Below are 138,611 nucleotides of genomic sequence, written 5' to 3'. Positions count from 1 at the left end.
TAATAGTGAAACTGCATGGATATACACTTTGTTTGGTACACCTGTTGAACTGCTTGTTGACACAAAAATCTTATCATCCAGCCGCTGCACCAACTTGAGGCATTTAGGTATGGAGATGGCAACCTGCTGAAGTCCAGACCAAGCATCACAATCAGGAAGAAAGGTGATTTAAGTGACTTTGAATGTTGCATGGTCATTGGTACGAGATGGGCCTCCTGCTGATCTGCTGGGATTTTCCCACACAAGCATCTCAGTGGTTTAGAGATAATGGTTATATATATATATATATATATATATATATATATATATATATATATATATATATATATATATATATATACATATATATGTGTACATACATACATACACACACACACAGTGGGGCAAAAAAGTATTTAGTCAGCCACCGATTGTGCAAGTTCCCCCGCCTAAAATGATGACAGAGGTCAGTAATTTGCACCAGAGGTACACTTCAACTGTGAGAGACAGAATGTGAAAAAAAAATCCATGAATCCACATGGTAGGATTTGTAAAGAATTTATTCATAAATCAGGGTGGAAAATAAGTATTTGGTTAATAACAAAAATACAACTCAATACTTTGTAACATAACCTTTGTTGGCAATAACAGAGGTCAAACGTTTACTATAGGTCTTTACCAGGTTTGCACACACAGTAGCTGGTATTTTGGCCCATTCCTCCATGCAGATCTTCTCGAGAGCAGTGATGTTTTGGGGCTGTCGCCGAGCAACACGGACTGTCAACTCCCGCCACAGATTTTCTATGGGGTTGAGGTCTGGAGACTAGCTAGGCCACTCCAGGACTTTCAAATGCTTCTTACGGAGCCACTCCTTTGTTGCCCGGGCGGTGTGTTTTGGATCATTGTCATGTTGGAAGACCCAGCCTCGTTTCATCTTCAAAGTTCTCACTGATGGAAGGAGGTTTTGGCTCAAAATCTCACGATACATGGCCCCATTCATTCTGTCCTTAACACGGATCAGTCGTCCTGTCCCCCTGGCAGAAAAACAGCCCCATAGCATGATGTTTCCACCCCCATGCTTCACAGTAGGTATGGTGTTCTTGGGATGCAACTCAGTATTCTTCTTCCTCCAAACACGACGAGTTGAGTTTATACCAAATAGTTCTACTTTGGTTTCATCTGACCACATGACATTCTCCCAATCCTCTGCTGCATCATCCATGTGCTCTCTGGCAAACTTCAGACGGGCCTGGACATGCACTGGCTTCAGCAGCGGAACACGTCTGGCACTGCGGGATTTGATTCCCTGCCGTTGTAGTGTGTTACTGATGGTGACCTTTGTTACTTTGGTCCCAGCTCTCTGCAGGTCATTCACCAGGTCCCCCCGTGTGGTTCTGGGATCTTTGCTCACCGTTCTCATGATCATTTTGACCCCACGGGATGAGATCTTGCGTGGAGCCCCAGATCGAGGGAGATTATCAGTGGTCTTGTATGTCTTCCATTTTCTGATGATTGCTCCCACAGTTGATTTTTTCACACCAAGCTGCTTGCCTATTGTAGATTCACTCTTCCCAGTCTGGTGCAGGTCTACAATACTTTTCCTGGTGTCCTTCGAAAGCTCTTTGGTCTTGGCCATGGCAGAGTTTGGAGTCTGACTGTTTGAGGCTGTGGACAGGTGTCTTTTATACAGATGAAGAGTTCAAACAGGTGCCATTCATACAGGTAACGAGTGGGGGACAGAAAAGCTTCTTACAGAAGACGTTACAGGTCTGTGAGAGCCAGAGATTTTCCTTGTTTGAGGTGACCAAATACTTATTTTCCACCCTGATTTACGAATAAATTCTTTACAAATCCTACCATGTGGATTCATGGATTTTTTTTTCACATTCTGTCTCTCACAGTTGAAGTGTACCTCTGGTGCAAATTACTGACCTCTGTCATCATTTTAGGTGGGGGAACTTGCACAATCGGTGGCTGACTAAATACTTTTTTGCCCCACTGTATATATATACGTATATATATATATATATATATATATATATATATATATATATATATATATATATATATATACACAGTATATATATATATACACAGTATATATATATATATACAGTATATATATATATATATACAGTATATATATATATACGTATATATATGTATATGTATATATATGTATATATATATATATATACATAGAGAGAGAGAAGGGAATTCTCTTGGTGAAATTCTGTTGTTAATGTCAAGGGTCAGAGGAAAATAACCATACTGCTTCAAGCTAATAGGAAGGCAACCAAGGTATGCAGTAAAGCATCTCTGAACACACAACACATCAAACCTTAGGGCAGATGGGCTACGGCGGCAGGAGATCACACCAGGTGGCACATCTGACAGCTAAAGACAGGAGACAGAGGCTACAGTTTACATGGGCTTACCAAAATTGAACAACAAAAGATTGGAAAAATGTTGCCTGAGTGATGAGTCTTGCTGTTTATTTGTTTATTTATAAGGAACCCCATTAGCTTCCACAACAGTGGTTGCTGGTCTTCCTGGGGCCCAAACCGTCAAATACTACCGAATAAAATGTTACACAATGAGTTGGATGCAAAATATCCACATAATTTGGCTCTTACATCCACAATAAGGTTTTACAATTCTGAAAATATAAGCATGTAAATATTAAAAAATATAAAAAACACTCAAACAAAATACACAATTTCCATTACAAGTGACATTACCCTCTTACAATATTTACAAATAAATTAAAAACTGCCTAAATAGGCTTTTAGGTGATTTTTAAAATTATGAATAGAAGCCAATTCTCTAATTGCACAAGGCAACTTATTCCAGTAAGTTTTTCAAAAAGTTACTTTTAACTCGAGGAGTTACTAAATTGTGGTTAGTTGAGAATCGTGTAGCATGATTATGTATTTCATCTGGATACTGCAACTGAGCATAAAAAAGTGCGGTGTGTTTACCAGTATTGCTTTCTTTAAAAATACAAGTAAGCCATAGTATAATTTAGCTTGTACAGAAAGCCAAGAAAGTTTATCATGCATTTATCAATATTTGTATAATATGAACACCTTCAGCTGTCTGCTGAAATACTGGAATGGTAGGGTGAGAATTTGGTGTAAACATGTGAAAGCATGGATCCAACCTGCCTTGTATTAATGGTTCAGCATGATGTGGGAGATATATTCTTCCACACTTTGAGCAGTTTAGTATCAACTGAGCATTGTTTAAAAACCCGAGTATTCTTGTTGACCATGTCCATGCCTTAATGACCACAGTGTACTTGATGACTGCATTCACAGGACAACACACCACGTCACAAAATTAAAAATATCTCTGTTTTTTTGAAGATGACAATGAGTTTACTGTATTCAAATGGTATCCAGAGACATCAGATCTCAATCTAATAAAGCAGTTGGAGAATGGGAGGTTTTGCATTATGTGCAGCCCAAAAATCTGCAACAACCGTTGATGCCATAATGTCAATATGGGCCCAAATCTCTCAGAAATGTTTTCATAACCTTGTTGAAACTATGCCATAAAGAACAAAGGCAAAAGGGAGTTCAACATGATACTCCCAAAGTGTACCTAATAAAGTGGCCAGGGAGTGTATAGCCCTTTTATGTGGGAGATTATGAAACTGTTTATGTGGTGTTTGAAATAAAAACCTATTTGCTGAAAATTATTGCAGAAATTACTCTGAGGTCAAGTTGCCAATTTTTATAATTTTTTTTTAATCCTTTGTGTACACTGTAATTACCTGGTGGGTTCTTATAATGTGCTCACCACATAAAAACTTCTCACGGGGTAAATATTTTTTGTGCACAAGATACAGAATGTGGCACTTCAGAGACTCGTCATTCATTTAATTTCAAAGTAACAAATATTTTATGGTTTCTATATTCAGATTGCTTACTGTTGAAGTGAAAGCAAGCAAATTACACATACTTGTGTGGCTTAAATATTTATATAAGGTGAATAATATACTACTAACATATAAAAATAAAAAAAGACTTAATTGCTGCATGACCCGTGTGTCAAAGGATAAATAACAGCCTAAGCAATAATGTGTTCTTGGGTGCAGATGCTTCGTTCAGATGGGATGACGACAGCATGCCCTTAGCAACGGTCGCGTCTCTACGGCAACATCCTCCGAGGTCCCCTCTTTGCAGTTGTCACCGCGGCTTTCAGATGTTGCCCGTGAGACGCACAGAAACCACCGCTTCACTCGGATGTTCGGGGTGGTTCTGGAGGATGTTGTGCTATCATGGATGTAATCCGAGGGACCACTGCGGTAGCCGTTCGTGTCTTGCGATTTGAGTGCCTAAAGTGGGCACAGGGCAACTTGGGCACCAGCCCCCTTCTGGATCTTAGTCATCCATCTCTCAGTTGCCATCCTGCACAAGATCATACACCCGCAGCCTCGTGCGGTCCCCGCTTCTCGTTTACCCCGGCTTCATTCGCGCCAGCCGCGTGTCATACGGCGGCTGAATGGATCCCGCCGTGCTCATCTTCCTGCTGTACGTGATGATCGCGCACGACCTGGTCTGCGGCTGGATGCAGTACCGGAGACAGAGCGCCAAGCCTCGCAAACGAGCTGACCGACCTCTGCTGAGTTCCAGGTATGTGTGAGTGTGTTTAAGTGTATGAATGGCGGTAATCAATCAGTAGTGTTAACCACCTGCAGCCTCTGATAGTTTTTAGTAAATGGCTGTTGAGGGGCGGGGGGAGATCAGAGAAAAGAAAGGTTTTGCAGAACTTGTAAATGACTTACCAAACTAAAGCTATAATGTGTTAAATGTTCACACACACAGCAGCTGGTGAAACATTCACAACCACCAGTCTTGGTTGACTGTAATCTGTCGACCATATCTGTAACGAATGATGAAAAGTCATTTTGGGTCAGAAAGAACATTTCTGTCACCATTTCGAACCTGCAATAGATAGACAATCAATCACAATAAAAAAAAAACACATACAAGATCATTAAAAACCCCTTTGTTTTTAATGATATTTTTAAATCTGTTACTTAAATCAATCACATGCTTGCACATGTGGGTCATATGATTATTGGGGTTTTCTTTGTTTCTTTTTAATATTAGAGCATTTATCTTTTAAAATTAAGTGCCTTCAAGCAACTGTTGTTGTATATATAAAATTTAACTGAACAGAATTGAAGTGTTGTGCGGCATGTTGTAGATGCCCCACAACACCCGTTTTTCTTGGATTGTCTAAGTTTAATGAGGTTTCCATTCAAACTCTCTGTATTTCCTTTCAGTGCTCGTGTTTGTCAGGGAGCCTGGAGGGCAAGCATCCAATCGGTCAGGACAAATAGAGGAATGAGGGACCTGAGGAAGTGCGGCCGCATTGTGAGAAAGGCCTAAGAAAAGAGACAAGTTTGACATATAAGGACACTTATTGAAGAGTAGGGACTTCTGAGCGTGACCTGGCCCGCAAGCCTGATCTGGGGCTTCTCGCTTTTAATTTTACTGGGCATTTCAACCATGTCTTACCATTTGGAAGAGCAGCTGGCAGCATCTTTCTGATGCAAGTCAAGAAGCAAAAGTCCCAACTGCTAAGAGATTTAAAGGTCAAACTTAAGGTATTGCCAGTATTAGTTTCCTCTATCATTCATTTGTACTTGAGCTATGCCTTTCAAGGTGCTTTGAATACCATTTTTGTTTGTTTGTTTGTTTTGGTTATAATATTTGTATTTTTATGTGTGTAAGATTAACTGTTTAAATGTGTATTTTTCCTAGTTTCCTGAAGCATGAATTGTCTCCTACAGTACTGTCAAATACCAAATCAAGGCTAAGAAGCTATGATCTTTATACTAAAAGCTGCACAAAAGTAAACTTACCTTAGACAAAGTGATTTAGTGTAAAAGTGTAAATGTAACCTTGCAAAGAATCATTTAGTAATTAGATATAACTCAGAAAAGAAATGGATGTAACTGGTTTCATCATTTTCACAGATCCACGTGTTCTATGTTCTGTTACACATTAATTCATCTATAGCCCCAAACTCTAACCCATATCATAAAAAGTGAATACAGCACCCATGTGCTGTAGCACCTAAGAAACAGGGAAAATATTGTCATTTTGTATTATAGGCTATTCCTTTAAATCTGGGGAACAACTTATTACCCTGGAAAGTCTCCATGTAAACAACAACTTTATTGGTTGTTGGAGGCAGTAAATCTAGTTCTTGCATATCCTGTGCAATAAGTGTTTCCAGTGAAGTCAAGGTACTTTCATTTTAATTCAAACAAGACAAACCATTTCAGGTTTGTGTGCACTGTGTGTCAAATAAAATGAAATGTGTGTTACCTGAGAGGCATTCAAAGCTGCTGCTTGTTAAAGAGTATAAATGCACTATAGATGGCAAAGTGTTGAATAAACTGAGTGTTGATTTAAAGTCAAGATTTGACTTTCAAACTATAATGTCAGTTTGACTGTGGAGACAGGATAGATTTTATTTTATTCAAATCCTAAATGAGATATTTCAGCCTGAAAGCATTGGCTCCATTATTTCCTTTTGTTAATTTAATTATTAGGCAGCTATTTAGCATTAAGTTAGTGTCCTTTGTTGAAATTGATGTCATTATTTTGCGGCTACACCTTATTTATTAAGGACTTACTCATAATGTCACATTAAAAGCTAACTCCACACCTTTCTGAAAGTGGGCACATTTGAGCCTACTGTTACTGTTGCTACTTATGGATAATTTACAGATGTTTGGTGATTGAGATATGGCCAAAATTCATGAGATGGGATCGGTAAGTGTTAGGTGTCACTGAAATACCACGAGACACATGACATCTGGCTAATATACTGTAGACCTGTGGCTGAGCCATAGAAAGACACTTTTTAAAAACAGGGTGTAGCGTTTTTGTCTTTTGCACATCATCTCTGGTTCCTGAAAGGTTGGTAGTCCAATTGTAAAGCTGCAGTTTTCCTACAACAAAGAACAAAACCATGCAAACGAATGCTGCACATCAAGTTTGTTCTTTGAGTCTGAGCCCAAAAGTTCTTTTGTGTAGTTTAATAGTATCAGCTCAACCTGTCTGTAAGTAGAGTGTTGTCATTAAAGGAAACGACTGGCTGTACAGGTGGCTTCATCTTCATTTTCACGGCCTGACGAGTTTACCTGGTTTGTTTGGGTTCATGTTGGCTGCAGTTTGCTTCATGTTCAGCCTTAAAAATGTTTTTGGTTGTCTATGTTTAATGGGGCTCAACAAATACTGGACAAAAACAAGATAACATCATAATGTTTATGCTCGGAGCTTCATTATGTTCAATTTTAATTCTCAATTATATATTTGAATATTGAAACTCGACAATAAATAAAGATTTTTTTAAATATCAAACTTCATTCCTAATCTAATTTTTACTCCTAATCTAAAAACTCAAGAATGATGTTATTGTATTCTTTAAGGTAAAGTAAATGCTGGAATAATAATAGTTAGTTACACGAATAGTTAATTAAAGTAATAGCCTGCGAATAACGAAATCATAATAATAAATAAATAAATATACGTATTTTTAGGCATTATGGTATACTTTTGTATATAAGTCATCAGGGAATCCTGAGGGAATTTCTTCAGATTTTAGGCTTAACTGGCCAAAGGTCAACAGCACAGCAGACTGTTACCCAAATTATTAAATCATTATTTAGTATTGTTTTGTATCTAAAAAGGTCAAACATCAAACATGTTAGGAACAAAAAGGAGACAGCCAAACCCATCTGTTCTCTGATTGGATTGTTACATTTGTGATTGACATGACATTCACCAATCAGATGAAAGGAAGAAAAATAGGGTCAAAATTCGTACTTGTAACTTGCAGGGTTTTTTTTGCTAAGTCCACACACAAATCTTTTTTACGCACGCACAAATCTTTTTTTACACACACAAATTTTTTTTACACACACACAAATCTTTTTTACACACACAAATTTTTTTTACACATACAAATCTTTTTTACAAGTACAAAATATTTATGACCACATTTTGAGCCCATAGGGAGGCAGGAGGAGGAGAGACCCGAGGCAGCCGCCGGTCCGAGTGTCAGGTGAACTGAACTTCAGGTAAGAAGTTATGGCCTGCAGTGTATCTGGGTCAGATATAAACCAAGTTTAGGTAGAGTTTATTTTCGTTGTGCTGACTTTTTACAGCCAGTTACAATAACTCGTACTGCGTACTAGCTAGCATGACGAAGTTTCTATACAGCTGTTCGGTTGCTATGATGTTACTGATAGTGAACTTTATTTTATTCATAAGGTTAGTTAGTAGAGTTGCCAACGGCTCCTTAAAAATGGAATGGTCCCTCATTCAGAGAAAATATTAAGCTGAGAAGAGACGCAGTTTGACCCGGACTTTAGCTAGAATGGAAAAAGACACAAAGCTGGAGTTATTCTGTCTTTACGCTGCACAGCTGCCTCTTCTCTCACCCCCCCCCCCCCCCCTCTTCTGTTTCTACTTCAATCATGAAACTGATCAATGATCAGCTGATCGGCTTTTCTCTCTTGTTTATTTATCGCTCACTTTGCCCAGAAACAGGAAACCAGCGGATGTCGCGCTAAACAACAGCAGCACATTTAAGCTTGATCAGCTGTTGTTAGAATTTATTTAATATTAATTTCTAGTATCAGCTGATGTTTGCTGGAGCCACAGCTGTAAAGCTGCTGGTCATGATATCAGTTTGGATATGTGGTGAGAGGGAAACATGAGGATGAATCCAGGAGATGTCCTTACTGAATCATCAGAGCTGAACAGGTGATGGAGAAACAAGTTTACCTTTTAGGTGACATGGATAAGTTGAAGGGAAGTTATGAACTGTTGCTGAGAGACAAATAACACCAATATCATTTTCTAAGTAGCTGACAGCTGATAGCTGTGCAGGGGCGGATCTAGCAAAGTTTTGCCAGGGGGCCAGGTAGGGCATTAACAGGGAGAGGGGGGCACAAAGAAATACTTTTCTTTCTTATTCTCATTTAAAATATCTAGCTTTTATTAAATACTTATCTGAATCTTGCGAACAAAGTTTTTATCTGACGTAAAATGTATAGAAATCATACATATACCAACAAGACTGTACATCACTGTCACAACAGGGTTTGTTTTCATTCAAAGGCTTTATGGCTTTAATACCTGGTGGGCCGGTCTGTAGTGAAAATGCCTGATTTTCTGTCCCAGTCCAGCCCTGCAGGTTAATACTGGCAGTGTCACCATGCCAGCTGACTGTATTTCATCATCAGCCAGTGTTGTTCTTTATACATCAATATTACCAAAGTTTACCATAAGGCAGCATAGAAAGTATTTACTTGCTTTCAGGTTTTATTCAAATGTTAGTCTTTTCATTTGTTTCCCCACTTTTTTCCTGTTTCAAAATCAAACACCAGTTTGTGAGAAGAGTATCTTCTTTTTTTTAATAGGCATTGGTTTTGCATTGGCATTGGCTAATTTGCTAATTGTATGATAAAAATGTTTGTATTTTAATATACAAAAATGTTTTTTCAAATTCAAATTCAAATTTTATTTGTCACGTACACAGTCATACACAGTACGATATGTAGTGAAATGCTTGGACAACTGCTCGTGACCTAAAGAAAACAAAAAAGGAAAAGGCTATGAATAAGATAGGAAATAAATATGAAAAATTAAAAAGGGTAAATTTAACTAGGAAGGAATAGAATATAAATTAAGGTTAAAAATGAAATAACTGTACAACACAAATTAGAATGAAGGGTAAATTTAACTGGGAAGAATAAGATAAAGATAAATATATAAATTAAAGTTGAAAATAAAATAACTGTACAACAAAATACACAATACACAATATAGAACTATATAAGAATGTATGAAGAAATCTAAATATAAATAAATATATACACAATAACAGCAGCTGTACAAGTATTAACCGGAAATGAAGAATATAGTGACCAGTGTTGTGCAAACCAAAGTCCAGAAAGTCCAGTGTGTGTGTAAGAACTGTATGTGTGGGTCAGTACTGTGTGGTGGTGTGATTGAGAGACCGTATCGCCTGCGGGAAGAAGCTCCTCCTCATTCTCTCTGTGTTGGTCTTCAGGGAGCGGAATCGCTTTCCTGACCTCAACAGAGAGAACAGTCTGTTGTTGGGATGGCTGAGGTCCTTCACGATCTTCCTGGCCTTGGTCCAGCACCGCCTGCTGTAGCGGATGGTGCGCTCAGCTGACCGCACAACCCTCTGTAGAGCTCGTCTGTCCTGCATGGTGCTGTTCCCGAACCAGGTTAAGATGTTTCCCGCCAGGATGCTCTCTATGGTGCACGAGTAAAAGTTCCTGAGCACCTTGGAGGGCAGTTGGAAGTCTCTCAAGCGTCTGAGGTGGTAGAGACGCTGTCGGGCCTTTTTCACCACGGTGTTGATGTGACAGGACCATGACAGGTCCTGCGTGATGTGAACTCCGAGGTATTTGAAGCTGTCCACTCTCTCCACTGGGCACTCGTTGATGACGGGGGTCTGGTAGTTCCTCTCCTGCTTAGTGCTGAAGTCCACTATCAGCTCCTTTGTCTTACTGACGTTTAGAAGGAGGTTGTTCCTCTGGCACCAGTTCTCCAGATTCCTAATCTCCTTCAGGTAGGCCGTCTCGTTGTTATCAGAGATCAGGCCCACCACGACGGTGTCGTCAGCAAACTTGATGATGGTGGTGGAGCTGGTAGTGGCCACACAGTCATATGTGTACAAAGAGTACAGCAGGGGGCTCAGAACACACCCCTGGGGGGCTCCAGTGCTGAGAGTGGTGGAGGCTGAGACATGTCCGCCCATCCTTACTGCCTGTGGTCTGCCAGTTAGGAAGTTGGAGATCCACTGACACATAGATGAGCTGAGTCCCAGATGCTCCAGCTTGGTGGTGAGTGTGGAGGGAATTATGGTGTTAAATGCAGAGCTGTAGTCTATGAAGAGCATTTTAACATAATTCCCCCTTCTAGTGTCCAAGTGAGTGAGTGATGTGTGGAGGAGATGAGAGATGGCATCGTCTGTGGAACGATTTGGACGGTAAGCGAACTGTAGTGGGTCCAGTGTGTCTGGTAGTGAAGAAATGATGAAGTCTCTGACCAGGCGTTCAAAGCACTTCATCACTACTGAGGTGAGGGCTACAGGGCGATAGTCATTGAGAGAAGCAGGGTGGGGTTTCTTCGGGACAGGAACAATGATGGACTCTTTGAAGCATGTGGGGATCACCGACTGAGATAAAGAGATGTTGAATATCTCAGTGAACACAGGAGCTAGCTGGTATGCGCAGTCTCTTAGGATACGACCTGGGATGCCGTCTGGTCCTGCTGCTTTCCTGGTGTTCACTCTCTTGAAGGCTCTCCTTACTTCATGCTCGGAGATGACGAGCACGTTTCCGGTGCTGGCAGTATCTTCCTGTCTGCAGCCGTTAGCGCCGCTAACACTAGCATTGTTGGAGACCTTAGCTGCAGCCTCGAAGCGAGCATAGAAAGTGTTCAGCTCGTCTGCCAGAGTCACGGCCACGTTCGTCATACCGGTTGTTGGTGCTTTATAGTCCGTTATTGTCCTTAGTCCCCGCCACAGGCTCCTAGAGTCACTCTGTTGGAGTTGTGACTCTAGTTTCCTCCCGTAGCGCTGCTTCGCCTCTTTCACCGCCCTCCGCACGTTATATGACGCGGCTTTGTACGGGTCCATGTCCCCCGTCATGAGTCCCGTGTTGTAGGCAGCGGTGCGGGATCTCAGAGCGTCGCGGATGGTTTTATCCACCCACGGCTTCTGGTTGGGAAACGTTGTGATAGTCTTTGTCTCCACGGTATCATCCGCTAGTTTCCCGATGAATCCCACAACCGCTTCCGTAAACACGTTGACGTCATCGTCGGAGCTGTTTCTGAACATGCCCCAGTCTGCGTCATCGAGTGCGTCCTGTAACGCGGCCACCGATTGATCCGTCCAGCGCGCGAACTTCCTCTGAACCGGAACTTCCTGTTTCAGCCTTTGTTTGTATTTTGGCATGAGGAAGATGGCGGCGTGATCAGATTTGCCAAACGGGGGGCGGGATTGTGCCTTGTAGCCGTCCTTGACCGTAGTGTAGCAGTGGTCCAGTGTCCTTTCACCTCTGGTGGGGCAGGTGATGTGTTGATAAAAGTTCGGCGCTGTGCGTTTGAGGTTGGCGCTATTAAAGTCCCCCGTCACAATAAGCGCAGCGTCCCGGTGTTGTGTCTGGTGCTGTGTGAGTGCCTCATGCAGCTCGCATAAGGCGGTGACCGTGTCCGCTTGTGGTGGAATATAAACGGCACTTACAATGACCGATGTAAATTCCCGAGGTAGATAAAAAGGACGACACATGATGGACAGTAGTTCCAGATTTGGTGTGCAGGAGCGTGTGAGAGGAACAACGTTCGCACTGTTGCACCAGTTGTTGTTCACCATTAAACACACGCCGCCTCCCCTTGACTTCCCCGAGTCCCGTGTCCTGTCCATGCGGTGAACCGAGAAGAACTCGGCCGGCTGGATGGCGTGGTCCGGCACCGCTGGGTTCAGCCATGTCTCGGTGAAGCAGAGGAGATTGCAGTCCCGAATGTCTCTCTGGAACTTTATCCTGGCCCTGAGGTCGTCAAGCTTGTTCTCCAGTGACTGGACGTTGGCGAGCAGGATGCTAGGCAGAGGTGTGCGGTGTGCACGAGCTCTCAGCCTGTTCCTGACGCCGGCTCGCTTCCCTCTAGGCCGCCGCCGCTTCCCTTTGTTCTCCCTCGAGATCTCACTCGGCCAGCTCGGATCCGGAGTTAAAAACTTCGAATTGTGAGTACATTGTATACCAATAGAAACAAGAGTGTCACTGTCATACCTAATGTACCCAATGGTGATGATTTTGCCGATTTAGAAACGCTGAAAACTAACTTAAAAAACAAAGACAAAGAAAAAGTGGTCGGAGCAGTCGTGACGGCAGCCGACCTCACCGGCGCCATCATGGTTTTTGCCCAAAACATATGTGCACTACATGTCAGTAAAATACTATGCAAATATTGATGTCCTTGACTGCTGAATAAACACTGACTGATTGTATCTCTTGTTCTTTATCATCACAGTATCTAAAAACTTTGCACCGTAGTGGTTAAAATCTCATTCTAATAAGAGTTAAAAGCGCATTCGGTTATTAGGTTTATAGGGTTATTGAATTATGGTTAACGGTTGGTAGAATTGTTTTTAACATTATCTGCCAATTACATCTGCCACCCTTCTCCAAATCTGTGCCCCTACGTGGCCCCCCCAACAAAAATTTTCTAGACACGCCACTGGTCCTAAGTTTAATATTTTCTATGTACACATTAGGCCGCTTCCCTTATTGTTGTCACAATAACTGCATGTCAATGAGAATTGTGATTTTTGTGAAATATCAATATTGCTGTACATTTATTGTTTCAGACTAAGTTATAGATTAATTGTACAATTTTCAATATCTCCATAATAATATTGTAAACATTAATTTTTTTGATAATTGTGAAGTGACAACCTGAAAGCTGATAGTTTTCCTGCAAGTCTGATTGGTGACTGATCAAGGGCGTAGATTTGGTTTTGGCATTGGTGGGGACGGATGATTCAACCACCGAACCCTGCCCGGTTTCTTTTTTTTTTCCTTTTTGTTTTTGCTTCTTAATAAAAAGAGGAGAAATATACTTGCCTACATATCCTATTCTACGTGCTTATAAACAATTTAAAATCACAATTCATAGTTTTATATGTGAATTATATAATGTTAAGTTACTATTAAACAAATGACTGACTAAGTATTTTAGGCTTTAGTTTACTTCAGCCATATTCCATATAAATCAGGTATCATACAAAAATAAAAATAGCTTCACATACAGTCATGACAATAAAAGAATATGACTTTAAGGACTTAACATCATTACTTCAGTTATAGTACACCAACATCTCTGATACATTAGCACTAAGGGAACACTGAATGACCTGCTGGTTTTTGTCCATAAAACCGCTCATCTAAGATGACCACAAAGTAAAAGATCTCTCAGCAAAATTATGCAACAGTTTAGGCACTATTGCCCCGATCAAATCAGTGAGCTGAGACTTTCTATTCTCAACATGAACTACTGTTACAGCAACAGACATGGACTACTGGTGTCCCACACAACAACTCAATGTCCACTATGTGAAGGAGCCAAACACATGCCTGCTCCTCTCGTTAACTGAGATAAACTGCTGGCATATTTGTTTTACATCTATACTGTCCAGTCTCTCCTGGTGGACATACAGCAGCATTGTTTAATCTCATTTGAGTCATTGTTGACCTTAGCCATGTTTTTAGTCTTCTGAGAGCACTGAAGCTTCTTTCAGCCTCAGTACATGCATTTTATCCTCAGATTACAATTATTATTCTGTGCTTGATGTGCCTCACCTTTGGCCCTGGCTCTTCCCCTCTGACTGCACTAGGACATATTGCCACCTGATAAAATAACACATTGATTCGTGCCATATAAAAAGTGAGACATGTCAATTCAGATTCTTTGTCAAATATACACTAATGAATCAATTTACATCAGCAGCCTAACAACTGTCATGATAATAAATACTAGTTAATCTATAGCACTAAATCATCAGTCAGTCACCTGTGACCTCGCCTCTTCACCTCTGTCTGAGCTACAACATGGCAGAGCTGCCTCTGTCACCTGACAAATAGGACATACATGACAATAAGCTGCTTCAGTGTTTCTGTCAATTTGTGCAGATCTTGACTCATCAGTAATGTTTGTAGGGTGAGTGCATTTTTAAAACAATTTGTGCAAACTGCACTACAAGGTGGATATTTGCAAAATCATGACTACCTCATGACATTTTGTCTCAAAAATTAACCTATGAATATGTCAGTGCCATTAGGATTAAATTATTGTGTCACCAACATTTTAATGTTAGACATATAATTTTAACAGCCTCTGTAAACTAATATCCTGACTTGCTCAAAGCTGCCGTTTTCTCTGACAGTTTCAATCAAAATTAGAAATGCTACTCTGAGACTGAGATAACTAATAGTGCTGCCTGTTGTGCAGTTAATTTCCAAAACACGTTAATCGTGGTTACATACGATTTTAGACTGATGTGGGCCAAAGCCTAGCATAGCCTGTAACGTTATTGTGACGGACACATTTTATGAGTTAATTTGGCTTTAAGTGACTTGTAGGTTTCTTTGAAAAATACTTATATCCAGGATCTTCCTTTTTGCTGCCATCCTCCTCTCCTCCTTGCAGCGCAGGCTTGCCGCTGCTAAAACTAAACACAGCTCCCTGAAAGGCACAGCCAATCACATTGGCCATATTTGTCACATGAGGTAGGACTCCAGTAGAGGACGTAATTTAACTCTTTCTGCACCGCTGAGTGAATGAGACGTTGACAGATCGTTTTTTTCCCCTTTCTATCGGGTTTGATTTTCTTTACTTGAATAGATCAAATTATTGGTGGGGACAATTCAATAATCGCTGGATATTGGTGGGGGCGTGTCCCTTCCGTCCATGCCAAATACGCCCTTGTGACTGATGTAAACTTCAACTTTAATGATTGGTGGACGCATTCATGATTATATCCATTAATCATAAACAATTATTTCCAGTGGTTCAGTTACCAGTGAAGTGTACATCCACTCAGCCTGATGAGTTTTGAGCACACGCCTAAATTACTCACCCAAAAAACATGTCTATTTTAAGGTGGCGTCACATTTTGTATCTAGCTAGATGTCTAACCTGTATGTCCCGTTTTGGGGATTATCATATTTGACCGAGGTAGCGATTATTACTTTCCTTTTGTGCATGACTCTCAGGCTGAACTTGAGTCTTAAGGTGAAGACAAACAGAAACCTGCTGCAACCTTCGCAGCAATCTCAAACATGCTGACATTTACATAGAGAAAGCTGATGGGAATGTTTTTTGTTTTTCACGTCTGTCAAGATATTTTGAACTGACTCTGGCACTGCAGTACTCATCCTCTGAGTACCAGGAGTATACCATACAGACATTAAGAGTAACTAATCTAAGATTTTATGCTGTATTTCACTACTGACTCACAGACTAATGCTGCCGTCCCCAGAGCTCCATCTCTGGCATGACAGAAATATTTATAAATAAAGTAAGGCAATACAAATAGGAAGCAAAATTAGCAAATACAGAATATGGTTTGAATTGGCTTAAAAACAAATCAAAAATAATTTTTGCTTAAGCTGTTTTATTTATTATTATTATTTGTTAGATACAGTAACAAGCAAAGAGAAAAAATCACTTATGACTAAACCTTTCTTTCTCACAATCATTGCAGACTTGTAAAACAAAATCTCTTTTAAAATTTTAATGAAACTCTTCTAAGTAATCAAACAGATAAACTGAGAAGATGGTGTAACCCTATTGGCAAAGGTAATAAGTTGCTTGAGGGGCTGAAGACAGCATTGCTTTTCTGAAAATGGCCATTTTTGAGAACAGTGCGGTGATCTGAATTCGTCTTGTGAATGGAGAGGATATCAGTTTAGCACAGAGTCCTCGTCAGTGAGTGCTGAAATAAAAATTGTTGACGGTGACAGATATCAGCACTGTCGTGAACTCATTTCCAGTTATTGAGAACTTGTTTCCTCATGCCACAACAGGGCAAAACAGATACGTTAAAGGTGGACTGAGTAGCTCAATAAGTTTGTTTTAAAAAATACATATTGTAGCACTTTGTTATAGGTTCAACTCATTAGACAAGAAATAAACAACATGCCCATTAAACAATAAAGTTTCATTGATTAGTAGGTATGCTTCTCCTGTGGCTTGAGAGATAGAGCTAATCTTTGCAGCATACTAGTGCAAGAAACTGAACCCTGAGTTACCCCTGATGCTTCTGTGTGACTATTAGGTTAAACAGGCTTGAAGGCAATGATGTCATGATCTCGGGTCTTTTGACCCAGCGTTTTGTGTTTTCTATTATTGTGATGTATTTTGGTTCTGGTTTTCTTGCTCTTTGGTTTTCGGTTCTGTTCTTCCTCAGTTTAGTGTTTAGTCATTTCTGCCTGTGTATTCCTCTGTGTAAAGTCCGTGTTTCTTAGTCTGTGTCTTTGCATGTGTGAGTTCCTGTTTTATTTTGAAGGTCTGTTTCTTTTGTCAGTGTTTCTAGTTTCGCTTCCCCTTGTCTTGTTATGTTCAATTAATGCCAGCCGTGTCCCCCTCCTGTTTCCCATTCTCTGATTGCCCTGTGTGTATTAAAGCCCTGTGTTTTTGTGTGCGCTTTGCTGGTTTGTCTGCGTGATCGCTCGCCGGCTTATGTTTTTGCTCTGTGTATCCCTGCATGTCTGTTTTTGGTTTCAGGTTTATTTTATTAGTTTTTCTGGTTTAGGTTTTATTCTCGCCTTGCTGTTTGTTTTCACCCACCTTATAAAATAAAGCTCACTCTCGTCAAAAGTTGCATCTTGGGTCCTACTCTCGAACTCCACACGTCTGCCGCGCCAGACGTAACAAATGAGGCTTGTAGTAATCCATCCATAGTAGTCCATTTAGCAATCTAGTTGTTTGTTTTTGTTTGTTTGTTTGTTTGTTTTGGGAGGGGTTAGTTTTGTTTATATCAGAATTATTGTGCTACATTAATATGGTGATATTAATGTTGTATTAATGATGTTTTTCAGTTCACACTACATATTACAACACAAACACAACACAGTGAAGGCAGATGGCTCACAGTAATGAGATCGTCTCATTAAGGCAATGTGGTAATCCCTCCTTAAACTTGTTTTTAATTTGACTGAAAAGACATATCTATAAAATGCATTTCCTTTAGACTTACTTTGTAACCTCAACCTCAAGGTTAAGGTCAATTTCTGAAAATCACCTAGGATTTTCATATTTATACCACAGGTGCATCTACTGGTGTCCACCAGTATTTTGTTTTCTAAAATGTGGTTTTGTTTGTATTTCAGTAACAAGTGGTCTTCTCTATACAAGGAAGAATATCAGAGCAATAGGTTGCTGTAGTCATCAAATATCAGAGACAAGTGCTACTTTTTCAGACCCAATATCAAGTAAAGTAAACGTTGTCTTACAATAATGCCAACTGAGCAATTTGCTTGCTTGTGGCTGGTGAGCCCTACAATCTCTTTTCTTATTTATGCTCTTGGCCTGTTCTGCATCTACATCTCACACACTTCAATACATCCTCAATGGATCCCATGTGACTAATTCTTTTTCTGTTAGAGTTGCTGAATTTCTGCCCCTCTGCCTGATCTCAGAACAGCCAACCTGACGGAAACTGAAGCCAGCAGCAGCTTCTGGTCTCTAATTGTGTTCAGTGAGCTGCAAGACCCTCAGCTCAGCAAACAGCAGTCAGTCACTATCAGCAGATGGCCTTTCATCAGGTGGGTGTTTGTTACTGTTTTCCATGGGAGTTTGTGATACCCTGAGCTATACCTGTGCACTGTTTTCGTTTGGCTGGATAGGGGCACATACTTGGATCTTATAGGTCAGTGCTTTGTACATGAGGTGTGTACAGTATAAATGTAATATGTTTACCATTTGGTTTGTTTCTCCATAGAAGAGAAGCAGGAATACTGTCAAAGATTGTACTGAAGGCGCTTACAGTCTTGCAGGATTTGTTGTGGACTGATCAAAACATTATAGTGTATGTGTTTTTTTCTTGTATGTGTTTGCTGCTTACATGGACAACCCCACACAAAGTATTTAAATGCCATATTACGTCAGGACGTAACAGGTGACATCAGCAGCCTAGCTTGCGTTCTGGCTAAATACCACAAACAGGTTTAGGCACCTCATTCTCAAACTTGACTCGGAAGCTAGACACTTCTTCACCTGAAGAACCGACTGTAAAAGAGTAAGTTCAAATAATTCTTTGTTTTTGTTTGTTTAATTTGCTTCATTTAAATCTGAGAATGGTATGCCACTGTTTTCCAGTTATTAAGATATTAAGATATAACTAAAAAAGGGAAGAGATTGATCTTACTTTTTTCTTAATTTTCATGTTTAAAGTTGCCCTGTTAGTATCTGAAAGTATAACAATGAAACATTTTTTTTATCACAAATAGTTACTAAAAACTTTATTAAGACATATTTGATTAAAAGTTACAAGACAAGAATGTAATAAAACATCAATAAATGTAATTAACATCATACAAATAAATGTAGGGAAACAAAAGGAATGAAGGTAAATTAAAACAAAGCAGCTACTTGTATATGTAATTGTTAAGACTACTCACTCTACATCAACAACTTTATCTGTTGACGAATGCAGCACTGACAGAACCTAAAATATATATATAAAAGTCAGTTTAGTCAAATTATAACTGTAATACATTAGATAAAGTTCAAATGTGTTTGACCTACTTATGAGTAGCATATAAGTGAAATAATGTCCAATTTCCTGTTTAGGGTTAGATACCATATGCTTATGTGCATCACTGATTACGTTATATTATTTTCAAATACTTTAAGTTTTCTTTTATTTCTCAGAGGTTGTCTGTGAATGTGTTTCAAGCCCTGGATGTTTATCTTCTTGGTGTCTGGTTAAATACCTTATAGCACTATATTTACATTCTGAAACTGATTGCTAGAAATCAGGAGTGTCAAACTCATGTGGAACTATAACTAGATGTGGAAAATTAATCTTGTGAGACTTGACAAGTGAAGTAATGCCGCTGGTTCATTTTAATAACTTTGAAAAAACCTTATAGTTGTAGGTTTGTTATGGGAAGAAAAAAAAGCACAACATGGAAATTGAAGGTGCCATAAAGTCAAAAAATGCCATCTGTTACTGTAATTATCCACTTTTGCAATTGAAGGTGAAAATGGCATCAGTGTCATCCAGCTCTCATCTCAACAAAACTGTGCGGCAGCAGTACATGAGCCTGCCTCAAGGACAGAAATGCCAGGTCACCTACATCTGGATTGATGGCACTGGAGAGACACTTCGGAACAAGACGAGAACTCTAGACACAGAACCAAAAAGCATAGAAGGTGAATGGCATTTTTAATAAGCTCTAACCTTTTGGGGTGAGAGGCACTTAGTCTAAAACTTAATGTTTAATTAGCTTTATAGTGAAGGGCAGCTTTTCTACCCTTTCAATTTGTTATTACAACCTGCCCGATGAGGCTTTGATTGACGTGTTTATTGAGACTCTGAATGTCTACAAGACTGTGAGCCAACTGCTTTCAAAACATTATGGGGGTGCACCTGGCACATGCCCATTCATACAATATTAATTAAAAAAACTGAAAGTAACACTAAAACTGTCATGTCTGAGGACTCAGTGTTTTGTTTCTTCATAATATGTTATGTTCTTGTTTATTCTGGTTATGTCTTTCATTATGATTTGCCATTTGTTAGGTTTCTGTTCTGTGCCTGCCCTGGTCCCACGTATCTGTGTTCCGTCTGTCCTTGATGTTATTATGTCTGCTCATGAGTGTGTTAAGCTCACTGTCTAGTCTGGATCTCTGTGTCTGTCATGTACTTCCTGTTTTACTTTGAAGGTCTATGTCTTATGTCAGTGCGTTCAGTTTTGTGCTCTCCCTGTCTTGTCTGCGTAATCAGTGTCAGCCATGTCTCCCAGCTGTTTCCTCTCAGTCCTGTTTAGTATCTGCGTCTTCCCCTGCTAAATTTACACTGTGTGTTCCTTTTGCTAGCTCGCCTGCCTGTTTAGTTTGTTTTGTATTCTCAGTTTAGTTAGTTTTCTGTTCTGTTGTTATCCAGCAATAAAGCTGAGTGTTTTGAGTTTACGTCTGCCTCTGTGAGTCCTGCTTTTGGGATTCCTTCCTGCCTTCACACAGCCATGACAGAAACTTAAAATAACTAAATAAAAGCTAAACATTTTCAAATGAAAAAAATAAACTGAAAGAAGTAAATCCACTGTGGAAACTCACTGAAATCTAACTGATTTATTATTAAATAGAATATTCCAGGTGTGTCTAAGCTTGAGAAGTTAGTGTGCTCGCTGTCTTTTCTTAATTTGTCTTCGCTACCAGAGAACTTTGGCACATTTTACTGTAATTGTGCTCTTTTATGTTTGTCTTTTTTCCCCATTGTCCTGTTACATTTATTTGTGTCTACTTTTAGTAACAGGGCCAGATCTCACCAAGCAGATAGTATGAATGGGAATTTTCCATGACATCTCTATTAACGTAGTTATCAAGTTAATCAGGTTTCACTTTAAAAAAGAATGTGAACACTGACGCCTAATCAGAGGAGTAATAAGAAGTCTCTATTTTTAGAAATACCTGAGTGGAACTTTGATGGCTCAAGCACCTACCAGGCCGAAGGCTCCAACAGTGACATGTACCTCATCCCGGTCTGCATGTTCAGGGATCCATTCAACCTTGACCCCAATAAACTGGTTCTCTGTGAGGTCCTGAAGTACAACCGTTTACCTGCTGGTACATTTTTTTCAGTCCATGCTTTTTACCCTTAACATCGTCTAAGATCATAATAATAGACTGCTCTGACTTTTATTTTAGAAACTAACCACAGAGCAAGTTGCAACAAAGTGATGGAAAAGGTCAAAGAGCACCATATTTGGTTCGGTATGGAACAGGAGTACACACTTCTGGGAACAGATGGACATCCATTTAGCTGGCCTCCAAATGGATTCCCAGCACCCCAAGGTAACCGAGCTGTCATTTTTTTTACTGTTTTTTATACAAATACTGCAGTGACGACCCCATTGCCAGCTTGTGGTAAATCCTTGTGCTATTATCTGGGTCACGGAGAGTGTGGAGTGAAGCAATATCCCACAAAATGATACACATTTACATTTAAAGTCAGAGAAGCAGAGGTAATGACAGAATTTCTCAGAAACAAAACAGACACTTTCCAAGAATGACAGGGTATGAAATCAGACAAAAGGAACAAAACCAAAAGTAGACTAGCACAGCTGATACGTTTCTAAACTTTAACAAAGGCTTTCACATTCTTAAGGAGCTTGTAAATCCATTCAGATTCTCTGAGCACCACACTTCTCTTTCCCACATGTTATCATTATTTTATTCAAGTTAGCACAGTGGTCAGTGCTATACAAAGGATTTCTGTAAAGTTAGAAAAGAAGTAGACAAATCATTTCTCAGACACTTCATATTGTAAATGTTTGTAATTTTTGTCTGAAAACAAGAATCACAAATGCACTTTTTATAGGCTCAGAACCTAAATGTTTATAGCCGTCGTACAGTTTTCATACAGTGTATCTTGATATTGTGGTTTTTCATTTGTGTCATCATGTGTCCTCAGGTCCTTACTACTGTGGGGTGGGGGCCAACAGTGCTTATGGAAGGGACATTGTGGAGTGCCACTACAAGGCCTGCCTCTATACTGGGATCAAAATCTGCGGTACTAATGCTGAAGTTATGCCATCTCAGGTAACTGAAAGTACTACTCCAATACATGGCAGTAGCACTTTATAATAAACATAGCTAATTAAATGTATGTAATATTTATTAATCACTGGTTACAATGTATTTTGTGTTTCTTTATGCCATTAACTTTTCTGCGATCTTGAGTTTTGGTTAGTAATAAATCTTTTATTACTACTCAATGAGCCTTTTCATTATAGGGCATCACGGAGTTGTTTTATTCAGAAAAACATGAAATAATTAAAAACTATTCTTATCTTCTAGTTCTCCTGCTTTGGATTTCTGCCAGTTGGATTTTTAGCTTCTTGTTTCGTTTTTATAACACCCAGAAAAGGTTGCATCACATTTCTTTTGTTTCCATTGCATTTTTCTTTTTGCATCGACGAGATACGTTTTGTGACATTGAGATGGGTAGATGGGTACACCTCCCCAACATACCACGCATAACATGGCTTTCTATGAAATACTCACGCTGCTACAGTCCAGTGATGCCACACAATAAAGAAAACAGTCTCACCCCAAACTTGAACCACAATTCCTGAACTTAACCAGCTAGTTTAAAACAGAAAATAAAATGATAGCAAAAGAGAAAGTAACAAAAGGCAAAACAGCACAACCTCCCTACTGAAATGCAATTTAAAACAAGTATAGGTTATAGTGACTATAAAGTCAGCTACAACTTTATTTACAATTTATTAGCTGTCCAAATAAAGTGGATGGCTCAACAGTATTTAATGACCACATACAAACATTAGTTATGACTTTACAGTTAATTCAGACAATGTTAATTTGATACAATACGATGACTAAATATTGTTATATATTACAAACATATGACATATTTATGAGACAAGCTATTTATCCCAGAACCTGGGGAAATACTCTGGTACAGCAGCCAAAACATTCAAAACAACCTACCTAAAAAAATATAAAAAACAACATTACAAAACAAAATTCTTCAGAGAAAAATGAGCTCAATGACGCAGAAAACACTGAGCTCAAAAAACTGAAATTTAATACACAGATAAATATGAAACATAAATATAATTCACAAGTGATTTCCAAGCAAATACTAGGCCATTAGCAAATGTTACTCATTATAATTTCTTTGTTTTCTAACAGTCAAAAAAAACTATCAAATTGCAGTTAGCTAAACGTATCATTTATTAACAGTGTTAATGTTTTCACCTCGAACATTTCCCTCTTGTCTCTGCATCTTTCTTTTTCTCTGGCTTCAGTGGGAATACCAGGTGGGCCCCTGTGAGGGCATCGAGATGGGGGACCATTTGTGGGTCTCACGTTTCCTTTTGCACCGTGTCTGTGAAGATTTCGGGGTTGTAGCAACTCTGGACCCCAAACCCATGAAGGGCAACTGGAACGGGACTGGTTGCCACACAAATGTCAGCACCAAGGAGATGAGGGAAGAAGGAGGACTGCAGTAAGTAAACTCCAGACTTTCAAAAGATACACATACAAAAGCTCTTCATTGTACTACAAAAAGGAGGACCAGTGGCACATTTGAAAAGATTAAAAACAGCTTGTATTTTCTTATTATTTTTTATTTTAAGTATTTCTTTAAATTAAATAAAATGCAGCACTATATCCCCTCACCAGATACTTTATTGGATACTCTATGTATGCAATAAATTTGATTCAAGAAACGGGAAGAAATTATGTGTGTTTTTAAGTGACTGACTGCTAGTAACAAATTACCCAAAGATACAATTTTAAATTGGTTCTTTCCTAAGTTGTAGTGTAAATAAGTTATTCCCTTAAGTGAGATTCATAGATAAAAGTCTTCAGTGGCTTAACAAAAAAACAAAAAAAAACATTCTCTGAAAACGATCAAATACAAGGACTTGACTATAAAATGGTTTTAAAAAGCAGTCAATATCCAGAGCAAAACTTTGAAAGACCTTCAGAAAACCTGGAAAACTGTTGCTCAAGACCTGTATTTAAAAATTACAATAATGTCCTCTTAGAAGCAAATATGAAGAAAAGAGTGATGCTGTCTTAATCTTTACTAATCATGCTTAAACAACTGTTCACTGATGCTCAACATACTGCCTTCTCAAACATAGTAATAAATGGAAACTTCAGTAAAAATACATGTTTCTTTGATGGCAGGTACATTGAGAAGGCTATCGATAAGCTGGGGAAAAAGCACCCTGAGCACATTCGTGTGTACGACCCTCATGAAGGCAAGGACAACATCAGGCGCCTCACAGGTCTCCACGAAACCTCCAGCATCCACGACTTCTCTGCTGGAGTGGCCAATCGAGGTGCCAGCATCCGCATCCCACGGCAGGTGGGGCAAGAGAAGAAAGGGTACTTTGAGGACCGCCGTCCCGCAGCAAACTGTGACCCGTATGCAGTGACGAAGGCCATCGCCATAACCTGCCTATTGGAAGAAGAAAAAGGAGCCAAGTAGTAGAAAAGTGCTGCCTTTTTTAAAATTATATAATTTGTATAATATAGATAATATATATATAAAATGTATAAAGCAACACAGACCTGTCTGTGAGTTAACTTGAACTGGAGTAAAAGGATTCACTACAAGATGAAGAAGCCTGGAAGTAGATGTATGTTTTTCCTCTGAGCCTCTATACTGCTGCAAACGATTACTGCTCACTATGCTCCCTAAACTATTAATAACTGCTACTTTAAACTTGTGCTCCATCTGTAACCGCTGAGGAATGAAATAAAGATAATGGTGCTATGATTGCCTTCTTATCTATTTATGTCAGAAAGTCTCCATATACTTCACTTGTCATTGGTATGACTGTTGTAGAAATGTCCTTACATATTAGTGAATTTGTTGTTAGCACTCTTGCTGAGTGCCTAAACCTCAGCTGGCATCATATGTATCATCCAGTCTGGCTTTGCCTTACTCTTATCCAGTTTTGCCTCCAGTGGAACAGGCTGGCTGTACTGCCACTTTACCCACTTACTGCCAGAGATACCACTCCTTCATCCTGATAGCATACCTATTTCAAGTATCAACGTGATGCAGCTGCTACTTTTGGGCTCATATGGGATCTCCAAGCTTGCCCTATCTTGCTTTACCACTGGTAAGACATCTGATTTCTCTCTACTTAAGGTGGCTTGGGGCAACCATCTTGGTAACCATACAAATCTGAAATAGCAGTTCCTCTTTCCAAACACTTACAAACTAGCCAAAGTACATTCTGCCAACCTGATCTCTCCACAAATAAGTGGTGTGGGACCCAGAAGCCTTTGATAGTTTTGCTCGATGTGTTGTGTTATGTGGTTTTCATGTAGATAAGCTACTGCGAAAGGGACCGGTTGCTATAAAGACGGGTTTGTTGAGCACAGCCTCTGTCATTCCACTGACGAGTGGAACTGACAAAGCATATACACTGCCTGGCTGCATGTGAAATCACAGGCCAAGCATATCTCCAGTGGGGGAGCTGACATGCTTCAGGATCAGACCAAGCAAGTTAACAAAGGCAAAAAGATGCAGGGACACTCGTCCTCTGTTTACTACAATAGCCAATTAAACACTTCCCAAAGTAAACACTAAATAAAACTTTACTGCCAGTACTGTGAAATTTTGATTTATGAAAATTGAAGCAAAAAACTGCCACCCCAGAGCCTGGGCCTAAACATTATTGATACACTGTGGGATCATCTCAACAGAAAATGAAACACAATGCAGCCATATTCCAACAAACAGCTTTAGAAAGTGCTTCAAGAAGCCTGGAGAGCTATTCCTGAAGACTGGTTTAAGAAATTACAAGAAATCTTGCCTAAGAGAGTTGTATTTCCATTTATGTTTGCATATGATTGAACAAATCACTGCTCCTATCTCCAATTTTCCAAGCAAAATATAAAGTAATGAGGGATCCTTCAAGACCTTTGCACAGCACTATAGTTAAGGCAATAAGTCTGATCTGTGTTAGCAGAATCACAGAAAAATAGTCATCTTAAAATAATAAACCAGATGTTGAAGCTTTTTGCACTTGTCCACCAGATGGAGCTATTGGAGTAATTTTCATTACCCGCATCTTATTCAGCAAATCAAAACCTGTAATTTACCCAGTCAGAGGTCAACGTGTTACGGAGACTTGTTAGCTGGCTCTTTATAAAGGGATAAGAGTGGTGTGGTTTTTAAAATATTTAAGGATTTAACCACAAAATAGGGGGAACCACGATCTTTGCAGGCACATGGTGAGTTACACCCACATGGATCCATCTCAGGTGATGCTGGGCGTACCTAACATATGGTGTTAACATCCTATCATGTTACTTACAGACATGCAATCGCCTCATTTGCGGCCTGGCACCGTCAAAATGATTCGCGATCCAAGCTGTTTTTGCAACATGAGTAAACAAACAAGGTGAAACTGAGAACAAGAAGAAGAAACAATGAGATTCTTTGAACTATATTAGATGCCACCACATAACAGATTTCCATGGATACAGGCAGTAACTTGGCAACTATGGTGTTTTGTCTGTTGTCATGGGAACACTTTTCTTTTACTGAGCATAAAACCAGCCTGTGTGTATGGAGGATTAAAACAGCCAAATTTAAAAATATAAATAAATAAATACATAAGTGAATAACTCAGCAAATAATTTCATTTAGAAAATATGTATATTTCTCGAGGTATTTGAGGCATGAATCTGGCATTAAATGACCAACTAGCAACAAGCTCAACCTAATTTTCATTCTTAAAAGTGTATTAACTGTAAGGTCAGGTTAGGTAACAGGCTTGATATAGTGGCGACAGATCTATCACAAGACTCACACAGAGAGACAGACAACCACGAACTCTCACATCCACACTTCTGACCAATTTAAGTTCACCAATTAACCCAACAAGCATGACTGTAGAGGAAGAGGAACGATATTTTTTCTGTTGTGGTAAATGCAACACATTAAGCCTCTTGAAAAAAAACTGTGTATACAGTACAGACGGTCTTATCTGTGAGCCTTTTATACACAAACGCGATCAAAACATTTACATATACAGCTCTAATCACATCACTGAAGCTACACAATGAGACAGGAAGTATAGTCAGGGATGGGAAGTACCGTCTCAGAGAGAGGAAGTATGCACTGAAACAGAAACTGTGCGAGCAGTGGGGAGGGTTTTAATTTGAATTCATGCTAATTCTCCTCTTGGGTTTTGTGCGTTTCAACTTTGTTATAGGGAAAGAAACCAAATCAAAATTATGCAAATTTTGAGGAGTGTGTTGTCAGTGTCAGTGAACTATTTTGTTCAAATTGGATGATTTGTTCTTCTTGGGCCAAAGACTTTCCAGAAACCTTATATTTTTTCACATGTAGCCTCTGTCTACTTGTTGCGTATGCCCAAATGACTATTCACTCATATTACTGCCGCACACTGATTCAGGCAGGAAGCACAAATAAGAGAGCCCCAGCAGCTTTCTTTTGTGTTGTGGTGTACTTCAGTACATGCGAAGTTCAGGAATGCAGCTCTTCTTTGGAAATTTCTCAGACACTGTGATGCAACCTCCTTTCTGGAAAGTACCATACAGACATTTTCAGCTTTCTTTCATTCATAGAGGTATTCTAGCAGTTATCTCTAGAAGATGGTTCACACAACAACAACAAATCAAATCAATTTATTTACATAGCACCTTTCACAGGATAAAAACCACAAAGTGCTTCACAGTAATGTAAAAACAGAAATACATAAAATACATCAATAATCAAACATACAAATCTAATTAAAAGCCTTAAGAGTCTTAAGCTGCTTTTTAAAAGAATAAATACAATCAAGGCAACATAAAAATGGAGGGAGAGCATTCCACAACCTGCGGGCCACCGCTCTGAAAGATCTATCTCCTCTGGTCTTAAAACAAGTTCGTGGGACTACCAACAGCCTTTGATTAGATGATCTCAGGCTGCGAGAGGGAGCGTGGGGTTCTAAAAGATCAGAAATGTAGGCAGGGGCATCACAATTCAAAGCTTTAAAAGTCAGTACCAAGATTTTTAAAATGAATTCTAAAATGTACTGGAAGCCAGTGTAATGAACGTAACACTGGTGTGATGTGCTCTCGTTTTCGTGTCTTAGTTAAAAGCCTTGCAGCAGCATTCTGGACTAACTGATTCCTTTTGCTCAAACAAAGATAAAGACTGTTACAATAATCTAAGCGAGATTAAATAAAAGCATGAATAACCATTTCTAACTCAGATTTAGATAGCAAAGTTCACAGTCCCCAGATGTTTCTTAGCTGAAAAAGGCAGTTCCTAATTGACTGGCGAGAGTGTTGTTCTAGGGACATGACAGAATCAAAGATCACACCTGAGGCTCGGGTGAACAGCTGAGCCAAGAGAACCAAGATGCTGTTTGATTAGAGATATCTGGTTGTCGGGGGCAATAATTAATGTTCTTCTCAGAGTTCAACTGTAAATAGTTGTCCCCGAGCCACTGTTCAATGGAAGCTAAACATTTAATTAAAGAGGACAGGACTTCCATCGGCTTAAAAGAGCAATAGAGCAGAATATCATCAGCATAGAAGTGATAAGACACCTCAGGGAACTGCCTAATTATAAGTCCTAGAGGTAACATGTACAAAAGAAAAAGAATAGGACCCAGAACTGAACCCTGCCGTACCCCACAAGTCAGATCCTTAGAATGTGACATAAACTGATTTGCAAAAACACTAAAAGATCTGTTGGAGAGGTACGACTGAAACCACTTCAAAGCCAGACCGGACACACCGACTACGTCCCGGAGCCTGTTAATCAGGATGGTATGGTCAATGGTGTCAAAGGCAGATGTCAACTCCAACAAAACCATGATGGAGGATGCTCCGGAGTCAGCTGACATCATAATGTCACTAGAGACTTTAACGGGGCGACCATGGCTCAGGGGGTTGGGAATCGCATCTGTAACCGGAAGGTCGCCGGTTCGATCCCTGGGCTCTCTGTCCTGGTCGTTGTGTCCTTGGGCAAGACACTTTACCCTACTTGCCTACTGGTGTTGGCCAGAGGGGCCGATGGCGCGATATGGCAGCCTCGCTTCTGTCAGTCTGCCCCAGGGCAGCTGTAGCTACAACTGTAGCTGCCTCCACCAGTGTGTGTGAATGTGAGAGTGAATGAATAGTGGTATGGTAAAGCGCTTTGGGTGCCTTGAAAAGCGCTATATAAATCCAATCCATTATTATTAAGTAATGCGGTTTCTGTTGAGTGACTTTTACGGAAACCCGACTGAAATTTGTCATAAATGTCATGTTTTTCTAAAAAAGCGGTAAGCTGATCTGCAACTACTTTTTCCAGAATTTTCGACAATAATGGGAGCTTGGAGATAGGCCTATAATCCTTAAGCTGAGTTGGATCCAAACTGCTCTTTTTTAATATCAGCTCAACAACAGCATGCTTACAGAACGTAGGGACCACACCTGTTAAAAGTGAGGCATTGCATATCTCTACAATAGAGGGGCCAATGGCAGAGAGAGCATTTTTAAACAACCCAGCAGGTAGAATGTCATTTGCACAAGTGGTAATTTTCATTTTTATCCAGCAGGATAAAACACTTGCAAGTGTTGTTAAATCCCTAAAGGGCCATTCAGGGAGACAACAAAACAAAACAAAGAAAATTTAAAAACAAAGAACAAAAAACAAAACAGATTTTTTAAATGTTTTGTTTGCAACGTTTCCTCAGATTTTTCACCTACAAAATACTGTTTACAATAATGATACTATACTTTTATTCATTGTGGAAGTGTCAAGATTTAAAGAGAAAACACAAATCTACACTGCATCATCATTTACCTGCAAAAAACGGCATTTCTTTTAATTCTGTCACTAATTAACCAAAGGCAATATACTGATGCTTTAACACATTTTTAATTAGTAGACCTTATATGAATAAATAAATAAATAATTAGTTTGGGAACATAAATTGGGTGGATATGGGTGAACACAGATATAAATAAGTAAACTTTAAAATAAATAAAAATTAACATTTAGTTAAAAAGCAGATAGATTAGGGGGTTAATATCAGTGTTACATTTAATTAGGAATGATAACTCAAACAAAGACAGTGTTGGATATTCAATGGGAACTATCGTGCCTCACTCAACTATCAGGCCTGTAATGAATATGAATGCTCGTGGCTGTTTTGTGACATCCATTTATTCTCACCATTCTTGCCCTTGTGAATGACGCACAAGCACAAGCACAACCATACTAATTAATACTATTCAAAAATTAAAAAAACAACAACTTTGAGGCAAGAAAACCAGAGGAGAAACTACCTGGATGATCTGTGTCCAAGAATATTTGACCCAAAAAAGTGTTTTAAAATCCTCCAAAAGACACCAACACCGCATGCATGGTCAAGAGGTCCAGCTCAGTGACGCGAGATAGTGGAGGTGGCCTAGCAAACACATCAAGCTGCTCCAGTGACCTGATTCATGAGTTATAAATGAATTTGCTCACTGTACAATTCTTAGCAGGGGGCAATAGTCAAAACACAGTGCTGAAAACATGCTTTGTAATGCTGTAAAGTTGGGCATTTGTTACATGGGAAATTGACTCACATTTGTAGCCTCTAGTGGCCAGTAAAGGAACTGCAGTTATTGGAACTTCACAGCCCTGAAGGTTCCTGCTTTATTGTCTATAGTTGATATTATAAATAAATAAAAAATAAGTCTGGTCATATATTTACAATATCAAACAATCATCTTCTCTTAAACCACACATGAGCGCATCTGTTATCAAAGGTCAACGTGACGTCACGGGCGTGCGAGTGAGGAAGGTGGGGAGGAGGGAGCTCGCGGCAGCAGGTGAGAGCGCAGCATCAGAGATACGCAGAGCTGAGGAAGTAGCGGAGTAGTGAGGAGCAGAGCCATGGGAAAGCTTCAGGAATTTGATATTACTTTTACCAACAACAAGGTGGTTTACGGTCCGGGGGAGTCTATAAGCGGGACGGTGAAGATACGAACCACCGAGTCGCTGCATTTCAAAGGTAAGCTGTCCGTCAGCGAAACCCAGAAGACGGAGAGGAGCGTTTCTTCCTCCCAGCGTGCCTCTCTCAGTCAGGCTCAGCGAGGCGCGCATGTAGGCTTGGTGTACATAAACTTTTCCTCGGTGATGGTGGACGTGGGGGAGAGCAGAGCACCGCGCAGCTGTGGCTTTTCTTTTTCGTCTGTTCAAGGCACCACACTGTGCGGTCGCGTCGGACATGTATTGGGGATTTTGTGCCGCTGTTCTGGGAGTGGACCGAGCGTTTCCCACACGACACCAGCAGCCACCGCCGCTGTTGTTGTCTGTGCCAGCTCAGCTGTTTGGTACTCTTATCAGGCCGTTTAAAGCACACATCCTGCTTGTTGCAACATGTTGCTTCCTTGTGTTTTGTTTTTGAAGAACCCTCGAATTTGACAGAAATCCCCCCCCCCCCAAAAAAAGGCAGAACATCAGGTGTTAGTCATCTGGGAGCATTTTCAGTATACAAGCGTCAAATAGAAACGATTTGGAAATGTTTATTAATTTAGACAAACTTGAAGAAACTGTTAATAATGGGAATAAAGTGGGCTAAGTGGGAAGCAGCTCCTGGAAAGACACAAAGAATCCATTGTGTGTAAAGAGATCCTCGAGGGTAATCTTCCCAGATAAGGAAGAGCAGTCATCATCTTGACTGAAAGCTCTTCTTACAGTGGGTGTCCCTGCACAGTGGTATGTTAATTGACAGGGTGAAACTCTGGGAATATGTCCCCTTGCGTCTTGTATTTTACAAAGTTTAAATAGCCTGCAGTGCAGTTTATCCACTGATCTACACTGGTTTGATGTGCGGAGCCTCGCGTGTCTGCAGGCTAGAACTCGGAAAGTCGCACCAAAACAAGGAGGGAGGGCAAATAGCACTACAGGCCGAACATTTGAATTGCAAATAGCAAAAATTCATAAGTTTATCCATCGCCATGATCAGTATAATCTCGATTATTCATTAATTCCACAAACATAATGCAGCTGCTTAACCTAAATATTATTCAAATTAATCTTACCTGTAAAAGATGGGGAGAGATGGAGGAAGTGAGGAACCCATGGTTTTCTGGCAGGGAGTTGAGCCTTGGTGAGGTGGCCTTTTTTTTTATTTTTTTATTTTTTTAATTTTGACTGGAAAGTCTGTCTAGCAAGGGTAACCTGATCTCACCATGGGACGCCTTTAGGTGCAAAGAGTGCATCGGACCCGGTTTCCTTTGCACAGCATCCACAAGGACCGCACAGGAAAGGCAAAATGCATCGGGTATGAGATCCTAGACAAATCCAGTGAAATTGAAATGAAATTGAAATCAATTTAAATTCTTGTAAAGTTATTTGGCCACATTTCCTGCATGTTGTGCACCTTCTTCTTCTTCTTCTTTTGGCTGCTCCACCTGCCTCCATCTCACCCTACTCCTTGCATCCTCTGTCATACTATCCCTCCTTCACTACATCCCTGCATCTTCTCTGTGGTCTTTTCCTTTTCTTCCTGCCTGGCAGCTCTATATTCATCATCCTTTGTTGATGAATATTACTCCTCCCCACATGTCTACGCTATCCCAGCCTTACCTCTGCTCAGCCTGAGCAGTCGCTCTGATGTAGTAATTTCTAATCCTTTCGCTTCTGCTCACTCCCAGTGAAAATCTTAGCATCTTCAACTGCCACCTCCAGGTCAGCCTCCTGTCTTTCTGTTCATTCCACAGTCACCCCTTACACCTGACATAGTGAGATTAATTTGCCATAATGCACAGAATGACCTCAAGCAGATGGGTTTGCAGCAGAGGTCAAAAGCTCCCGTTGAGCTTTGTTACACTGTAAGGTGTAACAGCGGCAGCTCGTCTCTATCTGACACCGGCTGTCATTCCCCAAATTAAACCCTGCTCTGCTGGCTGGATGTAGGCTGTCCTTGAAGCATGCAGACAGTAGGAGAGTTTCTCCGAGGCAAGCGAAAAGCTCAATAAGAGTCCTCGGTGCTAAGAAGAGCATGCAGACAGGTGTTTGATGTGGTGGTCTGTCAATCTGGTTTCATCTCCCTGTAGTTTTCTTAGCAAAGTGCGAGACCACAGTGTGCTTTCAGTTATCTGCACTCAGAAAAATGCATTTACTTTTTCCAACATCTTCATTTTCATTTTTTTCACTGCAAATTAAAAAAATGTGTACGATCTGCTGTGACTGTTTATATCTGTTTGTAGCATGGGACGTTTCAGGAGCTTTTTTTTTATCTTACTTAAGCCCCTTAAACTGGCTCCTCCACTGATCTCTTAGCAAAAGTGCTCCAGCTGAGAAGACTCTTCTCCATCTTGGGCTTTCAGCGAGCACTGCTAATGTACTGTAAATGCTGAGTCTGCATTATGTGTCCAGTGACATCATGCCCTCTCGATAGAGCCTGCTGATCATTGCATCAGTCAGATGACTTGAATTAAGCTGAAGTGTGTGGTTTGTTTGGGGGTGACAATTTCCTGTTTTGGGTATCGTTCCCGAGGAGAGAATAGAACTGAGCCATTTGGCTTCATTACTGTAAATCTTGTGTCGTCTGGTCGCTCAGATTCTGTTCTCTGTCTAATCCATTATCTGCACTTATCTGATTAAGGATGTCTGATGTGGATGATAGTTTCCCCCATTTCCACATGCGTTACATGTAATTGCAGTAATGGTGCAGATTAAGATTGGGTTTACTCCTGGGACCTTTTCTTCTGACAGTTTCACCCAAATAAAAATATACACAAGGATCCAAACAAGAAAACAGCAAACCTTTTTTACTTGAAAAGTTTTTATCCTCATTGCTAAACTAAGCAAGTGAGTCAAATATTTGGTCTCTGTTGTTTGTGTACTAATGCAGCAGTTGAAAACACTATGATATTGCTTCTCTTCAGTCATCTGTTGATTTTCTCTTCACTTCAGTGCTCATGACCACTGCTGTTTCCTGCCTCAAACATCAACAACGCCCATTCAAGGAAGAATCCTTCCTGAGAAATTTTGCACTAGAAAAACAGCAGGCTTGTTTGTCAGAGCTGGATTGTGTGACCTGTATTTATGCTGTGTGCATTATATCAATAAAGTTTTGATTTTATGTTTTCTGGGCCAATACACTGCTCATACTATCCATTACATACACCCAGTAGATGCTGGCACTGTATGACCCTTGTGAGCCATTTGTAAGACTTAAATTGAAATTGCACTGTGAATCTGGTGTGTACTGTTACCGAGCAGTGATGTGAAATAACACTGAGGGGTTATAATAGACAAATACAAGCTTTCTAGAGTGCTGGATATTGCTGAGGCCAAATTCTTAGCCTCACTCAATTATTGATGATAGAAACACTGTCTAATGGTTTCCATTGATTAGGATGCTCAGGTAGACAGTTGTAATAGCAGAATCATGAATGTGTGGATGGAAATGCATGAAATAGCCGCTTGTACACATTTTTTACACATAATGTTGAACTTAACACTCCTGCCCAGTTGAAACCTACCTATTGAATTTGAAAGGGTATGAAGCTACCACATGAATGTATTTGAGTTTTGCAGATAAAGGAAATATGAGATAGAATTTGTCATACTGATTGTTATTTAACTAAAATTTAGCTTTGATCATTTTTTTAGTTGTTAATGATTTATTTGAAAACGGTGGGGTCTAATGCATTAAGGAACACGATGGCATCACAACCAAAATTATTGCGACTGTGCGCAGTGAACTTGAGGTGTCATCGTGGTTATTTTGAAAACAGGGACCCGGTTTGTGACTACTCACAGTCAGCTGCCATCTTCAAAATGACTTTGCTGCTTTAAGACAGCATTAAAACTGAGTCAGTGGGACGTCAGAGTCCATCTAGAACCTCAAAGATTTGAAACAGAAATTGAGCAGCCTTGGTTCATACCAAGCCTTTGGACATGTTCATATGACCAAAGTTCAGCCAGGTGGCAGCCAGAGGAGTTGAGTCCCCTATTGCTACATTGAATGAGACTACATTTTCTTGCAGACCTTCATCAATCTGCCCGAGTGTGACTGCAGTTAGTTTGAGTCAGACCGCGCTTGTTTTGAGGCTCCCAGGTGAGAAGAGTGATGGCAGCTCAAAGCCAGCAACCCACCACTACTTTTGTCATGTACTTCTGAAAGGAGACTGGAAAAGAGACCTTTATCTTTAGACCATCATGTCACGTTGGCTCAAGCTTGTTTGGGCTTTTAGGATTGGTTGAAAGCCCAGTGCTGCTTTTCATTATCTCCCCGTTACTGGAAGACCTGGGAACAGGGTGGTGTTAGTACATATTGTTCTGATGGGAAAATACCTACAGCTGTCAGGTCTCATTTCCTTCCCAGGCTAATTCCAAGGTCACTGTTTTTTTGGACAGGATTGACCTTGGCTTCTGTAAAGCAGGGCCTGGGATATTAAAGGAAAGGGACAGTCTTTGTGGTTTGAAGTAAAGCCTGGTTTCTGAATGACCGGATCTCATTTTATAAAGCCTGTTGAAAATTGTCAAGTTACTTTTTAGCTAAGTATTTACAACAGCACACATTCACAATTGCTGGTGCGATTGTTGTAAGATATTTATTTATGTATTTATTTAATCTTGTATTTCAAACTAAAGTACACTGTATATTCTGTTGTTGAGTCTGAGAACAGAGAGTAGGGCTGCACGATTTTGCATAAAATGAGAATCACGATTTTTTTGGCTTAGAATTGAGATCACGATTCTCTCACGATTCTCTTTTCCAGTATAAATATTTATTGCACTTATTAACTGCACATCAACTTTGTAACAGTTGAGACTGAACATAAAAACAATAAATAAACATTAAAAACAACAAATGTCTCACACTTTGTTGTTGCCGAAAAATGTAGTGCAACAATAGAAAAATAGTTGCGGGACGGCACTGTGTAGCGTTTGTCTAAGGTGTTGATCATTTTCCTAAATCCCTCTTTTGCACAGTGTTGATGGGAGCCATATCTTTGGTCAGGTGATAAGTGATAGCCTCCTTAATTTCTTTGTGCCTGCGGGAGTTCGGGAGTAGGGAAGCGCTGTATAAGGTTCCCGTTATTGATGTTTGGGTGGTTAACCGGGACGGATTTTCTCCTGTCACTTTCTCGTCATCCCTGACGTGCTCTCCGTTGTTTTTTCCCTGCTAATTTTAGCATCACACGGCACAGCTTCTGTATCACGTGGTATAAGGCTCCGCCCTTGTCATTTGTTGAGCAGGAAGAGTGAGCGCTTGTTTTCATGCAGAGTACGTCCCGGATCAAAATGCGTACAATACAATCGTCATCGTCTTTTTTTTTTTTTTTTTTTAAATAGTTGTCATTTGGAAATGAGATCGCACATAAGTATGAATTGAGATCGCGATTTTCTAACGATTAATCGTGCAGCCATAACAGAGAGTAAGTTATAGATCTTGGCAGCATGGTTTATGAAATGTTGCTGTATTTCATAGCTTGCAAGTACATCTTATCTCATGTGGGACTCAATCAAACACTGGAAAATAAAATGTAAAGTTGCATGACAGCAAGAATGAACAGAAACTGTGAATCAGGAAGTTAGTCATTTCACAGAAGTCACTTGAGAGCAATCAGATGTAAAACTGTGTCGTTCTTTTGTTTCTCAGATGACATTAGTGGATGTTAACTTAGCTTCCAACAAAGCAGGAGAGCAAACATTCACTGTAACCCAACCATCATCTGCGGTAATACAAACCATTGGCTTTGTGTAAAGAAAGCACGCCACATGGTGTACCCACAAGAACACACACACAAGCACTTGCACACTCATGTTTTATCCTGTTTGTAAGAACTGTGGTTTTGTTGATCACATGGTGACGTTTTTTTTGTTTGCAATTTCTGCTGCTTTTTTGCACAGCCAGCAAATGTTCCACTCCTTCACTCATTCAATCTCACACTTAGATGATTAATTCTGCTTTTTTTTTTTTTTTTTTTTTTTCTGGCATTGCTTTCGGTTTTACAGCCATGTTTGTTCCATCCTGGGCGTGTCTTCACTTGTACATAGAGCATCAAACCGTTTGGCTGTGAATTTATTAAGAAAATTTAAGGGAAAGAAAAGCCATGGGGCGTGAAGGAGTCACAGAGTCTTCAGTGGGTTTTTGATTTCAGTGAAAGATCAGGTGACGCAGGTAAACTCTTATATCTTAAACTCCATGCAATAAAAGGCACTATGAATTTTTCACTATATCAATTTTTATACATTTTGTACTGTTTAGTTAGTGGCAAGGCTTTTCTCATTTCTCTAATTTGGGTTTCTCCTCCTGCCTGTGACCCAGACGTCAGTCTCAGTATATCTGTTTTAATTCCAAAAATGCATCAGACTACAGTGACTACAGAAAACAAAGCGGTAATTACAATAATTCCTCAGCAGTCTGCATAATAACACCAGTCTACCTGCACCTGTGTGAGTGACTCAGTCTGGTTTACTGGATTGGAAGAGAAGTAACAACAGAAGAAAGGTGAAAGCTTTTAGCGAGCATCTTGCTTTATAGGGCTGTGCGATATGACCAAAATCTCATATCCCGATATTAAGACATCTATCGTCCGATAACGATTTAAATCACAAAAATGTAACATTCTCTGTAAATTCTGTGAATCTCGGGCAGCTCGACTTACGTGAAGTGTTTCCAGCGGCGCGTCATGTAGCTGGAGTCGAGTGTTTTAACTGATGCATGAAACTATATATTTTTAGACATAAGTTGTAACGGCCGCCGTTTTCTTTGTATTTATTACACGGCGTGCTGCGGGGAAAAGCCTGTTCTAACGTTTGAGTCTAAGGTTTATTTTTTAGCACGTGGCGGCTCTTTCTTGCTTCTCATCCGTAAATAATCTGCATACTCTTTCACGTGATTCAGTTTATTTTGAAAAGTCTCAACAGGATCTTGAGCTTTATTGTGAAAGGTTTATGTGGAAAATAAACAAGCAGACACGCGGTGGTTTTAACATTGTTGTTGCTAACGACAACGCATAAAAACAAGTGCTTGTCTGTCTGTAGTGTGGTTATATTAAATATAAGAGAAAGAGAGAACTTTAAGAAATAATGAAAAAATATTGCCGTAAACAGTTTATTTTGCGACACCATGAAACAAACGGTAGCGTAAAATGAAACGATAGACGTTTTTATATCGTCATCCGATATATATCGTTATATCGAACAGCTCTATTGCTTTAGCAGTGTAGTCTCTGAAAAATGAAAGGGCTGAATGAAATTCAGAGTGAGTCTGTAACCCTAAACATGGATTAGTTATGATTTTATGTGCAATTTTAATGCAGTTAACTTTATTATTATTAAATTATTAAATTAAATTATTTTTAAATATGACAGATATCGTCAGCGCTGGTACATAATGACACCCGTGACTCGGCCTGAGTCTTCTGACTTGCCTCATGTTGATACCTCTACTCTAAGAGAACAGTCTGAAAAGGTATTATTGTTTCTCAGGGTGTGTGGATTTATTAGAATCTGAACCAGAATAGTTGTTTTTTGCAAATTATGGAATTTTTTTGTTGGTTTGTTTGTTTTCATTTTGCTGTTCACTGTTGTGGCCCTCAAATTACGGAATAAGCAGCCCCTCCATATTAGGTTGGCACCAACACTTGAGTTTTTTCAATCATTTTTAAAAACACACCTTTTTTCCAAGGAGTTTTAGGAGTAGTACCAGAGTTAGCTGGTAGTCATTATTATTTATTTATTTTATTGTTATTTAACTTTCTTTGTCTGTTTAATGTATAGTTTTTAACTTTTATCACAATTTTTTGGTCAACCGTGTTGTTTTTAAAGTGCTCAATAATTAAAGTTGGATTGGATTCATTGGTTGCAGTGGTTGTACGTTTTCTCGAGTTCAAGCCAAGTGTTGAGGATGACAGATTGCTTGTTGTTTCCAGTAGTTTTCTTCTTAGCCAGTTACTTATTCAAATTAAAAATTTGAAGCAGGTTTTCTCTAGAGTTCTTTGTGTTGCTAGGCAGCTGTAACATTTCCACATGCTTTATGACTCTTATCTCTGAAGAAAAGCAGGGTTGTTAATACATCTGACAGTAACTTTGGTTTCTTTTTTTCTGAAACGAATAACGTGACACATGATCACTCAGAGAATGACTCATGACTCAGAGTGCTGCCCTTCAGTGTGAGCCGGTGGCATTGAGACACACTTCATCAGCCAAACTACTGTGCCCATAGAAGTAGAGCCCCCGGCTGGGGGTCTTGGCACCAGCTGCTCCCTTTGCCCTGAGACTTAGCTGTGGTAATTATAACATATTTTGACCTCCATAACCAGCATGCTGTCTAGCCCCACAGCTGTGTCATACCCACTGATAAGCATCAAACCCACCCCTGATCACTTCCCTTCTTCCCATGTTTAAAAAGCCGCCCCACTTCCTGTGCTATGCAGTAAGAAAAGAAGCTGAAAAGAGCAGAAGTGAAGTGGAAAAAAATGTGAATTAGTGCAGGATAGCAAAGAAGCTAAAGCTAGAGTAGTTAGTAGCTGTTAGGTAAGAAGTTGATTTTTAGTTTTAGCGGTTTGTAGTAAGATTCAATTCAATTTTATTTATATAGCGCCAAATCACAACAAAAGTCACCTCAAGGCGCTTCATAGATACAGAGAAAAACCCAACAATCATATGACCCCCTATGAGCAAGGACTTTGGCGACAGTGGGAAGGAAAAACTCCCTTTTAACAGGAAGAAACCTCCGGCAGAACCAGGCTCAGGGAGGGGCGGGGCCATCTGCTGCGACCGGTTGGGGTGAGAGAAGGAAGACAGGATAAAAGACATGCTGTGGAAGAGAGACAGAGGTTAATAACAGATATGATTCAATGCAGAGAGGTCTATTAACACATAGTGAGAAAGGGGACTGGAAAGGAAAAACTCAATGCATCGTGGGAATCCCCGGCAGCCTACGTCTATTGCAGCATAACTAAGGATTCAGGGTCACCTGGTCCAGCCCTAACTATATGCTTTAGCAAAAAGGAAAGTTTTAAGCCTAATCTTAAAAGTAGAGATAGTGTCTGTCTCCCGAATCCAAACTGGAAGCTGGTTCCACAGAAGAGGGGCCTGAAAACTGAAGGCTCTCCCTCCCATTCTACTTTTAAATACTCTAGGAACAACAAGTAGGCCTGCAGTGCGAGAGCGAAGTGCTCTAATAGGGTGATATGGTACTACAAGGTCATTAAGATAAGATGGGGCCTGATTATTTAAGACCTTGTATGTGAGGAGCAGGATTTTGAATTCAATTCTGGATTTAACAGGAAGCCAATGAAGGGAAGTCAAAACAGGAGAAATATGCTCTCTCTTTCTAGTCCCTGTCAGTACTCTTGCTGCAGCATTTTGGATTAACTGAAGGCTTTTCAGCGAGTTTTTTGGACATCCTGATAATAATGAATTACAGTAGTCCAGCCTGGAAGTAATAAATGCATGAAATAGTTTTTTTTCAGCGTCACTCTGAGACAGGATATTTCTACCTTTAGAGATGTTGCGCAAATGGAAGAACGCAGTCCTACATATTTGTTTAATATGTGCGTTGAAGGACATATCCTGGTCAAAAATGACTCCAAGGTTCCTCACAGCGTTACTGGAGGCCAAGGTAATGCCATCCAGAGTAAGAATCTGGTTAGATACCATATTTCTAAGATTTTCAGGGCCGAGTACAATAACTTCAGTTTTATCTGAATTAAGAAGCAGAAAGTTAGCGGCCATCCAGGTCTTTATGTCTTTAAGACATTCCTGCAGTTTAACTAATTGGTGTGTGTTATCTGGCTTCACAGATAGATAGAGCCGGGTGTCATCTGCATAGCAGTGAAAATGTATGCTATGTCTTCTAATGATACTGCCTAAGGGAAGCATGTATAATGTAAACAGAATTGGTCCTAGCACTGAACCCTGTGGGACTCCATAATTAACCTCAGTGTGTGAAGAGGACTCTCCATTTACATGCACTAATTGGAGTCTATTAGATAGATATGATACAAACCACTGCAGTGCAGTACCTGTAATACCTACAGCATGTTCTAATCACGCTAATAGAATATTATGGTCGACAGTATCGAACGCTGCACTGAGGTCTAGCAGGACAAGCACAGAGATGGGTCAACTGTCAGAGGCCATAAGAGGATCATTTGTAACCTTCACTAAAGCTGTTTCTGTGCTGTGATGAGCTCTGAAACCTGACTGAAACTCTTCAAATAAGCCATTCCTCTGCAGATGATCTGTTAGCTGCAGTGTTGGGAAGGTTACTTTTAAAATGTATTCCATTACAGATTACAGAATACATGCCCCAAAATGTATTCTGTAACGTATTCCGTTACGTTACTCAATGAGAGTAACGTATTCTGAATACTTTGGATTACTTAATATATTATCATGCTTTTTACAACTACGTGAATGTACTATTGCTGTGATTTATTACTGTTACTGAAGGTCTGCGGCTCCGAACCATATTAAAGGGACCTCTGGCTAATACGTCTGGTTCCCTGTCGGGCTCGTAGCCGAAAACTAGCTTTACCTTGTTGTCTGGGTCAACTTTTCTAGCGAGAGACAGAGAGAGGCGTTGAAAAGCTGCTCCAACGGAACTTATTGTTTTGAAGGAAAACACGAACACAGCGTACAATCGAGTCTTAATAGCTTACTTACAACTGGGCTCGTCAGGCATTCTTCTTGGCTGCAGTGGTTATTATTATATTTACATGCTTCCAGCTCCTGTTTCTGCTCGATGTTAACTCGTACTTTTCCACTCGCCTTTTTCTCCCTCCTCGCGCTCACAGACACATAACGGGTATGGCAGTCCATTCTCCCTGCAGCACGGACTACACTGCCCATGAGGCTACATTCTTTAGAGCATGTAGCATTCTGCCTATTAGCTTAGCACAACAACAACAAAAAGCCGCTCTCTCACCCAAGAAACACGCAGAGAAAGAGCGTCACCCTGTAACCATGGCAACCGTAACGCTGCCGCCTGGAACAACAGAACGTAGCTGTCAAACAAAACCCAAACAGTCCTGACCCGCGACAATATGAAACAGGAAAGTACCGCAGTGTAATCCATTTATTTCAACAAAGTAACTGTATTCTAAATACCACCTTTTTAAACGGTAACTGTAACGGAATACAGTTACTCATATTTTGTATTTTAAATACGTAACGGCGGTACATGTATTTCGTTACTCCCCAACACTGGCTAGCTGTTTGACAACTACTCTTTCAAGGATTTTTGATATGAAAGGAAGGTTGGAGATTGGCCTATAATAAGCTAAGACTGCTGGGTCTAGAGATGGCTTTTTGAGTAAAGGTTTAACTACAGCCAGCTTGAAGGCCTGTGGTACATAGCCGATTATTAGAGATAGGTTGATCATATTTAAGATCGAAGAATTAATTAATGGCATGACTTCTTTGAGCAGTTTTGTAGGAATGGGGTCTAAAAGACATCACATCACATCAATTTTCACTTAATGAGATTAACCTTAATAATATACCCACTCTTAGCCCATCGCTTTGTAGGTGAAAGTTGGTTGCTAGTGGACATTCAAGTCCTTGTTTGTGTGGGTCACCACCTGATGTATTTGAATCTGGGTCATATGTAATCCAGAGGTATCCTTTGTTTCTGCTGGTAGCCACTTCATCTTTAAGATGAGATTGCAACATATTTAGCTTTTGTCACCAATGGTTATTTGTAACTGCCATCAGTAAATGTTTAATTGACATTGGATGAATAAAATTGATCTAATCTAAAAAGTTGGGAAATCTTTGGTTGTGCTTCAGAAACTGATTACATCATAAATGATCTGCCGCCATATCAGTGGTTTAAAACAAGAGAACAAGGCATGAGAAGTGCTGTAAAACTGAAGTGCGGGGATTTAGCACAGACCTGCCATTGTATTAGTAGAAACTTAGCCACAGAATTACATGTTTCTCAATACCCAATTTTATATCAATGAATACGAGGTGGACGTGGCTCCTCTATTGTACATGCTGAAGAATCCTTGGGCAAGATACTGAACTCTGTGTGAACAGAGTGGGTTAAAAAAAATAAAGTACTTATATGAATATGTGTGTGAAAAACGTTTGTGGTAAGAGAGTGCTTTGAGTGCTCAAATAGAGTTTAAAAAGTGCTATATAGGTAGCTGTAGGGATGGGTATCGTTTAGGTTTTATCCGATACCAGTACCAAGCCGGTACTTTTGAAACGGTGCTTAAACAGTGCTCGAACCGGTGCTTAAAGAATGAAGAACACAAACTTTTTCCAAAAACCTCTCATGTTTAACTGTATCCCTCTTTTTCTTTGGTCATTTTAGCTTTTTTGGCCAGGGTGAAGGGAGTATCTGCCATCAAATAAGAGGACAGCCGCATGTAACTACGAGGTGTTTGCTAGTTCACCTTACATGCATTAATGTAATAACGTGGTTAGCCTACTCAACATAAATTACACATGGACAACATTAAGCTACTCACGCAGAGAAGAACAGCTGCTGCTGCCATCATCACCTGTCATCATTTCTGCTACACTGGCAGGGCTAGGGGCCAGGACTCTCCTCTTCGGGTTCTTGGGGGATGTTGCTAACTCCGGGACCAATAACAGGCAACCCACCCGCAGAAGATGTGCTTGGTGTGAGGTCTCGCAGCAAGCTATCAAATACGGTGCATTTCTCGGCTTTTAAAAAAACGCTATGCGTTGCCAGGTGTTTCATCAGATTCGAGGTGTTACCTCCTTTGACAGTATCAGCTTAAAGCACTTGTTGCAGGCTGCTGAGTTTGCATATTTTGCTGTGAAGTACAGCCAGACTTTGACCACTTCGCCTTGGGCGTTTTTAATCTGTAACTCTGCTCTAAAAGAACGTATGTACCTGGGCCCGCCTACTATCCTCGGAAAGGCAAAATGATTGGCTGGAATCCAAAGTGTATCACATCTCAGGAAAAAAAAGCACCGAAATGTGCGCTGCTTTTCGGTCTGGTTACTACCGTTTATGACAGAACCGTGCCATCATGGCACCGGATACCGATACCCATCCCTAGGTAGCTGTCCAAGATTATCATCCCACGTACTTAGACATTAACTCCTTTACATTTGATGCAATATTTAATATTAATTTAACATGAACTTATTTAATTCCTGTATTATAGGTTTGTCTTTAAACACTGACATGTTGGCACATCATTTATTTAAAACCTTATATTTGGTTGACAAGTCACAAAATGAAATAAAACACAAACTGTTAGGATGGTTGATGAGTTGTCTACTAATGTTTCTGTGGCATTATGTTAGCACCAACATTTAATGTAAGTTACAAACATTTTACCCTGTGGAACAAAGTTTGGTTTTTGCTGTGCTATTTTTAGTTTTTCCTGTCCTTGTTGCCTTCCGACTTCTTCTTCTTCAGTATGTAAGAATAAACTAGTATATTTGTCACAGTATGCTGCCCCCTTCCTTTCTGGAAGAATTACTCCCTCTGTACGCTGCCTACAGTGCTGAATTTTCAGAATTTAGATGTCAAATGATACCTTAAGTATCTCCTCTCTCTGCATAGCACTGCATGACAGTCATGGTTGACAAACAGACAGATCAGCAGAGACACTTGTGGTTTGTTAATCAGGTTTTTCCATTTAATTGACAGCATTTTTCATGATGATGCCAGAATTTTGGATGAATAGTTGTAACAATAATTAGGAAATGATTAGCTAATTATCCATGTGCTTGTTTTGCATATAGAAATTAGCCATGTTGCCGCTTGTAAATATTATTCAGGTAACGAGTTGACTGGAAATGCTGTAAGGTGTAATTATTACCACATCTTTGGAAAATATTTTTCACCCTGTTGCTTTTCCATTGCTTTCTTCACATCAGGACATTCGGTACTTGAACAGAGATGTTCTGCTTTCCTTCATTTAAAATAATTGTGCAATTTCAAATATCTATATATATAGCTATGGTTGATAGGCATTTATATAATTTATAGGGGTGTGAGAAAAAGTGTGCATGGCAGGATGGTTTGTAGCTCAAATGTATTTCTTCTTCTTTCTTGTCAGTGTTTAACCACACCCAAGTGATACAACACAAGCCTTACCCAGCTCTGTATTGGCTTTCAGTAATAGTAGGTGTTAAGCTTTCCCTGAAAAATGTTAGAAACGACCAAAAACCTCTGAATGGGACCACTGAGAAAGCTGCCTCTGTTGTGTCTGCAAATAAAGTAACTATAGCAGCAGCTCAAACACATCCACAGCGGTCAGCTGACTTTGTGTGATTAACTCCAATGGTCCCTTAAGAGGTGTTGAACAGGGTCCGAAGGTCACTCCTGGTGTTGGCTGATACTAAATGACTAATCACGCCATCAAAGGTAATGCTTTAAGGTTGGGGCCGAGTCAATATTTGTGTAAAGAGAGGGTCCTCGAGATTTTTCTTCTCTGTTTCAGAAACTTAAATTCTTATCTCCCAGTCATTAAAAAAAAAAAAAAATTGGTTTTGAATTATTGTTTTAAGGTCCATGTAAAAGTCCATGCCACAGAACCACTGCCCTAAACCAAGCACCTGGATTAAAAAAACAGTGCAGTACAACTTTAATTAAAACCCTCTGTAATGACTACAGATGTGTGATGACGTGTCTAATCTCTTTAAGTTTTCTGTGGTTCATTGCAGCCAGATGATGAAGTTAGAAAAAATTCATTTCATTAAACAACTAAAATATCCTGATCTTAAAGTGCTGTTTTTAGTTTCTTTTCTTTTTTTCTTTTTTTTTTCTTTTTCTAAATGACATCAGAAACAGCAGTATGCGACATTACGTGATGGCAGAGCTTCAGTTCATCCTTTGTCATTTTTTTTTTTTAATAAATAGGACAGGGGGAATGAATGAGAGAAAGAGGGGGAGAGAAAGAAAGAAAACCAAAGGGGAGAAGAGACGGTGAGAAGGGGGGGGAAGAGAGAGAAAAAAAAAAAAAGAACTCCTGGGTCACCTGTATGGAGAAAAAAAAACAAACAAACAAAAAAAACAAACAGAGGAGACAGCAAACAACAAAGAGCAACATAATAATAGAGAAAACAAAGCACCATCACAATAAACTAGCTAGTCATAGATATCAATATTTACTAAATAATAAACGATATTGTGCAGCACGCAAGATAGACAGCGCACAGTGTGCTTTGAGGCAGCAGCCAAGAAAGCTTTAGTCCTCGTCTGTGAATACCCATGTGTGCATACCTGTGTGGATCAGCATGCTTACATTCCAAAGGTTTCTCCATGTAATGATCTGCTAGGGAGTGTGGGGGGGCCACAGCCCCGTCCTCCAGGGTGTGAAGCGGGTATGGAGGAGATCAAAACTCCAGACATCCAGAGGCCCCCAGAACACAAGAGACCATGGAAGACCAACAGAGGGGCAGCCGCGCCACTGTCCCAGTAAGAGCTGAGGAGAGTCCCAGATGAGGGCTCGCCCAGCAGCCGCGGAGCAGAAGTCAGGGGGAGTTGCAGTGACGCGCCCGTGAGCTCCGCCGGCCCCCAGCTGCGCCTGAGTGACCGAGCCCCAGGCCGAGAGGCCGGGGGCACCCCACCTCCAAAGGGGCCCGAGCGAGCCCCAGGCCCCAGGCCCCGACAAGCGGCCGCCAAGGAGTGAGCCGGTGTGTACCCGGACGCCCACCCCCAGACACAAAGAACCACCAACACACCGACACCTGAGGGAGTCCGCCACCGGCAGGGGAAGTGGTGGTGGGTGGAGATAGGCCTCCAAACCTTGGAGGGCCTGAGGTGTCCCCAGAGAGGTGGCGTCTGATACCCAACCTGACATATAGACACAGACATACAGGCACACACAGACACAAACATCCATTCCCACCCTCATGCTCTCATATGCACTCACTCCACACTCAACCAACGTGGAGACAGACATAAAGAGACGCTGTACACACAATCACACTCCCCAAGCGTACTCTACAAACCGGGTCTAGGTACCCTTGCCCCTGGAGGGGGGAATTGCACCCAGACCCAGGTGGTGTTACCCTTTTCCCTGCGGTGGGGAGAGGCAGACCACCCCGACTCCGCAGCAGCAGGGAGGCCCCACACCCCAGACCGCAGTCGGACGGCCAACTCCTCCTACTAGCCCTCCCGCTCCAGCAGGCCGCAGAGAATGGGGGTGGGAGAAGACTCCAAACCTCCCTCCACCCGCTCATTGTAGTGTTGATGTATGTGTTCTAAGGTGCAATTAAAACCCAGGAGGGCATGGAGCAGCAGGTAAGCGCATAGTCCCTCCTGCTAGCCCTCAATGACTAAGTGTATTTAAAATTGAGAGGTGGGCAACGACGTCAGGGGTGAGGTATACACCCTGATGGTGATTTGGACTCCGTGATTGTGCCCACCCCCAAGATCCTATATGTATGTGTAATGAGAGTGTGAATAATGTGAATGTCTAAGTTGTGGGATAAAATTGAGGCAGAGGCAGCCAGAAGGGGACGGGGGGGGTAGCCTCCTCTGCACCCTGGTGACATACCCCTACTCCAAGGCCCTGCATGTGTGGGTGGTTGTGGAGGAGCGGGAAGAGGGAGGCAGCTGGAGATGGGGAGGGAAGGAAGGGAGGGGCAGGTAACCCCTCCCTGGGGCCAGCTCCCCCGCTGACCCCAGTAGGCACTCCCACCCTCCGCGACCCGCCAGGGAAGGGGGGCCCAGGCCCATCAGACCGGGGCCCAGTGCAGTAGCGCCCCCCGGCTCCACAGAGCCCCGGACAGTCCACCCAACCCCACCACAGAGAAAACTGCACCCACCCCACCATCCACACATCTTCCAGACTACATAAGACGGTAAACGCCCAGGCTGAGATCTTCCTCCACCTCTCCTGTATCTCCCCCTCCTGCAGAGAGTTCCTGAAGAGAAGAAAGCTCCTGCAAGATGTGACCATCCCCCCCACCAGTTGAAGAGCCCCCCAGGCGGCTCGACGCACCGGCGGCACCCTGCTCCAGGGCCGGGCCCCCATGCACCCACCCGCCCACAACCCCGGCAACACACCAACCAGGACCCAAGCCCCCGAGGCCCGGCCCGGGCCCCAGCCCAGAGACGGAGCGCCCCCAGAACCTCACGCCCATCCCGGACCCACCCAGGGGCAGCCAGGTTGCCAGGTCAGTAACCCACGTCCGTCAGCACAGACCCTCCCCTAGCCCCGCTGCACGCAGCCGCGAGGAAACAGTCACCTGAGAGCCAACAGAGCCCCCAACCGGACGTGACCGCTACCCCGGGTTGAGCCCCCCAAGGAAGATGCCTCCGGGGAACCCCCCGACGCCCTAAGCCTGTCCCTACCCCCTCACCAATCACAACAGTGAAGGCGGGACCAAACTATGACCCCCCACCCCCACTAGGTGATGGAGCTGATAAAAGGGGCCCAGAGCAATTGATCTAATGTGGTGGCAGAGGCTGTGTCAAGACTAATGTAATCTAATAGATAATTTCTATATTGGTTAGAATTAAGATTATTTTTATTTTTCCAGTTCATGAGGACTGTTTTCTTGGCTATGCATAGGGCAGTGAAGATCATATGGGCTATATTCTTTTCTGAAGTGACATTATCTAAGCTGCCCAGTAGACACACTAAGGGGGAAGTTGGAATGTTACATTTTAGACATTTTGATAAGTCTTCACATATCTCGCGCCAAAACTTTTGCACTGGTGGACAGAACCAAAGAGCGTGGATGTAATTGTCTGGTGTATTGCCTTGACAGTGTGAGCAGTTGTTGGAAGATGTAAAGCCCATCTTGAACATCCGATGACCTGTATAGTGCACTCTATGAAGTATTTTGTATTGTATTAATTGCAGACTGGGATTTTTAATTAATTTAAAAGTTTTTAAGCAAATCTGAGACCAGAAGTTTTGGTCTAGGTTGACTGATAAATCTGCTTCCCACTTTGCAGTAGGAAGGGATATTGATTCATCTAATTTAGAAAGTGTTCTGTATATTTTAGATAATAATTTGGGGGATTTAAGAGTAAGAAAATGTGCCGCACTTAGTGGTGTTTGTAATTCAACTTGACTGAGGTTAAATTTCTTTTTTACTATGGATTTAATTTGTTGATATTCTAAAAACCTTGTCTTGTTGATCCCATATTGTTCAACTAGTCTGTCAAATGGAATAAATTCTGTTCCCTCTAATATATGTTCTAAGTATTTAATTCCTTTACAACTCCATTCTGGGAAATTAATCATATTATTGTTTTGTAATATGTCAGGGTTATTCCAGATAGGTGTACGTTTGCATGGGATTAATGAAGACTCCGTTATTTTTAGAAACTCCCACCATGCTGTTAGAGAAAAGCTGATGTTGATACTTTTAAAGCATTCATGTCTTTTGATGTTTGAGCTAATAAATGGTAGGTCTGAAATCTCTAGATCCTTGCATAGTGCCTGTTCAACATCTAGCCAGGGCTCAACTAAGAAGGTAGGTTTTAACCATTCTGAGATGAACTGAAGCCTGTTGGCTAAGAAGTATTGGTGAAAATTAGGCAGATCTAATCCTCCTCTATCCTTGGTTCTTTGTAGCGTTTTTAAGCTAATACGCGGGGGTTTATCTTTCCAAAGGAATTTGGAAATATATGAATCCAGAGATCTGAACCAATCTTGTGATGGTTTGTTAGGGATCATCAAAAATAAGTAATTTATTTTTGGCAAGATCATCATTTTTATAGTGGCGACCCTTTCCATGAGTGATATGGGTAAAGATTTCCATCTAGTCAGATCGCCTTCTACTTTCTTTAGAAGTGGGATGTGGTTTAGTTTAGTTAAGTCTGAAAGCTTAGGAGAGACATTAATACCTAAATATTTAATATTTCCGGATTGCAGTGGGGCAGAAGAAGAATTATGGAAGGAGCAGTTAATGGGGAGAACTGTAGATTTTGGCCAGTTAATTGAATAATCTGAAACTCTTGAAAACCAGTTTATTAAAGTAATTACCTCAGAGAGGTTGGTTTGTGTGTTTTGCAGAAAAAGCAACACATCATCCGCATAGAGACTGATTTTATGTTCTATGTTCTTACATTTTATGCCCTTAATTGTTGTAGCCTGTCTAAATGCTGCTGCTAGAGGTTCGATAAAAATTGCAAAAAGTGAAGGGGAGAGTGGGCATCCCTGTCTGGTGCCCCTCAGGAGACAGAAGCTGGAGGATGTCTGGTCATTTGTTCTGATACGAGCCGTTGGGGAATTGTATAATATTCTTATCCAGTTTATGAAAGAGTTTCCAAAACCAAATTTGTGTAAAGTTGCGAATAAAAATTTCCAATTAACTCTGTCAAATGCTTTTTCTGCATCTAGAGATAATATTATGGTTTCGATGTTTTTATCGTATGAGTAGTCTACTAAATTAAGTAATCTACGAGTGTTTGTTGAGGAGTGCCGACCTTTTATGAAACCAGTTTGGTCAGGATGAATTAAGAGGGGGGTCATTTTCTCTAATCTCTTTGAGAGAGCTTTGCAGATTATTTTAAGGTCTACATTTAAAAGAGAAATTGGACGATAGCTTGAGGGAAATAAAGGGTCTTTGCCTGGTTTTAGCAGGAGACTAATGTTGGCAGAATTCATATTTGGTGGTAGTCTGCCCTTTTCCTCGATTTCCTGCAACATGCTGTGGAATACTGGTGCCAAAATTGTCCAGAATTCTTTGTAGAATTCTGCAGGGAAGCCGTCTGGACCTGGAGCCTTATTATTATAGGCATACTTATCAGGGCTTCCTGGAGTTCACTTGGCGTCAGTGGCGAATCCAGTTCCATTGCTTGACTGTCTAGTAATTTTGGAAGAGTTACGTTGTCAAGAAACAGATCAATTTCATTTTTAGATGGGTTTATTTGTGGTGAGTATAAAGTTTCATAGAAATCCCTAAAAATGTTGTTTATTCTTCCAGGATCATATATTGTGTTCCCCGATAAATCTTTAGCAGCACATATAGTTATTTTTTCTTTATTTATTTTTAGCTGGTTAGCTAGAAATCGACCTGATTTGTTACTGTGTTCAAAATTCTGCAAGCGAAGTCTTTGTATAAGGAATTGTGTTTTTTTATTAATAGTTTCATTTAATTCTAGTTTTGTTTTGCATATTTTGTTCAATGTTTCCTGATCTTGGTGGGACGCGTAGGCTTCTTCTAGTGATTTGATGTTTTTTTCTAATTCCTGAATATTTTTGTTTTCTTCTTTCTTTTTGTGTGATGAGAAAGAAATTATTTTACCTCTCATCACAGCTTTCCCTGCTTCCCATAGAACAGAAGCAGCTATTCCGGGAGTGTCATTAAAGTCTAAATATGAAGTCCATTCCTTTTTAAAGTATTTAATAAAGTCTTCATCTTTAAGTAGTGATATATTAAATCTCCAGTTTTTACTTGGCGTAGTATTATTCTTGTGCATTAGTGTTAAAGATACAGGAGCATGATCGCTGACAGCTATAGGATGAATCTCAGTGTCTGAAATGTCACACAGCAGTGAGCTGCTGACCAAAAAATAATCCAGACGAGAGTAAGAGTGATGAACATGCGAGAAAAAAGTATATTCCTTACTGGTGGGGTGAAGAGAGCGCCATGCATCGCAAAGACCAAAGTCGTTCATATACTGTTTGATTATATTTGTGGACTGCCAATTACGCTGAGTTCCTGTTGTGTTGAGCCTATCCATTTCTTCATTTAGTCCAAGGTTGAGGTCACCGCCAAGAATGAGTGTGCAATCAAGGTGTTCAGAGAGTGCACTAAAAAAACCGTGGAAGAATGAGGGTTCATCAACATTTGGACCATATATACTAACAATACATAGTTTTTTGTTCAATATTGATAGTTTAATAATTAGAAATCTACCCTCTGGATCTATAACTGTATCGAGTACTGTAAAATTAACATTTTTATGTATTAAAATTGCTACTCCCCGTTGTCTAGAATTATAACCGGCTGCAAACACGTTAGGAAACTCAGGTGTTTTAAGTTCATTTAAACCTGTGACAGGTCTGTGAGTTTCTTGTAATAAAACAACATCTGCCTGTAGTTTTTTAAGCTGGTTAAATATCTTTAACCTTTTTTCTCTGGTGCCAGCTCCATTTACATTCCATGTGACAAACCTCAGCATGCCCTTAATTCTGCGTGTATGTCTAATGATGTATGCTGGGTGTTTCGTTTAGACAGGTGGAGAGAATATGGAAACATCCCTTGTTTGTAAATAGAAAGAGAAAAAGAAGTGTGGTGAGAGACTCCATAAGTCTGACTATGTGTGTGAATATTCACTAATATGAACAAGCGTGGCTTGCTTATGTGTCCTGCAAGTCTGTGCGTGCTGTGAGGCTGTTGTGAATGTGCTGCCGTTGAGCTGATGTGTTTGCGTGATCGTGTTGTGAAAATATGGAGAAATAGAGGGTGTTGTTTGTAGGTGAGTGGGGAAGTAGGTGACCACAGCAGTGAAAGACAAGAGAAAGAAAGAAACCACATGAACTGTGAGCGACAACAAAAAAAAAAGAGACGAAACGGAAACATTCCAATTAAAGCAATGACGGAGGGTGACGGTGTTATATCTGCTATGACATCATATTGATATTACTAGGTTAAACACATTTTAAAGGAGAAAGTGTGAATGAATAAGAAAAGAGTGTAGCGGGTTCTTATCTGGAGTGCAGTCAATATAACCACGGTGTGGTGCCGAGGTCGCGGTAAAGCTGTCCGTCCACGTAGAGCCGGTCCACGGCGATGACAGCACGGGAGCCTTTCTGGATGAAGCTACGTCGAACTGGGAACAGGACCTTGCGTCGTTCCAGGATCTCTTTGGGGAACTGGTCGTTCACGCTGAAGTCCGTTCCTTTCAGCTCTCTGCCGCGACTCTTCACCTGTTCCTTCTGTTTGAATTGACTGAATTTGGCCACAATAGGCCGTGGTCTCCCGGTCCGCGACCGCATGCCCCCCAAGCGATGTACTCTATCGAAGTCGATGTTCTTTACGGTGTCCTCCGGCAGCTTCAGGTGGATTTTAATGAAGTTTTTCACCGTTGCCTCTGCGTCCTCTCCGGCAGTTTCTGGAATACCAGAAAACACAAGATTATCTCTCATGCTACGGGCTTGTAGATCGATAACGGACTCTTTTATTTTTTTATTTTCAATGTTTAGCTGGGTCACGTTATCGGTGAGAGATTTAACCGACTCCCGTAGCGTGGCATTTTCAGCGGCAAGCGTTTCCACCTGCCGCTGGCTGAATTCCAGGGATTCTCTCAGAGATTTAAATTCCCGGTGTAAAATCTCCACCAGGGACAGCCTCGCATCGAAACTGGACAATCGCTTGTCGATTGACTCCAGGATTTCTGCGATGTCTTTGCCGGCAGGCGATGTTGTACCGGGGGAGTCTGCCTGGCGACTTCTCTTCGATGACGGCGTCTCAATTTTGGCCGGGGAAGATGCACTCTGGGCCTTATGCGTTACTAAATCTTGAAAACAGCGGTCGATGTAATCTTGGAGAGCGTCTAAACTCTCCCCGTTGTCCTCCAGGGTGTTAGAGATGATAAAACAGATGTTGTTAGTTATATGACAATTGATTAGTATATTTGGTAATACTGAAGCTTGGAAAACCTTTGTTAAACTCTATGCTACCATTTGCTTTTTCTCCGCCAAAATCTCCGGCGTCTGACGTCACCTACAACATCACTTCCGTCACTTACCGTTCCCTTCCTTTTTAGTTTCAAGATAAACCTTGTTTCAAGACAAAACTTTGAGACAGACTTTGCATCTGGAGCCATGCTGTAAAATGCGATCCGGTCAACTGAGGACACTGCTGTCATGCGGGAATAGCGGATGGTTAAATGTAGCTCCCTGCTGACACAGATACCATCAAAACTCATCCTAAGCTGGTAGAGAGGCAGTGTTTGCACATTTAAATCCAACAGAAAACCTCATACAGCTGTCAACACAATGAAATAAAAGTGATTAATATCATTTTTGCCAGATGCCATTCAAAGATAATCCAGCTTCCACTTGTGCAAGCATCGTTAACATTTTTGTTGCTCTGGAAGCCAAAACACAGAAGAGTGTCTGTTATGGTTGTGATAGATGGAAAGTTTGTGGGTAACCTGGGGACGAGGATTACAGAGCAGAGATTACAGGTTTTCTAGTTTTGTGATGTAACTTTTTCAGGGATAAGCCTCTTACACGTGCATGCAAACATAGGCAGGGATTGGTGTGTTGAGGAAACTCAAACGCATACACACACACACACACACACACACACACACACACACACACACACACACACACACACACACAGACATAACTGCGGTAAACAGAACAAATTTGAGACGGACAGCAATACCTTTCCCATTACATAGGTGAGTGAAAACTCCCTGATAAAGGTGTAATCAGATGCCGTGATAACAGACTGTGCATTGCTTTGATCTTAGTCTCACTGGAGCAGCCCTGCAACATTTTTGCCCGGTCTTGCAGCTCTGTTCTGCTGCAGGGGATTCCCTTACAGTTGGGAGTAAGAGCTTGTAAGATCAGGTGGCTCTATTTGACATCTCTCACCGGAAAGCATTAGATGGGAGACGACAGAAAAGTGAGAGGGACTAATTGTTTGGAGCGTTTAAAGATTTAATGACAGTATAACTGTAGCATCAGATTACTGGGTTGCACTGCGGTTAAGAGGCTGTGACTTCTGGAGTTTGTCAAGAAAATGGAAGGATTTTAACAAAAAGCTTTAGAGGTTTTCAGGGATATATCAAGAAGATTTTTTTCTCTCACTTTTTAATATCTAGTACAGCAAAGAGGCAGAGTAAAGAGCACTGCTGCAAACATCTGATCAACAAACTAAATTGTGAATTAGGGTGATCTGTTCACCTGTTCCCATCCACCTCCGGTTTGTTTTAGAGAGAGAGCTGAAACAAGCTGCCTGCCTAGACTCTCACCATCGTTTTTCTTCTAGCAGTGTTATCTGCATTGTGCACAAGTGTGTCTTAAGTTGCACTAAATCCATTTTAATTGTCACTTGCTAATTATTCTGCATATTTAGATGAATAGAAAATAAGGAATAAATTATTTTTTCTGAATAAGCTAAGCAGCTGTATAAAAATAATAAGAAAGAAATACAAGCACATTTCCAAAAAAGTTAGGATGCTGTGTGAAATACAAATAAAATGGAAAGTAATCATCTACAAATCCTATAAATCTGTATTTTATTCAAACATTTAAACATATTAATGTTTAAACTGAGAAAATGTGTCATGTTAAGAAAACTATTAGAGCTTTTTGTGTTTGTTGGCAGCAACACATTCTTTAAAAAAAACTGTGACAGGTTAATGTTTACCACATCTTCTTTCTTTCTTTCTTTTTTTTAAACAACAGAATATAAACATCTGGGTACCCAGCTGCTGGACTTTTGGGATAGAACTGTTGACCCATTTTTGTCTGATATTATCGGGGTTTTAGCTGTTCAGCAGTCCTGGGTCGTCTTTGTTGTATTTATCATTTTATGATGGGGCAAATATTTTAAATTGATGTAAATCGGTTCACCTCATCTACGATGAAGACAAGTTGTTGTAATAGATGTAGTGTGCGTGGTGTAGCATTGTCTTACTAAACCAAGTGTTTGTAGTACCACTTACTTTTCCAATCTTTCGTTGCCCTGTCTCAGCTTGTTTAAGACGCGTTGCTGTCATCGAATTCAAAACAAGCTAAGATTTTTCATGAAGAAATATGTTGTCACAATTTAAACATTTGAAGTATAGTTTGGGTTTGTGTGTATGTGCATGCATGTGCATGCGTGTGCATGCATGTGCATGCGTGTGCATGCGCGTGCCTGCGTAACAGGTAAAACTGTGATCTTATGGCCCACGGCCCAGTGAGGGGAAAAATGTTGCTTTGGACACTGCAGTTATGCAAACGCTGTCAGCGTGAAATGGCATAGTGATCAGAGTAATGTGTAACCACATTAAGTACAGATGTGTATTTGGTAACCTGCAGGAAGCCATGCTTGAAAGTGCACTCATTTCAATTACAGGGCTTTGAAAGAGTGCTGTATTGTTATTTTTGATCACTACCTCCCTGAGTTGGAGGAGTGGGTAATTTAAACGCTTGCTGCCTTTCCTTTGCCTGCTTTCTTTGACTCCCTCTCTGGAGGGAGTTACACTCTGCAGGCTTATCTGGCACTGTGTTTGTGCACTGTTATGCACAACACACATCATACTGATTAATGGCTACCTGATAAAGTTATATACAGTTTTAAATGGCTCTGAAATACACACAAAATACTTGTACAATATTTAACTTTTGGCTGTTCTGACTTTTAGACTAGTCGGCAAGTAAGATAATCTGCCAGAAAAATCCATAGTCAAATCTAGTCTTCAAATTAGGTTGAGAACAGTGTTTTTCTTTTTCTTTTTTAAATTGGATAGTTTGAAACATCGTGCTGTAGCATTATGTTAAACTCTTGTCACGCAGGCACTGCCTGGGGAGTTTCCAAGCCTTTATACTTCTGCTGGAATGTACAGTATAGGTGAGAAATGAATTTTTTTTTATAGAGTATGTAGGAAGTATTGACCAATTCTTGCAAATCAAACAGCCCTTTGTAGTCTTATTCAAACTCCTGACCTACTTCAGGATAAAATAGTTGTTTATTCCAGCTCTGAGAGGGTGAGGGTTTTCTCGGTCTGCTTTGTCCTTGATCATTTCTGGACCTAAACTCGCTCACTGGGGCTCCTCTGTGCTTTTGTATGACAGGTGAAACCAGACTCTGTTATCAGTGTAAATATGAAACTACCTTTGTCCGCCCACTTCACTGCATGCCTTCCCGCTAACCCTCAAGCTGAGCAATTTTTCCCATGCACTGAAGCAGTCAGAGGTGTGGACTCGAGTCACATGACTTGGACTCGAGTCAGACTCGAGTCATTAATTTTATGACTTTAGACTTGACTTGAAAAAATGTTCTAAGACTTGTGACTTGACTTGGACTTTTACACCAATGACTTGGGACTTGAATTGGACTTGAACCGGTTTACTTGAAAAGACTTGATATTTTACCCCAAATATAAAATTTAACATGCATATTATATAGAGATTGAAAATGTGACGTCATTCACGGGTAGAACCGCAAAGGATTCTGGGAACTCGTGGCAAGCGGTACTAGCGCACGCAGGCTTTCAATTAAAATCAGTTATACAGCGATAAAAAGAAACACAAAAATGTCAAGAAGCTGTTGTATTATTAACTGCAATAGCCGGTCGCATGACAGCCACGGGAAGCCGACGAGTAAAGAGATCGGTTGTTATCGGATTACGTCGTTGAAGAGAAATTGTTCGAGCCATGTTTCCAAAGTAACAAAGACGCGACGGATGGTCTGGATTGCAGCCATTCAAAGCTCAAATATAACTTCCCAGAACACTCCAGCTCACAGGTTAGTCTGCTCCAAGCATTTACACGAAGGTCAGTGTCTTTTAGTACTTAATACGTCATTTTCATAACATAATTGGTGATATAGGTTACAAGCAAGTCTGGCGCTGAACAGAAATGGTCGCGCTATGCTCCTTTATTTATTGTGCATAAATAGTGAATTGTCCTGACACAATATTGCGTTTCGCTTCTGTTATTATGGTACATTGACAAAAACATATACTTTTATTCACAGGATAAAACAGTTTTTTGTATCACTAATTGCCCAGTACGATTACAGCATACAATATTATTGTCACTGCTACATTTCTGTGATGCGTACCAGAAATTATTTCCACGACTAATTAATTACCGTTGAGCTCAAAGGTCCTATTAATAAACGGTTAACGAATGTGTATTTATGACGACGATTTGTGAGACTGGTAAACTTATGATATGTACGATGGTCTTTACTTTCTACACGGTGCATTTCAAGGTCCTGTACCCATCCGTCAGTAAACTGTACCTGGGCTTGTTGCAGTGACCGGAAGTTACTAAACTTCATGAGTGTATGCACTCACTCCAAGAACCGTATGATTATAAATATGCATATAAATATGCTAAGATGAGATAGCTGACTTCATCTAACTAGCAAATGTTTTCCAGGCTACGTTGGTGATGCAGTTTTTTTTAATATGTATGATATTTTTGTCATGCGATTTTAAAGCCGGTCCTACAACCGCATCCAAGAATAACATGCAGCTTATCTCAGAACTGTCGGTGAAAATTATTCTTGGAGCTAGGTTTAATTGAGCTGCATTTTAAAGAGGTGCAATTTCACAATTTGTGTATATTTTCTAAGTTCACTATTTTGTCATGTGTTGAGAAAAACACAGATTAAAAAATTACATGGTCTAATATTTACATTTAGCATAACTGCAACATTATTTTTTCGGTTTTTTTTTTAAAGACTCGAAAGGACTTGAAATTCAAAGTTTCAGACTTGTGACTTGACTCGGACTTTTACACCAGTGACTTGAGACTCGACTCTGACTTGCCTGACATTACTTGAGACTTGACTTGAGACTTGAGGATAAAGACTTGAGACTTACTTGAGACTTGCAAAACAATGACTTGGTCCCACCTCTGGAAGCAGTAGACGGCATGCTGTGACTTAATGATCTTATCCTGTTTCCTGGAGAGGTTCAACATTTGTTACTCAGCTGCCTTTTCCTAGTCTGTGTTGCATATTTATTTGTAATCTACCAAGAAGGTTGACCAGAAAATAATGCCACTCCTTGTTTGGGAAACCTGCTGGTAGAGGAAACAGGAGCATTGTTTAGCTGGTTAGAAATTCCCCCGAAGGGCAAAATTATCTGAGAGGATGGAAAAGAAAAGCTGGAGCGTCATCGGTGATTTGTGGTTCTAAAGAAACAAAAGATGTGAGAAAGCACTTGAATGTGGTCTTTATCTGGAATAAATTCAACGGGTTCCTTTGTCCATGCTTCATGTCTCCATGTTCTGTGTGGTTGGGCCTGGTAGGTGTTTGACTATTATTGCCAGCAGACAGACAAACTGCACTGAAAACATTTACAAACAAGTTGAAAACAGTAGCGACCGAAAGTAGTAATTTCTGATTGGGTGGTATATATCTGAGCATATAGAAGTACTTTATTGTGAAACCTATGCACCTCATCTCATAGGCCTCATCAGGGTAATCATGAACAAGGTAATCTTATCATTACAACACGTCTCCTGAAAAGAAAAGAAAAGAAAAGAAGCTTCAGGTCGTGCATTTTCTAAGTCATCAGTCAACAGGTGAGGTGGTGCAGAAAGCAGATGTTCCTTGGATGTCGTCATTGCTTACATTGAGAGACTCGCTGGTGTGGCGAGAATGTGTCTCAGAGGCATACAAATCGTAGAAGCAGAGGACAGCTTGAAATAACTCTGAAGCTACAAGCTGAAATTAATGTCAATCATCAGGTCCCTGAATCAGCCTCTAAATCAGAGATTTGGATGGTAGCAGCTATCCAAATATTGCTTTTCTTCACTGATATCACATTATCAACCTTCTTGTTGAGAGAAAAAAAGAGGCTGCTTGGGTTGTATCTTGGAATACTTGTAAATGAAAGCCCTGAATTTTTCAGACCTGCACAACCAGTATTGTCTTCTTGCTGCATTTTCCACGACTAAAACCAAAATAGGCTACTGAGAACAAGAATAAAATATTTGCGAGCGATGGTTTGTTTGACAAGTGACCTGCTTGGGGACAAACACCTTGCCTGACTGGTTATGTTGAAATCTGCTAGAATGCGCTCATCTTGCAATAAAGTTGCTGCAGTACCCTGTAGGAGGACATGTCAAAGTTGACCAAGAAATATGGAATATAATTTGTACATGAGTAAATTAATCTTCAGAAGCATGTGTGCTTTAATAACAGATAAAACTTTGTTTCCAGAAGTATGCCTTTCAGTTATTGACGTAATGCTTCTGCTGTGCCTGACATGGACAGGTAGAAACCTGCCCTGAGCTCTGGCACACACATTGGGAGGCTAGGGGTGGTGGTGGGACAATTTCCTGGGATAATGACTAAGAAATCCAGGTTTGCATCCCTTTGAGAGCTTTCATATCTGGTTTATTTATTGTTTTTCTTTGTTGTTTTTTTTGCTTTCTAGTTTAGGTTTGGCAACAAATGTGTCGAGTTTAGATGCTAAAAACGTTTGGGTCTGCTACTAAATGCACAAATGCATAAAACAGCATTTGTTCTGGTCACCTTCTTCAACTCAACCACTCACTCTTTACAGTGCCACACCTTTCCTCTCACAGCCTCATGACTCACCTGCACACTGTTTGATGTTTTCTTCTATCAGGCTGTTATCTGATGTAGGTCATGGTGGATCCAGAAATGCTGTCGCTTAGAGCTTATTTACTGGATCTATCTGCCTACACAGTCTTATTTCGTGCAGTCTAATGAGTAGTAACACCAAGATCATCTCTGCCTACGGACACCTTCATTGAGCCATGAAGAAGCCCCGGAGAGACTCCCGTGCTGGCATCAGAATCAGACAGCTGCTGAGTCAGAGCATGCTTCCCTCTTACTATTGAGTGTCAGTTTCCCTCAGGCCTACAGGCTGGTGAAGAACTGCAGGTTCCTGTAGTGACATATCTAAAGTGATTGTCAGCTTTGCAGAACCAGACTAAAAATTTGTAAGTCTCAGGATTTCAGTGTTTAAACCTCTCAAGTTTGTGAAGAAGCCTACAGAATACCGACGGTATAGTCATGTAATAATATCCTTACATCTGGAGTGTCTCACATGTGCTTGCCATATTGTCCTTTGGAAATGATAGCAAAAGTTCCCATCTTTGACAGCCTGTCAAAAGAATAAAAGAAAGTCACACTGTTGATATATTGCGATTGAACACATTGTCCTTTTTGAGGCGTCTTTGCAGCTGGATTTATCTTCTCATTTTGCCAATAAAATGTCATCAAATGCTCTTTAAAAAATTAAACTTGGAACTCGGAAGTGCCAAAAACCATAATGTCCATTCGAGGCTGGCTCCTGAAGTATATCCATCTGGATGTTTAAAAGGAAAATGACTTCAGACATTGCTGCATTTATTGGAAGGTGCCCGGAGACAGGCAGCCAATCAGTGTCTGCTAGGCCCCACATCTTTAAATTGGAGGCACTGAACTGGACTTCTTCAGAGAACATCTGAGAGTTTTGTGCTTCGGGTTCGTTAGCAATCTAGTGTCCACAGTTTTCAATATTTTATGTTGTGTGATCGTAGATACTAATAACAGCTTGGGCTGATTCCCACCAAATGTGAAAATCAAAGAAAATTTATATTACCCACAATTTTTTCACTTCACATTTTCGATATACCGATATATATCGGATGACGATATAAAAACATCTATAGTTTCATTTTACGCTACCGTTTGTTTCGTGGTGTTGCAAAATAAGCTGTTTATGGCAATATGTTTTCATCGTTTTGATGGTCACTGTAGTGGCTATATTAATTTCTTAAAGTTCTCTCTTTCTCTTATATTTAATGTAACCACACTACTGACGGACAAGCGCCTGTTTTTATGCGTTGTCATTAGCAACAAAGATGGTAAAACCATCACGTGTCCGCTTGTTTATTTTCCACATAAACCTTTCACAATAAAGCTCAAGATCCTGTTGAGACTTTTCAAAATAAACTGAATCACGTGAAAGAGTATGCAGATTATTTACAGATGAGAAGCAAGAAAGAGCCGCCACGTGCTAAAAAATAAACCGTAGACTCAAACGTTAGAACAGGCTTTTCCCTGCAGCACGCCGTGTAATAAATACTCACAAAGAAAACGACGCCCAAGATTAAAGTTGACGTTGAAATTTTAACCACTCATATCGAGTAATATATTTTTCAGTATATCCCTCATAACAGGCTGACATCACCATATTGTAATAAAAACATCATAAAACATCAAAGTTTTAGTGTAACCCTTGCCCTTTAGTGGGAGTTGCGCTGTCTGAGTGCTACTGTAAGTCCTACTTGACACTAATTAGCTGATATGTCTTTATATTGTACCTCTATACTCTATGGCTCCCACTGCTAACTTGGTACTAAGTTGAAGCTCCATAATTAGGACACCAAAATCAATAGGTGACGTCATGGTGGCAGTTTAACCTGCTTGATTTTATGAACATTAACACATACATATATGTAAGCTAGTATGGTGGTTTGTCGCTTGTGTTTGTTTCCTCAAAGCAAAGGTGCCCTGAGTTTCACCCATACCAGGTTTGGTGGAGTTTGCATGGTCTGTAGGTTTGTTTAGTTTCTTCTGCGAGCTCCCGCCATCAGAAACAGGTTATTCTCCGATCACGGTGCCCTTGACCAAGGCAGGGGCTTAGAGCTGGATTTGGCTTCCCAGGTGCTGCCCCTAACCACCAGCTTCTAGTCGGCATTTAACCTACCTTAATACTACGATGGATTATTCACAGAGAATAACATTTCTTCCAGGTATTAAATAAGAATGTTTCACAGCCCCTGAAATCCACAATTCAGAGGAACTTAGCATATGAGTTACCACAGTGTTGCTGCAGTTAATCTGAAAAGGATTACTGCAACTACTACAAATAAGATAAAAATGCAAAAGACAACTAAGGGGAAAGGCTGCCATTGATGAAAGAGGGGGACCAATAAACCCCTCTTCTTTCTGTGCCTTTACAAATGCAGGCCAATTTTACCATTTATTATATGCATGCAGGAGTGGCTGAGCGCCCAATCAGCACCAACGATAAACGAGGAAGGAAGGAGGTGGTTGATAAGGGTAATCGTTAGGGCTGCACGATTTTGCATAAAATGAGAATCACGATTTTTTTGGCTTAGAATTGAGATCACGATTCTCTCACGATTCTCTTTTCCAGTATAAATATTTATTGCACTTATTAGCTGCACATCAACTTCGTAACAGTTGAGACTGAACATAAAAACAATAAATAAACATAAAAACAACAAATGTCTCACGTTTTGTTGTTGCCGCAAAATGTTGTACTGCTTGAAATTCCGTCTCCACCGTTGCTTGACACTGCGTGTATAGAGCAGGTAGTGCAACAATAGAAAAATAGTTGCAGGATGGCACTGTGTAGCGTTTGTCTAGGGTGTTGATCATTTTCCTAAATCCCTCGTTTTGCAGTGTTGATGGGAGCCATATCTTTGGTCAGGTGATAAGTGATAGCCTCCGTAATTTCTTTGTGCCTGCGGGAGTTCGACGGGTATAGGGAAGCGCTGTATAAGGTTCCCGTTATTGATGTTTGGGTGGTTGACAGGGACGGATTTTCTCCTGTCACTTTCTCGTCATCCCTGACGTGCTCTCCGTTGTTTTTTCCCTGCTAATTTTAGCATCACACGGCACAGCTTCTGTATCACGTGGTATAAGGCTCCGCCCTTGTCATTTGTTGAGCAGGAGGAGTGAGCGCTTGTTTTCATGCAGATTACGTCCCGGATCAAAATGCGGTACAATCGTCATCGTCTTTTTTTTTTATTTTTTCTTTTTTTTTTATCGTTGTCATTTGGAAATGAGATCGCACATAAGTATGAATCGAGATCGCGATTTTCTAACGATTAATCGTGCAGCCCTAGTAATCGTTTTTCATTTGTCACTAATATCTGCATAATTTTTCGTCTCTTTAAATCTTTTAAGGGACCAGACAAGCCCAAAGTTTAAGGTATTTTTTTGCGATTCTGTGGTGGAACTTGATGACACATCATCTTTGTGTCTACATATTTGTGTCGTACTAAGTGCCTTAATTTTGCTCATGGTCCATCTGGCTCCACGTGCGTGCCCATTGTCAGGCAGCAGACGCTCGGTCTCACTGCCAGAGCTGCTTCTCTCTCATAACAAAATTATTGCTGCAGCTTCTCTTCCTGTTGCTGCTACTGTGAATATTAACAGATTACCCGTGCGCTGACCTTTCATAGGCTGAGCTTTTAATGTTTCCACAGCAGACATCTGTAAATAATATCTCATGGTATGAGTGGATCTCTTTTCTGTCATATCACTCTGCTTTTCATTTCTGACGTGTGATAACTGCTCACATTTTGTGTTAACAGGGGAGAATGAATGTGTCTGTAATTTTCATGAATAAGGCTTATAGCTGGAGGAGCACAATGAGTTTTAATTAATGACCGTAAGTGGACTTAGTCTGCATGGCTCAAGGGCACCACCTCGTTTAGTGAGCTGCAGTTTTGGAGGTTTTAGTTTTAACAGTAAAAGCCCTTCCTCTTACCGGAAACTGTGCCAGCAGCCCTGGCGGTGTGGAGAGCTCAGCCATCTGCCACTCTGAGAGTGTGACAGAAAGAGAGAGAGTGTGTGTGTCTTTGTGAGATACCAGAGCTGAATCTTGCGTGGGTGTGTGTGAGCCTGTGATTGGGCAAACAGTCTGTGGTAGAATACTGTTTAGAGCACAGTCTGTGTTTATGCTTTTTTTTTTTTCCTCTTTTTGTGGAGATCTTAACTGATTTAGTGTAGAGTGCTGACAACTGTCATTCATGATCAAAGTGTTCTTATCCCAATGCATTGTATAATGCAGCTTTGTCAGATGCCTCTCCCCAAGCTGTCCTATGGTACCCTGATATTCCAGCTGCTACTAAAGCAGCTGTTGAACAGGCTCTACACATGGAGGCTTGGGGTGGTGGTGGTACAACTTCCTGGGATAATGACTAAGAAATCCAGGTTTGCATCCCTTTGAGAGCTTTCATATCTGGTTTATTTATTAACTTGCTAGTTTAGGTTTGGTAAAAACCTAAACTTTGGTCATGCAACACAGAGCACCTGTATAAAAAAGCCCAAAGCCGACTGTACTTCCTCAGGAGGCTGAGGTCTTTTAACATCTGCAGGAAGCTCCTGAGGATGTTTTACCAGTCGGTGGTTGCTGGAGTACTTTTCTATGCTGTGGTGTGCTGGGGGAGCAGCACAGCAAAGAGGGACTCATCCAGGCTGGAGAAACTGATCAGGAGGGCTAGCTCTGTGGTCGGCATGAAGCTGGACACTCTGGTGACAGTGGCAGAGAAAAGGACATTAAAGAAACTGATGGACATTATGAACAATGCTGGGCATCCTCTGCACACGGCCATAAACAATCAGAAGAGTCTGTTCAGTGACAGGTTGCTTCTCCCCAAGACAAGAACTAACAGACTTAAAAACTCCTTTGTCCCACACGCCATCAGACTGTTTAACTCCTCTCTGGAGGGGAGAGGGAGGGGAGACAGGAGGACAAAGGAGGGGGGAACAACTAAGCTGTAGTGCCTCTTCACCTCACTGTACAATACCTTGTGCAATACTTTTTGTAAATAGTCAACAGTGCAATAGACTCAATACTTGAAATGTGCAATTCACTTGTATTTTTATTTTTTATTCCTATTTATTCTATTTATCCCCTTTGTATATTTTATTTATATTTGTCTCTGTATTTATATATGTGTGTGTGTGTGTGTGTGTGTGTGTGTGTGTGTGTGTGTGTGTGTGTATATGTATGTATGTATGTATGTATGTATGTATGTATGTATGTATATATATATATATATATATATATATATATATATATATATATATATATATATATATATATATATATATAAATTCTGTAACTGTAACTTCGGTCGTTGCTGTGCTTTTTGGAAGTCGAATTTCCCAGAGGAACCCACCCGAGGGATTAATAAAGTTCTATCTTATCTTATCTTATCTTAAAAATGTGTTACGTTTAGATGCTAAAAACGTTTTATGACTTGTGCTATTGAATAACACAAGTAAAAATTGTAGTGAAACCCTACCACTGCCAGTCTTGGAGCCCTGTTGTTCACTGTTGAGGCTCAAACCACATCAATGTTTGAAGGCCCGCAGTGATGTGAAATTATACCCCTCAAGTGACTTAAACCAAAAGCGAGCCCGTTTTAAAAATGTAAAAAAGTAAAAAGTTGTTAGAAGGAAATACTCAACTAAAGGTACCTGAAACTCCTACTTAAGTACAGTAATTAAGTATTTGTACAGTAGTAGTAGTTACTTCCCAACATTGCCAGAAATACAAATCTAACAGGGCCAGTCGCTTAGGTTTTACACTTTTAATGGAATGAAAAGGTACAGTGGACTATTGCTTGTAAAGTGCTTTTCTTCTTAATTTGTGGACACAAAGTGCATTCGTACTATAAGCCTCATTCACTCATACGTTATTTTATATGCCTGAGCACTTTGTAACCTAAAATTCCCACTCCAATGGAAACTATTTTGCATCAAGATTCTTCAGTATGCAGGTTGGATGAGCCAGGGATTGGACCACCGACCTTGCGATCAGTGGCTGTGGCTCTCTGACAAAAATGTAAAGCAAAGAAAGCTGGGTGTCATCGTGAGACATTAGCCCTTCTATCTGCTTTATGAAAAGGCGATGCAGATGCACCATCCTTCTGTGTAATCCTCTAACTTCTGTCTCAGTGGTAGTGTTTCTGAGTGTGTGTTTGTGAATGTTTTTAGAGGATTTTCATTTCCTCATGCAAACTCCATACAAAAAGAAAGGACTCGGGACCTTCTTGCTGTGAGGCAACAGTGCTGTCCACCGCACCACTGAGCTGTCACAAAGCACAATAAATAGCAATAGCATACACGTGGTGTGTGTATGCTTTTCTGCTTCTTATAGCCCCCAGTGATTTTCCTGGGGTTTGAAATCTCGCGTGATCTTGTCCAGGCAACTAACCACTCTTGCTTGATTAGGTGACGTCATTTCAACAAAAATTAATTTAACCAGCGTGAAGTTGTTGAATTTCATGCAGCTCATACACAACTTATTATGTTCACCATAGAAACTCTTGTAAATGTAATAACTACCCAATTTCACTTTTTTTTTGAGTGTATGAGTTGGAGTCTGAGGCCAGCTTGTTCCTGAGAATCACTTAAACAGTTTTTGTCTCTCTTGACAGTTGATTGTTGCTGACGTCAGTCACATCAGTGTGAACTTTTTTGCAGAGTAGAAATGCTACAGGATTGAGTGTGAAAAGATAACACGGTTTCCTGTGCGCTGAGCAAGCGGAACCTTCTTTCAGTTACAACATCCTGTGGGCTGATGTTTAGTTGAACTGCTTTTCGTCCAGGTACATTCAGTCATTGTGCTGTAACATTGTGATTTATCTAGCCTATTGCATCACAACAAACACCCAGTTGTGGATTTGCCTGCTAAAGCAGAAGCAGTGCTATAATCCAAACTAGTCACACTTGATGCGACCATCATTTTATATACAAAACCCTCTTCAGTTTCACAACAGTTCCCTAATAAGGTTTCTGGTTGCCATCTGTTTACTCAGACTCTTTTCACAGCCTGTTCTGACAGATTATTTATCACTGCTGCAGAATGCACACAACCAACAGGACAGGCCCTCAGTGATTTAGTAGAGTGTCCCCTCTTTGTGAGTCATTCTTATGCTAATCAGTGCTGGTCTGTATTTTTTATACAGTGTTGCCTGAATTCACTGCAGTAAGATAAGAGGACTTTTTCCAAGAACATCCATCCATCCATCTACTTTCATAACTGCTTATCCAGCATATTATATATGGTACAGCAGTTGTGTCTGTTTACATAGGTGTTTCCCTGCACAGAGTCTAAAGACAGGGATTTTCAAAATCCATGCACTGGTGCTTACATGCAGTCTTCCAAAAAAAAAAAACAGCATATAGCTGTCATGAATGAGATTATACATAGGTTAAACACTGCTTGGTTGAAAAATGGTCCGGGACAGGCATAAAACAAACCCACCAAAGATCGAAACATACAGTGCAAGAAGCACAGATGGATGCTGAACGGGACACTTTTTAAAAAATTGTTTTATGGTTATATTTCTTCTCTATTAATGGATATTTGTGCAGAATGCAGAATCTAAAGGACAGGGACGAGATTTATTTGTACTGGAAGCTTTATGGTCTCTGTTTGTAGGCACGTTTGACTGGGCTTTGGCTCCCTGCAGGTGAGCAGTCCATATGGATCGCAGAAGAGGAAAACGATTGCCAAAATCCTGTCTTGTATAAACACTGGCTGCTTTCTGATGACAGTTTAGATTTCTGTCAACTAAAAAGTCATGGAGATAATTTTACTTTATCCATTTTAGTAGATTAAATAAATAAAAAGAAGTGTATGCATTTATTTATTTTCCCTAGTTGGGATTTTAAAACACAAAGAGAGGGGAAAAAAGTCAGTACACAAAAAGCCCCAAAGAAATACAATGAAATGAGTCAAGGCCGAGGTTCAGCACTTTCACAGACAGCGACTGCTGCAAGACTCGCTGACATTCACCTTGTGTGGTTAATGGAAGCTACGTATAGATAACAAACCTCAAAACAGAAAATTTTAATTCAGAACCACATAGACAAACGTTAATTTGTTTGAATAATGGTTCAAACTAGCTAATTTAATTTTTGGATTGTGCAAGTTAGTGTCATATCTTTGGCAAGCTTTTTAGTGTTGATCACCATCTATCCACAAGCACTAGACAACAAAGCCATGCAACTTAAAGAATCCTGCATTAAATTTAATGGGAGATTTCAGTAGCAAAGCAAAGCAATGGTGGGGTTCTTTGTTTTGTTTTTTTACACTTTGTGATTGATCATAAACTATTTGTTTAAGACAGAAGATTGACTCTTCTTTTCTGTCCTCTCTCTGCAGCCATCAAGGTCAACTGTCATGGCTCCTGTGGGGTCTCCAACACAGCAAACAGCACAGCATATAATGTGGAGGAACAGTACTTAAACAGCACGCTGTCTGTTGCCGAGAAAGGTAAATCAATATTTTCACACTCTGATAGGTTATCACACTTCTAGAGAGGTTAAAAACCATTGGCATACACTTGCTCTTTTTTCTAGGCAGCTGTTGCTCATTATTTGTATGTGCACTCTATGAAAAAACTTAAGGATATGCTGCTTAGATCTGCACGACAGTAAGACCAAACCTGTATCTTGAAAGCAGTGGACATACTGCAGGTGTGGCTCACTGGTTCAGCAGGTTCCCATGTACCTTATTGTTGAAATGCAGTGACCCAGGTTTGAGGCTGACCTTCAGCCCTTTGCTGTGTGTCCTCCCCTGCTCATTCTACCCTTTTCTGTCTGCTTTTCAATGCAAAACTGTCAAATAAAGGCAAAAAAGCCCCAAAATAAATCATCATTTAAAAAAAGAATATACTCCAAGTCAAAAAAAAAAAAAAACACTGATATGATCATTAGAGTATGTGAACTTTGCATCTTTCTTTGCTGATGACAGATTTATCTCCCAACCTATATCCCAACAAATATCAGAACCTCCTTGTCATGGCACAACTGTAAGACTTGACTCACGGCGACTGGCTTTTTACCCCATTCAGTTTAATGAAAATCTGCTGGAATAGAGCTAATGTTACAGTGGCCTTCAGAGGTTTTTGCTTTCCTCTAACAGGGGAAAAGAATTTGACCGATCGACTAGTTTAAGAGTGGGAAAACAGTCAAAACTGCACCCAGTCCAGTGGTTGAGCTTGTAGATTGTATAAATATTGCTCACATATTTAAAGCCATTTTAAACAGTTGATCACATTGTTTAGAAATCATCTTTTTCCCCTGTAGGCTGACATGCATGCACCTGTGCACAACGTGATTACACATTTTTATGTTCAAGCGATTATATGTTCATTTAGTGTGACACAACCAACATAACTTGGGTCATTTTTAGTAGATCAAAGTCATTCTCTGTCATTTTCCTTTTATTGTTCATCTTCACATCAGAGAGCGAGAATGAGACACTGTCGTCTGTAATCTCAGCATCAGATCCTTGGGTAGCAAGAATGTATGTTTGTGTGAAAGTGTAAGCTAGTCCTGCTCAGCAAAAAATTATAGGTGTCAAAAGTGCTTTCTACTGAGAATACAATCAAAATTGTCTTTGAGATCATTCCAGACAACGTAAAAGTTATTTTCTGCAGATATGCATACAGATGGCTTTGAAATTTTTGCCTTGTCTTTGGTGTGCCTCGGGCACAACCCTAGTTTTTGCAGCCTAATGAAGAGTTACTCAGAGTAACAGTCCCCTGAAGCCTGTCTCCTCTCTGAGGTGAGACATAGCCAATCAGAGTCAAGAAGCACTGATGAGACGGTTGGAGAGCCCCCACAGAGAGCAGGTTAGAGTATTTTTCTCCCCTGAGTGTCTCTGTACCAACATGCTGTGCTGCACTGTGCTGTTCCTCCTGCCTACGGAAATAAGAGCTTACAAGACCTTCTTTTGCGAGTACGATCTTCCATCTTTTGTATGTGTTGCAGCCCATAAACAGAAGGTGAAATGTGCCACGCATGCATGAAATCTGTTGTAAATGCAAATCACACTGTGGGACACAATGGCAGGCATTAGAGCATGCAGTCCATGCTGGTTAAAACAGCAAACAGTTCAATGTTTAACTCTCAGGGCTGCGTTCTTCAGCGCATGATAGAAACTTCAGCCACACAATGCTGGAGAGTAGATTTAGTCAAGTACTTTACTTAAATATAGTATTCAGGTGCTTGCTATGCTACTTCATACTTTTTCAACATTTCAGATTGAAGAGTTGTATTTTCAGTATTTCTTGGATTGTTTTTTTTTATTTTATTTCACTATATAGGTAAAAAAAAAAAAAGGCAAAGATCAGAGGAACATGGCCAGACTTGCTAGACCATTGTTGTGTTGTGTTTGTGTCGCATACAAGTGATGTCACAGGACTTTCGGACTGCCTTGCTGTAACGACCCCGTTCATATTGAGGTGGCACTCAATTGTAATGGAAGACTAACTAACAGAGTTGAGTCAAGCCACTAGGTGCTAGTGGAAAAGAGGCATTAGAACCAAATGAACCGAGTTTGAAACTGAGTGCTGCTGGCCATGTCCATCGCTTTATACCATACCATACCACCTTTATTTATAAAGCACTTTAACATAAAACCAGAGTTCACAAAGTGCTGTACATGCTAAAAGCATAAGTAAAGAAAATTAAAATGAGATAAGATAAAATAAATAACTAAAAAACTAAAATAAATTGAAACATGTCAAAACAAATTGAGTCAAGAGAGAAGAGGCCTGCCTAACATGCAAGGGTAGATCATTCCACAACTTTGGAGCAACTACAGCAAAAGCACGATCACCTTTAGATTTATACTTAGTTTTTGGTACCTTAAGGAGCTGCTGATTGGCGGACCTAAGGGAACGGGGAGGTGTATATGGTTGTAGTAGCTCCGAGAGGTGGGGGGTGGGGGGGGGGCAGGCCATTAAGAGATTTAAAAGCAAATAAGAGAATTTTAAAAACAATCCTAAAATGTACAGGTAGCCAGTGGAGTGAAATTAAAATTGGGGTAATGTGCTCAAACTTTTTTGTTCCAGTTAAAAGACGTGCTGCAGCATTTTGCACAACCTGCAGGCGCCTAATGGACGCATCACTAACCCCAAAATAAAGTGCGTTACAATAATCCAGCCTAGAAGTAACAAAGGCATGGATTACTGTCTCAAAATGCTGTTTCGATAAGATAGGCTTTATTTTGGCTAATTCCCTCAAATGAAAAAAGCTAGATCTTACAACAGCTCTGACCTGGCTTTCAAGTTTAAGATTTGCCTCTATTTTAACTCCCAGATTAGTGATGACTGGTTTAACATACTGTGCCAGTGAACCAAGATCTATAATAGTGGCCTCAGAAGCGCCACCAAAATGGCGCAGACTGTACCCTTCCTTTAATGAATGCTATCGTCACAATAAATACACCATGTCACAAGGTTCACATCATGATTAAGTGCTTTTTTTCTGTTTTTATTTTGTTGACTACAGTCAAATGGCCTCCACAGTCACCAGATCTCAATCCAATCCAGCACCTTTGGGATCTGGTGGAATGGGTCATTTGCTTTATTGTGCAGCCAACAAGTGTGCAGTCTGTTATCATGTGAAAGTCGAATAAAATCTGTGAGGAATGGGTCCAGCATCGTGTCTATACCATGAAGGATTAAAGCTGCTCTTAGGGCAAAAGGCAGTCTACCTATTAGCAAGGTGTACATAATAAAGTGGCTAAATGGTAAATAGCCTGTATTTATATAGCGCTTTACTTAGTCCCTAAGTACCCCAAAGCGCTTTACACTGCATTCAGTCATCCACCCATTCACACACACATTCACACACTGGTGATGGCAAGCTACATAGTAGCCACAGCTGCCCTGGGGCGCACTGACAGAGGCGAGGCTGCCGGACACTGGCGCCACCGGGCCCTCTGACCACCACCAGTAGGCAACGGGTGAAGTGTCTTGCCCAAGGACACAACGACCGAGACTGTCGGAGCCGGGGCTCGAACCTGCAACCTTCCGATTACAAGACGAACTGTCAACTCCTGAGCCACGATCGCCCCCACTTCTAATTAAAGTGACAAGATATACGTTTTATTAACTTTATAGACACAAATAATGAGAGGCAGAAAGTTTGATTATCTTCAAGCAGACCGAAGTTTCCTCTTTCCTCCATCCTCCGAATGCCTTTGGCAAAAGTCATTACCAAAAATAAAACAGGAAACAAGAAAAAGAGAAGACGAGGAAACCAACACAAACAAAACTAAAGTAGACAAATACACAGAACATTAAAAACAAGAGAAAATAATAATAATTTAAAAAAAAAAGAAACAGACTGTGGCCATTTTTTGTTTTCGCCTGTGTGAGAAAAATCACACGTACTGTTCGTCAGCTGTCAGGCAGGGTGTTTCTGGGAGGTGAAAATTAAGTCGAACAGGAATCTTGAAATGTTTGTGCAGACACAAACATGAGCACACCCACTTCACCCATTAACATAGCAGCTTTGATGTTGTAAGAAAGAAAAATATATACATACAGCACTGTGAGAAAGTGTTTTCTGCCTTCCTGATTTCTCTTTTTAACATTAGTCAGACTTTAAATTTTCAAATCATGAAACAAATTCGTTTATTAATAACAAACATAATCTGAGTCAATACAAAATGCAGTTTTTAAATTTTGATTTATTTTTAAAAGGAAAAGGTTATCTAAACACGCATATCCTAAGTGAAAAAGTCATAAGAGAAAAAGTAATTGCCCCATAAACCTAATAATTGGCTGTGCCGCCCTTGGGAAAAGGAACTGTAATCAAGCATCTATGATAAATGGCAACAAATGTTTCACTTTGAATTGTTTTAATTCAGTTTTAATTCAGCCACATTGGAGAGTTTTTGTAAGAGCTGCATGGACGGCCTGTTTGCGGTCATGCCAAAGCACCTCGATTAGATTTAGGCTCAGACTTTGAGTCGGCCACTCCAAAATCTTCATTGTGGATTTGTTTTTCTTTTTGGTGCCATTCAGAGGTGCACTTGCTGATGTGTTTTGGATCATTGTCCTGCTGCATAACACAGGTGGTGTTGACTAGGGCTGGGTATCGTCACTGATTTCTAGAATCGATTCAATTCCGATTCACAAGGTCCCGAATCGATTCGATCCACGATTCGATTTAATTCGATTCGATTCGATTTAAATCTGGGAAATTTTGACAGTCAGAGATATAATTCAGATCAGGACATTTACATATTTTTGTATCTATAAAAAGGAAGCTGACACTCTCAAGACTTTATCCAAGGTGTGAGCATCACAGCAGATGCCTTTGTGTCAAAGTAGCTGAAGATAAAACACAGAAAAACATGTAGGTGATTTTCCTGGCCTGGGATTTTATAAAAATATTCTGCAGTACATCAAAAACGAAAGAAAACCATTAATTAATCAACATTACCTCTGACGTTACAGCGGTTTTATTAGACACACGGCTAAGCATTTTGCATTTTGAATAATTTTAAAAAGTTTCAATTTGTTCAGTATTGAACAGCAGAAATGAGGTTTTCTTTTCGGAAGAATGTAAAAGGGGAAAAAACAGCGGCCGACAGCGCTGTAAGCAACAGTAGACTTGTGTAACAAGCAAGCGAATAATGAAGAAAGCGAAACTGTTCGAGAGAGGGGGGGGAGAGGGGGAGGGAGAGAGGGAGAGAGAGAGAGCTGCGCATCGCAATGGAAGCAAAACAGTAAAAGAGTGAATTCATGACGATGTTTATGTGAAGCGTTTGGATCTTCTTTTGCTGCTGGTTCGGTCAATATTGTTTGGAGAGAGATCAAACTAACAGCTTTAGAATCAGCGCATAAAGGGCGTGAACACAAAGCGCGGACCCGGATCAGCGAGCTGTCGGCTTTCAGCCCCGACTGTGAGAAAGGCGACATCTAACTGATTCTGATCCGCGGGTCGCGCTGTGTGTTTAAGTCTATGTGCAGAATCCCTGTACCTGCTCTCATTTACTGTTTGGTGGTTCTTGAAATTTTGTGAGATGTCACCAGAGATTCTGGCATTTCGGACAAAATAAATTTATATAAAAAAATCGATTCAGGATTTTAATGAATCGATTTTACGTTATCCAAGCCAGAATCGATTTTAATCGATGAATCGATTATAAAAACCCACCCCTAGTGTTGACCTTCAACTGATAGTTGGACGTTCTAGTTGGACGTGCATTTTGCTATTTATCGTACTGTTTATTTTAATCTTTGTGTACAGCGCTTTGTGACTACCTGTCTATGAAAAGCGCTTAATAAATAAACTTTACTTACTTACTTACTTCAGGATTTTCTGGTAGAGAGCAGAGTTCATGAAGTAGACCCAGACCACTACGAAAACTTTCTCAAAGGCTTTGGGGTCATCAAGATGATTTTGGTAAATGTGGGATGAGGTTTAGAGGTACAGCTGAAGAGGAACAGCTGTAATGAGTCTGTATTATTGTTTAACTTGATTAAAAAAAAAGAATATCTAATTTTATTGCCTTGAACCTCTGAATTTATTATTATTGTATAAACAAGATTTGTCTCTGAGTTCTTTGCATTTCATGCAGTGGTGCTTATGAGTACATGAGGAAAGTCAATACGGTTTGAAGTGTATTATTAGAAAGCGTTTTCACTATAACTACGCACCGACCAAATAAATTCCTTTCAAATTATTAAATATTTTCTAACAGAAGGTTCTTGTTCTTTGAAGTGAAGACTCAGGCCTTCTGGCAAATATGTGATAGTAAAAGTTATTTTGTCATGTCGCCCAAATTCCTGGAGTTTAGTGTTTCACATTTTATTTAATTTATCCAGTGTGTGACCCTGGGCTATCTGTACCAGCGTGGTCCTCCAGTTAAAGAAATTGCTGTGAGATGAAGACCATCAGTTCTCACACTGGCACAGTCAGATATTACTCTGACTCCTTAACAGAGAGCTGCGAGGTTAAAAATGTTTTAATGTAGTGGTCTTGCATGCAAACATTCTTCCGTAGATCATTATTACTTCTTCTATTTACAGCTTTTAGTTGTATAAAGTTTTTTTCTGCTATATTTAAGAGTTTTATTAAATGAAATGAAATTGTTTATTTACTTATTGTTGAAACTGACACCAAAACCCAGGTGCTGATTCAGTGCTAATCCCAATAACTGGGACATGAATCTGTGAGTTTTCGTTTAATGAAGGGCAGGTTTGAGGTTTTTTTGTTTAGTTTTTTTATCTTCCTCTTAATAACAGAAAGAGACGTTGAAAGCAGGAAGTTCTTTGAAGCAATAGTTAAACTTAAAGCCTTACTGTGAAACGTAAGGCACCAGAAGGAGAAGGTCATAAATAATTCATGACACACCCTCTCTCGGAGTTCCTCTTTATCTCTGCCGTTTTCCCATATCTCGCTCTCTTCCATAAAGGGTCTGGTTCGCCCCCAAGGGTCGAGCAACGGAGGGAGAGTGAGAGAGGAAGGGTGACAGAAGATCATCTCTCTCTCACAAACACAAACACACACACACACACACACACACACACACACACACACACACACACACACACACACACTCTACAAAGCAAGCGACCCTCGCTGTGGCTGGTTGATAATGTGGTATGCCACAGATGCTTGGCGGTTAGGGGAGTGAAGACCGCTTACATCAGCAGCTCTTCATGGACACTGACTTTAAAAAGTGAGAGCTTCATATTTAGAACACGTTTAGGACAAAGCCACGTGGAAGTTTTTTTAAAAGTATTATTTACTAATACTGGCATTTCTGCAAAGACAATATTTCTTCTTCATTAGGTTTATAAATGTGTTACTAAAAAGGCACTGTTTGTGCCAAAAACCCTTCTAGTGTTGTTTTAAACTTTAAAAAACTTTGATTTCTACAGTGAGTAATCCAAGGTAGTAGCAGCAACAGTAGTTCTGTATTTTCAAAAGAGACTGCTTATCCCACTGTCAGTTTATGTCTTTGGTCTGTGCTGCCATTTATGCATCAAGGCTGTTTTGGTGTTTGTGTTGTAGACACATTTGCATTCTTTGTAAAAGCATAAAGTAAAAGGATTTTTGATGTTAAAATGCCAAAAAATACATTCGGAAAAAAATGGTCTAGAAATTATTGACCGGGTTACTCAAAGAAAATCCACAAACCTTTATGTAGGAAGTTTAATACCAGAACTGTTTTCTTTCTGCTGTCTACACCTGCTAACTAAAACATGAGTGCATCTTAGCAATGTCTCTTTTTAGTTATCATGACTTGGTTGCCTAGTTTTAGTGTTACCCAAAACAAAAAACCTGGAAGCTTCATACTGAGATCATCTAGATGGATAATTAAAGCTAAAAAATATATATATTTCCTTATAAAGTATCCTTGTAAGGTCATCTGAAAAATATCAAAATATTTGTGAGCCTCTGGGCTGTGTCGGGGAGAATTGGTGGCTCTTAGGTGACACTAAAAGCAAAATATTATCTTTTTTTTTCTTTTATTGTGTCCTTGACTACACAAACTGTGTGAACCACATGAAATAGTCACAGTTCAGGTCTGTGTAGTCATCCTAGTATCTCGCACAACATGGGGCTTGATCAAAATATCGATGAACAAATATATTTATTTTCATTTATCCAACCTTTATTTAACCAAAAAGAGCAAATAATGAAGTTGATTAAAACAAAAACTGGTATTGAACAAAAATACAGTAAACTAGAATAAACACAGGGTTCAGGATTATCACTGATCTGGGGCCAGTAAAAACCTATATTGAGGCAAGTTGATTGGCCCATTTGGAGCCTCACTTTATAATCTCTTTATGATAATAGGTCCTGCTAGGTTTTAATAGCAGAATGAATGTTTGTTATTATTATTATAAGGTTAAATAATGATAATCATTGATGTTGTTCCTCATTTGTGACTTTTAAAGAGTCTTTTATTCTTTCACTCGTGTGGTCCTGGCCCAGTTTGCATGCAGTGTGTGCACTGCAGTGTTAAGACTGACTGTTTCTATTAGCAGTAAACAGGACTGAGTGATAAGCACACACACGCATACACACACACAGTCTGAGCACTTTCCCTCAGGAAACGTAGACTGAAGGGGAAAATGTTGTGCCCGTCCCTAATGAGGTGGGACATGTTGCTATCTGTAGTAATTTAATTGGGCTGCCAGCTCATCTACAGAATTAATAAGCTGGTTGACTCAAGGTGCTCTCAGTGTGATGGGGACATAAAGGCGATTTTTGTTTCCTTATGATCTAGTTATTAGTTTTAACTGAGCTTGTAAAGTAAACGGTGCATGTGATGATGGCCCATGTGAAAAATAAGTTTGAACTCAATCAGAATTTCTTTCTAGCTGATTTCTTTTATAGAATTTCTTTCTAGCTACAGGCAACAGTTGTGCGATTTGTTAAATTATGGGTAACTTGTCTTCAGGCTAATAAGATGAGATGCACTTTGACATGTTTATTTTACTACACTTTGGTTTTTAGGTTATTCAAAATTGTCAAACTCTGATTTTTTTTTTTGTGCAAAAGACAAAAAAAACCTAGAGGCGTCTCTCTTCTGTGTGTTCTCTTCTGTAAAATTTATTATAGTGACGCCGATCAGGCACAATGTTTTCACCACTGACAGGTAAAGTTAATAGCACTGATTATCTCTTCATTATGTCGCTGGTTAGTGGGTAGGATATATAATGGAGCAAAGGAGATATTCTGTCCTAAAAGCAGGAAAAATGGAAAATTGTAAGGATTTTAGCGAGTTTGACAAAAGGCCAAATTGGAGACGACTGGGTCAGAGCATCCCCTCAACTGCAGCTTTTGTGGGGTGTTCCTGCGGTGCACTGGTCAGTATCTATCAAAACTGGTTCAAGGAAGCAGCAGTGGTGAACCAGCAACAGGCTGATGGGCGGCCCAGGCTCAGTGATGCACAGACGAGCTATTGTAGCTCAAATTTGGCTCTGATGACAGGTGTCAGAATACACAGTGCATACAGGCCTGAACTGGCGACTGAAGAAGACTTGGATGAACAGCTTTCTGAGACCTGAGATCAACTTTCCCTCAACTTTCAGGCAACTGTTTGAACAGCTACCAGTGAGACCACAAGATACTGCTGATTGACACAGTGCCTGGTGGTAAATACATTGGAGCGTTGCCTAGACAACTAGACAGAGCGAAGCAACAATTTTCAACTTTATGTGGATTTATGTGTCGTTCTGATTTCTGCTGTAGAAAATCATGCAAATTTATTTAAATCTCATGCCTCATTTGCTTATTTAAACATGAAAAACGTGAGAAAAGTAGAGATGGGAAAAATAATTAATATTGTCTGCCTTTTAATATAAATCTTTCTTTGCGTGGGATTCTGATTATACCAGTAACTAACAGATGAGACTGGATATTCTCTTTCTTTTCCATACTGTCAACAAACCCCATGTCAAGGCCAAAATCAACAAAGAAGTAATCATTCTAATGAGCTTTCCTGTGCAGGCCAGGAGCATTTATCTGCATTTCCTTTGCGCCACGGAGCTCCATTGTTGTCCAAAAACAAATAAAAAAAGACATCAGTGAATCCCGCTGTTCCACAGTCGATTACATTTTCCTTCATTACAGTAAACATGCGCTGTAGTTCATCTTCAGCCACTCTCACTTGCGCCATCTGGCTGTAAGCACCAGTTTACCAAATGTGTACCTCTCCCAGCAGGTTTCAGGTGAGAGTTGAACTTCACTGAGGGGGAAAAAAAAGTTTATGGTCTTGGACTAGGCTTAAACCATTTCTGGAAAACTGACCCTTTATATGATTGAGTTTGAATAACATTTATTTATTGTATTTATTTAAACCAGAGATAAAAGTTCGTGAGGATAAAGCTCAGGGCTGTGGCTTTTGTTTTAGGAATTTGCTAGCTATAAAAAAAAAAAAACACGGAGCATTCTTATCTTAGCTTCAATCCAAACGGTCATACTTGTCACACTGATGCTGGCCTGCAGATGTGATGGGATGGAAGGAAAAGGCTTGGCTTTGATTGCTGCCGCCTCGCCAAGCCTTTAAATGATTGCTGAGAGAACCTCGAACCTTGCCACTTGTGTCACCCAGCAGTTTATCACTTCTTATTATTAACCATTAATAGTCTAAGTCACTAGAAAAGATAATTGTAATCGTCTCAGCTAAAGCCTGTTTTGTCTCAGAAACCTCATCCTGCTGGGAAAGCAGGTGAGCCCAGCCAGCACGCCGTGTCCTTAAATTAAAAGTTAATGAAAGAATATGGACATAAATTATGAGATTTTACAGCACATTCACTTTAATTTGCAGTTTTTTCTGTCTACTAATTTTACTATAATGATTTTAGCATATGTATATTTATTAGTATGTGCCTCTCTCCTCCTTAATGGATCTATTAAAATCTGTGTTTTGAGAAAAGCGTCATTATAAATGTAAACCTTTTTTTTACAGGTGTCCTTGGAGTGGGCGAACACAGTTTCCCGTTCCAGTTTGTTATTCCAGGTGAGTGAAACGTCATTCTTCTGTGTGCCCAGCACCGCCTCACTTCCCGTAACAAGTTTTCTTAGATTTGTTTTATCACCCATCTAGGTCAGTTCAGCGAAGGGTGCATGCTGATGCAGGTGTGATAACCCCTGTCGACAAAGCAGTTAAGGTCCAGTTTGTGTGTAGGCGAATGGAAAAACATTACGTAATCAGTGTTTAAAGATTTAGGAGTGGTACGCCATTTCCTGATACTTTTATTGCTACTAAAAGTTTTTTTTTTTTTTTTTTGCTCATGATAGATAACAAAATTGCAGTGTGTAAATAACCCTAAAGATCAGCTGAACATTCTTGGCACCTGTAAGGCCACACATTGTGCAATCTGTCTGGTATCTTACACCCTCTCTGAGGCACAGGCTGACACACAAAGGGGGGTAGCCGGGGGTTATTTTTAGTTCCCTCTCCTTTTGTGCAGTCACTGTTTAATTGGGCTTCATGCCTCCGTGCTTTGTCCTCCCCTCCTTTCAGCCCACCAGTCTTGAGAACATCAGGGAAGGGCATGTTAAATATCAGGCAGAGAGGTGGCTAACTGAAGGATAAAGAGGCTCCTGCTGCCCCCTGCTGGTACCTCAGAGAGGCTAACAAACCCTAAAATGAACAGTGTGATCCTTAAGAGTTTTTATGGTAAAAAAGAGTCTACCTGAATTGTAACATGTGGTTTAAAAATTGAGCATTTATCATAATATCTTAGCAAGTTTTCTTTGTTATTCTTTTCAAAGTTTCTCTAATAGTCACAAAAGACATCATAATAAAAATGAATCTTCCGCAAAAACAGTGTCACCAATAATCAAAATACATACATGACAGTTGGTGAGGAGGCTTATTTTTGCAAATTTTTGGCACTACACACTCTTAAGGGCAAATGGAGTCTCCAGCTTATACAAAATGCTCTGTTTCACACAGTTTTTCTTCTACTCTTGGCTCTGAAAATCATAAAAGAGATGGGATCTTAAAGCTATTCAAACCTGTTTTAGAGGGACATCCAATTAGAAGAAAGTTGGCTTAAAAGGCTGAAAAGCTCAAATGACTTGTTTAACCCTCTCGAGGCAGGCGTTGCTGATTTGCAACAGTTAAAAACCAACAACCTGATTACCCAACATACATATTTTATGAGTTTTTTTTACTCAGAAGTACCACTGCAGGACTTGGTTGTGCATTAGCAACAAAAAGTTTAATTTGAGCCTGAGAGGGTTAAATCAGCTAAGGAGCTGAACGAAGGCTCAGTGTAGGTTAAATAAGGATTATTTTGAACTGTGAGTAACACAGAGTTATAATGGGTCCACTTTAAGGTCAAAAGATGAACGGACATTGCATAAGGAGGGCTTTGACATCGCCAAGTTATTTCTAGGCTCTTATGTTTCCAGTCTATGGATTTTGTCTGCACTCCAAGGAGCAAGACAGGCTCTACAACCCTTAGCCACTTTCAGTAACCACGAGCAGCCCACTCCCCAGGGAAATTCGGCCTGATGTCAGCCAGTGATGGCTCCATTTTAGTTGCCAAGCTGTCTGCAACCAAACAACAACAATCTGCCTCTCCTGCTTAATTCTTATTGACAGCAGCAGCAGCAGCAGCAGCAGATAGTCCCTGGAGCAGCTGGCATTAACATCTGAATGAGGATCAAGGAACACATTAGAACAGAGACTGCGCCAGGGGGCTCTGCCATTATTTTGACACCACATTAAACTCTTTTGCTGTGCGTTCTGCTTGGAAATTTATACACAGATTACTCCATGAACAGGTTTTGAACCTGTTGTTTGGGTGTTTTTTCCTCTTCACTGGATCTGAACATCTCTCCCCTTCTGTCTATCTCACTGCTGTCTCCCCAGAATTGTTATTTTTCCTCTTCTTGAATTTCCTACGCTCCTATGTTTACCCTCACAGTTTCCACTTCTTCACTGTCCTTTTCCTGAGACACATGGCCTGTCCTTTTTTCACTAAGGACACCTGCAGGAATCCATCTGAAAGCTTAGTTTAATGACATCTCCAAGGGAATGCATACAGATTTCAGCTCAGTCTCTGCCTAGGGGAAAATATCTACAAAAAATAAAGTGTAGCCACATTAATATGACATTTTCTAGAATTTCTACATTTAATTTTCCTTTTTGTCCTTCTTTTAAATTTTTTTTTTAACTTAAATTTACAATTAAATGTATTGAACTTAAACTTCTTTTTTTTCCTTTTTTTTCAATTTAAAAGAAAGTTTTTGCTAATCCTTAATAGAAAATGCTAAAAAGAAAAAAAATTATCGAGTCGTTCGTTGAATCCCTCGCACAAATTAGTCATCGAAATATATACATTTGTATGACTTTTTAAAAAATATTTCTTGTACTTTCTATTACTGTTCTAGTACTTTTGCTTTATTGCAATAGTTCTGACTAACAGCATTGTTTTCAGTCTAATTTACTTCTTTGTTTTTCCTAACCAGAGGCAGCCATTTCCTTTGATTTGTGTCAGTCACCCAAAGGTGAAATGCTGACTCCTTAAGTACACTTTGTAAACCAGAAACAAACAAGTTTGTGGAAATGCAAAAGCAAAATGTAGAAAATACAGAAATAGATGTAGAAATAATTTCATACATTTAATGTGATGTTATTTATTGGCTGTTTCTGCCCGCCATAGTTTACAGGCCGCAATATAACAACTCATTGGTTGTATGAGAACTTGAAAATGTTAGACTTTTAATCACATAGTTTACCTGTGATCCACTTAGTCGTCACCTATGGAGACAGTTTTTGCTTTTTGGGGGGGAAATTCTGTCTTACTGAGCTTGTTAGCTTTCTTGTACGGTGAAGGTATGACCCTCTGAATTTGATGTAAGTTACAGCTTTATTGAGAAATTGATGTGGGTTGGATTGAAATTCCCAATGTCACTCATGTTTGTGTTTTCTTTCCCCACAATCTCCTGCTTAGCTGCTGTCCCAACTTCCTTTGAGGGACCCTTTGGGAAAATAGTTTACCGAGTGAAGGTGACTATTGACACGCCACGCTTCTCCAAGGACTACAAAATCCAGAAGCCCTTCTACCTACTCAACATGCTTAACCTCAATGAGGTTCCAGACATTGCTGTAAGTGCTTGATTCACATTTGTTTTCCTTCACTTTGATCTCACCTTTATTCTCTTTGATTCTTGCCCAGTGCATTTAGGACTGGATTGAAAAGAATGCTGTAATGCATTTCTTTATTTAATAAACTTTTATCTTTGTCGAAGCTTATTTGATTTCGTTGCAGAGCAGGAAAGGGTTCTCTCCCTCCTACTCATAATCAAGTCTCTTCTCCTGATGACTGTCAGTTTCCTGTTTATCCTGCAATAAAGAGTCTGCACAGCTTCTGCTAGCCAAACTTTTTAATTACTGCCAACGTACAGACAGACAGACGTTTATTCAACAACTCTGCCTCTTCAGTATCACAGTTCTGCTGTGGCCACCAAGAAGTTCAACTACCTCCTGGTGAAGTCGGGGACTGTGATGCTGAAAGTTTGCAGTGACATGAAGGGTTACATCCCCGGTCAGGTCATCAAGTTATTCACCGAGATCCACAACAAATCTGGCAAGGACACGGGGTGTGTACTGGCCAGTCTCGTACAGGTATGTTATTAAATGTAGACAGTTATATCAGTATTTCTTAACTCATCCTTGGTTCGTGTAAATCATCTTTAAGAAGGACTGAGAACTCTTAGACCTATAATAATAGAATAAACCAGAATTTCCACTCAAGTAACAAATCTTTTCATGTGGACACACATAAAATTCGTTTTACCTCAGATAAAAACAGTTATCTTGATCATTTCTAGAACAGTAAGTTATCCTGCGAGCTTTCACATTAGTGGTGTGTGAAGCGGTTTGAATTTGCCATTACATCTTTTCATGCTTCTAATTGTTTGACTTTGTCACACCAGAGAGTGGCCTACAAGACTAACAAGCCTGTGGTAGACCTACGGACCATTGCAGAGGTGGAGGGAGCGAAAGTGAAGGCAGGAAAACATGCAGAGTGGAAGGAACAGATCATCGTTCCTCCACTCCCTCAGTCACAACTGACAGGCTGCAACCTTATAGACATCATCTATTTCATTCAGGTGTGTGTGTATGTGTGTGTGTGTGTGTGTGTGTTATACCAGGTTGATAGCAGTTTTGCAGGTTTAACATATGTTAGTTGAAGCTTTTCAGCTCCAGCTTTTCATTTTTCTACTTCCTTTATGCCGTCCTAATTGTTTCTGAATCAGACCACAGAGTGTTGATGGCAGCCATCTGGTGGGCTGTGAAGGTACTACAAGTTAACTGTAAAAAGTCATTTAAAATAAATAATAATAAATAAATTTGACCCTAAATATTTAAATATCAAATAAAGATTCTAACTTTTCATTTTCTGAGCTATTTTTGGATCTAAGTTTGGATCTAAGTATTAGGAAATAACTAAAGTGGAGCTGCAGGTCTTATAGAGCAGTGAAGCTTTTAATGGACAGTTGACCTTAAGAAGTAAATTATCGTAGGATCCAAATGAATCAAAAAAATTCATGTGATTGTCCAAGGTGAAAGTATGAGTAGGTCACAATAGATTTTTGAAGTGGGAAGAAGTTCAGAAATTCCTCTATGATGATATTTTGCAAATGACCATTGCAGCTAATAGCAGATCATCTGATATTTTTTTTCTTCCCCACTCATCATTTCAGATATTTTTTTACCATTTTCAGTGCTACATTGAAGTATGATTGCAAGTTTGGCAAAACGGTTCGATTTGCCAGGGGAAGCAATTTGCAAAACTTTCCAGGTTGCAGTTTCTTGGTGTTCTTGAGTGCTGCTGCTTTAAGAGGAACTCATTAAAGTAATCTGCTTGTGTCATTTCTAAGCTGTTAAAATGGTGGCTGCATGTATTAAACGTGCTTTTAATTCTTGGTGTCAGACACTTTTCTACACAAACAAAGGGTCTTTGCTAAGGGTACCCAAAAGGGGTGGTAACTTTTAAAGAATAGATTCTACAGACACAGGATCAACTTGGGTGGGGGGAATATAAAAAATAAATTAGCTGTGAGTAATGCACAGTTAACAGGGACTGATCCCGCTGCTCCCTTCACGGATCTCTGTTTGTGTTACAGGTGTCACTAAGATATCCTGAAGCAGCTGTCACTCTGCCTATCTATATCGGAAACATCGCTTTAAACCAGTCTCCGACGAGGTCTACACCCACCAGTCCAGCGGGTGCAGCAGGGGTGATGCCCAGCGCTCCGCCAGCAGAGGAGGATCGAGGCGATGATATATGTGCAGGAGGCTTTACCAGTGAGGAACTTCCCACAAAGAGTCACTCACAGCAGGATCCCTCAGGCCAGGCAGTCACAATGTCTCCCAGCGCCTTCAGCTACGCACCAGGTGCGGCAGCGCCGCCTAGCCACAATCCCCCCGATGCATCTGCTCCGCTCTTCTGTTTGTCCACAGGAGCCACCATACCTTTCTTCACTGAGGGAAATGTTGCTCCAACCCCCACTTCCTGTTCACTCATTCTCCCTCCAGAGTACAGCACTACTGACTACCCTCATGGTTAGTACTTAATAAACCTACCACACCCAGACAATCACCTGCAAGGTGTAATGGCTAATTAGGCATTTATGAGTTGCATCATCATCATGCTTCAAGTTTTAAAAATATTGGCCGATATTGGGTTGTTGTTTTTTAAATCACCAAATATCTGTACATACCAGTCTTATAAAGTCCTGTATCGGCCAGGCTCCATTCACAGCAGTCCACATAATTTGTCAGATAATAACAATAAAAATACTCCAGATTAGGAAGAAACTGTTGTAATGCTGTATAGTTGGGTATTTAAAATGTGCAGCCAGCCTTAATGTGGACATTAAAGGGCCTGCAGTTTCTTGCACTTCCACATTTTCAGCTCCAGAGTTCGACTTCACTACTACTCATGGAAGCCATGATAGCGCCCCCCCCACTCCCCAAAATGACTAAGCAATGTGTTTTGCATTTTCTGGCCTATAATCTCTAGTAGATTAAATCACAGTAAAATTCCGAGATAACCTTAAACTCTTATCTAGTCCCGTTTACTTTTCTTTGCCTCTGTGTGTTCCAGAGCCCCCACCTAGTTATGAGGAAAGCTGCAGTAGTGCCAACTCCAGTTTCAACAGTAGACAGTAGAGAAGAAACAGGTGGATGAAGAATTGTGACCACTCCCACCTACACCTGTTTGCACTCGCCTCGAAACGAATCCAGAGACAAGGTGGATGAAAAGAGGATGGATGCTTCAAACTCCCCAAGGATTGATTCTTTGTCCTGCATTGAGTTTTGTTTTGTTTGTTTTTTTAAAAAGGGGATAATTTCTTATAATGAATATAAGAATTTAAATTTTTCCTCATGTCCCAGCAGATAATGTCAGGTGAACATCACTGTGCCTAAAGAAAAAAAAGAAAAAAGTATTTCAGATTGTTATACAGCATTTAGAATAATCAGTCGTTGGACACGTCTGTTGTGTTTTTATTTCCAACATGTTGTTGCATCTGTGATGCCTTGAAACTAAAAGCTTTCAGTCTGGCCTTTTTGTGGTGGGGCGGGGGGGTCCGGGGGTCCAAACATGTGCTTGTTAGTGTGGTCCGCTGCTCTTTGTACATGTCTCTGCTGTCCTCGTCGTCGTGCAGGCAGAGCTGCCTCCATCATGGATATAAAAAGAGGAATACACAGTCACAGGTGATGCCTGTGATAACAGCTTCTTTTCACATCAAAATCTGTTTTTAAATGCACAGAATGGTTATAAAGATAAGTAGGTCCTTAGGGAAACCACTCGGCTGAGTAACTGATTAAAATAATTCAAGGAGCAAATTCAAATTCAGTTCATTCAGTAGTTTTCCTCTGGTCTGTTGTGCTGTTTGTTTGTTTTTTATCTAAATCATCTTGATGTGAGTTGCCCGATTTCAAATATCCTTATTATGGAGCTACATGGAATGTTTAAAATAATACGTTTCAAAAGGTCATCAGCAATCATGAGCCAGTTTCTCAAACAAAGTCCTAAACCTTTTATTCTACTGTCTATTGCCATCATTCTTCTGTCAACGTTTGCCAACCATATCCCTCTGCAGAAGTAAGCATCCAACGACAAATGACGAGAGGCTCACAATGTAATCATTAAAAGCCTCCACAACAGCTAAGCTGCTTCTTTTCTTTTGCAGATGTAGATAATAGAAAATAAAATTGTTCCTAAACGAAACTGCTCATGACAAAATCGGGGTATTTGTTTTGTGTCACCAGGTCATGATGTGGCTATTCCTTATCTTTCAGGCTGTTATGGGCTGTGGTTTGCACTGTTGGCAGTAATTCCGATGCGTTCTCGATGGGTTTTGGCTGCCCTTCTTCACAGATTCTGTTCATAACTTTTATTAATTTATAAATCCATCCAAGTGGTGGAGGGTTTCTTGTTTGGTGACCTCAGGATCACCTCTCTGCTGTTGGTAGATGATGTGTCTTGAGGCAGTGAGGCACTTTGCAGGACTGAGGGCATGGTTCTCAGCCGGAAAAGGGTGGAGTGTGCACTCTGGGTCAGGGACAGGTGTAAGTGTCCCGGGTCTTGAACCGACAAGTGAGGGAATAGAGGAGCGGGGGATTGACAGAGGGATGGGTGTGGTACGGGCCGTACCAGTGTGCTTTGAAGAAGAGAGATCTGAGCATAAAAGTTAAGCTGTCGATTTACCAGTTAATCTACATTCTCACCCTTGCCTGTGGTCATGAGCTGTGGGTAGTAAGCCAAAGAATGAGATAACAGATATTTGAAAGGTGTCTGCGCTCTCCCATAGCAGTAGGATGTGGAGCTCACATCACAAAGAGCCAGTTGAGGTAGTTCTGGAATTTTTTATTTTATTATTTTTTTTTTTTTACACAATGTCCTACTGGGAAGAGGCCCCCATGGCGAACCTGAACACGCTGGGGAGATTACATTGCTCAGCTGGTTGGAAATGCAATGAAGAACCCAATGAGAGGCTGGGTGCCTCTGGGTAGACCTCTGCCTCTGTAACCTGAACCCAGATAAGCGGCAGAAAATGGATGGATGGATATTTTCCTTCTTTCATGTTTTTTTTCTTCTTCTTTTTGTGTGTGTGTCTTTTAGCTCCAAAGGTGTCGTGCCATTCAGTTCCATTAAATCCAAGAGTAAGCAGACGGCTGCAGAGCTGATATGTCGGAAACTGGGAATCTCACACCGAATCAATAGTGATGGATAAACAGCACTACAGACCAGAGGAAAATTAAATACAAATTAGATTTTAAGAGGAAAAGGCCTTTTAATCAAAAACGCTTCCACAAAGCAGTGCAGTCAAACTTTGTTATTATTTATTATATTTTTTATTTCATTACGTCTCCCTTTCATTGGCTCCTTAAGATATTTTTCTTGCCGTACCACTTTTGTATTCAGAGGAAGTTTGTCTCGTGAGCCTCATTTTCCCTGTAGCTGGTTATGAGGTCTGCAGTACCGAAAGCCGTACTCTGCCCCCTTGTGGGTGATACCGGTACAGGCTTTATCTCTTTTGAGCCTGCTCTTAAAACTGGAGACTAAAACGACCAGCCATGTTAACTGACCCACCTAACTTAGTCCTTGTTTCTGTGATTCACCAGCTGAAGTCCGCTCTAGAAATGTATTTCTTTCCTTTCTGTTGAGCAGAACTTATAAACGGAGGTTGAAGATGCATGTGGTTTGCATCAGGATGATTTATGTTATTTTTCCCCTTTGTTGCCTTAAATTTCTTCTGGTGATTTGAGTGTGTCAGTCAGTGCAGATGTTAACACATCTGGACATCTCAGCACTTCATTTACTGTGTGTGTGTGTGTGTGTGTGTGTGTGTGTGTGTGTGTGTGAGAGAAAGAGAGAAAGTAAAATGCAGTTTAACTTCAATCAAACTTGAGTTCAAGCCAATTTCTGATCGAACATCTGTAAAAGTGGAGATATTTTCCTTTTTTGTCCATTTCTGCTTGTGGTCAGCAGTGGGGTTTAACTATTGTATTTTGTATTGATTTTATGTTGTTGTACCATAATATGATCTTAGCATTGCACAAATGTCTGCTATTTTCTGTTGTATGTATAGATATTTGTTCACCAAACCTTTTGTTTTGCACGTATAAAAACTCTTTTCTCATTTTATTCATAACAGCAAAATAGACTTCAGTGCTACAGTTCCACGTAGTTGCATACATTTGTCATGTTTTGTCATATATTGATGACAAAAAATTTAATCCACATCCTCCAGGCATAGTAATGCCTAATGTCCCTGAAAATCTGAAGCACAACATCTGCACTGAATGTTTGTGTGACTCTTCGTGTGTTTTCGTCTTATCTTGCCACTCCGCTTCAAATCACAGCATGAGTTTCTGATAACAGAAATCTTGTGGCTCTGCATTATTGTGAAAGCATGCCTTAAACAATCTGGATACCCTTCAACATTTACATGAGCCTGCGGTGGACTACCTTCTTCTTCTCTATGAGGACATCAGGACATGCTCCTCCTGCTTTGTGTCTGGCGGGACTGTGCAAAGTGCACTTGATGTACACAGATGTAGCTTTCAAAAACAGTAAGACACTGGACTTTGTAGACCTGCTGAACTTTGTTTTAAACTCTTTGTTTTAGGAGAAAAAAAACTTGTGCAATTCCTTTTCTGAAGCCATTTCATGCTGCCTTTACCAGCCTTCATTCTGTTCAAATCCTCTTCACCAAAAGGTACTATAGCTTTATGAAACCCCTCGTTATGTTATCTTTTCATCCCTCCCCCCTCCCCTCATATATTGATGAGTGGTGTCCAGTTTTGTATTTTTCTACTATATGAGCTGTTTACAGGTGCAGTGTGGATATAGTTGCACCTCAACCATTACATGTACAGTTTCAGCTTACAGTGCAGAATCAAAGCTGTACTGCATAGAACGACAAAGTAAGGGGGTAAGGGGAAGCAAGGCACTACATCCACCCACATTTCTGTGAAAAAACAAAGTTTTCTGCTGTATAAAAAATAGACTGTTTACTATTACACCTGAACATTTTGCCAGACTTAATGTTATGGAAGGGGTTTCAAAACATAAGGTGTGGGGCCAGAAACGGCCGGCAAAGACTGCAATCTGGTCAACTGAATAATTTTGAAAAATGTGAACAAGGGCATAAATATCTCCATTTTAATAGTGTTTTCACATGATTTAACAGCTTTGGCTACTAATAAAGACCTCCCCTACTGCCATCCATACTAAAGTAAATAAATAATAGATAAACATTGAAATGACAGAAACGTCCACCACAGGTGGTCCCTGCAAGAGACAACTGTTCCAGACAAACATGTATACATCAACAGTACGGGGTCATGCTGAGGAAAAGAACTGCAGATGTGATGCACTCTCTTGGTGGATTCTAGAGGAAGGCTATGACGGGTGCCAAGAGAGGAAGTGTGGGACTGCATGAGGAAGTCAGGAATGGTAGAGAAGTGTATGAGAGTGATGGTCTAGAGCAGGGGTGGGCAACTACAGGCCTCGAGTGCCGATGTTCTGCAGGTTTTAGATGTGTCCTTGATACAACTCCAAGAATCGTGTGAGCTGCTTCCGTCTGTCACATGACCACAGCGTTCTACAGTCATTGGTTCTGCATAATACATATTCATTAAACGCTTTAAAAGCTTCGATTTCTGCTCAGTTAGCGGTCTTATTTCACTCGTTTTTAAACTCAAATATTTGGGGGTTGTAGCCGCCCTCTTTAATCTGAAGGGTAACGGTTGTTTATCCGGGACTCTCTATTTCGGCTGCGCAGTCGCACTCAGGATGTTTGCCTTCGCCCTACATGTTGAAAAACTACATTAACCGTCAACCGTGGTTTGTTAGGCGAAGTCACGTGGTACCACAGGCTACATACATAGCGTCTTTGGGCTGAGTAGGTGGGACACTGGCTGTTTCTGTTGAGGCATATTTGAGAAATGCACGCCGATGATGTGGAAATGGCTCGTGCTTGAATGTCCGGACCGAGACTCATCTGTGATGGAAGCTGCGCTCAATAACCGCTGAAAGTGTGGTGTCAACGTTAGCGCAGCAAGCTCGTCAGGATGCGAGTGAGTTCTCTTTGTGTGTGTTTGTTTTGTCACTCAGCGGTCTAGCATACGCCATATGTGCTACTTTAATAAGCTGTTTTGCATTTGAGACGTTTCTTTGCTGGTTAATGTGTGGCACTGACTCACTTAGTGTGAGGAAAACACGTCATGCACACTTCAGGGAACCCAGGGAGTCGGTGTAAGCAGTACTTACTGGTTTCTGACACACTGCATCTAATAAAGCCATTAAAAAAATATGAAATAATCTGCTGTGAAACTACTACTACAAACTACTACCGTCTGACCTGGCGTAAGTCTGGGAGATAACTCATCTTTTAAAAACTAAGATGTGTTAACTTTACTTTGAATCATGTTTATAGTTAAGCTAATGAGAAGGGACGCTTACTGAGACCCCTTTTTTAAAAGTCTACTACAAAAACACTAAAACAACAGCGTCAGTGTTATGTAACCATATGATTAACTTTATACCTTGCTGTCAGTGTCATCCAAAGCTGGACATTATGTCACCTGTGCTGTTTTCTTTTTAAAGTGTCGATTTCTGAGAATAAATAAATTCGGGTCAGATCAGTTTAGGTATGCAAGTTGCAGATGTGAATTCATATGTAGGTGCTGCTGCTTTATGCACTTGGAATTTAAAATAAGCTCAATCATTGCTTTAGGGTCTTTAGTGCATTTATGCCAATAAAACCCGAGTGACTTTTGTTAACTATAGGTCCACTAAAACGAGTAGTATTATTGCAGTTGTGATATTTTTACCCTAAATAACCTTTAAATGAAAGTTATCGGTTAAACCTAAATAGTGAAAGCACATTTTGAGACTCGGAAATTGTTCTGTATTCGTGTAAAAGTGCAGAATACAGTCATTTTGAGTGCTTGTAGTAGCAGCACTAATTACACCATTTTCAGTCCCAACTGTCACCTTGAAAACAAACACCTGGTTTTTCCAAAGTGTATTTGAAAGATAAGCTCACAGTGCTTTCCGAGTCTAGCCCCCAGTTGGATTGTTGACTCAAGCTGTCTGTATTTGATTTTTCCCCTCGTTCTTTCATTGTGTCAAATACTTCGACTTTTTTATCACCTCTGCTGTCCTGTGCCATTTTAAATGGAAACTTTGGCCACCATGTATCCGTTTCACATTAAAAGAAGTTATAAAGACATAAATTTAATGTTTCTCACTGTGCAGCAAAGCCAGCTCTTTCTAGCTCTTCTTTTTTTGCCTTTAAAATAATAACTACATTTATCACAAATTGGATGCTGCTTTTGTAGGATAGTTCATTATTTAAACGGAGTACAGTTCACTCAGTACCATAATTACTAAGATTTGAGCTTAAGGTGAGCTCACTAAAAAGATGACAAGGAGAGCAGTCGGGTAGCTGATCAGACCAGTTTTAAACAAACCACGTGTGGTTAGGGCTTCAGAATGAAGGTGAATTCTGAAGTTAGAACCCAAACTAAATAATTTTGAGTTATTATTCATGTACAGATGGCTTCATAGTTCAGTTTTGGCTCTGATTATACACTGTTTCTCTGTGGAACTGCGTTTTACCTCCAAAAATCCTTAATTTGATAAAACATAAAGGAAGGAAAACTTGGATAGGAAGTTAAGTGGTGCTTGGGTTAGCTTGAACCTTGTGGGTGTTTGAGACCTTTCGGTGTGGAGTGAGGTTACTTCAGTTCAGTAGGGTATTTGACAGCCTGACTAGGGTGTCAGTGATGGATGGGTGTAACTCTGCTGGTTCTAGTTGTTGTGATAGACCACTACCATGTTGAGTAAAATGTTTTGTAGATTAAGAGCCAATATAGGATTATCCTTTGACTGCTTTACTTGGTTTTCTTTTTTTTTTTTTTTCGCCTGTCCCATTTGGTTCTTTAGCCATCAGAATTGTTGTCTGAAGACCAACAAGGATACCCAATGGATTTACTTTGCCAAATGGATCATCGTGGCATTGCCGTATTGGTCCATTTGGTCGATCTTTGTTTTTATTATTTATTATATTTTATTTTCAGATGTTACAGACGGGACAGACATGAGTGAGAGATAGGAAAGGGAGAAAGAAAGAGGAAGGAAAGGAAAAACAGAAGGGGAGAGGGACAGTGAGAAAGGGGGGGAGAAAAAAAATAAAAATCTCCTGGATCACCTGTTGAGAGAAGAATAGAAAACAAGCAAAAAAAGACAAAAAAACCCCAAAACAAAGCAACATACTAAACACAACACCATCGCATTAATCTAGCTAAGTGTAAACAGCAGTAAATACTAAATATTCAATGTTGTTGTGCAGCACGCAGGACAGATGTGCTTCGAAGTAGCAGCCAAGAAAGGTGTAATTTGGGTCTACGAGCAGTGAACACCCGTGTGCATACCTGTGTGGATCAGCACGCTTGTATTCCAAAGGTTTCTCCATGTAACGATCTGCCAGGGAGTGTGGGGGGGCCACAGCCCCGTCCTCCAGGGTGTGAAGCAGGTATGGAGGAGATCAAAACTCCAGACATCCAGAGGCCCCCAGAACACAAGAGACCATGGAAGACCAACAGAGGGGCAGCCGCGCCACTGTTCCAGTAAGAGCTGAGGAGAGTCCCAGATGAGGGTTCACTCAGCAGCCGCGGAGCAGAAGCCAGGGGGAGTTGCAGTGACGCGCCCGTGAGCTCCGCCGGCCGCCAGCTGTGCCTGAGTGACCGAGCCCCAGGCCGAGAGGCCTTTACTTGGTTTTCTATAGCACAGTAGTTGTAAGAAGAGTCAACTTGGTTCTTTTCTTAGGCCTCCATTGTACCTGTCACATTAGTCACTTAATCGAGAGGTGAACGACCGGCACCAGAGGATATGACATGACTTTTGTCGAATGGAACAGTAAGCATAATGGCCCCATTACATGATGTGATTGCCCAAATATCTGACCTCCAGGATGCCTGCCGTGCTTTGTCTTTTTTTTTTTTTTTTTTTTGCGAATGTCACAACTAGACAGGAATGTACATGATGGAATTAATTAGGGTTCATCATCTAGTCAGTCTTAGTTATACATTGCCACTTCACAACAAGGGTCATCTCAAAGAGCTTTTATTTTAACGACAATTTTTGTGAGCTGGAACCCTGATGAGCAAGCGCTTGGGGATGGTGGGGAGGACAAGCCTCCTTTGTAACAAGAAGGGACCATCAGCAGAACAAGGCTCAAGGAGGGGAAACCATTATTGCCACCAGGAAAGAGAAGAGGAAAAAGTAGAAAATAAAATCCTTCCCTCTATGCTTTGTCTTGTACTTCATATTGTGCTTTCTCCCTTGTTAGGTCCATATTCTAACAAGGGGTCATCACATTCGTCCACCAAGTTGTTTCGGGAAGAACTTTGAGGATGTTTGATTATCAGCACTGCACTTCTGAACTTGGTCATCTGGCCTGACTGTATAGTTGAAATTTTAGAAGTCCAGGAAATAAGGAGGATTAAGGCATCGATTGTTTTTACGTCACAGCCAGTGGCCACAATACCAAACAAAACAACTCTGGTTACTGTTGGACAGATGGACCTTTGTTCTTAAGCTTATTGATTTGGCCTCCGGATAAAGCAGATAATCCTTTGCTCCGACAGTCTTTTGTACTGCATTGTCTTTGCTGGGACGAGTTCCAAGATAACCAGACTCATCTGCATAGTTAACTGTCCCCATTTACTTTACATATCAGAAATTGCATCATCACACATGGCTTTAGGCTTAAATGCGCGGTTTTCTGTTGGGCATCAGTTTTCTATTACAGTTGGTTATACTTTACGCAAGATCACCAGCAAAGTCTAAAACTGGGAAAACTGGCTCCAGTGGATGGCTCAGATCGGTTCTTGTTTTCCACCTTTTAGTGAACCTTTCAGGTAGTTTCCCATTGACAATGGTGCCGCTTTCGTAATGACATTGTGAAGTGTTTATGGTCCCACATTGGTATCTGTTTGTGTAGGTCTTCGAATATGCAGAGGATATGAAAATGTACTTGTGTGCAGTCCTCCAAAAAGCTGTATGTGGGTTGATTGTTCATTGGTTAGCTTAGGCAGAAAAGGGAGACTGTTCACAAAGAAAGAAGGCACAAATAATAACTGCAGTAGACTTTTTTCTTTTAAAAATGCTTTAAACGATCAGTGACACACAACTACAATATGTAGATGACAAACTACAAAGCTTTGTGTAATTCTACATGCAACTAATGTACAGCTATGCTGTGCACTTCAGTGTGACCATATTTAGAAAGGCTTTCGTGGTCTTCCCCTCAATAGTTGAAGGCTTTCCTAAAGTTGAGTGAGGTACTCCATTCAGTGCTTTGCTTGATAATCTAAATTCATAAAAACATTTATGAGGAAGATGAAGCAATAAGAGGGAGAGAGGCAGAAAGAGAGAGATATGGAGTCACGGAGAAAGAAGCCAAACGGTGGTTTGGGGGCATGAGGGGCCGAAGCTGCTCCCAGATTTTTTTTATTTTATTTTTTTTTTTGAGAGAAATATCGTATGTCTTAACAGTTTGTCATTGGAGGATTTCAGAGTGCCCTGAGATAAAGTGGTAGACAATGATCCAAGACCATCTAAGGCGAGAATTTTTAGGTCAGTGTGTATGACACTGGAAGCCAGTGTAGCTCTGTTAAATTTGGAACTTTATCATTTCCAGACTTTATAACTAGCAGATCTCAGCTAGGCTGATGCCTAACTGAGATCTGCTAGTTTGCAGCTGGTGAGAGGCAGTTATGCCAAGACAGGTGGTGAATTATCAGGGATAGAGCTGTGCTGCTGAGCAAGCAAGAGCCACAGACCGTGCATTCCTCTGTCAGCCCATATCCACAGCAGCAAGGCTGAACAAAGTGTGCCTTTGTGGGGCAGTATGTCCTCTAATTGTCGGACAAAATCATGTGTGTGTATATACAGCATATTTGTGCAAAGTAGTATAAATTAAATTCTTTGTTTTTCACTCTGTAATCAGAAATATTTTGAGTACTATTGTACGGACTGTTCTTGGAACATTGGACAACACTGCATTCAGTATAAATGTTGGCCCTAAACTCCACTTTACCAGTGAACAACTCCTAATACCCTTCTCATTTTTCTTTAGATGACTTTTGGGGTTTCGAGCAGTGTGACGCTGCTGTTTGACTTCTGGGATGTGCACAGCCCTGCAGGTAAGCTGCAGAGTATTAAAGTCTTGCGAAAAAGCCTTAGAATCAGTTCATCTGGATTTAAAAATTGTGTGGTGCAATTCAAATACTTATTTCTGATGACGGTGGAGTGTTTCTGTAATATTGCTGACATTACTATACAAACTTGATCTACCATGTTCATGAACTGAAGCTTGAATAAACCTGTTCAAACTTGTTTTTAACAGGTTGATAAAATTTGCTTCAGATTTATCTTTTTTTTTTTGTCAAGTGTTTCTTTTTTTTTTTTTTCTTTTTTAAACTTGTCGCAGGAACCAAAAATGTATTAATTGAAGTTAGTTTTTAAACAGCTTTGAAAGACTGTGCACCAACCCCTTTCTACATTTGTCCAAATATGCCAGCCTTGAAGTGGATCTGGATTAGATTTAATTACATTAAGGAGATGTTTAAGGGGTTATAATTAGTTGTTAAAGTGAAAAAAAAAAATTTTAATACTAAAATATTACGGTTGTAGAGGAGTTGCCAGAACAGATACCCCTCATGTATCCCAGGGGAAGCAGGGAAAATGTTCTCAAGCTATATGTAGAGAAAATGTATTGTTTTCTCAATGCTTCCAGTCCTCTGTATTTTTCATGAACCTGCTTTTGGCTGGAGCTTCGCATTAAGTGAACAGATGTTGGTGTCAATCTAGTCTAAATCTGAAAGTAGCAAAAATAATGATGTATTATTCAAAGGAACCTATTGAATAATAGGTTCCAATATGTGAGTATTAATAACATGAAATCTAAACTTAGAAAAGTAACTTGTGGAGTTCCGCAAAGATCTGTTTTGGGACCTAAGTTATTTTTACTTGATATAAATGATATTTGTACAGCCAGTGATACTTTAAAATATGTGGCGTTTGCTGTTGATACAAACTTATTTTGCTCTGGAAAGGACATAAAGAAATTACTGAAAACAGTGGAAACAGAACTCATGAAGTTAAATAGATGGTTGTATTTAATAAACTATCATTGAATGAAAGTAAAACAAGATTTATGTTATTTGGAGGTAGTAAAAGTAATATTAAAGTAAAACTGACTTTAAATAATGTTGAAATTGAAAGAGTATATGAGACAAAATTTTTAGGAGTAATTATTGATGATAAACTTTGTTGGAAGCCCCACATAGAACATGTGAAACGGAAATTATCCAAATCTGTTTCTATTCTTTATAAAACAAGAGATTTTTTTTGAATAAGAACTGCGTTTATGTATCGTATACTTCCCTTTGTTTGCCTTATATGATCTATTGTGCAGAAATTTGGGGGAACACATACAAAACATATTTGGATTCAATTTTTAAATTGCAAAAAAGAGCTATTAGAATAATAAAGTTGGATATAGGGAGTCCACCAACCAGTGTTTTGTAGGATCATCTATGTTAAAATTCATTCTAAAACTTTAGAAATGATATATCGAGTGATGAAAAATGTTCTAATTTGTGTTTTAAGTATGTTTCAACTAAGAGATGGAAAATATGATTTGAGGGGGTCTTATAAGTTTGAAATACCTAAAGTGAGAACCAATGTTAAGTATAGATGTGTGTCAGTTTTGGCAGTGAAATTATGGAATGGACTTAATGATGAACTGAAGATGTGTTTTTCTTTGTCATTTTTCAGGAAGAATTTAAAAATTTGTATCATTCAAGGTTACGGAAATTTGGTTTGATGAATAACTTCGTGTTGATTTAATTTCTTGATTTATCATTGATTTCTTTTCAAACTGTTATATAACTTATTTATCAATGCTATTTATTTTCTTGGTTAAGGATTTGATTGTTCCTATGGGGTAAAGGACAGGATAATTATAAGCCACAAGCCTTCAGCCTATTCCATTGTCGGTTACTGTAGGATTGAGTACTTTTATGTAAAATGATAATCTGTGTTGTTGTTGTTGACCGAAATAAATTTCACATCATCATCATCATCATATTGCATAAACGTACTTTTTAATAGTGACTTTTTTGTGAGTTAACATTTTGTATTTTTGTACCTACAGGGATGGTGGTGTCAGTGCTGGTGGTCTTGCTTCTGACTGTCTTTTACGAGGTGCTTAAAGTGTGGAGATTGTGGCTGGGGAATCCCTCCAAGCTGACCCAGCCTCAGTCTCCATACGACGCCCCATCTTCCCACTGCGACAGCATCTCTGTCCTGGACAGCAGCCCCTCTGAATCCTCACTGACCCCTATAGCATCAGTCGTTACACCTCAAAGTACCAGGAACAGGTAAGCAAGTCATTTCTAGTAACTTTTTTTTTTTATCATGGATCGTACTGTGAAATGCAAATCACTGAATAAAATGCAGAAATGCATCTACTTGAACTGTATGGTTGTGGCATGGTGGTAACCTCCATAGCATGGTGACACCCTTTTTTTGTTGGTGTATCCTAGATTGCAACTATTATTATCTTTTGGGCGGTATTAAACAAAAGTGTGTGGCAAACTGAGACCATCACATATTGGCAGACTGAATGTCGAGACCTGAACGATGTATTTGACTTATTAGTTTATTTGTAAATAACCCTCTCCCTCTTCTTTTCATCAGCTGGTTGTTGCACATCATACAGACGGTCCTCCACATGCTGCAGGTGTCTCTGGCCTACATGCTGATGCTGTGCGTCATGTCCTATAACACCTGGATATTCCTCGGGGTCATCACGGGGTCGGTCCTCGGTTATTTTATCTCATTTCCTCTCTTAGGTCGGATGTGATGGCACAGACATTTAATAGTGAAATAAAGAAAAGTTTACTTTTTACTATCCGAGGATCTCGAAGGATGGAAAAATTGGTGGAGAATGAGCCACATGACACTAAACTTTGCCTAAACCTCATCTGGATATAGAAACTGAAAATCATTTTAAGCTTCCAGAAAACAGAAAATGCTACATTTTAACATTTTTCCCTAATTAACAAATAGATCATTTCTGTTAAAGGTACATAATGTTAAGAAAACACTCAGTTTTCCAGTCCTAGTATTAGTTCTGCTTCACTTTTAAGTCAGCAGACTGTGTGAGTAATACCTGTGGAAAAATGATTTTTTTTTTTTTTTTTTTTTTTTTTTTTTTTTTTTTAAATCTCCAGGAAAAGTAGGAGTGTTGTTCAATTCTGCTTTTTTAATTATTATTATTTTTTAAATTATCTTGAAAATCTAAACAATTGAAAGAAGAAAGAAAGAAAGAAAGAAGAAGAAATGCACTGGAATCACCCACAGAATGATAACACAAAACCCAGAGATGGGAAGTCTGCACAGATTGTGGTGTGTTAGGAAGCTATGTTGTTGTTGTTGTTGTTTTGTTTAGGGTTGGGTTTTTTCTTTTTTCTTTTTTTCCATTTGCTGCCAAATGATTCAAGATGGAACTTGATATTTGATTGTCAAGTGTTTTGGACTAAAATCTTAAAGCTGACTTGCAGCGAAGTCAGACATTTACAGTCACGGGTCATGAGACAGAATTGCATTGCGCTGGAGTCCGTATGAGGAACTGATACATGTGATTCTCGCTTGTAAAACCTTGTGAAAGGTCATCTTGGTTTGTTATTATTCATGGTCATGTGGTTCTGTAGCAATTGTTTAACCACAATCAGAAAAGCAAAGTGCCTTGAAGCTGACAGTTGAGACGTTTCAGAAGTTCCTATCTTTGGTAATATTTTCTTTTAACTGATTTAAAAAAAAATCACTGACACTAAAGGCTTATACAGATTTGTTCAACTGCTTTATTTACTGTTGCATATCAATAAGATTTTTTCTGGTGATGGCTTCTTTTTTTGTCTTTGAAAAAAAGAATAAAGAGATAAAGAATGAAGCCGATAAAGTGTCTTATGCTTTGTTTGTTTTTTATTCATCCATTTCGATACATATTTTAAGTAAACGTAAGTACAACAAACAGGAAAAAAACTGTTTACACCTGAATGTTATAATCCACATAGGTTTTATAATAAATAAAAACAAGGTAGCCCTCCATTGGAAATAATGAATCTGGGTCCTGACTAGATAAAATGGTTACATTAATATTAAATTAACTGCTCAGGATTTAATGGAAAAATACGACTTGGTCAGTGTCTCACACACAGAAAAGGGCTAAATATGGACACTCTGTAATACATGGACTATCAACCCAATGTCTAATCATTTCTTACCATAGTTAAAAACCCATTTTTCTAATTGCTTTTGCCTCCTTCTACCCTGTTTTCCTTTTTTTTTTTTTTTTCAAAGGGAATCGATGGTCTAAAGACAGGTGTTGTCTTTTCGAAAAGTAATGATTGACAATGTGTAAGTTCTGTTGCTCTTATGAATTAAAAAAAAAAAAAGTTATTGGGTGTTAAAATGTAAATCGCACGCAGGTCTAACCTTGAGTCTTTCAGTTAGTACATAGCAGGTCTGATCAGGGCAGAATCAGGCAAAAACATTAAATTCAACAACATTCATACTGTTGTGCACATACAGAGCTTCAATTTCCCCCCTTTAGTACCAAATTAACAAGTTCTTTTCATAAAACCACTCATAGAAACTATAAACAAATTATACCCCCCTAAAATAAACGGTTATCTGTAGGGTTGCCAAACAGACTGGAATTAAAACCTATTATCTGTTGTCACATAAAACACAAGCTAAATTTACAGCTTGAGATCACTACAGCAGTGTGTATGATGTTAGATGGATAATTTTAAATAAAAGATGTGATATTTGATGCAAGTGATAATCTAGAATCACTAAAGCCAAGTTTTCCTTCTAATAATCAAGCGGGCTTCCTCCAGAGCTGTTGATGGTTCTTCAAGAAGCTTTATTTTTTAAATGTTTAAAAATAAAAACAAATCCATTGTTTTAAAGTTACTGTAGATGTGTTTAACATTCCCTGCCTGTTTGTACTGAAATGCATTGAAACATAAAGGCCATAAAGTAAACAAATTGCATGCTTGTAAAGTAACATTTTACAAAAAAATAGATAAATACAGATCAGGATGAAGAAGAAAGTATTGCTGTAGCACCCCCTGCTGACCAGATAGAGGCTAAGAACATTAGGCAAGGCTCCGATTACCTGTAGTAAAGTGTAAGTTGTAATTACAAGAGCATTTAATGTTACAGATATTCAAATTATTTCCTGCTATTACAAAAAACAAAAAAACAAAACTTGGTTTGGATATGACTTTACTGACACATGCGGAATATGAAGAAAGTCTACACTCACCAGTCACCAAATATACGTGTCAAAAAACTGGAGGACTGGGTTCTGGAGTGTGCAATATCAACAGCAACAAAGAAAAGGCATTTTTAACCCCTTAAATACAATCCATATTCATTCAGCTTCTCAATATTTATGCATGCTGCCATTCATCTCTGCAGGTTTCTCCAGTTTATTCGTGGAATGTCTTCTTATGATAAAACAACCTCCACTTCTACAGGGTCGACTATCTTTTCCTCTCCATTCAGACCATTTGTGATTGGCTGAGGCTCGCTGTCAACTGGTCCCTCGCTGGTGGGTGACTGGAAGCCGCTGTCCTCACGTGAGCTGGAGTCTGTAACCAGTGGTGGGGAGGACTCATTATCTGATTCGGCTGCAGAGATCTCTGTAATCTGTTCACTTTCATCTTCCTGCACTGCTATCTCTAGCTCCTCGATGGCGTTCTGGATGGCTGCTTCCTCCTTATCAACTTCCTGCTTCTTGCTCGCCAACAGCTGCTGGAGGATTGCTTGTGGGGACGTCTTCTCTCCCAGAGACCCCTTTGGAACAGTCTCCACCACAGTGGTGACGTGAGTCACGCCCTCCTCGACCCCATCCTCCACGCTGATGCTGCCAGTGGTCGCCTCTGTTTTGTTGGTGACTTCACTCTGCTCCTTGGACACTGGCACCGCCACCTCAACCACTGGATTAATCAAGTCCCTGATTTCATTCACGCTATCAGGAGACTTGGGGCTGAGGTCCTCTGCTTTTCCCAACTGGTCCTCCTCATTCTCCTCCTCTTTGCTCTCAGCATCCTCCTCAGGGATCAGCTCCACCCCTGGGACCTCCAAGCAGGACTCATAGGGCAGAGGCACCCCGTCCAGCTGTATCATTGACACCACCTGCTTGCGTCTTCTCCCAAAACCCCTTCCTTCATCTGCACTGCTGACAGAGCCCTCCGGCTCATCACCGCCAAATTTGGTGGCCCAGTCCACCTGGGGGTTATCCCCAAGCAGGTGCAGGTTGGGGTCGCTGTTGGTCAGAATGATGCTGTCCCTGTAGAGGTTATGCCTCCTCTGCACAGCTGCTTCCTTTACAGCTGGACACGGGGGGAAAAGGTAAGGCATGTTATTACTGCAGCTATCCATTGATGCCATCATCATGAAAACTGTTTCTAAATCTTGATCCTGGCCCTTACCCATCATTATGTCTTTGGAGACAGACTGCAGCACCACTTCCTCAAACATATTTTCTATCAACAGAAAACGCGAGAAGTCCTCAAAGATTAGCTCCTTGAAACGAGGCAGCTCCTAAGGAAACAGAATTCAAATAAGACCAGGATGTCGTTTCTAGCACCAATCCTTTTAGTTGGTCAGCAGGTGAGGCTGAAATCATAACTCTCAAAAATGCTCTTTAAATGCATCCTCAACTCTTTTTTTTTCCCCTCATAAAGACGACATTTATGTGCTCCCTGTATCCTTAATGACGAGTCAGTATTTTATCAGTAAAGACATCTTTTGATGACCATTGCAGCAGTTTTTGGGATAGTCCAAATGTTTGCAGAAGAGGAGATCCCCCTCTCTAACTTCTAGTAGACAGTCCTTTTGTTCTCTGGTCAGGGCTGAAATATGATTGAAAACTTCTCAGTTCACAAAAAAGCTTCAAGCATTACTCATGGCAAAAGTTCCTTTTAGAAACATGTCTGCCTACTGTGCAGCCATTTAACTACGCTACCTCTTTTTCCACCGACGTGATTCAGTGATTGTCGCTAGTTCTGGTGCCAGTTCAAAACCTGTTCTTTAAGTGATTTATGAGAACTTGTCTTCTAGTTTGGAAACTGAATGCTATTGTGAGACAAAAATTAATCACTGAATTTCTTTTGATAGTCATGGGACTGGTTCTAGATTAGACACAAGCATCATATTGATGAAGTAAATAGGATGGGGAAACAGGATGACAACAGGTTTTTTTCTTTTTGTTTTTTTCCCTCTGAGTCAATATTTATGCCTTTTTTTCCCCCTCAAATGTACATTTGCTGCTTTGGTGATTCATAGGTACTAAATTTTCTACTTTTGCAACCCACTCATATATTGTATGGCATCTTGTGTTTTATTATTTACAGTTTTTATCCTTCAAATCCCATAAATTATATGTAAGGAAAAGTTTGTAAGACAGTTCATTCACTTTTATTTCAAGTGTTACTCACAGGTGAGCAGGATGGCGCGAGCTGCTGCAGCATGTAGGGGATGATGATCTGCAGCAGAGCCTCCCTGAAGAACTTCTTGCGCACCGTGCTGCTGTCATAGTCATATTTCTGACAGGAAAAACCAGAAACACAAACATAGCTTAGGGACATGAATTACCTTTAGCGATTCAGACCTTTCAACACTTATTCTGTGCTGCTGTAAAATCCTCTCCTCTTTAGACAGTCATCAAATTAACCTGCTTTGAGTTCATTTGAACTTTGATGGACTCAAACATCATTAACACAAACAGGTTTTTCCTGGAATATCTAATCTGAAAACTGTGAGCAATATAAGAATCATTTTAAAATATATATATATATATGTGTATTTGACCGTCTCCTCTTTTGATCTTTCCATGTGTTCGTGTTTTACCTTGAGAACTCTGTCCTGGCATCTCTGGGTGAGCTTGCACATGTCACTGTCTCCCTGGGCCTCTAACGACTGGTTAAGCAGCTGTTCAAATGTGTACACTGCATTGTCCATTTGCTGTCAAAATGAAATCATTATAAAAAGGTTAGGTGTGCCACAACTCAGATTCAAATTGCATATTCTTTTTTTTGGCCAGCAGGTGGCGGTAGACAATTCAGCAGAGGTAGTGTGGATGCTGCTGTATTATAGCTTACTGAGGAGCAGGGAGTGTTGTCAGAGAGCCTGACAGGAGTGTGTGATTAAAACTAATATTTCCCATCATATTACAGAGGAGGGTTGTTGCATCTTACCTCCCTCATAAGGATCTGAGCCCTGCTGATGAACACAGATGGACTGGAGACGTCGAACCTCTGCTGCAGTCCCTCCAGGTTGAGCTCTTCCACCTTCTCGTAGCAGCTCTGCATTTTCACTGGATGGAAGGCAAGCATTGACAGCCTTTCCATGTTCTGAAAGAAAGAAAGAGAAGAGCAATGTGGTGAGTGCAACTGACCCAAGGAGAGGGAAAGTTAACAACAACTTGGCTGACTTCTGATTTAGGATAACGCAGGTTGGACATGCCTTTTCAGGCACTAACCTCTCCCATTTTTTCTTTGCCCCCTCCGTTGAGTGAGTTCTTGCTTATCTCCACCATCTCCCTGAAGAAAACATCCCTGACCTCGGCAAAACCTCGGCTAGTGGGGTCCATCAGCGCCTCCAAAATAGAGTTGATGTAGGGCTGGATGTTGGTCCGCAGGATCTGCTCTGCTTTTGGCAGCACTAGAGCTGCACAACAGAAGCAATAGAAGGATGGAAGAAGGGGTAAAAAGTAGTTAGTTACTGAAGCTTGTAAACAAGCGACGCATGCTGATGACAAGAAAAACAAAGGTGTGGCACCGACTTCAAATGAGCTGTGCTAGAAAGTCACAACAATATCAGAGATATTATTTGGTCGTTGAAATGGTTGGTATGCATGTGGTGACATTTAAGTAAACACACTAATGCTGCTTCCATGGAAGGGCCACACCTTTTGTTTTTATGGTTTTCTACCCAGTGTAACGCAATGCAACTGCAGATGCTAAAAAATATAAATATAAAAATAGATCATAGCTACAGTTACACCTGATGAAGCCATGCATAAGCCTCACATCCCTTACATAACCCTTTGTTATTTTGCTCAGTTGATTTACAAAGTCAGAAATGGCCTTTGCAGTGCTGGTGAAGGAATGCAGTTCCTCCACTCAGTGGGAGCTCAGTGGGAAATGGTACACACGAAGGAAACAACCAGCCTGCGCCAAAGACCGGGTACTCTGCTGCTTTAGAGCTCAGCACGCCAAGCAATATGTAAGTTACAGTGGGCAAAACAAGCTGTGACAACAATGTGCAAACGCCAGAAGAAGTGGAAAATGCCTGCTAAGGAGGGAGGTTTAGTTACAGAGTTACAGGACCTGTTACTAAATGTCCAAAAAGGGTTTTCAGAATTTTGAGCATGCGGTGATCAGACTAATCACTCCTCTCTGCCAAAACCGCTGATTCAGAGAATCCACAGCTACATGTCACTGAGTCAAATAGTGGGCGAACAATAGAGCACACATCTGTGATCGAGGGGGTTACGTGTCAAGTCACAGCGAGTACCGAGTGAACCATTTTCAACAGCATCCTGCATACACACGAGTGAGGATGTAAACTGAGGCAGTGTACGGAAATCTAGCTGGGGTACTTTTTATGTCTGTGGCAGCTGAAACTGGAATATCTTCTTGCTGATACCTCGGATCTTGCTGCTGACATGTTCTTTAGACGTGATGATCTGGTCCATATCGGTTCGCAGCCTGGCGTCTAGTGGGCCTCTCTGGGCCTCGCAGGCTTCAACCAGAGCTTCGTACTGCCCGGTGGTCTGAGTCAACACCTGCTTGTACACGGCATCCGATATCTGGAGGAGTTCAAGAGCATAAATGGATTGCACTGGTTGACTTGTGTGTTTTTTTTACAAGTTTACTGTACAGATTGACAGAAACTCACCAGCATCCAGTTCTTCTGCCTCTGCTGCATCTTCCCCTTCAGGCGAGGGACGATCATGTTTCTTATGTCAGGGTGAAGGGTCTCCATCACCAGATTAGCCAAAATCTGCACACACACAACACGTGGAATAAACGCTTTTAGATTTATAATTAGATTGACTTGCAAAAATTTCATACTATGAATTATGAAATCATCTGCCTGTCCACAGCCAGCAGGATGATATAGTTACTATATGCCAACCAGCTAAAGCAAAACAAAAAAATAGAGCCTAAAAATAAGCTCCTCTTTCCTGTATGGCTACATGAACACAGTGGGACACTGGGAGGCAGGAAGGCTGCTTTTACTGGCACTGCCCTCACAACTGACAAACACTCACGAAGCTCAGATCCTTCATGATGCTTTAACTAAGCTAAACTAAATATTTGGTGATGGCTATGTTGCTGGGTAATGAACAGCCAGACAAAAGCAGCATAGATTTTCCACGCAGCGGGCTTTACAAATAACAGATATGTTGTAGCCTGAAATCCAGCAGCGTTTTCTTTCTGTAGTATATTTGCTCTACTGATTGCTGATATGTTATCCTTCACTGTATAACTTGACTTTAAATGGCCATAAAAGCCGACCCTATTCAACCTCAAACAGGCTCACTGATATCAAGATTAAAATGAAAGAAGTCATCCTACAGCAAGCATTAATGGAAAGTAAAGGTCTTTGCTTTTTCTGTCGCAATAACGGTTCAAACTGTTAACTGTTATTTCAACTGCTGTTCTGTCTGCGTCTTTGGTTAAAATGTGGGATACAAATGCAGTCACATATAAAGTGCGACACCAGATCAGATGTAGCCCGAATTTCATACACCAGAGTGAGATGAGGCAGTCAGAGTCAAAATTTTGGTCTAAAGCTACATTTAGACCAAACATTTGATGCTATTTGGGGTGTTATTCCATGTTTGTCTCTATATTTACTAGAGATGGCACGATACCACTTTTTTATGTCCGATACCGATACCGATATCATAAATTTGGATATCTGCCGATACCGATATGAATCCGATATAGTGTTTTTTAATCAACAAAACTGTTTTTTAAAATATCTTGCTGCATTTTGCAAGTCTGCAAGTTCATACTCAAGTTTAAAACAACAACTACACTAAAGCTATTCTGTTATACCTGTATACAAAAAAAATATTTCATAGTTCAGCAATACTGATCAATCTAATAAACTTAGACCTACACCATCCTCCCTATTCTGGTATTTTAAAGAGTACTTAGCGTAAATATTAAGCAACCTAACTAATAGGGTTCCAACTCCCAGCAACAACAAAAATAAATAAATAAAAAATAGGGAACCACCCCTCACGCTCCACCTCATGATGCTTAATCGACGTAATCAACCTTAATTTGATGCAGTGTGAAAAAAAAAATGCACAGAAATCAATTATTTTTCAAGAAATATTAAATAGATTCAACATCTTTCTTCAACAAAATTGCAGACTGCACAGATGGTACCTTCCCAAAGGAAAAAGTACTATAGCTTACTAGGGTATATATATTAGACTTAATAGTCACTATATACAGTAATTGACTTCTATTCATTTTACATCAAATTAAAACTTTGGGTGTCAGATAATTATTTATTAAAAGCTCGACATTTTAAATGAGAATAAGAAAGAAAAGTATGTCTTTGTGCCCCCTTTTCCCTGTTCATGCCCTATCGGCCCCCCTGGCTAAACTTTGCTAGATCCGCCCCTGCACAGTTACAGCCGTCAGCTACGTAGAAAAAGATCCTGGTGTAGAAAGAAATATTAAATAAATTCTAACAACAGCTTATCAAGCTTAAACGTTCTGCTGTTGTTCAGCCGCTGGTTTGCTCTTTCTGGTGCAAAGTGGACCAAAAACAAACAAGAGAGAGGACTCGCGACAGAAAAGCCGATCAGCTGATCAGTTTCACGATTGAAGTAGCAGCCGGAGAGCGAGAGGCAGTCGCTTGTTAAGCTTAACGCAGGAATGCTTTACAAACATTCAGAGATGGACTTACACACTTGCTTTACTTCTCTCGGGGATAACTTTGTCGGAGATGAAATGCCAGGAGCGAAGCTCCACATGCTATCCAGACCACGACAGGTCCCGCATGCCACAGCCACTGCTCCGACGTGCTAACGTTCTGAGGTGAGTTACAGCGTGTTGCAAGTTTTGTGAGGTGCTTTCGTGATATTTAATGGATCGGATTACATTTTTTATTTTTCTCCGATATCCGATCCAGTAATTTAGGTCAGTATCGGACCGATACCGATACGTAATATCGGATCGGTCCATCTCTAATATTTACTGTAGTAAGTTAAAATTGGATATTTTTAAAGGGATACTGCCAAAAACTAGCACTAGCACACTGCCAGAGAAATATTTGAAATACAGTACAAATAAAAACCCTCATAGCTAGCCTAGACATATACCTGCAATTAGTTACCATGGTAACTCTGGCCCTTTTGTGAAAGGCCTTGAATTTAAACCACTAAAGCCCTGCCCCTCTGATTTGATCCTTCATGCTAATCTGCTGTTGCTAACGTAGCATTTCATTGAGGAGTTAGTCCACCAGCAATATGAGTATACTGCTGGAGGCCTGTTCTGTGGGAGAACGAGTTTGATGTTCTGGCTGTATCACCAGTGAAGTTTGAACAACACCTGGAGGGGATTTTTAGGCTCTCTGTGCCTCCATGAGTTCAACAAGGTCAGTAAATGTTTGCTTGCAAACTGTATTCATTGCCTCTGTTTGCGTTTGTAGGCCTGCAAGTAAACCATAAAGCTAACAGCACACACCACTAATAACAATGACAATGGCTCAGTTATGGTCAACTTATATTTCCCCAGTGAGCCTGTTTCATGCTTTATGGCTTGTTGATGGTTCTCTGTTAATGCCGCTTCCAGCTACCTGTGTGCTGCATTCACTGCTTGTTGTTTTCACACAGCCACTTGGATTGTTTGAATATAATGGGTGTTGGGGCAGATTTTGCCAGTGACAACACTGGTCTTAAGTAGAAGTTAATGTTTTTAAGTTGCTTTAGAAAATTCAAACAGCCCATTTAGCATCACGGTGCATGGCTTTTATTAGTGGAAGGTTAATCTTAACCACAGAGGTACTGGTGAGTGTTTGCTTCATATTTTCCCTTATAATAAATGTAAAAAGCCAAGCTATATAATGGGAATCAGAAAAATGATTGACTACATCTCAATAAATACCCTGAAGACATAACCCTGCCATCTGTTTCAATTAAGAAAACATTTGAACCCATACAAAGGATTCCTTTGTATTACCCATGGTGCTCCATCTCTACTTGGAAATTAGGCCTGAAAACATTGAACTTTACACTATACTATACTATAAAGACACATCTCCTGGATGCACTGGTACGCATCTTCAGTGATGTATCCTAGGGTCATCAGGTGTTTCGGGTCTCACAACATCATACACCCTCGCCCAGGCGACCCAGCCGGGGGTGATCAAGCCCCGACTTGCGTACCAGTAGCTACCCACGGATCAGCCCTCTTGATCCACAGCCACCTTGTGGCTTTCTCTGCCGCTTCACTCACAGCCTGGATGGCCCTCTTCTTGGCTGCCCCAGCCACGCCCAGCCGCCCTAGGGCTTTGCAGAGTGATCGTCCTGCAAAGCCCCTACAACCCACTTCTATGGGCTCATAGAAAGTCTTCCAGCCCCTTCCCCTGCACTCCTGCACTAGTTCCTGGTACTTTCCTCGTTTCCTTTCATTGGCCTCCTCAATCCGCTCTTCCCAGGGCACTGTGAGTTCCAGCATGATCAGCTGTTTTGAGGCCTCAGAAATAATTATCATGTCTGGCCGGAGTGATGTTTTTGCAATGTTCTGAGGGAACTTTAGTTGTTTACCCAGGTCAGCCTGTAGCTGCCAATCAGAGGCTGTGTTGAGGAGGCCAGTTGACAAATGTGGGCGCACCTGGGGTTTCTCTCCAGCCTTAATAAAAGAGATTGCCTTCCTCGGAGCATGATGATGCTTGCTGGTGCTGATTGCTAAGGCAATCTTTTCAGCAACTACTCTGAGCACCTGGTCGTGCCGCCAACGATACCGACCATCGGCCAGGGCCCTTGGGCAGCTGCTAAGGAGGTGTTCTAGGGTCCCTCTTCCAGAGCACAGGGGACAGGCAGGTGTCTCGCTCTTTCCCCACAGATGGAGGTTTGCTGGGCTTGGCAGAGTGTCGTATACTGCCTGCACTAGGAATCGGATCCGGTGGAAGTCTGCCTGCATGATGTTTGCCCAGGTGACCTTGCGCTGCAAGGTGCTCTCCCACCTTGTCCATGCTCCCTGCCGCTTAAGGCCTACAGCTCTGCTTACTCGCTCCTCCTCCACACCTGCTCGGACCTCTTCCTGGAGTAGCTGGCGTCTCTCCTTTCCCTGTGCCCTGCTGACCTGGGCCTTTGGGACATACCCCAAGCCTGCTCCCCCTGTTGCTAAGACCCCCATCAGTGTTTTCTGCCTTAGGCGTGACTCCGCCACCTCAACTGCCTTCTCAGCCTTCCACTTTCTTCCTGTCCTTACCTCAATACCTGCTAATGCCACCTTGCAGTCTTTAGAATCTCTGTACTGTAGGGCTTCTCGTGTGCGAGCCACCTTGAACTCTTCTGTGAGACCACTGAAGGGTAACTGCACGCTGTTGCTTGTCCCATACAAGGCAGCGCTGGTGAGACTGCGGGGAAGTCCCAGCCACTTACGAAGAAAGCCACTGATCTTTCTTTCAAGGGATTCCACAGTAGTTATTGGAACTGTATAGACAAGCAAGGGCCACAGGATTCGGGGCAGGATTGAATGCTGGTAGATCCAGGCTTTAAATCTTCCAGGCAGGCCGGACTTATCCACCTTAATAAGCCACGCTCCCAGCTCCTCATTTGCCTTCTGAATAGCAGTAGAGTCTTTCAGGCTGGAGTCAAAGAGTTTCCCCAAGCTCTTAACTGGTTGTTCCGTTATGGATGGAATAATGGTTCCTGAAATTGAGAACCGGAACTTGTCCGTCACCTTGCCCTTCTTCAGTACCATCGATCTTGACTTGGAAGGTTTAAAACTCATCCTTGCCCATGAGATGAGTCTCTCAAGACCTTGCAAGATCCACCTACACCCGGGAACTGATGATGTTGTAATGGTGAGGTCATCCATATAGGCTCTGATAGGGGGCTGACGAACACCTGACCTTGTTAACGGCCCTCTGCACTCCACCTCCGCAGCCTTTACCACCATGTTCATTGCCAGGGCAAAGAGCGTAACTGAGATGGTACAGCCTGTTATTATACCTTTCCCGAGTCAGTGCCAGTCTGAAGTAACTGCCCTAGAAGTGACCCTAAGCCTGAAATTGGCGTAATAGTCCAGGATCAGGTCCTTGATCTTGCTGGGAACATGGTGGAGGTGTAAAGCATGCTCAACCAGTTTGTGTGGGATCGACCCATACGCATTAGTCAGGTCCAGCCACAATACAGCTAGGTCGCCTCTGTTCTCATGGGCTTCTCTTATAAGGTGTGTAACTACACCAGTGTGCTCTAGGCAACCAGGAACTCCTGGGATCCCCCCCTTCTGAACTGATGGATCAATGTAATTGTTTCTAAGGAGAAACTCGGTCAATCTCCGGGAGACAACGCTAAAAAACACCTTCCCCTCCACGCTCAATAGCGAGATGCTCCGAAACTGGTTTATGTTTTTCGAATCCTCCTCTTTGGGAATCCAGACTCCCTCTGCGCACCTCCACTGATCAGCAACTCTCCCTCTCCGCCATATCACCTTTAAGATCTTCCACAGGTGGCGAAGCAGCTCTGGGCAGCGCTTATAGACAAGGTAGGGTACGCCACTGGGACCTGGGGAGGATGCTGAGCGGGCTGCTTTGATGACCTCACACACCTCCTTCAAACTTGGCTCCGTCAACTTGAACTCTGCTGATGGTGGGGCAGGGTTGATGAGAGCTTTGTTTGGTCCCAAGTCTTGTTCCCTCAATGGGTCACCCATTGTCTCATGAAGGAAGTTATTCACCTCCTCTGCTGAGCACTCCAACTGCCCACTTCGCTTAACCCCAAGCAATTGTTTGGAAAAGCGAAAGGGATCAGCAATAAAAGCTGCACGTTTCCTGGCTCTCTCTCTTCCTCGCCTTCTGTGCCATTCTGCTCTACGGAGGGTAATCAACTTCTTCCGCAAGATGTTATGCAGTTCCTCTAAAGCTTGCTTCTCCTCCGCATCAGCGTTCTTGAACTGCTTCTTAAGGCTCCTGAGCTCCTGGCGCAGTTGATGAATCTTCATGGCCCTGCGGTTCATGGTGTAAGGGGTCTTGTTGTTACACTTCTCGATCAGGCCGAACCTTTCTGAGGCGTAGCTGACTATGATGGTGGTCATTGTTTTAAGCCTGCTGTCGGCATCTCTTTTGGCCACAGCTTGTATGATGTTGGAGACATCCTCATCAAACTTCTGCCACTCGCTCCGGCTGCTGGCTGGGGGCCACTTAATCCGCTGTTGTGGAACTACACTGCTTGGATTGGAAGAGTCCAGTGCATGGAGGGACTGGGCTCTGTGGGGTGCCTCCTGGCCGGGCTCCTCCTGCGTCTCACCAGGTTCAGGACCTGTGCGTTGCACCTCACTCTCCCGCTCCAAACATTTCATTCTAGCCTGATGGACCTTTAGGCCACGCTGGTTCTTACACAGCTTGCCGCAGATACATGTCTTACTCGTAGTCCTTTCCATTGCGTTGGTCATTAACCTTAAGTCCGTCCGATTGGAGACCTCATCCTCCCCCCCTCTCGGGATCTCCTGGGGGTATCTTTCTTTAGGGCTTTCCGTAGCTTTTTGGGGTGCTTTCTCACGAAAACTGCAGACCGGGATGCTAGCCCACCCTGCCCCTGGAGCCGTCTTTCCGAGCTGTCATCTGTCTCTCCAGTCGTCACCAAACTTTCTTGGTTGTCACCTAGACTCTTCCTAGGCGTCACTGGCTCAGCCAGAGTTTAACTATAAAGACACATCTCCTGGATGCACTGGTACGCATCTTCAGTGATGTATCCTAGGGTCATCAGGTGTTTCGGGTCTCACAACATCATACCCTCGCCCAGGCGACCCAGCCGGGGGTGATCAAGCCCCGACTTGCGTACCAGTAGCTACCCACGGATCAGCCCTCTTGATCCACAGCCACCTTGTGGCTTTCTCTGCCGCTTCACTCACAGCCTGGATGGCCCTCTTCTTGGCTGCCCCAGCCACGCCCAGCCGCCCTAGGGCTTTGCAGAGTGATCGTCCTGCAAAGCCCCTACAACCCACTTCTATGGGCTCATAGAAAGTCTTCCAGCCCCTTCCCCTGCACTCCTGCACTAGTTCCTGGTACTTTCCTCGTTTCCTTTCATTGGCCTCCTCAATCCGCTCTTCCCAGGGCACTGTGAGTTCCAGCATGATCAGCTACATAATGGAACATAATGGAACAACGAGGAAATTTTACCTGGAGGCACTGACTCTGCAAAAGGTTTTTTTCAGAATTATTTTAGTTGGTTTTTGTAGCAAAGGATAAAAGTGGTTGCATAAACTGGCTGTATTTCTCTCTTAATTCCCTCTAGATGTTTATCCAAAGTATTTGTAGCATTACGTGCATGAGCCTTAATGCCAGCGTCTCTGTTAGACTGAAATAAAAGGAACATTTGGCCCCTTAACAGTAGAAAAGCCCAACCTACATCTATGTCACATTTCTATTCAGTGTCCATGTGGCATGGAGTAAACACTGTAATGTTCAGGAAAACTAAATATTAAACTGACATTCAGACTGAAAGTGTTTATAGCTAAAAGGTGGCTGCCATAAACACAGGGCTGTACTCGGCTCTGGCAAAGACTGAGACTAGGTCCTTGTAATTGCTGGTATGTGGGTTGAGGTGTTTTTGGCCTCTTTGAAGGATTTGTGTAGGTGCATTCTTGCTCTCTGATGTGAGGAGAGAGTGTGTGTTTCATTCGTCATCGTGGCCTCTCAACAGCTTCACCTATAGCCCTGACCTGCACTCTGAGCTACTCGCAGAGAAAGATGAATTGCTCCTGAAAATGTCTTTTAACCATAACCTGCAGCAGTCTTGATATTTTGAGTTGGTGTCAGAGCAGCGGCACAGAAAGAAATTAAGGTGTGGCCCCGGAAAACTGTTCCCTGACAGAATCTGCGAGCAGAGTTAAACTTCCTGAAATGAGGTGCTTATCATTCATTCTGGAGTTTTTTTTCACATGTATTTATGTTAATTTGACATCCACAAGCAACGTCAGCCACTGGTAAAGGGTTTAGATACCCAGGTTGTGGCATTATGTAGTGCACAAAAAGTTTATGATTACAGGTCAGCATTTTCAGCAGTTAGTTTCTGTGTTGCCTGACTTGACAAAAGCCATTTTAACAGAAATGATTTAAAAAATAAACCCCCCTCATCGAAACACCGGATTTTTGGGGGCCAAATAAAACTGTGGGATAATGTCTGACTTGGATAAGTCAGCCAGGTATATTGACTGCTGCCCGACTGCATTTTGTGACTCATTCAGCATTTTTAATCTATTTAAGAGAAGGATCCCCACGATCCACTTACTAGTGATTAAGCAGTTAGCCTCAGGCCTACATATTTTCTCTACTGCCAGTTACTTTTGTGCCAGTCTTCCACATCCTCTCCATAAACAGTCTTATAGGCTTCTTGGACTGCCAGTAGTCCTTGTTCTGTTTCCCAGCACATTAACCAGTTCTGTGTGTTGAAGGTTCTGGTCAGAGTGGTACCGCAGTTCAAAGTGACTCTCCAGAGCAGAACAAGGCCTTTAGTCTATCTGCTCACACTATTTACTGTCACAAAGTATATAAAATATCTATAACTCATTGTAGGTGCTGTGGAAATGTGTATGGTATTGCGATTTATTTGTGATTAACCTGTGGTGGTGTTCCACACATCATATCCCAGGTCCCGTATTGTCCTCGGGCTTGTCTGTGGAGTCTCACAGCGTCGGTGAATGCCGGCGTCTTAACAGTGCAGTTCTCCGGCAGACCTGTCGGGGGCAGGGAAGAAATGGGCAAAAGTTGAGAAACAAGATATCATCCTTTCTCTATTCATGAGAATACTCAGCAGACTGAAAAGTGTCTTAGTAATTGGGTGCTGGATGATGTCTTTGTAGTGCAGAATAAAGGGTGTGGTGCTGCTTTATCGCAACAGTTTCTGCAACACCAACAAAAACTGTTTCCATCACATCTGAGTCACTCTGTGGGACAGTCTGGGAGCCTAATTTTGGTCAGCGGTATATTCAGTCACGGTTCCTGGAGTGTGTCATCTCTCAAAACAGGAAGTAGCTGGTTTGTTGAAGGACAGATTCATGTGGTTGCTATAGTTACTACAACTCGCAGTTGACAGGACAATAGAAACGGCTCAGAAAGCACTCGGCCACATGCGTGCATTTTTTAGGAAGTTTGTTCTCATCTTGTAGCTGGTGTGATGAAAATACACCCGGAGCTGAAGTCAAGCGCGGCTTCTCTCACTTATTGTCAAGGAGCATAAAAGGACTGAGTGCGGAAAGTCATGAATCCCACACAATAGTATAAACAGGTGTGTGGAATAAAACATCCCTGTAATTAGCAGCTTGTTATTCAGAGCAGTTCTCCCTTTCAATAAAAGTGACCAATGTTTCAGTTGTGTTTTCTCTGTTGCTAACAAGAAAGAAGCAGTCCTTTGTAATTAAGGAAGTGATTTACAGTTTGTTTGTTTTTCCAACTAGGCTTTCATTAAAATTACATATTGTAAATTTCTGTCTTTAAAAATACATTCAAAATGTCACAGAATGTTTCATTAAAACAGAATGTGAAGAACCAACTGCTGTTACTTTGTCAAAAACACCTATGTTGACAAGATATCGGCTAAAGTTGTGCTACAGCTTGGCTCTGCTTTCAAGCAACACCACTTTGTACTACAACATGGTGCAGAAAATCAATGTGGCCTTTAGCCCAAGCACAACTTTTATTTCCAGAATATCCAAAGCCTGCTGTCTGCTGCTTCTGCATCATCAGTGGAGCCAAGGGCCAAGGTGTGGTGGGTTAAGCTGACCCCATTCCTGCAAGGTACTGCTTCCTGACTCAGAACATGTAAACACTTTTACTTGATTGAGCCAAGATTGGAAAAAAAATACATTTAAAAAAGTATAATTTGTTCTTTTTTATGTTTTAGTTTTAAATATTTAAACATGATCAAAGTCTGGTACTATTATTTATGACAAAATCAACTAGTATTTATCACATTATTTGAAATAGATATACTGCAGTTATATAGAATTTTCTAATAAAATGATCAACCCTAAATGCTCCATGACTTTTTAAAAACTATGCACATACTAACTGTATAAAATATCTAAATATCTGTGTTGATATTTAAGTTTTTTCACCTTTTGAAACAAAGAAACTAAAAAAACTTTATAAAAAATATATATTGGATTTTAAAGTCTATCAGGTTTCATCACATTCATTGTTAAGTCTGCACAAACTTGGTGGTGTACATTAAAGGCCATGTTGTTTGCTGACACCAGTGTTCAGCTTAAGAGAAAGATCAGCTGGTAGGAAAAAATACAAGAATTTATACCAATAATGTTTATGATTGCAGGTTGTGCCAACTCAGCCATTACAACCATTGATATATTAAAAATCAGGTGACGTCTTAACTGTATTACTGTGTAACATTGTCAAGACCTGTCTGTGTACTCGAGCCTGTCAAAACATCTTTCTCAGTGTTTATTCCTACTGTTTCCGTGACGCTGACTTGTCTTGAAGTGTCAGTAATGAGGTAACCGAAGTAGCGAAGTGTCCTGTTCTACAAATGGATGAATGGTTTGTTAGCCCGAGCATTCCTGAGTAGTGAACTGCTGTCTGTGAAGTCTACAGTGCACAAGGCCCACCATCCCCATGTGAGTGTTTCTTCCGTGGCTGACTCAGACGAGGTTGACAAAGACAGGAAGTTACCAAGAAGGAGTGAGGAGGGGGAGGGGCAGAGCCAGACAGGAAGCATTCAGCGAACAAATTCTGATGAAAAGCTGAGGGCCGGGGTCCCTGGTTTGTTTTGGCACCTTTTAATGAGAAGTCATTGGGCACTGAAGCTAGAAGCACAATGGTGGCACTAAGTTAAGATGGCTGCGATGCTGACAGGTGGTAAGCCGTCATTAGGATGTGAAATGCAATGAAACGCTGTTTTATGGTTTACCAGACAGGTGATAACTGTCGCCGTGTGGAAAAATACAATTTCTGCTGTTTTCAAGAAAGTGGTTGATTCAATGATAAACAAAAGGTTTATTTTAACTGGACAGAATAACCTCGGATGTAAAGTAATTGCCATTGAGCAGTAGGACACATGTTAGGCTGGCGTTTCAGCTATAATTGAACAGCCTCCACTCGCCTTCGTTACACTCACAACCCACTGACCCCAAAAGACCTTCAACATCAACATAACGGTGTCGTCATTCATTTATAAGAACAGAATAAAATCCTTCTCACGGTGTCCATAAAAAGACCATTTGGATGGCCTTGACTCCAGCAACTCAGTCGCTTCCAGCTGCTGAGTGAATAACTTTGGGAGGGAGATGGGCTACTAGAATACTGATCTTCAAAGTCAGTCAGACTAAGCTGGTAAATATGGGAGGTGTTATTTCATCTGAATGCAGCACAGGTCTCAAGTTAGAGCAACTGATAGATGGTTTAGTTTTGTAACTGTATCCAGAAATATTGACTAAACAGAAGTAGCAGTCATCATAGTGATTCAGTGACTCCCTCTGAAACCCAAGCTCCTCTTTTTCCGTAGTTGATGCTTGGAAGTTTTCAACACTCGCCCGACAAACTCAATGATGTGCCCGTCGCTTGCCTTGTCACAATTTCATACCAAAATAATACAAATATTCCTTTCTCAGAAAATCAGTAAAGTTTTGTTGTTGTTTAGATGTGAAAAAGCATTCACAGATAAAGCAAAAAATATCTGGATCATGTTTACAATTGCAAAAAATATGATGTGATAGAGCAAAATGGATATTTTTCAAATAGACAACCCTAAATTAGTAAAAAAGACTGCTAGATTTTATACAGCAACTGTAATCATACCCATAAAATGTTAATGTAGCGATAATAACTAGCCACTTGGCCTTTTAAAGCTCAGTGAATAGCCATTGAGAGGGCCCAGGGTTGAAATGTAGGGCCCTTCTGTGTGGACTTCATGTACATGTGTGGGTTTTTCCCCCACGAGCTCCAGTTTTTCCCATCGTTAAAAACAGACTAGGGTCATTCTGCTCATCTGATCCCAGGCCATGCTCGTAGCAGTAATTTTTAATGTCAAACATTTTCACATCACGGTTAAATGAAGGTAATTAACAACAAATGGCGTTCATGATCCAGAGATGAAGTAGGGTCCTTTTTTTCTTTCACATTTCAGTTTTTCTTCTACAGCCAGCATGCTGTTGAAAGATAAAGCTGCATTCCCTTCTGGGTGATGGTTAGATAAGCGCGCACAGGTGTTTATTATGCTGCACCTGATATTTAACTGTCCCCCAGTTCAGCTTAGAGCAACTCTTCAAAAGTATAAGACACACAACTTGTGGTTACTCAGTCATCAACCGGGTGACATCATACCCGCTGCCTTGGGCTTTTTTTTTTTTTCTTCTTTTTTTTTTTAAAGGTACGTGTGTTTTGTTTAAATCCAGAGTAACAAACTACCAAAAGAATGACTGACAAAGCTACGATTGCTTTAACTTTGCCAAAAGTGTTTATGTATTGCGTCGAAGAGATATTAGCTGAGGTTGAACCGGGCTGTACTTTTGTGTAATACTGATCTGTACCACCAGATGGTGTAGTGAGTCAAGGTAACCTTTATTTAACCAGCATATTCCTATCTACAACTATGCCCTGGCCAAAGACCAAGCCCCTTGAGGAAATGGGGGTAGCTCAAAGAAATGGCAGTTAAATAGCAGCACACAGCTGAGAACATCTCAACCCACCCATGTGTGAAATGCTGCCCCTGCTGGTGAAAGTTTTACCTAAATTCTGTAGGTGGTAAATGCAAAATGTACCTCGTTAATTATGTTTAAAAACTTGCCCCAGTGTTCACTTATATGAGACGCGTTGTCACAATATTGGTAGAAACCAATAATAAAATGGCTCCCTCACTGGGACATTGGAGAAGCTGCATCTCAATACAGTCCCTAATGTTACTGTATCACAGATCATTAGATATTTCAGTACATCCTACACACAGTCTTATCTGCCCTACCTCAAAGCAAGAAATCTGAAATATGTCATGATGTCGTTATTTTTAGATCATTCAATGAGCTCATGCGAATGTGAGGCATCTGTCATCAGTCTGTCCTTCCACAATTCACAAAAGCCACCACTCCTCAAGAGCAATGGTAAGGTTTTAGTAAAACTACATTCATTTGTTCTGGGCCTTGACTTCTCAGTGATTCTAATTTCAAACTATTTGAATTTGTTTGTAAAGCCAACTGATGGCAACAAAACCTGTAACATTCTTTCTGTTCTTCACACATTACAGGGAATTAAACTGCACATGAACTGCAATAGATCATGAACTGGATGAGCTAATGCATCCCTGACGTTCTGGTCAACTCCTCTTAGCTTGCTAACAGTAATGAGAATGCACCCCATTCAGGATGAGCAGCTAAACAAATGCATACCAGATGAAGTTAAAGAATAGATGGCAGGTTTTTTGCCCCCTTAAGTATTATTCTTAATATTTAAAGGCATGCACTGGGACCACATCACCAGTGTGATTTTCTTGAAAAGTAAATTTGCTGCATTCCCAGTTTGTTGCCCTTTTAAAGAGAAATGTCCTGCTGGTGCCAAGAGAAAGAAGAAATATTTCTGGACAATCTGCCAGGCCAGTAAACCGCTACACATTCGCCATGTGTCTGAACCAAGCTAGATCAAGGAGTAGATTAGAGTTTCTTTGCTCTGTGTGTATGTGTACTGTGTATAAATAGCACATGTGGCAGCACTTACCACGCTCTTTTTATTTAAGGCATTTCCCCTCCCTGCCTTTCTCACCATGCTCTGGTTGACGGGACTGTAGCAGAAGCCAGGAGTTGAGTTCCCAGGCCTTCATCTTGACAAATGTGTCTCTCTTTTTATTTATTCGACAAGTCAAAGAGGATCTGAGACTTCATCTTCAGACCACCTGGCTTCAGAATAAAGAGGTTTTCCAACATTTCCTTTCTTTCTTTGAGTCAAAGTGCTGCTGCTGCTGCTGCTGCTGCTTCCACTGACATGCATGAGTAGGATTTCCCCATATGGTGCAGACCCGTGGAACCAGCCAAACCCACAGTACAGTAAACACTCTCTGAAACATACCATCAGCTGCAGACTTCACAACCATGACTGAATAGGTCCTAACCTGCCATTTTAAACTCTTGAGGCCAGCAGCAGTGAATGCAGGAGGCCTTGCGTTTGTTCATTTTGCATGTTGGCACAGCATGATGTATGGTAACAGTGCCATGTAATCCATTATGCCTCTATTTTGAACTACATTGCATGCAGAGAAGCGCCATGCTCTTCTACTTTAACTTCTACTTTAGTTATAAACCTGGATTTATTGTTCTCTGAATTTTCCCATTGTAGGTCTGTTCTTGTTCAGTTAATTAGTCTGTGGTCTGTGGATCAGAGCAGAGGATGGTTGACTGGTTTTGGAGGCTGTGGGTGTGGAGAGTTGGCCACGATTGATGGTTCTCTAGCGGGAAGCTTGAAGCAGGCTTTGACTATATGACTGTGATTCCCTGCAGCATGGACAGCTTTCTGCAGGTCAAACAGCAACAAAACTAAACCAATTTGGGGATGAAATAATAATTTGAATCATCAGGAAATATCTTGATTTGCATTTAAATCATTGAGATGCAAAAATAATGTAAAATTATAAACTGAGACCAATGGTGATGAGATCAAAGTGCTTTTAGTTGCTTCTAACTAGTGTAGTAAAAATAAAATTCTGGATTTACACAGGGTAGTCTTCTACCAGGTCCACTTTCAGTCATTACCACATTTTACTCTCTATGAGGATAACTACAGTGGAGTAGGGGCAGGGACAGTTCTTTCCTGAAACTCGAGGACCCAGACTGTGGTTGCACACTACATTTGAGTGCATGACGTGACACCTTAAAGTGGACCTTTCATGCTCATTTCCATCCCTGTATTTTTATTCTCATACTCTTTTGAAGTAAAGATTGAATTGACCCTTTCCTCACTTTTCTACATCCTGACTTCCTGTCCTTTTTTCCTTATCACAGATTTCTTTTTGTATTCCTTTATCACTTAACTGAAACGTTGGCTTGGTTTCCTTTCCAGAAAAGCCCAAACTCTCACATTTAAGTGTGTCTTTAAAATAAATCTTTAAGTCCTGAGGTTTTAGTTTTATGCAGTTTAACCGGATGTCAGTGATGGCACCAAATTTCAACCTCATCTTATTGGCTGCCCCTCATACACTGAAGGTTTAAACAACAGCTAGGTGGCAATGCCACAGTGTGCCTTAGTTCCATGTTTAGCATCAGCCTCCACCATCGTTAAAAGTACAGATGTATGACAGAAAATCAGGAACATAATTACATGGTGTGGGTCCCGTTTAACTTTGGAACTCTGTGATTTAAAATGAATGAACTGACAACGTGCCTGAAAGCATGCCTAGCTGCTGATTTCTTATAGTGATAGCTCAATTATAAGGGTGAATTGCCACATCCCATCTTGGTAGCAGAACTGGTGTGTAAAATGTGTCAAAGTGACTGGTGTGTAGTCACTTTAACATGTTCAGACCAGCTTTTGGTTTCATGCATGCACACGTTACATCACTAGCCTCTCTGACACAGTGAGAACATCCAGCTGCTGTAGGTCCATCTCTCAGCAGCATAGTAGTATAATACTGAGCTTAAAATGCTGACCAATGACATGTGCTGGTGATGATGTCACCTGTTAAAGGAGCTGATTAGCAGGGCGCTTTGCAAATCACCCTGTTAAGGTGATGCAAAACAGTACCCAATTGTTTTATAGAAGAATTGTTAGGGCTAAAGCAACAAGAACTTTAGTGCATTTAAATATGCCTTTGGTGTGTCAGCGTGAACATTTTAACTTGTGGTTTCCGCTTATCAAAGCCAGCTGAATGGTGTCTGTGTTCCGTTAAGGACAGCTTTGCATGTAGCATCTATGCTGATACCATTTTATCCTCTGTACCGTGACTAATATGGTCTGTTTTATGCTTAATTGCCTAAATCGGTCATAATTTCAAACTTGAGTACATACATGTAAACTCTACCTTCAAATATGTCAAAGAGAGACATTTAACTACTGTCTATTTGTATGACTGAATGAGAATACTAAGAACTAAAAGGGCAAAGGTCAAGACAGAAAACCATATATCCTTCTTCCCAAGCAGAGTCTTTTATGCCATCTGGTTGTCCTCAGAGCACTGAAGTGAAGCAGTATGTGTGCACAAAGCAGAAAAAACATGAATACAAGTTCACACACCCAAAGAGCAGCGAGGTTACCTTTAATAGCCACGGGGACCCTGTGCTGCTTACAACATATTCGCTAAGCCCAACCTTGGAATGTGCGGCAAAGACTCTGACACTTACTGAGCATGCCCAGACAGGCAGTGTTTGGGAGTAACAGGTGAGTTGGTACAGAGTTGATCAAAAAAGTCAGTTGCTGACTTCTAATTCCTTTTTTTTGGAACAGAAGGTACAGAGAAACTAAATACATCACACGCTGGATGTATTTAAATGAATACAAATGCAAACAGCTGTGAGCATCGTACTGTGTGGTTAAGCACAACGCTTGAATTCATGCAACATGATTGGCTGGCAAAATGGTTGGCTCTTCTGCCAAGCCTGAAAGAAACTGAATCAGGTTGAGCAACTTTGTCAGCCCGGTGAGGATCTTGGCGCCATTTATTTAGTATTTTAAATTCTGTGAACGAAGTTTAGTTGCATTAATCGTGACGCAGAACTGCTTAAGTTGCATTGGATACAGCTGTACAAACTATACACACGGGTGATTGGCATCTTTCTGCTGAGTGATTTGATGCAAGTGACTTGATTATTACAGTGACACCTAATGTGATCAATGCACTCACTTACTTAAAACACAAGTAGGGACACCTTAACTGCATGCTCTGCCAACCGAGAGGATCCAAACAAGCTAGATCACTTTCAGTGCAGCAGCAAATCGTTCAAGTTTGTTTTTGAAAAAAAATGAAAAATACAATCTCATCTCAAGTGAGGCACGCTGAATGTAAGACTGCATGCATGTGCAGTCATACCACAGAAACTGGTGCCCGTGTTCCTCCTGCCAATCAGAGCTCGACTTTGCAGCCAATGTGCAAATTAACTATTGGAAGAAGGCGGGTCATTTATATCACGGTGCTTCCAAAACGTAAATCTCAAAATAGTCCTGGAAAGCCAAGTGTTGCAACACACACACACACACACACACACACACACACACACACACACACACACACACACACACACACACACACACACACACACACACACACAAAAATGTATTACACTGTTGTTTGCACATCCTCCAGGATGTCTCATCTCTGTCTTAATAACAATGACACATGAGTCACACTTTTGCAAGAAAGAAACTAATATGAAGAGGAGTCATCCACCCTAATTAGACAATCCTTTCACTGTGAAATGAAATGCTAAAAGTGCCAACAGTGCTGTATCCTCCAGAACACCATAAAGCTCAAACAAAAGCTATGAAAAGGATCTCAGTGAAGGCAGCAACTGTATTGTAATGTCTTAGTGGGGAAATTTCTCATTTAACAATGAGTTTCAGTTCAACTTATTCATTAATTCATTCTAAATAGTGACATATGAGTTACAGTGTTTGGAAACTTGAGGCTAACTACAAATATTTCACAAATGAATTGGGGCAGCAGCACGTTGGTATAGGTTAGCTTTAGTTAGCTAGTCTTCCCTGTAGCTGCGTTTCCTCAGAGTACTAAATTCTTCTGACATGCATGTTGAGGCGTAGGACATCCAATTATTCTAAACTGGCAGTAGTTGTGTTTTTCTGTCTTTTGTGGCTTCGTGTTAGCCCTCAAGTTGTACACACACGTTGTACCTATCCATTTCCTTAAGGCACAAAGTAATTGGAATGGGACTTTGGGGGTTGACCTTGTGCTTAAGCATGATTTGGCAATATTCTTTAGAAAGCATAATGTAGAAATTTGATAATGTGCTAAAAAATGATATGGCAATACTATGTGATACTCTGCACTTCAACCATCAAAAATAGCCTAGAAAACAAACCAGAAAGCTACTTTTCTCTCAAACATAGAATTGTTTCTCTTGTGTTTCTAATGTTGTCTACTATTTGAGCGTTTCAGATGCTCATCTTGACTGTAAATGATGCACAGAGTGTAGATCTGATCCAATGGCAACAACATTTACAAAACAAATACACCCCATTCCTTCAGCATTTCATGTGCACAGATCGACCTGCTCACTCAGATGGCATGTAAAAGCTTCACACTGTGACACACACCCTCATCGGAACTGCCAACAAAGGTACAGAGGAAGAGAGGTTTGCCAAGGTGGAGAGAGAGAAACACTGCTCATGCTCAGAAGATGTACATATGATCCGAATTGCATTAACTTCACACAGCCTCTGGCTTTCTAGTCGTTTCTGTCACTTCCGATTTATGTGCTGCTTTGTGTTTGCATTGTTACCATTGTTACTGTCTCTGACGCAATCCTGCAGCACAGCGTGCCACTTCTTCTGCTCCTTCTCGGTCATCACACAGAAGTAGTGGTGGCGGGCGTATGGGTGCCACAGGATGAGGGGGAACCCGGTTGCACACTTGATGAATGGGTTACTGCCCACTTTGGCCTTGACACCTGCAATGGACCAGATGATGAATTGAGATTTCAAAAGCACTTTAGGAGAGGGAAATAATGATGTTTAATATTACTATAACAATCCGACAAACTGTGGAGGGGGGGAAATATACTAATGACATAAGTATTTATTTTTGTAGACACGCTAATCGTGTCATAACTTTCCACCATTATAGATGTACGGACAATCATGGTCACATTATAGGGTTAAACGAATAAGGTCCCAGTCCCACAGACTTATAGTCGAGTCAATGACTCCTGGGAAACCCCAGTTGCTAGGCAAAAATGTGTATTCCCCAACAAGTTAGAAATACCTCTTTGCACTTGCTCTGGCTGCTAGCAGATTGCTGCAGTTGGCTAGTTTGCATTGAATACGATGACTCACCTACAAATGCTCACCAGCAACTCTGAATGGAGCAATGCAAACTAGAAATAACTATGGTCACAATCTGCTAGGGACGAAAGCAATCATAAGGAGGTTTTTGGTACAGCACTGCTCCTTGAGACTGATTTTACCTAGTGACTGCCAGCAGCCTCCAGGAAGCACTCACCAACCAGATGGTGGATTCACTTTCTTTTTTTCTTTTTTCTTTTTTATATCTACAAGCCATAGTTTTATTATGTCCAATGTGGTGGACAACTCTTAAACAATGTGGGCATAGCACCACAAAAACCCAAAGAGAGAGTCATTTTGAGCCCTTTGCATCTTAAAAGGGGCTTAGTCATTTCAGAATTTGTGTGTTATTTTCTAACCTGGCAGACTTTTATTAATCAGCTCCATGTACTCCTCCATTGACGTCAGGGCCTTGTACCCGGCGCAGTTGATGGTTAATTTTGGGTGCAGTCCCCGTTCGTGTGCCTGTTGGTGGTGAAATGGTTTTCATGCAGGTGACCAAATTGTCTAACCGGACATAGGTCGAGTGCCGTAAGTAGCTTTACTCACAGCTTTGCTCTCATAGAGGTTTATGGTGTAGTCCTTGGGCACAAAGACAAAACGATTCCTCCATTTCCGATTCTCCTCCAGGTACTGAAACAGACTCCCTGAGAAGATGGTGCAACCTGCCAGAGGGTCCTGAAAAATGCAAACACACACACAAAAGATTGCATGCGTTACTGTACCTTAGGATACAAACTCTAACAGGTGTGTATACTGTGCATTATTGAGACAACTGGGTGTTGTTACAATCTCCCATAACTAATCAACTTGACGCTTAACAGGTTTTTCCAAACGTGACAGGGTGGAGTTTTCATTTTGTTTTTCTTTTGTTTTTTTACTGAAACATGTTTACAAAAGGATATACACCACCCACTTTGTTTTCCTGTCTTGGATTAAACAATAATTGCTCAGATAGGAAGAAAAAACAAAGGCTTACTGCTTCCGAGCGACTGAAACGATAGGCCCAAAACATAATGATGATTATAAAATGGCTTGGCTTCTGTTTGCTAACAGCTGCAGACTTTTACGTGGATTTTGTGGCAGGGTCACTGGTGGTGGCGAGTGGGAGGGTAAAAGTGCCCGATCAGCTCAGAAACCAATCAAGTATTTATCTATAAGTTAAAAAATGGGAAGGGGGTTCAAATAGATTCCACTACAGTTAAATATTAAAGTTTTTTTTACACATTTAGTCCAGTATTTTAATAACTCAAAGTCTTTTGAAACAGGATAGTTTCTTGCTGTGTGCTGGATCACACGAGCAGCTGACTCCCACACAGTGACCAGAAAAGATGAACCTGCATAAGAGAAACAGCACCTCTGCTCGTGTGTAAAATGTGCTCCACTTTCCCTCCAGAGTTAGAAAACATGGATTTAAAAAAAAAAAAAAAATCCAGCCTTCAACAAGTGACCACAAAGATAATAGGGAACACAAAGACCGCTGAGAAATAAAGCAGGGGGCTTGCTCATTAGGTAATGTCCTTGTACATTCCCAAAGATGACCTCATTCATGCACTGTGTGCATCATCAAAGTCTGTTGGCTGTCCCACCTGTGTGTATGTTTAAACAATGCCAAAACTCTGATGTACTCATTTCTTACTTTGTCCATCCTGCTCACTCCCAATAAAACCTTTAACTCCTGTCTTTTTGTCAGTGCCACCATCTCCAAACCACACGTCATGGCCGGTCTCACTAACATCTTGTAAACCTCTCTTTCACTTTTACTGATATCCTTCCTGACACTCGTTTCCACCTGCTCCACCATGCCTGTGCTCGCCTCTCTTCTTCATCTCTTTAGCACTGTCTGTTGCTTTGGATGGTTGACCACAGGGCTCACTGTTTCACGCGTCTCCATCACATTCACACACATGCATTCTGTCTTGCTTCTACTGACTTCTATTCCTCTCCTATCCAGAGCATACCTCCACCTCTCCACGCTCTATTCCACCGGGCTGTCTCTTGTGGCTTTATTAAATGTTCAGAAATATAAACAGAGGGGGTCTGAGGGGGCCAGTGGAGGCCACTATTTTATTTGTTTTTTTCCCATTGAATGACCAAGTGTCATACCTTTCTGTGAAGCAGCTGAGACTGCGTCCCTCCTCCTCCTTCTATCTCAAAGCGGACGCTGTTGAAGAGGGCGACTGCATACTGCTGCTCGTACACTTGGCTGAACTCTTTCATCCATTCTCTGGTCCGAGCTGCAGGGGGAGAGACACACACACACACACACACACACACACACACACACACACACACACACACACACACACACAAAATCAGCGTCGTCTTCTGCACCAGTGCATGATTAACACAATCTATCTTATGTCTTATAGTAGAAGGACAAAAGATAAGTTCTGCAGTTTTCTTTCACAAGGTAACTTTAGAGATTTATAAAGTCAGAAATTGACCTAATTATACTACTTAAATGCTTAATACTTTATTTTGAATCTGGCAACCCAAGTCAGAGAGAAAAGAAATTAGATTCCTGAAAGGACAGACTGGTTCACTCTATTCCAAGCATGTTTTTCAAAAGTCACCAGTGCTGCAGTTTAAATTTCATTGTCAAAAATTAACTGGGTTAGATAAAGAGCTGCTGTTCTCATGTGAAGGCACGCTGTCTCTTTCACTTGCTTATTTAAAGGCCTCAACCTTTACTCCTGCTATCGGTTCTTTATGAAAACTCCCATATAATAAAATGTAAAGTGGACATTTGAGATAGCGATTCTCAGGCAAAGCTCAACAAAGAGGTACCTCTCATGTATGATCGGCACAAACCGTTGTATTAAGTGAAGCTCTAACAGACTCACAGCTGAAGTATTACTTCAGTCATTACATAAATTTTAAAGCAACACTTTGTTTTGTTCAATTTCATTTTAATCGTACTGAATTTAAACTATGTTACATTTAAATCAAAAGACAAAAGAAAAGTCAAATCAATCAAAAGAAAAGTTTATGGAACGACTGCATCGCTGGAAATATTGGTTTTACACACACAAACCTTTAAAAGGAGGAACACGAACAAAGAGCTACAGTTATGATGAATAAATGAAAGTATTTTTAGTTTACACTATGTAGCTTTCATAATATTTGGTTCGACCACCTTTATTCTTCAACAAAGCCTGAACTGTCTGAGGAAAGCTGCCTTTGAAATGCTTTAAGTAGTCTTCAGGAATAATTCTCCGGGCTTCTTGAAGGTCGTTTAAAGCTCTCCTTTGGATGTTGGCTGCCCTTTGCTCCATCCTCTGTCGAGATGTTCCCACATTGCTTTAATTGCAAGGATTTAATTATGGGCTTTAATTATGGGCTCTTGGGAGGTCAGTGCATGACTGATAATGTTCCATTGCACTTTTTCTACCCAGATATGCTTTTAGTGCATTGACACTGTGTGTCATTGTCATGCTGAAAAACAAAGCTGCTGTTGATTAGATGATTTCCAGGTGGCGTTGAATAGTGGATCTAAACCTGATGGTACTCTTCTGTGTTCATAATTCCACAACAACACTGTCTAAAGTACAGAGCCTCCACCGTGTTTTACAGGTGGCTGTAGAAACTCACTGTTGCACCTCTCTTTTGAGCTCCTCTGCACATATTGATGACAAATTTGAATTCATAACTTGGTTTCTCAGCCTTTTCTCCCACTTTCCCTTCCTTATGAATTTTGGCTTACAGTTCTTAGGGAACCACCTTCTTGGTGGAAAAATACTATTTCTTTTGCTCTGTCATCTTCGGCATCTTTCATAGATTCAACTAGAGAAATAGGAATAAATTATTTTGATTGTTTTCTTTTTGCGACAGGCTACTAGTAATAAAATGCCTAAAGATACAATTTAAAACTCGTCCTTTACGAAGTTGTCTGTTACATATAGACACAACACTGTTAGCTGCTTTTGTGCTTGAACAATCAGTGTTATCAACAACAATAAAGGAAAGAAATTCCTCTGACAATGATAAGGTACAAGGACTGGGCTGAAAATGAGTGAAAAAACAAAGAAAAACTTTGAAAGGCCTTCAGAGAACCTGGGGAGCTATTGCTCAAGATCACATTCATTTACAAGAAAGTCTGCCTCACTGTAAACAAATTATGAAGAAATGATTGGTGAATCAAAACTTTTGCAAAATGTAAATATGACTCAACCTGAGTAACTTGAGAGCAAAATGTAGCAACAGCACTGTATATTAGAGCATGCATTATACTGGGGTCAGCGGGGGAGCTGGCCCCAGGGAGGGGTCACTTGCCCCTCCCTTCCTTCCCTCCCCATCTCCAGCTGCCTCCCTCTTCCTGCTCCACCACAACCACCCACACATGCAGGGCCTTGGAGTAGGGGTATGTCACCAGGGTGCAGAGGAGGCTACCCCCCCCCCCCCCTCTGTCCCCTTCTGGCTGCCTCTGCCTCAATTTTATCCCACAACTTAGACATTCACATTACTCACACTCTCATTACACATACATATAGGATCTTGGGGGTGGGCACGATACACGGAGTCCAAAGTACCATCAGGGTGTACACCCCACCCCTGGCATCGTTGCCCACCTCTCAATTTTAAATACACGTAGACATTGAGGGCTAGCAGGAGGGACCATGCGCTTACCTGCTGCTCTCTGGCAGGTAGCTCCAAGCCCTCCTGGGTTTTAAATGCACCTTAGAACACACATGCATCAACATTACAATGAGCGGGTGGAGGGAGGTTTGGAGTCTTCTCTCACCCCCATTCTCTGCGACCTGCTGGAGCAGGGGGCTAGGACTAGGTCTGCCTCCCCCCACCGCAGGGAAAAGGGAAACACCACCTGGCTCTGGGTGCAGTTCCCCCCTCCAGGGGCGGGGGCACCTAGACCCGGTTTGTAGAGTACGCTTGGGGAGTGTGATCGTGTGTACAGCGTCTCTTTATGTCTGTCTCCACGTTGGTTGAGTGTGGAGTAAGTGCATATGAGAGCATGAGGGTGGGAATGGATGTTTGTATCTGTGTGTGCCTGTATGTCTGTGTCTATATGTCAGGTTGGGTGTCAGGCGCCACCTCTCTGGGGACATCTCAGGCCCTCCAAGGTTTGGAGGCCTATCTCCCCCTACCACCACTTCCCCTGCCAGTGGCGGACTCCCTCAGACATCGGTGCGTTGGTGGTTCTTTGTGTCCGGGGATGGGCGTCCAGGTACACACCGGCTCACTCCTTGGCGGCCGCTTATCGGGGCCTGGAGCCTGGGGCTCGCTCGGGCCACTTTGGAGGTGGGGTGCCCCCGGCCTCTCGGCCTGGGGCTCGGTCACTCAGGCGCAGCTGGCTGCCGGCGGAGCTCACGGGCGCGTCACTGCAACTCCCCCTGGCTTCTGCTCCGCGGCTGCTGAGTGAGCCCTCATCTGGGACTCTCCTCAGCTCTTACTGGAACAGTGGCGCAGCTGCCCCTCTGTTGGTCTTCCTTGGTCTCTTGTGTTCTGGGGGCCTCTGGATGTCTGGAGTTTTGATCTCCTCCACACCTGCTTCATGCCCTGGAGGACGGGGCTGTGGCCCCCCCACACCCTCTAGCAGATCATCACATGAAGGAACCTTTTAAAAACAAGCGCGTCCATGCTCACAGGTGTACACACGGGTGATCACATCCACAAACTACACCCTTTTTGGCTCCTACCTCAAAGCACACTGTGTTCTGTTGATCTTATGTGCTGCACAATAATGTTTAACATTTAGTATTTACTGTCATATTCTCATATATCATTGTGATGTTGTTTATTCTATTACTCTTGTTCTCTTCTGCTTGTTTTCTTTTTTCTTTCTCAGCAGGTGATTGATATATGCATTTTTTTTTCCTGCCCGTTCTGTTGGTTTTTGTCTTTTGCCCTTCTCCCCCGTCCCTCTTCTCAGCTGTTTCTCTTCCCCTCTTTCTTTCTCCCCTTCTTTCCCCCAGTCAAGTCTGTCCCGTATTCAGTAAGTGAAAATAAAATAAACAATAAAAGGTGAATCAAATGGACCATTACGGCAAGGCTGGGATGGTCAGTTTGGTAAAGTAAATCCGTTGGGCATCTTTCTTTGCCTTTAGACAACAATTCTGATGGCAAAAGAGTCAAACGGGACAGGCCAAAAAAAAAAAAGAAAAAAAAAAGAGCATGCATTATATTTCAGCCGACGTCCATAATTTATTATGCAAATAACTTGAAATAATGCCAACTCTCATGAAAAAATACTATTAGGTAAGTGCACAATACAGTAGAAAAAATACTCTGAAATGATCCTTTAACTTGTTTTAAGTCATCTCAAAATCTGATATTTAAACTCAAACTTGAATTTCTAAAAGGAATATTTAAGTTTACACAAACGAACCATTTGTAACTTCTTTGAGCATTTCAGACTATAGTGCACATTTGTTAATGCAGTTTGGAGGTTCTGGACAAACCAAAACCTGACAACATTTGCTCAGGCTCCAGTAAATGGCAGCTGCTTTCTCTTCATCGTTTGTATATATCAAATTATTAAGTTCTGAATATATCTGTTAGCGTAAGTCCTTGTTTGTATAAAAGCAAAGCCTCCTGGTATTGCTGAAAGACTTTTCTGTGTTCCACATATCCTCGAGATTTGTTATCTGTCGTCATTCAGCTTCCTAATAAATAGACTGAGAAGCTGCTGGAGGGGACAAAGGCTTTTCCCACGTTCTAATGCTGGAAAAGAGTTGGTGTTCGAGCTGATCAGTGTCTTTGGCTCATTCAGCAGCATATAGTGTTGACTATGATCTGTTTATGGAAGGAACGACGCAGGAAGGAGGGAGCCAGCTTGCAGTGGGAGAGCAGGAAGGAAAGAGCTGACAGGACAGGATAGATGGAGGGAATGCGGAGGAGACTGGGGACAGGGACACGCATTTAAAAACACCATGACATACCAGGATGAGAGGGGAGGGCAGGTTAAGGGGCTGCAAGATAGCGAGGCACCTGGAAAAACTAAACATCAGCAAGTACTTTAAATTGTTCCAGACGATGGCTTTGAATCTCTCGTCAGGTTTGTCATTCCATTCCTTTTATTGAAGGATTTTTTTCTTCATCCTCGGTGGGTTTATCAGACAGGGTCTGCCTTCAGAACAGTTAGTCTCAGAAAAAATGCAGAGGATATCTGATTTTGGATGGAAACTCTCTTTATCCTGGCTAAATTTCCTCTAGATTACGCTCCGGTTACTGTGGCCTCCACTGCAAACTTGCAGAGAGTTGGTACTTTCCACCGTTCGCCTTGCTGAGCCAAAATCAGCAGACTAGGAAGCTGTAAATGAGCACTTAGAAATTAAAACAAAGCCCACATCATAAAATACATACTCGGTTCTCTCATTCAAACTGTATAGCCATGTGCTATAGTTGTTACAACCCTCCTCCATCTCTTGTTTGCTATTTACTTTACATGTGACATCATGGAATAGAGTAAAAATGGAACTTTTGGTACTTTTTATACGCCATACTTAAGTATTTTCCAGTGTTTGCATGTCCTTTTAGAGGATTAAATGAAACAGGAAATGGTTAGGGTTAGCTTCAGACTCTGAGCTGGAAAGTAATTTATCACAAATACCTCCAACAAAAAAACCACATATTTTAGCTTTCTTTTTTTTTTCTTGTATAAGAATTACAGACTCTCTATCAGTGCTTCCTATGCTTACTTAAAATCTTAAGCCCATAACCCAGATTCATGACCTTGATGTAAACCTTTGTTTCATTCCTTCAATTTTTTAAGTGCATTTGTAATGAATAACAAATAACAGTAGGCAAGAGCATGGAGGAACTGATGGCAGAAGGACACTGCAGACAAAAAGGCATTGTTCAGTAGATGTACACTGAAGTGGGCTTAAGATTAGCAAAGGACAGCAGGGCCCACAATCTTTCCAAGTAGGAAAACCGAAGAACAGCAAAGGAAAAGCAGTTTGCAGTGACAAATTCTTTCAGGCAATAAGTAATGAAACTGCAGCCAACTTGAAATGCATTCATGCACTTCTTTGCAGCTATTTTGGAGCATTATCTAAATTGACTTAAATTTTCAGGCTCACTGGGGCATAACAACTGTGTGTATACAACAACCCTTAAAACATGATTTAAGAAGGCTTAAAAGGTTTGCTGACTTTGTTCCAAAATAAGATTTATGAAGTTTTTTCCCAACTGGAAGTTCTCCTCTGCTAGTATGCCCAAGGTTTGAGCTCAGGATTCTTTGAATACCATGGCTCTCTTAGAATAATTACAATTTCCTAAGGCAAATATAATATTTATGGAATAAATGTATGATTAATAAAGATGAGTTGGATATGAATTCTGTCGGTGCTTAAAAACCAAATTGTGCATTTTTTTATAGGAGTGGATTTACAGTTTTGTTGTGAAGGGAGAGAAAGAAAACAATCATCACCACTTATCATTAATCAGTCGTCATTGTCAATCAGTGTCGTCATCAATTACCAACCCTCATTATCATCAATCATTGCCAGCAACTGATGATGATTGATAACAATCAGTCGTCATCAAGCACCAATCCTTATCATTATCAATCATTATCAGTCATCGTCGTCATCATCAATCATCATCCACTGTTTAACATCAAAAGGCTTAGCCAGATAGGTGAGTAGATGAATAAAAATGGTAAAATACTAATAAAACTAAAAAAGGCAGACATGAGCGTGAACATTATTTTCAACAGATTTATAAAACCGTGTGCACAAACAGTCTGAGGTGTGCCTGAGTTAGGCATGTTGTCCCTTTTTATAATTACCTGTTTTGCGTTATGTTGGCAAAAGAGGGCGGTGTCACTCACATGGCAAAGTTCATGTTTTGTTGCTGAATTTAACTATTAGCTTCTTATCTTTTTTACTGCAGTGTTAGTTCTTTTTCTATTGATCTCTAATATGAATACATTTTTTTTATTTTAACTTTATTTTTGAACAGTTTTTTTTTTGTTCCAAGTAACAATGCTGTCATGCTAATGTTTAGCATCAAAGCTACCATCTTCATTTCATTTGTAGCAAATTTCAGAGCAACACGTGCAGCTCCTCAAAGGTGAACACTGTGACTCATCCAGAAAAGTCAGCTGATCACCAGAAACAGCTGACTGGATTTGACTCTAATTCTTTGGCTGTTTTTATCTAAAACCTGCTGTGAAACGATTAATCTACTAACTTATTCTTTGAGGATGATCGCTTATATTTCAAGGGTTTGATAGTAGGCAGCACATATCTAGGCCAAGGTTTGAGTCTGTTGGTTATTTCTGCCTTAAGCAGACCATAGATGGGTGAACATGTGGGTCAGCAGGCAGTTATGATTTGCATGTGTCTCACACACATGGGGTTGCTGTGTGGGTCCTATAGGGGAGGAGATCATTGAGTAGTTGCCTTTGTGGGAGTTAGACACAACAAGATTCCTGACTCAAAAACGCTGACTGGTCTTTACCCTGTCTCACACACGAACTTAAAAGGTGCAAACACATCGACAAGTGGGACCTGGATAAAAAGAAGGTTTTCTTTTTTCTTTAAAGACATGCACAGGTGTTCACTTGTCTTCTGTTGACGTGGGTGTTTTCACTGTGTTGATTTGTAGAAGATACTGGCAGGAAGAACACAGAGAGGGGTGTGTGTGAGAGTCAGACGGCCTGTGACATGTTTCTACCTGCTTCACTTGTTATCTTCCCCTCTCCCTCTGACTAGTCTCTTTATATGGATCTTTTTCTGAGTGGACTCATAAGCAGGAAATACTGCACTTGCGTATTTTAACGATGAAGGCCTGCATGTAGCTAAATGTCATATTTTATACCTTCGCAGCTTTCCACAGTCATGTGGACCCTACATTTTATAGTTTTAACATATTTTATCATTAACAAGCCTTACATTATGACACATGATGATACCTGACTGAGCGCCTTTCAAGAATGAAGACCAGCACATGTGGCTAAGGGCTCCAAAAAGCCAGTAAGACCAGATTGCTTTGTTCCTAAGGTCAAGAACTTTCACATTGAACACCTTGCTTGTACTTTCTAAAGCCCAGTTTCTGCTCATTCTGAATGTCACACATCTTTGGATCAGTATAGGACAGCAGAAAACATGTATTTCTCTGGCCAGAACCCCCAAAGTCACACAAAAGGCAAAAACAAAACCCCTCATATTTGAGAAGTTACATTTGATATTTATCCTTTTATATGTGAACTACCTTTTTTTTTTTTTTTTTTTTACAACAGCCAGATTCTAACAGGGTGATTCTTCCCACTTTTTTTCTATTTCTGCTCACAAAAGGAAAATCCAACAAACACACTCGGTGCCTGAGCCTCTAGAGAATAATTCTGGGTTTCCTCATAGGAGTACTTCTGCCAGCGTATGCACACAAACAGGATTACAACCCTGAACTAAAGGGGCATCCCAGCTGAGGCTGAAATGACCCTGATACAAAAGTCTTAGGAAATGACAAGTCTGGAAGATTGAACTCCATGCATTAAAACAAAAACAAAAAACACTAGTTTTTCCCAAATTCCTGAAGTGGTTTTGATACTCGAACGCATCACCAAGCTACTTCTAGGACAGGGATCACGTTATATCCATTGAAGTATCTCAGTCTTTGTATTGTTCTTCTACTCGCATGACTTTAATAGACGCCCAGACCTGCTGCCCAGCTCACTCTGTGGAGCAATCTGAGACTTAAATAGCAGTCAGTCCATAACTTATACAAACATGCTGCAACATCGGAAACCTACTTATTATCTCTAAGAAACAGGGCTGCAGTGGAGTTGAGATTCATGGGAAGCCTTCAAGTAAAGCACACCTACAAGGCGGTGGCACAAAAGTAACCGTCTATACTTGATTTCTGCAGTTTAGATGATAAAAGTAATATAAATCGATTTTCTTAAAGGCAACAACATGGTCAAAACTCTGTAATAAGATTGTTATAACGCGCAACGGTACTCATCTTACCTGTAATCATCTCCCGCCTATCCTCATCCAGGTGAGAGGAAACCACGTCCCCCATGGTTACAGGAGAGCCTCTGATATCCTCTAAGTATCCTAACTCGGCAGGTTTTACTCCAGGGGAAAATTTCCAGCAGTCTCCGGGCAAACCCTCTGGGAATTTCTCTCACTTTCCCCCCTTAGAGAGGAGCACTGTTCTGGCGTTGGTGCGTTGAGTGTGGGCGCCTTCAGCTTTTTCTAAAAAACAGGAGGAGGAGGCGGTGGAGGAGGAGGAGGACGTGCTGGTGAACAGTGCTGCGTTTCACAGCAGCGGGACACACCCTCTGGGAGTCATCACTGGTCCAACGTGTTCAGTCGGCTGTGCTAAGGGTGTGGCCAGAACCAGGAGCTTAAGAGTATCACAGTGCGTACTGTACGCGAGAGTGTCTGCTTGTAGCAGCAAACTTAATAATGTTAAACTTGACAAATGTTAAAAATACAACCTTAGTGCGTTTATTAGTAAGTTTCTTTAAAATGTTTCTTTTAATGATTTCATGATATTTATATTGTGATTAAAATCAGGAGAAATTAACTAAAGGCTCTTTGAAGTGCGCGCTTTGGGCTCAACGTTGAAAGCGAGTCTATGGTTGGACCCAGTAGCATTTTGCCACACACAGATAAATGCTGCCCCCTTGTGGAAAACATATTTCTTTACTATAATTTTGAAGCAGGCCAGTATCCAAACCAGCTCTTCCAAACATGTTGAATATTTCAGTAAGCGAGTTGATCCTTTAAAAAAAACCCATCTAAAATGCTGGATGTTAAATTGTTCACGTTTATGCAATGATCTCTAATGCTGCTGAAACAGTCTATGAATTTATGGTTTTATCAGCAATGAAGGCTGAAAATTAAGCTCTGCAACTTCCAAAAGTTAGCTGAAAATAAAGTGAAGTAAAAGTGTCATAAAAGGAGACTGCAATGCATCACATCTGCTTACTAGAGTCAATAAACTGGACCATTTGATCAAAAGTTTAAGACCACTTAACAAATGGCAAAAACTAATATTTTGCATGGTTGGATCTTCCAAATAGAGCTTTAAATGCAACAATAAGAAATGGGAGTGAGACACAACATTTTGTGAGCATGCATTTTAGTGAAAACATTGCTTAAACTGAATGAACTATATGTGCTGATTGTGTCTTTTTGTAGGTTTTAATTTAATTATTAAGAACTTACTGGATGTGCTGAGTGTTCCGGTACTTTTGATAAATTTATGGTCCAGTTTTTCTTCGACTATTATGTTTATTAGTTCTAATAAAAAAACCTGTCTGGTCTTCTTTGCATCTCACCTGTACAGTTTATGAATGCAGTTTGTCAAACAGCTGAGAACTTATGTCTGCTGTGGTCCCCATTGATTTTTACAACTTTTATAGGCTACTCTGAGGGGAAAAGGAACAAAGAAACAAAAATACCTCATTTCTGAAACGTTAATTTTAACTTGATGAATCAACATGAATGGTTTAAGCGTAAAAAAGGCCCACAACTCAAGGGGATGAACCAGTGTCTACACATAACAGACAGCTTGGCAAAGAACCAATTTTAAACAGTATCTTTAGACACTTTGGTACTAGCGACCTGTTCTTGCTCTCAGGTTCTGACACAGGCGATAAGAGATACTTCTTGTCCTTCAGTTCATCCATTTACCGTTCACTGAAAGCTCATTAGACATGGCCAGAGTTGAAGGGTGGCTATCAAGAAGCCATTCCTAAAGAAGGGGAAAAGCTGAGTTGTGCATGAACTGCAAAGGAACTAGACTGAAAATTATGGAGTGATGAATCCAAATTTCAAACTGTTGGTTCAAATCATCGTTAGTATGTACGAGGCAGTCATCAAAGGTAAACAGTGAGTATCTAGTAATATTGATTCTATCAGTCATGGATTGGCTTGGTACCTGTACCCCAATATTACTAAAGCAGTGTGGGATGATCTTGACAGAGAACGGGTCAAAAGGCAGCCAACATCCAAAGAAGACCTTTGAATGCCCTTCAAGAAGCCTGGAGAACTATTATTGAAGACTACTTAAGCAAGCTTTCTTTGAATATCTTTAAGAGTCTATGAAGAACAAAGTTGCAAGGTCATAGCAAATATTGACTTTCAAGCTTGTTAGAATTGTGTATACTGTGTTTTTGTCTTATACTATACTACCATTTATGTTTGCACATTTCACTAAATCAATGACACAAGACTTTTGCACATCACTGTCTTCCTGTATAAATGTAATGATTCACTATATTATTATGTATATAAAACTATGACTCTATTATTGTGCCATCTGCTTAAGGTTATATGCATTAAAACTTGTTTAAAA

At 40.7% G+C, this 138,611-nt stretch overlaps 4 protein-coding genes across 4 annotated transcripts; 3 read left to right on the top strand and 1 right to left on the bottom strand.

Annotated features, from left to right (window-relative positions):
* The first annotated feature begins 18,242 nt into the window (after positions 1 to 18,242).
* LOC147325617 (glutamine synthetase-like) lies at positions 18,243 to 25,083 on the top strand. Its single transcript, XM_086300202.1, has 7 exons — positions 18,243 to 18,370; positions 19,808 to 19,982; positions 21,234 to 21,395; positions 21,477 to 21,623; positions 22,243 to 22,370; positions 23,603 to 23,802; positions 24,492 to 25,083. The coding sequence occupies exons 1-7, from the start codon at positions 18,356 to 18,358 to the stop codon at positions 24,793 to 24,795; spliced, it is 1,131 nt and encodes a 376-aa protein (XP_086156328.1). The 5' UTR covers positions 18,243 to 18,355; the 3' UTR covers positions 24,796 to 25,083.
* Positions 25,084 to 31,125: 6,042 nt separating this feature from the next.
* arrdc1b (arrestin domain containing 1b) lies at positions 31,126 to 86,536 on the top strand. The gene is made up of 8 exons (XM_086300201.1): positions 31,126 to 31,330; positions 68,834 to 68,944; positions 79,907 to 79,957; positions 82,908 to 83,062; positions 83,399 to 83,581; positions 83,893 to 84,069; positions 85,087 to 85,525; positions 86,070 to 86,536. Exons 1-8 carry the CDS (start codon positions 31,213 to 31,215, stop codon positions 86,132 to 86,134), a joined length of 1,299 nt encoding a protein of 432 aa, XP_086156327.1. The 5' UTR covers positions 31,126 to 31,212; the 3' UTR covers positions 86,135 to 86,536.
* A 25-nt stretch (positions 86,537 to 86,561) lies between these two features.
* slc31a2 (solute carrier family 31 member 2) lies at positions 86,562 to 100,014 on the top strand. The gene is made up of 4 exons (XM_086300203.1): positions 86,562 to 91,054; positions 96,124 to 96,190; positions 98,206 to 98,431; positions 98,751 to 100,014. Exons 1-4 carry the CDS (start codon positions 91,049 to 91,051, stop codon positions 98,914 to 98,916), a joined length of 465 nt encoding a protein of 154 aa, XP_086156329.1. The 5' UTR covers positions 86,562 to 91,048; the 3' UTR covers positions 98,917 to 100,014.
* Position 100,015: 1 nt separating this feature from the next.
* Positions 100,016 to 136,515, bottom strand: niban2a (niban apoptosis regulator 2a). The gene is made up of 14 exons (XM_086300200.1): positions 136,271 to 136,515; positions 127,443 to 127,573; positions 125,886 to 126,014; positions 125,696 to 125,801; positions 124,775 to 124,942; positions 114,951 to 115,066; positions 106,032 to 106,136; positions 105,780 to 105,942; positions 104,611 to 104,798; positions 104,327 to 104,482; positions 103,980 to 104,093; positions 103,568 to 103,675; positions 102,560 to 102,671; positions 100,016 to 102,460 (listed from the first exon to the last, which is right to left on the bottom strand). The coding sequence occupies exons 1-14, from the start codon at positions 136,323 to 136,325 to the stop codon at positions 101,574 to 101,576; spliced, it is 2,538 nt and encodes an 845-aa protein (XP_086156326.1). The 5' UTR covers positions 136,326 to 136,515; the 3' UTR covers positions 100,016 to 101,573.
* Positions 136,516 to 138,611: the final 2,096 nt, after the last annotated feature.

Source organism: Aulonocara sp. 'chitande type north' Nkhata Bay, linkage group LG7, assembly GCF_057382095.1.
Source record: "Aulonocara sp. 'chitande type north' Nkhata Bay isolate Kocher_YH1m ecotype deep benthic linkage group LG7, A_spYH_male_GT1.1, whole genome shotgun sequence".
Lineage (NCBI taxonomy): Eukaryota > Metazoa > Chordata > Actinopteri > Cichliformes > Cichlidae > Aulonocara > Aulonocara sp. 'chitande type north' Nkhata Bay.
The sequence above is the reverse complement of the archived record's forward strand: the minus strand, read 5'-3'. Positions and strand labels throughout refer to the sequence as shown.

Excerpts from the sequence above, each read along its gene's own strand:
- LOC147325617 (XM_086300202.1), top strand. Across the intron at positions 21,396-21,476 it reads GTACAACCGTTTACCTGCTG|AAACTAACCACAGAGCAAGT; the intron begins GTACATTTTTTT and ends CTTTTATTTTAG. Across the intron at positions 23,803-24,491 it reads AGGGAAGAAGGAGGACTGCA|GTACATTGAGAAGGCTATCG; the intron begins GTAAGTAAACTC and ends CTTTGATGGCAG.
- arrdc1b (XM_086300201.1), top strand. The coding sequence starts at position 31,213 with ATGGGAAAGCTTCAGGAATTTGATATTACTTTTACCAACAACAAGGTG. Across the intron at positions 68,945-79,906 it reads GCTGTCTGTTGCCGAGAAAG|GTGTCCTTGGAGTGGGCGAA; the intron begins GTAAATCAATAT and ends TTTTTTTTACAG. Across the intron at positions 79,958-82,907 it reads GTTCCAGTTTGTTATTCCAG|CTGCTGTCCCAACTTCCTTT; the intron begins GTGAGTGAAACG and ends TCTCCTGCTTAG.
- slc31a2 (XM_086300203.1), top strand. Across the intron at positions 96,191-98,205 it reads GGATGTGCACAGCCCTGCAG|GGATGGTGGTGTCAGTGCTG; the intron begins GTAAGCTGCAGA and ends TTGTACCTACAG. Across the intron at positions 98,432-98,750 it reads CCTCAAAGTACCAGGAACAG|CTGGTTGTTGCACATCATAC; the intron begins GTAAGCAAGTCA and ends TCTTTTCATCAG.
- niban2a (XM_086300200.1), bottom strand. The coding sequence starts at position 136,325 with ATGGGGGACGTGGTTTCCTCTCACCTGGATGAGGATAGGCGGGAGATG. Across the intron at positions 105,943-106,031 it reads GGCAGAAGAACTGGATGCTG|ATATCGGATGCCGTGTACAA; the intron begins GTGAGTTTCTGT and ends GAACTCCTCCAG. Across the intron at positions 104,799-105,779 it reads TGTCAGCAGCAAGATCCGAG|CTCTAGTGCTGCCAAAAGCA; the intron begins GTATCAGCAAGA and ends TCTGTTGTGCAG.